At 45.5% G+C, this 144,179-nt stretch overlaps 2 protein-coding genes, 1 long non-coding RNA gene and 1 pseudogene across 6 annotated transcripts; 2 read left to right on the top strand and 2 right to left on the bottom strand.

Annotated features, from left to right (window-relative positions):
* The first annotated feature begins 15,985 nt into the window (after positions 1 to 15,985).
* Positions 15,986 to 25,791, top strand: LOC135905793 (uncharacterized). Of its 2 annotated transcripts, none has more exons than XR_010565501.2 (5): positions 15,986 to 16,161; positions 16,882 to 16,972; positions 19,724 to 19,909; positions 21,724 to 21,885; positions 25,689 to 25,791. It is a non-coding gene; the product is annotated as an uncharacterized lncRNA (long non-coding RNA). The 2 variants fall into 2 exon arrangements; XR_010565500.2 differs by having other exon boundaries at positions 15,987 to 16,161; positions 25,686 to 25,791.
* Positions 25,792 to 32,386: 6,595 nt separating this feature from the next.
* LOC135906704 (nose resistant to fluoxetine protein 6-like) lies at positions 32,387 to 116,045 on the bottom strand. The gene is made up of 13 exons (XM_070533010.1): positions 115,706 to 116,045; positions 91,111 to 91,322; positions 75,508 to 75,622; positions 70,707 to 70,794; positions 70,465 to 70,568; positions 56,689 to 56,965; positions 54,856 to 54,954; positions 51,598 to 51,763; positions 41,257 to 41,336; positions 41,056 to 41,178; positions 39,868 to 40,175; positions 37,792 to 37,934; positions 32,387 to 34,101 (listed from the first exon to the last, which is right to left on the bottom strand). The coding sequence occupies exons 1-13, from the start codon at positions 116,043 to 116,045 to the stop codon at positions 33,850 to 33,852; spliced, it is 2,307 nt and encodes a 768-aa protein (XP_070389111.1). The 3' UTR covers positions 32,387 to 33,849.
* LOC139046818 (uncharacterized) lies at positions 41,962 to 48,651 on the top strand. Of its 3 annotated transcripts, XM_070520735.1 has the most exons (3): positions 41,962 to 43,387; positions 45,719 to 45,806; positions 46,883 to 47,324. In XM_070520735.1, exons 1-3 carry the CDS (start codon positions 41,990 to 41,992, stop codon positions 46,936 to 46,938), a joined length of 1,542 nt encoding a protein of 513 aa, XP_070376836.1. In that variant the 5' UTR covers positions 41,962 to 41,989; the 3' UTR covers positions 46,939 to 47,324. The 3 variants fall into 3 exon arrangements, 2 of the variants coding, with proteins under 2 accessions (XP_070376836.1, XP_070376842.1); XR_011506940.1 differs by having other exon boundaries at positions 41,962 to 45,806; XM_070520741.1 differs by lacking the exons at positions 45,719 to 45,806; positions 46,883 to 47,324 and adding an exon at positions 48,416 to 48,651.
* A 20,264-nt stretch (positions 116,046 to 136,309) lies between the features above and the next one.
* On the bottom strand, positions 136,310 to 136,486 carry LOC135906810 (U2 spliceosomal RNA; annotated as a pseudogene).
* Positions 136,487 to 144,179: the final 7,693 nt, after the last annotated feature.

Here is a 144,179-nt window from a genome sequence, read left to right as displayed (position 1 = left end):
CTGTGAAGCAACAGGTCCAGGCAGACATCTGTGCATATCAGTAGCCCACAGGCCTTTCTGTATCTCAGCTACAATCGATGACAAAGTTTGAACTAGGCTTTCCCTTTAGCAGTGGGTCGTACTGTACGTTAACCGACGGTGTTCAGTGCAACAAGCCGTTCATACATTCAGGGTAGACCAGCATCCTTTTTTTTTCTCTCTCTCCCCGAACATTGAGCGCACGTTGCTTCAAACGGTTCAGCATCTCAGGTCACGGGCCCAGATCCAGGAAATCTATCTACCGAGTAATCAGGTGCTGATGCGATAGATTGTTTTGGAACAAGCATGTTTATTCATGCAATGCGGATTGAGAAAACAGTGGCAATGTAGTTTCGAACCAACGTGTATTGTCAAACTAAAATATATCAGAACTGTTCTGTTATATATCGATTGACGGGGAGGGATTCAAAGAGAATCTCGGGTATACTCCATTTATCTCTGTCCTACAGCGAAGAAGGAAATAATAATAATAATAATAATAATAATAATAATAATAATAATAATAATGCAGATTGTACGCGCATATATAGAAACATCCTGAAGCGAAGCTTTGGTGAAGCGGTTAACTATATATGCTATAAATTTTCCCATTTCATTCGTGCGTCTTTGGCGTCAAGGAAACAGGCACACGCGCTTGTACTCTCGCGTCCCCGTGCTACGCACTGTGACAGTACGTATATTGGCTTGAATTTATTCAGTTCTTAATTACTTCAAATGTACCGCCCCCTTCTTAGGCAACTAATCCTCGTTGTGGGTATACGTGCCAAAGTATGGAAACCATCCTCACAACCAACACGCGACGATAATCTTAAAGAGATCGTTGGCGTTGGCACGATATATGAGTATACATTGACTTGTGGTATGCTTAGTGTAAGTCCTACGTTCTTCATTCCCTGTAATAGAAAAAAAAAAGCAGCGATTCCGGTCGAACGGTTAGAGCGTCGGCCTAATGTGCTGGGGGGCCGAGGTTCGATAACGCACTTGCTTTACTTTCTTTTTTTATGTGCGAGCTATTCGGCGAGGCAGCTGCAGCACCGGGAAGCCACGGTCAGGAAGGTCACGGAAGGGTTCGCTAGGAAACTTCGATAAAGAAAGCAATGTCGCAATGAATTAAGAGTCCTCTCGATACCTAACGTGCGTTCGCCCCGCTACCCACGTGTACTGGGCACTTTGTAGTTTTTACTCGTTGGCTCAAGAGTACTGGACGCATTACATGCAAGGATGGTAAGCTTAGCATTATTTGCGGTCGTATAGTCGACCTTGCGAAGGGTCTGCGCCATTTGTACAGTGTGTGTGCGTGTGTGCTTGTGGTCGTGTCTGCGTGCATATATGCGTGTATGTTGTGTGTGCGCGTGTACGTGCGGGTGTTTGCGCGCGTGTTTGTGTGTGTGTGTGTGTGTGTGTGTGTGTGTTTTTATGTGTGTGTGTGTGTTTTTTTATGTGTGTGTGTGTGTGTGTGTGTGTGTGTGTGTGTGTGTGTGTGTGTGTGTGCGTGTGTTTTACTTCGAATATCTAAACAAAGCCTATACAATTTACTCCAGTCACTACAGAAGAACTACAGTGAAAGCTCGTTAATTCCAACTTCAATAATTCGAATTTATGGATAATTCGAACTGTACGATTTGGTCCGGCCGAGCTCCACAGAAGTCTATGTATAAAAAAGTCCGTTAATTCGAACGCGAGAAGGTTCCCTCACGGATAATTCGAACTACGCTCGCCTGGCACACGGCCAGAGAAACGCGCTTACTGCCTACACACAAGGCTGTATTGCCTCCGAAACGGAGAGAATGGTGAGAGAAGGCAAAATCAGAAAAAAATCTAACCGACGCGGGGTCAGCCAGAAGGCAGCCGCGGCTGCCGCCTCTCCGTTCTACGTAACCTCCGACACTTCTTGCCCGTTGCGAATCTCGGAGGGTTTGGAAATCTTGTACAGCTGCTAACGTTGTGTGGAGATGGCACGGAAAGCGCCAAAACACAGCTAATCAAGTACGTCGCAGCTGCGCTTGCAATCAAGAACCAACGAATCAGGGCCTTCGCCACCTTCACATGTTCAGCGTCTTTGTCTCGGCAGTCTTCATCGGTTGTGCACCTCTGTTTTGAGCTTAGGAGGTATCGGCCGTCGTGATTCATTGTGATGGTGTTCAGCCTCGGCTAACGCTCGTTTCGGTGGACATCGGTGGTGTGGCACAGTCGGACCCAGAGCTTCGATAGCGTGTGCCGCGGGCACACGCCATCACTTCCTGACACGCCAAATTTCTGACATGCCCTACTGCTTCCAAATCGCGGTGTAGTGTTGCTCTCCTTCACTTTCGTTAGTTCGAACTTTCGTTAATTCGAACTGAAGCGGCTTCCCCTTGCGGTTCGAATTAACGAGCTTTTACTGTATCTGCGCGGGCAGACATCATTTGCAAGAAAAGCCGCAGCAACCTATTTGTAAATCCCACTAATTATGTTAACTAACTTCTTTGTTATAAAGTTTATGGCATGTGTTTACATTAGAAAGTTGAAGGAAATCGCCACAGAAGTCTAGTTAGGGGCTTCTACATTTGATAATGGCCATGTAGCATGAAATAACGGGCGTCAAATTATTCGGTCAATTTACCTGCTTACGCACGCGGCTCTCCGTTCAACCCATGTGGGACGTAAAAATGTTGCGTAAAAGAAAGCGCAAATAAAACTTCCCACGAGCCGATTCTGATTGGCGCATTTGCGCAAGTGCCGATCAGACGCATAGTCTCTTCAACAGCATGGGCGAGACTGACAGCTTTACCGCGCGCTATAGCGAAGCTGTCTTTTACGCCGATCTGCAACGTCACGAGGCGTGCACCAGGAGGCGCGCTTCGTGGTGTTGCGTCTGTAATCAGACAAATTCATGGAACAATGGGACACCAGGTATTTCGGTCTTCATGTCCTTTTTTGAAATGTTGAAACGAGCAACTAGACTCTTATGACAATCGCCTTCTGCTCTTCGATGTAAGCATATTTAAACATATATAGATAGTTTTAACTCAGAAGCTAATTATTGTAATTAGTCGTATTAGTCAATTCATTACTGTGGTTTCTTGCAAATTGCGTCTGTCCGGGCAGATAATGTATTTGTAGTGACGTGATTTGAATAAACTTTGTGGGCGCTGTATTGGAAAAAAAATGCTCGCAGTAAAGAAAAACAAGAAAAAAGAAAGAAAAACGCTGTATAGCTGAATTGCCGCAATTAAGATTAGTAGTTTCAATATCACGAAATAACGAATCTGGAATAAACAAAAACAGAAGCGCTGTTCTTTTTTTATTTCCTTTTACTGTCCTTGTAATTTCTTTAAAAATGTGGGGCCTATCCTAGGTGATGAAATCGATAAGTAGGTATCTTTTCTTGGCTTTGACGTTCTCGCCACATTTTTTGATCAATTAAATTACGGTGGAAGACAATGTGGACTCTTACGGAGGCCCGCTGCAGGGCCGAGTTCAACGCAAAGCCTTTCTTGCATAAATTCTGGTTGCAGTTGTTCTGCCACCTTCGTTAATCACATGCTCGATGTCGCAATCGGCTGGCATCGGTTCGTATACGAACAAATATAGCGTAAGAAGTTTTGCTGGGAACACGAGCTCCGACGCTTCCGACCATATTGACGAAGCGCAAATATCTGCATGGGTGCGCAGGTATTGTGCTACTGTAACACAAGATATTGGCGGCTGGTAAATGCAGGTAATCTTGCCGTGTTGGCGATATATATATATATATAATGAACCGAATTTATAGCTGCCTGAAGAAAATAATTCAACTGCGTACAAAGAAACGTGCCAACTGCCACGCTACGTAAGAAAGCTAGCTTTTGAAGAAGGAAGAAACCTGAAATATACTATTTATACTTAGGTAAAGCCTGAACCTAAGTGCAAATTCGCTGCGTATTGCAGATGCAGGGTGACCCATTGTGAAAATAGGCCAACCCGTTGGCTCTTAAGCACACTTTAGAAGCTACCCTGCTTTGTCGAATATGGCTAGGGGTGGCGATCACCAAGTCTTTGGTTTCCGAATCGGATGCGTTGACGACGCCTCGTGTGATGACTGTGGTAACGAGGAGACTTCAACAGCTCCTCTGTGATTGTCCTCGCTATAATTTACAGAGGCGATCGCTCGCAAACGCGATAGCGCGCTTTGACCGAAGACCTCTAACAGAGGAACTTATTTTACAATGCCGCCATCACAAGCCATCGCAGCAGAGGGCGACGAGGGACAGTTTTTAAGGGCAACAGAATTGGACAAGCGGCTGTAGCATGAACAGATGTTCATAGTGCTGCAAGTGCTACTATGCTGTGCGGTGACAGTATGCGGCGACAGTGACCGACTGTGATTGTATGTCTATGCTCCTTCCTTTCTTTATCGCTACTTTCTTATAACCTTACCTCCCCCTCCCCCCTTTCCCCAGCGCAGGGTAGCAAACCGGATCTTCCCCTTTGGTTAACCTCCCTGCTTTTCCCATTTCCTCTGTCTCTCTCTCTCTCTCTCTCAGTAGCACTCACAGAGTGAGCGTTCCTGGAAATGCACCGCATACGGCACTTAAATGAGTACCTTTTTCTCTTTCTTGGCATTGCCTAATTGTTGGGGAAAAAAAAAAGGAGGCTTTGTTTGTGCGCTGATAGCTGTTATGCTCCTAGCTGTTATGCGCTCACTCCCCTAGTCGTTTTGAGACCTGCCAGTGTCTGACGATGACCGCTGCAGGAATTGCCAAGTGCTTTGCGATAATTTACAAGGAAATGAAGAAATAAACAAAATCCGCAGTGCGCTGCGAGGGTTCGATAAACTGCTTGTGCAATTCACTTTTGTACAAAGTTATAGCACGTCCGAATATTAACTTTCTGCCTGCTTATTACTAAACAACGCTTTAACTCCGCGTCATGGCTACAAGATCATTTTAGCAAATCGCCTCCTCAAATCAATTTGCAGTGACAGTGTTAAAAATAATAATAACTGATCTGCCTCCTCCTCATGAGTGATCTCAGTTTGCGGCTCTTGCTAGTGAAATTCAGACAAAGTTAGAGCATCATGTCAATCTTATGCTGCCAACTGCGGAAAATAAACCAGTTTATTTGCATTTATTAAGTAACAGAGTGTCATGTCAGGTATGAATGCATAAAATACAATATGTTAACCGTTTCGAGTATGTCTTTCTTTCAGTGTTTTCAATTTGTCTGGCTAGGCTTGAGATTTTGTAGTACTATTTCGCTCGATGTACCATCACTGACTAGAGGTCCCCATACAATTTTTCAACCGGCACCTCCTCCTTCATGTTAAACATGTATGAATTATGTGTCTTGGCTCAACCAAATAAACTGGCGCATAAAATGAGCAGTGAGACTCAATGGCGTTTCAGTTAGCTTTGTATAGGAATGCGCGAGGTATAGGCTATAGGGGGAGGATTAACCATTGGCAATTAATAAGAGCAGACGAGTGTAGATGCCTTAGTAAGAAAAAAAAAGCAATAGGTTTGGAAACTCTGAAGTTAAGCAGGGGCACTTCCACGCGGGTATACACTGCGAATGAGACATACAAAAATATCAAGAAACTTCCAGCGTGTAATAAGAGCGTCTCACGAATAGACAGCTCTTATACCAGCCTGACTGAGTCAGGGCGCACGCTCTGCAACGCACGTATCCGAAACGAGTGCTCTTTCCGACGGTGGAAGTAATGCACGCCGTATACGAGCAGACGCAACCGTGCGGCTTTCGCCCTATGAAGAGGAAACGTGCCCGGGTTCCAGCGAGCCGCAACGCCATGCATTAAATCCACGTGCCTTTACGCAGGCTCTCGATCACGTGTTTTATATTTAGGCTTACAGGATGACCCAACTCACGAAATGTCCATAGCCGTTGCGTTTTCACTGCATGCGCCACAGCCTATAGTACACGCCATGGTATTGGAATGCCGCCAAGTTTCCACGACATCGCTGACCTCTTGGCGATCTCCCTTCGGCCTCTACTCGTTACGCGACCAGGACACACTTGGTCCCTGTTAACTAAATAACGCCGCACGCAATGATAGCTATCTATTCTGCGCTTTCATTATGCGGAAATAGAAGACACTGCAAGCTGCGCTGATCGTCATGGTGTATCGATGCGGTGGGAATGGTGAGCTTATCTCGACGCTCATAAAGAGGAGCACATTGCGACGGGGATTTTCACACCGAAAGAAAATGGGCTTAAAGAACGGAGGGATCTTGCTTTCATGTTGTTCTCTCCCACGGTGTGGTTTCCGTAGGACGTGACAACCCTTCTATCGACCGGTTTTTCTCGGGACCAGCTTTAAGGCAGCGCAGTTTTGGTAATTAATATTGCGCCCGTGTAACTCTGATTTCGATGCCGCGTTTGCTCAGCGGCGCTTACCGAGGAGGCTGCTCGAGTGAGTACCCTGTAATTTGAGAATTTCGTCCCGTAAACGTCGTCATGACCTGTGCAATGTAACTTGCGTTGGCCGCCACGGCTACGCCGTGATAAGATGTACAGTTTGTGGCTTTGCGTTGTGTTCCTTCTGTCTTTCTTCATTTCTTTTTTTTTCTTCTGGATAATAGGCGCACCATAGTACAGTGTGCGCAGTGGAGTTTACTCTCGCCTTTTGTATCTGTGTGCTCCAGGGCGTCTATAGGACTATATCGGAATTTCGTTTACACTCTCATCGCGCAGAATTTTCCGAAGTCTTGATGCTTTTTGCTCTTGTCACAATATTATTTACTTGAATTACTAGAAAATAAGCAAGTAGTAAATCCGGGATAGCTTCATGGTACTCCTCGAAAAATTGTATTGCTATGTTCTCTCGCTACGTGGGTGTAGGTGGACACTTCACAAATTAGTTGCCAAGCCGACGCCACGGTAAGCTGTCTTTCGGGTTTGTGGTGACAGTTACCGCAACTGTTGTCGCGCGACTCTTGTGGAATCGGGACACCATTTTTTAACTAACAGTAAATCGTGCTAAGATTTTGGTTCCTCTTTTGAAAAGTGATCAAAGAAACACTTGAAATGCTTTAAATGATGGCTATGGAGGAGGAACTGAGCCGTACACGTGTGTTTGAGGGGTTCGGGTGGTTCCTAGATGATAAATGAGCGATAAAAACTTTCCTAATTTCGGCCGACCTTCAGCCAGGCGCACCTGAGAAATTGTCAGAAAGGTTTAACAAAAAAGTAACCAGAGTAATAGCTATACAATTTATTTATTTATATTTGTTATTATTTTATATTATTTATTAATTTATGTTTATTTATTTATTTTATGTTCCAGGTACCTTCAAGGCCACAGGGGCTTTACTGAGGGGAGTGGTACAGAAAAAAAAAGATGAATATAAAACTTTGAAACACGTTCATGCATATACGCGAAGACATACAAGTAGCGACATGAAAATGAGTCTGTATACGTTACGAACGAACAGGTTTTGTGAAAAACTAGTTACAAAGATACTGCAGCAGCAATGCATAACACAATGTAAAATCGACATTTATCAACAACAAAAGAAGCAAAAACTTCAAAGTGACATGGTTTCGGAAGCTGCTGGCCGGTGTGATTTGGAGCTGTGGTGAGTAGGTTTTGAGTGCTGACATGGCATGCCACGTGTTGCCGGAAAGTTTGTTCGTCGCCTGCTAACAAAGGAGAAAAAAAAGCAAACAGCGAACACTTGTTTAATTTATTCCAGGATTAGAAAATTCACCTCGAAAGTAACCCAAACTTTCTTTCGAAGATCATCAAGGACGACGAAAGGTGGTGCTATAGATATGAAACCGAAATGAATCAGGTTTTCGGCCCATTGAGGGCCCCTTGTTCACAAAGGCCGAAAAAAAGAATTGCCGCAAGCGCGCTCGTGTGATGGCTATGGTCATCGTTTGTCCTTATCTTTTTTTTTTGTTCGGCGTTCTCAGAATTGTGTAGCGGGAATTCGCTCCTCCTGGACAGACTCTCAACAGCAATATTACTTAGAGGTATTGAGACGATCGAGAGAGAATGTGCTAGGAAAACGCGCAAAATTGTCAAATGCGGGTAATTGATTTCTCCATCACGACAGCGCCCCAACTCGCACTGCTTTGTCTGTGACGTTTTGGTCTCTCTGTGACGATTTTGACTTTCACTGATGTTTCGGCGTTTTCCAACCACCCTTTTCGTCGTGCTCAGCTCCCTGTGATTCTTTTTGTTTATATTTGAATTAGAAAATTTAATAAAGGAATTAGATGTGTCAGTTTGCACGAGGTGAAATATTCGCAGGAGCCACTCAATAGCATTAAGCTTTCGCATCTTCACAGTGGCTTTGAACACTAGGGAGGTAACCTGGCTGCCTTTACTACTTTACAGTTCAGTATAGAATTTGACTGCCGCCTTTAGTGTAGTATGATCGAAATTGCTGAAGACATTGCCATGCGCATCTTTCAGTGAATCCACGTTTCTCTTTCCTATGCCAAGTTTCCTTTTGACTGATTTCATCCCGCTCCAATTTCTTACTACTTTCTCAATCTTTCCAATTTTGTAATTTCGGATATCACGCCCTTTCTTCTTACTTATCAGCATTGATATTTCAGCCAATTCTGTCCGATCTCTTGAATTAGACACTTTCAGGCTTTGTTGTTTCTTTATTAGGCCCTTCGTTACATGAGAGAGCTTACCTGTTTCTTGTCTTGGTGCCTTACCTCGAACTTCAACTGTGGCCTCTGAAATTCTAGGTATGGCCTCATTCATAGCTGTAAGTTTCATCTTCCTGTTCTAAGGTCGCACATTTGTTCGCAAGCACTAGCCTGAATTTATCTGATTTTCCCCTGACTGTTTCCAGATGTGTATGTTTCTTCTTGTCTAATTTTGCTCTTTTTCTTGTCAAACTGAGTGCAATCCTTGACCTCTCTAGTCTTTACCCTACATAACCCTTCTACATAATACCCAATGCTCGGGTCAGCACAGAGTACTTATTGTTTGTATTTATTTCTTATTATTTTGTTTCCCCTTTGAACTAGAAGACAGGGAACCGAGTGGCCCGGTTTTTATTAATCATATCATAAGCCAATAAACAAGGACACCAACGACAACAAAGGGGAAATCACTTGTACCTACTAATTGAGTTAAAAATGATAAATTAATGGAAATGACAGTGGAGGCACAAACAACTCGCTGCAGGTGGGATACGAACCCACGTCTTCGCATAACGCGTGTGACGCTCTGACCAATTGAGCTACCGCGGCGCCGTTTTCCCGTCCACTTTCTGCGGTATTTATAGCTTTTTTTCTTTTTTACTGTCAAAACTAACCCTGGGTATGTTAACCAGTGCTACTACTCCCAAACCTTGGCGGAGGATGCCGCCAAGATTTGCGAGTGTAATGGCTCTTGCATTGCGCTGTTGCGTGGTGCGGGAGTCATTAGTTTTGCCCAGTTTAGAAAGCCCAGTTTTGCTATAATGCAAACCGTTTTTCCATTGTTGCATTCTTCAGACTTCGCAGCAGAACACCGCGCAAGAGAAACTTCTGCGACGACAGTATAGCGGCAGCGAAACTTACGCGAAAGACGCCGCATACACTGCCGTCCGCAGCGCAGTGAGACCAAGTGGCATGGCGTCCATATACCTTGCGGCTCTGACGCAACTTAAAAAGAAAAAAAAAGATCAAGGAAATAAGAGGCGCAGCCGGCAGGGTGCGCTTGTTTCCGTGGGGACGGCGCGAGCGCAACCACGTGACTCCGCTCCACCTAAAAAGGAAACGCGGACCTCTTCGCCGGCTCGAGCGGCAAGATGAAAGCATGATGAAAGCATGTCGCTACCTTTATTTTATTCAGGGGGCATACCGTGCAATGGATAGCAGCACCATTAAACAGACTCAGTGGGAAAGCAAGCTGTTGATCTCGGGCTCGCCATTCAGCCATCGCATTTCCTCGATCTTGTGACAAAAAATTCTGACGACTCTTGAGCACTTGTTATAAGTTGTGAACGCGGAAGCATTAATGTCCAGTTGAACTCCGCTGAGCGTTCCTACGAGTTTTACGATGCGAGTAATGTTTTGGAGTCTGTTTTACGGGGTAAGTTATCGAGTTTTGCAATTAAATTGGCGAGGGTCTCTCTCCCATCACGCGCCAGGTGTTGCGTGTGGGGAGAGAGCATCGCCGCGACGAGCCTCGTGCCTCTTCGCTCGTTTTGATTCGTTCTTCCGCTCCCTGACTTCATCTGCGGCATAGAGTTTTATAGAATATTTACTGGAGGGAACTCTGGCCCTGCGATCGTTTGGCCACCGTGGGAATGATGGGAAGTACGCGGATTTGTCTGATCTCCGTAGTTCGGATTCAGACGTTCTTGTGGCTTTGCTTGTTACTCTTTATCTGTCTTCATTGTCCTAAATTTTAAAGCGATCTATATTTCTCTGCATTCTCTGCGAACACGCACAATCGCTACTAATTGAAGCGGCTCAACCTGTCGAGATGACCAAATTGAAATGGGTGAAGTTTCTAAACACGCTGGCTTGCCGGCAAGAAATTCATAAGGGCGTTTTATGCCGCATGCCGATGCATGCGTCCGTGGCGTATTGGTTTGAACATCGGGTCTCAGTCCTTTAGGTCCTGTTTTCGAATCCTGCTGTGTGAGAATTTTAACGATGTAGTTTTTATTCCTTGATAGACAGTAAACTATGTCGCAAATGACCAATTTAGAAATTTGCGAAGGCGTTTGAAGCGAGAACGACGAAGTTTGGCCAAAACCATGCACTTCCCATAATTCCCATGCCGTATCAACCGCTCCCACTGCAGCTCCCGTAGACACTAGCGCAATAGTTTCCTCTAGTAATTAATGTGTGCAGCTCTGCGATGTGCTGGGACGTGACGTGACGTAGCAGCAAAGCCCTTTCCTCTCCTCTCGCACACCCCTTGGCACGGCAGCAGTCTTCCCTCTCCCCCGCTCTGCTCCATCGAGGCGCGCACGTGACGTGTCGTCGCAGCCAGTGGGAATTAAGGGGCCGTTTCGCTGCTACTGACGCCGGCCTTTCACTCAATGAGCGAATATTGATACTTTCGCATCAATAGGCAGCTTTAGTTTAGCGTTTGCAGCCAAACGTAAACGCGGTGCGTACGTAAAGAAATAGCGTTGCGATCACTGTGAATGCTCTGAACGCTATTGGTATTCAGTTGTTTATGTGCGCTGTGATAACGCACGTTATATGACCATTTTAACGTTCGTAATGTTTATGGGCGCAAATAAATAGTGTTGTCGAACATGGCGGCACTCATGGCTATCGCTTCAGCGTGAATTTGACGATTTTGACTGACGATTTTGTTTTTCACTGATGCGTCGGCGTTTTCCAGCCATGCTTTTCGTCGTGCTCAGCTCCCTGTGATTTTTTTTTGTTTATATTTGTATTAGACAATTTATTAAAGGAATGAGATTCGCCATTTTGCACAAGGTGAAAACTTCGCAGGGGCCACTCAACAGTATTAGGCTCCCGCATCTCCACAGTTGCTTTGAACCCTGGGAAGGTAACCTGGCTGCCTTTGGTACTTTACAGTTCAGTATAGAATTCGTCTGCAGCCATTAGTATATACTACGATCGAAATTGCTAAAGACATTGCCATGCGTATCTTTCAGTGAATACATGTTTCTCTTTCCTATGCCAAGTTTCCTTCTGACTGATTTAATCCCGCTCCAATTTCTTACTACTTCCTCAATCTTTTCAATTTTGTAATGTCGGATATCGCTCCCTTTCTTCTTACTTATCAGCATTGATAGTTCCTCCAATTCTGTCCGATCTCTTTAGTTAGACACTTTCTGGCTTTGTTGTTTCTTTATTGGGTCCTTAATAAACGTCAATAACAATAAGTACAATAAATAATAACAATAAACGTCATGTCTCTTGCCCGCATTTCCTTTCTTTAACGCTGCGAGCACGGGACTTCCCAGTAACGAACGGAATGCGCGTTATCAGCATGACATAGCATTGCCGACGGGAAAGTAGCGGGCGCGGTGTTTTCAAGAAAGGAAACGCAAACAAAGCAGATGACAATTATTCTTGTGCGGCAGATATATGCTCCAAAGGGTGTAAACTTTTTTTTAGAGTGTTTGATGACCCTGCTATCTCGTGCGCACGGCTAAGCAGTAAAGGGTTTTTCCCGTATTTCGCGGGCTTTCTTTATTAGCTGGAAAAATTAAAAAAGACGATGTGTAACTTCCTACAAAAACCTCATTTTGACGTGTTTTACGATTATCTACAAACGCCTAATTGAGGTCTTAGAAATTCGAACAGGAAATAAAATTTTAGATAATTACATTTAATTAAATAATCAGACGTCTGGGACTAAACATTTCCTGGCGGTTTCTCAACGAGATTCACAACAACATCCACTTGTTCGTATTCACGTATAACAGTCCGTGTGCTTCCTTTTCTTCTTTTTTCTTTTTGTTTACACTGGATGCACGATAGCCTGGAAAAACTGTATGCCTCTTATTCGTAAACATTTCGTCCCGTGACAGGGTATAGCCAAGAATGAAGGAAGTTTCCAAGTACGAGTCACTTCTGCAGACCATAAGGTCGAGGCTTTTATTCCTGAATGCGGCGGCTTCATTCATATGAGGGCGTAATGCAAAAACAATCTTTGCTGAGATTTCTTTGCATGCTGACGAGCCACAGGTGGTTGAAATTAACCCGGAGTCGCATTAATGCCTCGACAACCACTTCGCTACAGCTTATACAAAACACTTCCTCTACGTGATCAATACTATGTCATCCTCGGCTTGCTTCCGAGGCCACGAAGATGAGGCTATTCGGCACCTGCTCATTGAGTGCGCCATATACACGTAGCGCAGAGACGATGTCTAGAGCAAGAACACGCATCGTCCTGATCCCGGGTTCAATTACCGGACCAGGACGAATTTTTCTTCAACTGCGAGGCTTTTCTTTCGAGGAACCCGTGTGGGTTTCCTTTGTAGCAATTGCTACGAACGGGTGGATGTCTCATTTTCCCTTTATTAACGCATTTGATTTTCAGTGACATTCGTCATGCGCGAAACTGCTGGGCCCATAGTTAAGCTATGTTCACACTACGGTCGTAACGCGCGTAACAGCTCTTTCGGCGTATCGAACATAACGGCTGTAAAAAAAGTTACGGCAGTTAATGATGATGATGAAAAACGTTTATTTGCTCTATTTTGCAGTGATTTTTGCGGCATCAGATGGAGTCTTCCATCTTCTCTCCAGGGTCGGTTCCCCTAGTCCAGGGCTCCGCTGAGGGTAGCTGCCCTGCGTGCACGCCTTATGCTATGTTCACACTACGGTCGTAACGCGCGTAACAGCTCTTTTGGCGTATCGAACGTAACGGCTGTAAAAAACGTTACGGCAGTTAAGCCGGCACCTTTGTTCACATTTACTGCTGCTTAAATTACGGCTTTTACAACAGGCCAATCAAATTTGGAGCTGCAGAATGGACGTCACCAGCGGTCCAATATGGCTCCTGCCAACATGCGAGCGCTGGCCGAGATCGAAGAAATTCACGCTCAAAACAAACTTATAGTCATGTATTCAATCGCCCAAAGACGACGAAGGCGGCGCAGAACACTGTAAAAAATTTCCGTAATTATACGGGGGATTTCCGTCATTATACGGAGGACTGCAAGTAAAAAAACGGAAAATCGGTCATTGTCACAAAAAACTGCAAAAACTGCCGTTAAAATACGGAAAGTGCTCTCCGTTTTCAGCTTAACGGACATTTTGCACGTATTATTACGGTAACTGCCCTGTTTTGCACGAAACAGACGGAATTCCGTATTATTATTATGCGAACATCCGTATTTTCGCGACGAAAACTATACCCGCATGCTGTCTAAATGAGCATGCACTTGTACTCGCAGAGTTCCATCCAAGAACAATTTATTGAACAGGCGAACTGTACACATTATGAAGACACGTGCAGACTCAGCCTTCTACCGAAAGCTTCAATAACAGATCGTATAGATATACATTGACGCGCACTCTCTCTCTCTCCATATATATATATATATATTATTCGGTGTAAACGCTGTGCAGATTATAATACAACATATATGTGTAAGTGGACGAAGTGTGGTGGATACACGTTCCAATCTCCAATGAAAACAAACTTGCACCGCTCAGCTGCTGCATGGTGCGCTGACAATGACATCGGCGCTGTATGTGCATATATATGTATGTATATATATATATATATATATATATATATATATATATATATATATATATATATATATATATATATATATATATATATATATATGTGTGTGTGTGTGTGTGTGTGTGTGTGTGTGTGTGTTCATCAACACCAGGCGAGCGTCTTTGTGGATCGGGCGGCCAAAATTAATTATTTCAATGTCTCGATTCAAAGCGATGGTCCAACATTGAAGGCGCGATCTCACTCTTTTCATCAATGGAACATCCGTGGTCGTTCACGATCATCAATAGCGCGGCCACAACTCGTTTTTCGGTTTGTTGCTCGTCGTCTTTTCTGTACACCTGTATTTTTCTTTCGGGCATAGCATATGCATATGGGCTTAGTAACGCTGATCATATGCGCAAATATATGCGTGTTCTCGCAATGTTCTCAAATTAAGCGCTTTGTAGTTAATAACGCAGCATATATGTTTAAGTGAATGAAGAGCCGGGGACATACGTGCATACGTAAACAAGCTTGCGGCACTCAGGTGCTGGTACACTGGGAATGACATTGGTGCTCTATACGCCAAAAATTGTGCGCACTCTAAATCAGTACCGAAACGCAGGGAGTGGTATAATGACCGTAACTGCGTTTACATTTGGCAATAAATGGTCTCGAAGGGGACTGGCGGCCTATAGATCCAAGTACAACGGTCGGAGGAAATTTTCGAATGCGGCAAGCAATTAACCCAAGTGTCAAAGAGCACTGCTGAACTGCAATGTAGTTGGTTGAACTCATTCCCATGATATTTACAAAATATCTCGTCTCTGACAATAACTGCCCATTCATTGAGACAAATCGATTACGCATAATCTTCACTGTTCATGTGTTAATTCTTGCGGTAAGATGTAATCGCAAACATTTGGTGCTTCATCTTGAAACAAGACCGGTAAGCGCGCTCGTTCTTGTACGGTAGAATCAAGAACACGAACATGCACCGACATGTATGTAAACTACTGGAAGGTGACTGAAGATGAAGGACCTATTACCGTGCTAGTACTGTGTATACTGTCAAAAAGAAGAAAAAAATATTTCGGAAAGAAAGAATGCCCAGTGTCGAGATGTAACGATTCAAGCTTTATTTCTTTTTGACCTATAGAATGCAACACCACTAGTTCCACGTGCTTTATGCATGGGTAATGTTATGACACAACTCATTATTTAACCGTTCATTACATGCACCAACCCGCCCAAATTATCACTGTACTCGAGCTTATGGACGCATCGCAGTGCACTGCTTTGCACTTCATTGTAGCACAGGGGTTTGCTATCGCCAGTAGCGAATGCTTTGGTTGACCTCCCTGCCTTTCTTCCTTTTGAATTCTCTCTCCCTTTGTATAAAACGCACTAACTTGTGGGAGAGAAAGCATTCTCCTCTTTTAGAATTCAATTAATTGTCAAGCAATTATATTGCAGTTCCAGTAACTAGAGCACAAATGCGAAAACGAAACCGATTCTCTTCGGTTCTCCGCGCTCAGAGTGCGGCACCAGGGGGCAGGGCGCGCTGCGCGTCCGTTGGAGTGGCAGACGGAGATGCACATGTCTAGTCAGCCGGCATTTTTCGAGTCGTGTTGTAAATGTTGTTAATTCGCCGTAAATATCTCTTGATTTGTACTCAAGGGTGGAGCAAGACCCCAAGGAAGAGAGATTGACTCATCGGGAGCGAAGAACAGAAACGATGGATGGTTACGCTGCTTGGGTCTCGGCACGTTCAAATCGGCAAAGTTCCGAATTTGTTGCTGTGTTGTGTCCGCTTGTGCGCTCGTTATTTGCCGTCATCGCTCGGAGATATTTGCGTTGGATGTCTTTCACTTCGTGTACAAAACTCTGCTCGCTGCGGCATCGAAGAAGTTGTCCTGTGTTTGGGTGCACGTATGCGCTTGGACACGGATAGCCTGCTTGCTCTCAACGGGTGTTCAACAGTCTACGCGCGCTGGTAACTTGCTCATGAGGTAAGCCCATTTTAATCTTATTTGTTTTGCATAACGTAGGTGTTAAAATGATGTGTGGTAAGCCGGTGTCGCGAACAGAAATATTGTTTCAAAAGACCACTATGCAACGTCTTAGGGCAAAAATCACGCATGAATGGGGAAAGGATAAAACCTATCTCTTCAGATCGATTCCAGTCGTAGCGCGATTGGCTTGATCGCAATTTCCGTGAGGTACTTCTAACCTTTTGTTCACTCGCGTTAAAAGCGTAGAATAAAACTGCGTTCAGTTGAGCTCTTGTATTGACGCTTGTATTGGCTTGAGAGCATACTGTATCCGATACAAGAACTTCTGTTAAAATACGGAAATAAACGTTCGAGGCAATAGCAGTCGCTCACTACCTGTGATCGTTACTTTCTTGCTTGGGTGCACGTTTTAATTGTGACCGGAAAAAAACGTCTTGCTGCACCGTTTGCGGTGCAGCAAGACGTGTTCCTTCGAATGATGTCTGGGCAGTCAAGGCATTCGTGCCACTAAGCAAGCAGTAAACGGGGTATCAGTGCGAAAACATTTGGACATACAAGAGAAGCGAATGGTATCACCATAGACTCTTTTATTTGACGAATAATTCAGTTGTATTACTAAAGCGGAGAGTGGATATGCATGAAAGTCAGATTGTATTGATACTAAGCAAAAACAAGGTAACTTATCATTACTAATCAATCCTTTTCTTTTACTGAAAGGCAAGTTGCTGTTGTGCTGGAGCTGAGAAGAGGTCTGCTGCCTGCAATGGGTCCATCTCTCTCAAGTTATTGCAGTATTATAGCTCTCAAGGTGAGTGGATTTTTTTTTTCTCATAGCTATTTGCCACCTGAATCAGGACCGTTTACTTAGCTGTGTAGGTGATCACTGTTAGTGACATTGGAGTGCTGGTGGACCAGCACTCCTTTATGATTGCAACGCATATGACAGAGTGCAGCTGTGGCAGTATGCAAAGGTGTTAATCTACAAGCCAAATTAGGTTCTTTGAGGTAATATGTTAATATATTGATGACATTGGATTGTGGTCTAGCAGGCAAAAATGCTAAACAAAAAGAAATTTTAATTTGCACTTGGTAAGATGTGCAAGCAATTCAGGCTGTTATACATGAAGTGGGACATTTGTAGATGTCTTCTACAGTGCTGCAGTCCTGAATGGCTTCAGAGTTGAGTGATACCACTATAATTTCTCTGTAGAGCATGCAGCACAGTTTAGCATTGGGGGAGGCTGGCATCAACAGGCGTCTACTTACTGTGAAGTTCAAGTGAGGTGTTACTGTTAGGGTGACTATATATAATTTATGGTTTAATTCTAGTCTTGTGTCAGGCAGACATAGTTTACCCATTTGGTTAAACAATAGAGATGTAATATCTATGTATACAAGTATTACCCATTCATTTATGCCATTTAGACAATGGCAGAAATGCGTGGGTAATACTTGTGTACATAGACAATACATCACTATTGTTTAACCAAGCGGTGCCCCTGCATGCTAAATTTTACAGGGCTATTATTAAGTAATGTCAGCTTTTGTTGTAACATTAAGGCACCTTTTATATTATTACAGATTACCACCATTGTGCACCATCATAGTGTCATATTTACACTAAATGTATTTGACTTTGCTATAAAACCTTGCATAGCGGTGCATCGTGAAATTTTTTTTTATAGTTTCTGGCCTCAGAATGCACTTCACGTTATATTCTTGTTTGCAACAAGGCTATAAATGCAGGTTTCTCTCCTTATGTTTTGTGGCACTTCAAACTGCGGCGAGCTAAACCACTGGGCAGCAATACTGGATACGCTACTGCGTGTGGAGCTGTCTTCAAACACACACAAGGAATACATCATTGCTTTTTAGCACAAAATAACGGACACAAGAAAGACGACAGAACAAGGCGCTACTCTCAACTGACATCACTATATTGCGTCCCTCCTTTGTAGACAGCAGAATCTAGAAGAACATTTGCTGTGAACACCAAGTGCAGGAACCACCAACATCTGATCAAAAAAGCACACTCATGCGACAGAATCCAAAAAAGAAACATATTGAGCACTTTACAAGGTTAAAGAAAGCACACTAATGCACTGTGACCCCAGTGACTGTATGAAGAAAACTTCTGATAACTCTCTGGCGGTGGTATCACGGCCCTTTTTTCAAAATCGTAGCATCACGAAACATTGCGAACCTAAGCGATCCATACCAACAGGCACAGGTTCCCATTTGGCTCAACATTGTAAAATATGGAAGTGCAAAGCCATGTTTCGTGATACTACGATTTTGAAAAAGTGCTGTGATACCACCGCCTGAGAGTTATCGGAAGCTTTCTTCATACAGTCATTGGGGTCACAGTGCATTAGTGTGCCTTCTTTAACCTTGTGCAGTGCTCAATATGGTTTTTTGGATCCCGTCGCATGAGTACGCTCTTGTGATTGGTTGTTGGTGGTCTCTGCACATGGTGCTAACTGCGGATGTTCTTCTAGATTCTACTATTTATAAAGGAGCGACGCAATAAAGTGATGTCAGTTGAGTGTAGCGCCTTGTGCTGGTCGTCTTTCTTGTGTCCATTGTTTTGCACTTAACAAAGTATTTATGGATTCACACCAACTAGCCCGCCAACACATTGTGTTGCGGGCACTTCTGAAGTACTGTCTGTCCAATAACCTTGGTGGCATAGAAGCGCCGTCCACTTCTATGCGCTGCTTTCTGTTTCATTGTGGCATGACATCACATTATAATCATAATGTGTATGTACTTTTTCCAAGAGACCCATATTCCTATCCTTGTGTTGTATTTGCTGTCGCATTATTTATGTGCAAATGACCAGTGCTCCGAGCTCCATTTTATCGCAAGTAAACTACTGGTACCTAAACAGATCTGTATATCAGAAAACCAAAGCTGAACTGCCGAACAGTACCAAGCGGCAGCCTTAGTGCAGTGTCAAGTAGTCAGATTTTATTGGTCATGCAGAGGTACACAGGATAGCTCTTTATTACTTGCTGAATAATTAAGCTGTGTGAAAACTGAGTATATATGTAGCTTCAACCACATGCTATTGGTCATTGCTCCTGACCTCATCAAATGTAGAAGATTATCACGGCATTTCCTATTCTCTTTTTCCTTAATACAGTGGGATTACTGCATGCGTAAGTAGGAAACGGATCACATAGGCAATCAAAAGCCAACATTGTGTAAACTTGGAACATTGATTCTACAGTTTGATGACCCAGAATAAGTAGGAATACACCATAAATGATTGACAATTAACTTTTACTTGACACAGGGCTAAAGCATACAGTAAGCATACTGTATGCTCATATGGTGTCACATCAATTTAAATTTTAGTGTAGCTTTACAGTGTACGCTTCTATTGTTGTATTCTGTCAGAGGAATGATAATGTTTCGCGTGTATAGCAACTAGACTGTCTATATACAGAAGTAAAAATGTGTGAACTGTATTTTTTAATGATTTGATAGAATGTGTAGCACAATAAAGCCATACAATCAACGCACAGTGATGTGACTTTCTCTGCACATGTTGCAGGTTCAAAAAAAGTATGGTGGAAGCTGTTGCCAAGGTTCCGACCAGAAAAGACAGCCAGTATAAAAGGGTCCACGCCACTGATCTCTACTACAGGGGATGAACAGCACATCGAGCGCCCTCGACTGAAGCCGGCCTTGTCCCGGAAGTTGGTGCTTGACAACTTTGCGGCAGCACTTTGTTGCACGGGTGTGTAGCATTTCTTCCCCTAACATGCCTGCCTGATGTGCCATAAACTACCCAAGCAGTGTTTCGAGGTGTCCAGAATTTTTCCATTGTAGTGTCTACAGTGTTGCTAACATAAGTGGCGTGCAATGGAAACACTGGTAAATCAGAAAAAACTTGATGTAAAAGAACACTATCGTATACGGGTTCAGATTGTCATAAAAGTGCTTACCAGACATGTAGAGACCTCCTAAAATGTGAAAAACCACAAAGAAAAGTTTTTCGGCAGCAATATTATCTGATCGCACGCACTAGTTAGTCCACCATATGCCCTGCTTCCAGGACAAGCGACTGCATGACATCGCATTTCCACTGGCTTCACCTGCATCCGGTGCGGTGTGCTGCACCCAGCGAAACATGTTAGAAATCAGTGGTGCACAGTGTTTTCTGTCCCCTTTCTCGACGCCTACTGAACACATGTTAAACTGTTTCCAAAGCAGACAAACAGAAGGAAAGGGTTCTGAACACATTGCATTTTAAAGTGGCTGGTACTGGGTAACGCAAGTACTGTGGCATAGTAGATTTGCACCAGGCAACCTGGGTTCCCAAGAAGGCTACTGTTTACTTGCAAATGGCCAACGTATTGTGAGCATGTTGAAGTTCTTTTTTTATTCTCATCGCTTATTTAGCTAACGGAGACAGCTTTCACAACTGAAGAAGCCTTGGAAGCATGAAACACTTCACAAAACCAGCTTCAATATATCGTGTCTGCATCACAATTTCATGGCTGCATGAGTGAACCCTCTGGTTAACATGTAAGAGAGTTCATGATGTTTGCCATGCATTATCCAGTTTATTTACAGGTCAACCCTATCTTGAGATTTAAGCTGATGTTGCGTTTAGAGAAATTATGGCCGAGAGCCAGCTTTTGAGAATACAGATTGAGCTTGACAGATTAAACGCCAGAACAAGTCGTTGAGGATTTCAGATCAAGAATCTTCAAAGGCCAGTTCATTTAGTGGTGTTAATATTCTACTCGAAGTTGTTGATTGTTATGTTCATATGGTGCCCAAGCATTGCGGTAACAACTTCACTTGGAGTACATAGCAAGGGTGTATTCAATGTAAGCTGCTGGCTTTTTTTCTGTGTTTTCAAAAACTGGTTTCTTGTTCAGTTTAAATTTTCGAATTTTGCATTGTTTATTAGGTGTTGTGTCTTGTTTCCTTTTCCTGCAGCTTCTTAGTTAAACATCTGAATAGTGAACACAACTTGACCTTTTGCTTGATTGCCTAGATTACATGCCCTCGATGCAAAACAATTTCACTTCAAAACTGCTTGTACCACACTGAAAGAATAACTTGAAGCAGCCATAGCCACCAATAACACGCAAGAGATGATTATGAAAATTTTAATATTGTTTTTTGATCTACAGGGTGTCTTAACTATCGTGCACCAAGATTCAGAAATATGTAAATGCGATGTAACTAGACAAAATGAAGGTAATGTTTGCCATCGCCTGGAGATACTCTGATTATATTGTGCATTCTGCCTAATTACATAATTCTTAATTATTTATTAAATATCTCAAATAATTAAATGAAATGTGTCAATGAAAAGTTGTAGAGCAATATGAAAGCCTCCTGATACACTTTTTTGTTACTGTTACTCATTGTGTGCTACATAAAAGTGTTTTTCCAAGGAATAAGCCTGCGAATACACATAAAGTGTCTTGAGTGGCCAGTCATGTGTCAGTTTTGTGGTGCAAAGCCACGAATACAACTTAAATGGGTTCTTTTAAGAAAAAGACTTAGCTCAGCAAATTATCTTTCTTTGTGCAGCCTGTGGAGACAAGGTTTCTTAGACATGGCCGTGGCCCTCAAGGAAGATGCCGAGGCCACAGGCAGTTCCTCCAGTGACCGTGAAAAGGTCCCCTGGGGCACAAGTCTGGTTTGGCACCCCCACCTTTCTCCTGCAGCTTTTCTGTCTACTTAGCTAACCAGGTGGGTCAATGATGGCAAAGGGAAAAAAAGAATCAACAGCATCAAACGCAGAACTTGCTCAAGCTCAATGCATTTTTGGTGTGAAGTTTTTCCCTTATCATTTATCAAAAAAACGGGTAATAAGTATATGATATGGTCTTCATACGGACACCTCTTTCCCACAGAGAATTAGCAGTAAAAAAAGCAGCTTATGAAGGCTTGAATATTAGCTAGGATGATGTGGCATAGATAGGATAATGATTATGAATGTTTCTAATGAAGGCAGTGGTAGTAGAGTGAATAATCAGAGTTTATATACAGATTGAAAGACATTTCGTTCCAATGCCAGAATTTTAAATCATCCCAAATAATTCTTGCATTTTATAGTCTTCATTTTATAGTTCTTGATGCTTGCTTCTTGCTGACATCATTCTTATGCTGCATAATTCACCTGTTATAAATTCCCTATTTCCCCCATTCAAGCAACTTTACATTGATCATAAGAAACCTCGTAGATGAGTTCCAGAAACTTGCTGATGAGATTAGGGGGCGGCGTGTACCCCAGGCCGCTTTCAAGGGCCTCATATCTTGCAAATGTTAGAAATACTCCTGCTAAGCAAGTTCTTGGTGTCATACAAGGTTATTTGCGAATACGAATTTGCCTAAATTTAGAAAACAGCCAATATAAAAAATGTCAAGCGATATCGCTGGCGATACACACACACATTCCAACTGAACTAAATGCAAATAAATATAGCACCAAATGCAGAATCATTGGCATGATGCCATTCTTTCAGTGGAATAAAATCTGTCCTGCATTGTAAATCTGGAATCCTTTATAATCCAGACTACTAAATACTTATGAGGGTTGTAGCGTAAAATATGCATGTATTTATTTCTCGTTTCTTTACTTTAGGACCCGATAATGCTAAAACAGCAGTGAAAGAACTGATATCACAGTACCTAATACTTTATATTGCTCCAGAAATCCGTTTCTCTGCCGATCGCAGCATTCGACACTAACAAGAAGGCACATAACACTTAGGGTGGTGCTATTCACTTTGATTGTTTGGGAACGAAACCCATAATGTACATGTTATGGCCCTACGTGTCATTACGTTTGAACAACAAAAAGGTTGGGGGTTTGCATTTTGCAAAACTGCATGGAGGTTTTCACTGTGTGCATATAAAATTAGGAACCTTCCCAGCTCATACTAAATGCATTCTCCAAAGCTTTAGGTTATACAGGTGCACTACTTTACACAGAACACACTCTTTTCCCTCGTCACGGCTCACACTCTTAGGCAGAGTTACACCCTTTGAAGTGCCCCTTCTTCCACACAACGATAATTGTCATCTGCCTTTATGCATTTTCTTTCTTTAACGCTGCGAGCCCTGTGCTTTCCAGTAACGAACGGCATGCGTGTTATCAGCATGATAGCATTCCCGACAACAAAGTAGCGGGCGTGGCGTCTTCAAGAAAGGAAACGCATCGAGGCAAATAACGATTATTGTTGTGTGGCAGAAGCGGCACTCCAAAGGGTGTAACTTTGCCTAAGAGTGCAGGTGGTGATTCAGATTCTTCAAAGGTGTTTCATTGTATGGGATGGCACATCGCGCTTCACTTATTTGCAGAATATTGCATTCCAATTATGTCATATGAGATAAATCCATTAGAGAGCTTTAGCTTGCCCTAAATTTATTACAGCTGGGTACTGGTAAACTGGCCGCAGCTTGCAGTGCTTGTGGAAAAACAATTGTAACTGCCATATTATATGTAACTGCTAGTGCACAGGCATAGGCAGCAGCAATGGTTAGAGTACACTTGTTTCTTCTATTCTGGGGTATGCATCCTCCACCAGAAAGTAGTTTTTTTCGTCTTCCTCTTCTACCATATTGGAATGTGAAATGGGGTGTAATTTGTAGGATATACTCTTGCATAAACTTAATGAGCATTTATTCTCGTCTGTGCCACAGATCATTGTTGCTACCACTGTAAAAGCAGGGTGCCTGTTTACAGCACCCATAGGGAACAATCTGTGAATCTTTAATGAACAGTAACGATAATGAATAATCGAATAATTTTTAGTAATTTTCAACAAATTTAGCACTCTTTGCTTTCCACTACAGTGTTTTTCAAACTCTAATATTGGCACAAGGTTTGAGTGCAGGATGTCATTTTGTGTGAAAGAGTACACTTGTGCGCATAACACCTCATTGTCAACATTCTGCTGCACAGAATGTCATTAGCTTTTGTATGCATTGGTCACTATCTCACAAACCGGTTGCTCCTTTGTTAGTTGGAATGTAGCATTTATGTAAAGCACATTTGATGTTCTAACAAAAAGTATTGTGCCCTCTTATCCCCTAATTCTCCTCACTTGATGCCTAGTGTTGTAATAGCATGGTTGACACCATGAGAGTCAGTGTGGTGAATAATTGTCTGGTGGAGTAGGGGGTGTACGTTAACTTAAGCAACTTTTCCAGACGACTTGAATCAGTATTGTGGAATGCTGGTTTTTTTTTCAATCACTGTTACCTAGTTTCACTTTGGTTGTGGCAACAAGTATAATGTAGTTCGCTAGCACTCCTGCCAACACATATAATGTGCAGGCATCTGTGCTGAAAAAAAGACCAGCTAATGGTTTGCCAGGAGCTAAGGTCCATTTAGACCATTAAATTTTGAACTTACACCGGTGGAAATAACTGGTGAATGAAAGCACACCCAGGAGAACTGAAGCAAGACTGCGAGTCGGCCTAGTTGGAACAAATTCATCTTGAAACTTATTGTGCGCAACAAACAGGGACGAAGAATAGAAGAAACACAAGGACGAGCGCTTAACATTGTGGTTCTTCTATTCTTCGTCCCTGTTTGTTGCGCACAATAAGTTTCAAGATGAGCAGGAGAACTGACCATAATATTTTCTTTCATTATAACACCGCTGAAGCTTTGAACTGCATTTGAACTGGCTTGTTTAAAAAATGACCCATTTCCTTGTTCAAGTAAGACAAAGGTTCCACAGGAAGACAGAAACTTGAAGCCGTCAACAGCAGCATGAATATAAACAGCACTCGACGTTTTGCAATCTTGCACCTGGTTATATTATCCATCCCATTTTTTTCCACAGGCTGTTCTTTACTGTTTTATGGTCATATCCAGTTTAATTTTAATGTCCCTATTTTTTAATATTTGGTTAATATATACTTTCTTCATCGGCTTGCAACAAAATATATATTCATAATGTGCCTTCATTTACCATTTGCAGTGATCTTAACCAGATGCATCTTGATACAAAATTTATTTTCCTTAATTCTTCGTTTTCCTTTTTCAAAAGTGCGAACTGTTTATCTTGATACCTATTTTGTCTTCTGGGAAGATTGGTTCTACTGGATTAATGACTGCATACATGTGTACATCGTTTTCTGTTTTGGTCACCCCTACTCTTGGCAAGTACTGACAGCATTGCTCATACCCGCTCCATCACGATCACCACTGCTAAGCACACCCTTCCTTCCTTTATTTTAACACTTTGGCTTCTCTTGACCTATTATATGCACCAGTTACTTCTCCCCCAATGAGGCTAGGGGCCAGTGAGATATGCACAATCCCACAACACAGCCAAGGAAAACATTTGCTACCCTAATGACAAGCACCTATGTCGAAATTTTGGCTACAGCAACATCCCTTGTGCCAGCAATGTTGATCTACTTACATGTTTTTCTAACACAGAAGTTACTGCTTTCTCGTGTTCTGTGATTAAACTTTTTTGCCGCTTTCTTTAGGATGGATATTCACGAAGACTATTTGTTTCTCCTAACAGCAGCAAGTTTATCCTTGCAAGTGTTTGGAGTCAAGAACAACTTTCACCAGGAAGAAGTGCAAGACGAGTGATTGAAGAAAATAAAGTTGCTTCTGTGATCTAAGAACTTGAGGACTGAAATGTTGCACCTTTTTGTGTATATGCTATGCAGTGCATTCATATCACAAAGTGCAAAGTGTTTTATCTTTGCAGCCATGTCAGTGTGTTGGCAAGACAATTTTCTCAATGGTGACCTGCTGCTTTGACTATGAGCTGCCTTCATGACATTTGCATTAAAGGAGATGTACTATCGTGGACAAAAGTACCCTGGAAGTGCGAGCGTTGACCAAATTGCATTTCTGCTCAAGACCGCTGAAAACAGTGGGTCACGTATGCACATGCTGAACGCAGATGGTGGCACGGCTGATCCCAGCAAATAGCACACCAATGAAATTCGGTCGACTCTCGCACGTCCTGGGCAATTTTGTGCCCGATGGCACATTGTTCGAATGGATATGCTCTGCAAGATGAAATACGGGAAGCACCTGTACTTTAACGGTTATAGTACAGATTCAGAATACAGAATCTTCCGTTTTCTAGATACAGAAGCACTCGTATCTTGTATTACGGTCTCCTTTTTTACAGTTGTCCGTTCTACGGAAATGACCGTTCTTAATTTACGGAAGAGTGTTCGGTCACAAATTACCAGCAAATTTTCTGTAAAGTAAGGCAAATTTTTTTTACAGTGAAGGGTTTGGGTGCGGCAAGTATTTCTCGACAGGGCCGCGGACGGCGATTTTCACAACCTTTTCGCCAAGCTCCGAGTTGGTGACGCTGCGATGTTTCATAACATCATGCGCATGTCGCCCCAGCAGTTCCGCTTCCTTGAAAACCTAATGAGACCACTCATCGAAGTTCGGAGCACGCATCTGCGGCCATCGATTTTCTCGGCGGATAAACCAGATGAACTGAAAACAGTCTCGCAAGGCGCACTGCAAAAATTTTCACGAACACAGCCAATCGTGCGCACGGAATGGCGGAATGGCACTTCCCGCGCCCGGAGCTGTCTGCAGACGGGAGGACGGAAGTGTCGTCACCGGTTGTTGAAAGCCGAAAGCTTATCGGTCATTGGCTGTGTCGCAACGGTCGTAACATAACAGTCGTAAATGTTGCCGACCCTTCAACACTCTCACCCACGATTTTTGCGAGAATTGCGCACGTTGGTACCTTTACGTTCGCAGTCTGAACTAGACGCATACGCTTGTTGCGCTTCCGCTTACGTATGTTACGAAAAATCGGCGCCTTACGAACGTAGTCTGAACATAGCATTACTAGTCCTTGTTGGACTTTCAGGATGTCGCCGGCACCTTTGTTCACATTTACTGCTGCGTAAATTACGGCTTTTACAACAAGCCAATCAAATTTTGAGCTGCAGAATCGACGTCACCAGCGGTCCAATATGGCTCCTGTCAACATGCAAGTGCTGGCCGAGATCGAAGAAATTCACGCTCAAAACAAACTTATAGTCATGTATTCAATAGCACAAAGACGACGAAGGCAACGCAGAAGGGTTTGGGAGCGGCAAGTATTTCTGGACAGGGCCGTGGACGGCGATTTTCACAACCTTTTCGCCAAGCTCCGAGTTGGTGACGCTGTGATGTTTCATAACTTCATGCGCATGTCGCCCCAGCAGTTCCGCTTCCTTGAAAACCTAGTGAGACCGCCCATCGAAGTTAGGAGCACGCATCTGCGGCCATGGATTTCCTCGGCGGATAAGCCAGATCAACTGAAAACCGTCTCGCAAGGCGCACTGCACAAATTTTCACGAACACAGCCAACCTAATCGTGCGCACGGAATGGCAGAATGGCACTTCCCGCGCCCGGAGCTGTCTGCAGACGGGAGAACGGAAGTGTCGTCACCGGTTGTTGAAAACTGAAAGCTTATCGGTCATTGGCTGTGTCGCAATGGTCGTAATATCACAGTCGTAAATGTTGCCGACCCTTTAACACTCTCACCCACGATTTTTGCGTGAATTGCGCACGTTGGTACCTTTACGTTCGCAGCCTGAACTAGACGCATACGCTTGTTGCGCTTCCGCTTACGCATATTACGAAAAATCGGCGCCTTACGAACGTAGTCTGAACATAGCATTACAAATAGCAGAAGAGGAAAGCACTGAATAAGCTTTAAGGTTTTTTTTTTAGGACGCTGACCAACTAAATATGTACAGCGATTATCAGAGTTATGGTGAACACGCGAGCGGCGTGCCGACGCATCAAATCAATCCTGCGCACGCGCAATAACTCCCGAAGGCTTGGCGTCTAGTCGACTGCTAAAGCTTTTGGACTCCCTAAATGTGTGTTGCTCTCAAGAGAATCCCACTTCAGTGGCACATGGCTTTCGCGGGGAAGCAAGCCTATGTTTTGTGTACCCCATGTAAGAGGCGTACAGTTTCACGAAACCTGTGGCTTAATTAATTACATAAATGTTGTTTAACTTATCCATCACGAAAAGTATTGGCCCTTCTCGTTACTTGCAGCTGTTCACGAAAGAAATTATATCTATTTCACTCAATAGAGAACAGTTTGCTGGGGTCGCTTCCTTTCCCTCAGGGTGTGGCGTCCGCCAGCCGTGCGCGAAGTGCAAGGCTATAGCTTCGCAGCTACGACTCCGCTCGCGCAGCACTGCTGGGAGCGTAGCTCGATTCAGTGCATATAGCTTTGGTGCGGTCCAACAATGTAGCAGATCACACGAAGCCACCCCTCCGATAATTATTGTACATGTGCAGATTTGTTTTGATGCGAGACCGCGCTGGCTGAACTGGCACTCCATATAGCGCGGCCACGCGCTCGCCTGTTCATCCTACCTGTGATTGTCACGTGGGCGGTGGCGCACTTATGTGTTTTGCACCATGTAATATACGGTCAGTGAAAGTGCTCTGTGACACTGCGCAAAGCACCGGGTGCCATTTTATATAGCACCCGCCCACTCTCGCTTTGTATCTCTATGCGCGCATTATACGTGGGTCATTTCATCTGTACGCTTGCACGTGTCGGACCAAATACGTGCACGCTACCGCAGCGCACTCTGCTGCATTGACATTAGTTTTAATCTCATGGTAAGCGAAATTCTGTTTCAAACGCTCATCTGTCTACCCTCCGTGCGTCCTGCCAACGGTCGTGTGTAGCTACCACCTGATGTGATGCAACAGCTTTGTTGTTCCATCTCTATTATGAAACCGTTGAACGTCATAGGCGCTGTTATAGTAGAAAGTGATTGTGCTTTACAGGCCTACGAGGTGACTATAGATTATACAGGTATTATGTAATGATTTATTGGTTGATTACACAGAACAGACACCCTCACGGCCACCACTCTGTGGGACAGACCGAGAGAAGAGGAAAAGGAAAGGCAGGGAGGTCAACTAGACGCGCGTCTGGTTTGCTACCCTACACAGGTGGAAAGCGGGGTTAAGGGATAAAAAGAGGGAAAGGAAGGAGAGAGAACACTGAGGCTGTTGCTTCACATGGGGATGCGTATCGACTTTACAGTTAGCCACTGACGTCTGCAGAGGTGGGTTTCTGAGCTTAAGATATTGGTTCTTGGCATTGAGGCTGCAGCACATGGGAAATGTGTGAGATCATTGCGGATGTATATAAATACTGCGTTGTAGTAGCCGCAAGTCATAGAATTGATGGAATATATGCGTAATCTATGCAGGTATAAATTACTACTGCTGTGTTCACCTGATGTTGCAGAGCTGATGAATTTGTAGCCAGATAGTGTAACGGAACTTGATAGGTTAGGTTGGAGGCCTATTTAGGTAAACGTATCAACGTGAAGATGAAATGTCTCGAAATGCCGTTCTATATGAGCCGGTTTCTCTGGGCTTGGAGTGTCTTCAACGCGAGCACGGCAGTGGCATGGCGGGCAAACTTATTTATTTCTTCGCGCTATGGCGGTGGTGAAGCCTCACGACGACATAATAAGATCGATGGCGACAACGGTCGTCGTGAGCCTATCTTAATGTACAGAGGGACGGACGGATGGACTAAGCGAACCCAAGTTTATTTTAACTGCCCTCACAGTAAAACCCGGGGCCCTCCACTGTCACTCACACATGAGATGCAGCTTTGGGACACTAAAGCATCATCAACTATTTATGTTACCTGATCGTGGTGCGTTGACACATGTGACAAAAGGACAGTTGCAGCTGTTTCTTTTCTATCAGGAGATGTTGCACACTTCGGTTTTTTGTGGGCTCACCCTCAGTTTGGTCCGGAAAGCAGTCAGTCTTCGTCAAGCTGCAGCTGCTAGCACTGGTAAAGGTCTACCATGTTCAAGTTACGATGACTCGCGCGAACATCTTGAAGTAGTTGATCAGTGTATTTCATTGAACCAATTGATTAAACGATGTACTGAAGTACCGCTATGAATAATGAGTCTGAATTTGAAGGCCGGTACCGTGGTATTAACCAGATAAAGCGCCAAACGCTCACTTCCAATTGCTTTACTTTGAAGCCTTTACAGCTAAAGTTACACATGCGTTAACCACGAACAAACTACGCTCTTATAAAGCGATAAAAAAATTCCGTTCCATTGCGACGCAAACATATATACCGTCATGCGAATAAGACGGAAAGGCAGGGAGAACAACCAGACGCGCGTGTGGTTTTCATAACAGCCTATAGCAATGAAATGCTATTATTTACTAAATTTATCTGAACGCTATTTGCTTGTTGGTGGTTAGCATGTGTATCAAAACAGATCCGAGTACATTGAAATAAAGTAGCTGGAAGGGAACCTTTCTCATATGTTACTCGTTTCTGCCACGAGTCCTGGTCTTCAATATCGCACCCATCGATGTTTCTTATACACAGTATAAAGTAACTCGCTCGACAAAAAATATGCTTAAGCTAATGTTCATTACCGCTATTATCGCACCTTTACTGATCTTGATAAGAAAACACACATGAGATCTCACTTCCTTGCCTGCCTCACCCTCACACAAAATAGAAAAGTGGCAGCTGACTGTTTCATGTTATTTGTTTTTAGCGCGAAGAAACGCACGACATGAGAGAAGGCACACAGGACACAGCGCTAGCTCACCAGTCTGTTTTGTTGAACTTCGTAGCTGTTTCAATCACGTAAAAACGTACCATGAAAAAATTGATCCAAGGCACTCACATTCACAAAAATGTCTTTAATGACATGTGTCTCGGATAACAAGTGTGTATTTATGTATGAAGCCAAATATTTACAAGCTATGTACATAAGTCGAAGTGGCGAAGGAAAGCACAGGAAGTAAGATTTGTTGTGAAAACTTTGGGAGAACAGTCTGGGGACAATCAACCGTATGAATTCGGAATACTTGTGGCACGAACGCTTGCACAGACGCCGTAAGGAAAGCAAGGCGGGGGGGGGGAGAGACAAACTGGAGGAAAGACAGGGAGGTTAGCCAGTGTGAGTACCGGCTGGCTACCCTGTGCTGGGGAAAGCGGTAAAGGGAATAAAAGGAGAAAGAAGAAGAAGAAGAAGGGATAAAAGGAAACCGAAAAATTCACACAGTAACGCGATACTACGCGCTACAACACTCAGAGACGGTCGCATAATTCGCATGTCCTTAAAAACTTCAGCAAAGCCCTTAAGGCCTTGAGTGCCGAAGCCCGTCTGGACCAGTGCCCTCGAGCTTTTTCCTCTGTAAAGGGGCGATTGTCCAGTTTTTCGAGCTCGGTCACGAGCACTTTTCTTGGCACTTTGTAACGGGGACAGTCACAAAAGAGGTGTTCAATCGTCTCCTCGCAGCCGCAGGTGTTGCAAGTAGGTCTGTCAGTAAGGAAAGCAATGCACTATTAGAGACAGCAAGCAAGAGGGATTCAACAGACTTTAATAAGGAAAGCAATGCACCATTAAAGTCTGTTGAATCCCTCTTGCTTGCTGTCTTTTTTTGTGTTGTTGTAATGGCGCAAAAGCCTAATGAGTGCTGCGTAACGGTGTTGTTTGCTCGTTTTGAAAAATTCTGTATAAAGGTAGTATTCATCACTGGCGAATCTGTAGAATTGTTAAAAAAATACTTACTATCATCAAAAAGCTCGCCAATTACTAACACGTAGAATTCGGGCAGCAATAATGTAGCTTCTCGCATCAGAATGGACGTGCTTTTGTTTACAAATAAGAATGAAAAACATGACTCAAAGAAAACCCGACATAGAGCTCTGCCAAAGCATAGCGATTGATTATGGCAGTTAAAAGTTAAGAGGGAGGGCTAGGGTTGATTCTCCACGGATGAAGGAATAAACATAAACAAAACAGAAACAGAAACAGCAACGTAACTTCACTGTAACGATAGCAAGAAAAAGAAGTCACTTGAACTACACGAGTGCACGTCTCCTCAAATGACACTAATCATGTTCTAATGCTGTAATAACAAGGCTGATAGCTTTAATAGGTAAGGATTTCTGATAAGGTCGACGACATTAATACCGCAAAGTTAACATGTTCCAGCACGGTACCGCGTCCGCACCAACTCCCATTCAGCTTCCCGGATTATAAATCGAACCTGTCCACACGCTAGACGCGGTAAATTGAGATCTATTAGCATATCGAAAAAAAGTGAAAATTCGTGTAAAGCAAATAACTAAAAAGCCTATTTTGACACGTGAAACTTAAGTGCTGCTGACGAGCAATATACGATGCTGACAAATCACAGAGGTACTTTCCGTTTACCTTGACGTCACTCCTTGTGTGTTTTATTATACGTTCGCCTAAGCTTAATCAAATGAAAAACCTGTTGTACATGAGGCTATTCTTCGGCTCATAGTATACATATACATAAGTATATCGCGTAATAAATTATTGCGTCACGCTTTCACACAGTCTATATGATTCAAGGTCCGCACTCTGTTCATGTTTAATTTTTATACATGGCAGCGCACTTTGCGGTTACAGCACTCCTTTATAGATGCGTAGTAGATTCGATATGACCAGAAGTCACCAGAAATTGACCAGAAAGTTGGCACAACCGAGCTCCTGTGTGTGATGATTATTGAGCCATACGCAGTTGCGATAAAATGGTAAAAAATGTTCAGCTTCGCGAATGCCAGCAGATTCTCAATGCTGTAGCCGGTGGTAAACAAAAAGTGTGAGGGCAGATGAGCATGATTGGTCGTATAGACAGCACTGATGACTGGCAAAACAAGGATGCGCCATATGAGGTATGATATATAACCGAGAGGTACTGAGGTTTTTTATATATACAAAATAACAATTTGTTCCTTCTTTGCGTGATCTCAAGCGCATGAACTTTCCAATACTACCATATTTGAAATCGAGCTACGACTCACATCCTTGTGTCACCAGCTGAGTGCAACAAAGCGGCTGACACTCCCACATTCGCGTCCACGTCTGTCGGGCTCTGCTGAAGCGTTCGTTTCTCGAATGCTGGCGGGTCCTGTTTGCCGAGCAAGGGATCACAACGAAGTCAACTTATACTGCACGGCGCGGCGTCTCTGGAAAAAACACTGATTCTGTTCTTTTTTTTCATTCTTTCGATGGAGCATTTGTACTTAAGTATGACGTACAAGCACTACATCACGTTTGGAGCTTGTATAATTAAGTTGACGTTCGGTAACCATATGATCGCCCCTGAGTATCCGCAAGTAAAGTCGACTATGTTTTCCCGCGGCAGACCTATATAACGCTTTTTATACTGCAAGATTACTATTAAATCTAGTGCCAACTTAGGTTAACTTTCAGAAAAGCGAAGGCTGTCGAGTTCTGCCTTCTAAAGGTACAAAATATTTTTAAAAATATGCAGAAAAAGCAAAGCGGAAGTGTCACATGCTGCGTAATTAGAATCTGAATGATGTCAATGCATTGGCTTTAAACTATGGTAGGAATACACGCGCATTCAGTCGCTTGCACCGAACTGAACAAAAACGAAAAATACGACTTAGCACAGTCGTTCAGCAGTTGTAGACAGCCAGTGACCTGAGAAGGGGCCCAAACGCGATGATGTACAAGGGCTAGTCATGAAAGTGGGCTTGATCACTCTCGGTCGGAAAGGTGGCGCCGTCCACTCCAGCGAGGGTCGGATGTCGTCGATGCTGTGTGACGAGACTGTTTGATCGTTTCAAAGTTCTGGCATGAAAGGGTGAAGTTTTTTTTCTACACGCACAAGCAGTTCTAGAGGCGGCACTTGGACTCGGTGATGGCGTAATGTTGTGCAGAAGCGACGGTGACGCAGACATCTTCCCGGCCACGTTCGCCGTGCAGGGCTTCGCTCGTGGCGTCCTTTTGCGCGGCCGCTGCCTGGATCCGACGAGTCACGGGCGCCAGCAACAGTTTTTCGAGTGACGCAACCGGTGCCTCGCACAACAGGTACAGCAGGTATGCCATCAGGAATGACATTGTCAGGCATCCGAAGAAGTCCTTCACCTGCGTTTAGACCAGCAAGGTGAAGCGATTGAGTAAAGCATTTCTCGTGAAAACGGACCTTTGTCATGTTCTTGCCCATCCAAACCATCCAATTCTAGTGCGTACAGACTGACGCACGAACCATATATAGGCTTAATGAACCTCATCGATGGAGAATGTGCACAAAAAATTGGCAGGAATCCGTAAATGTATTGTTTGCGAGGACGACGATGATGACAGCCGCGCCACCCGTCACCTAAAGAGGAAGTGTAATTCGCGAAGTCACTTCGAAGAGCTTTTCAAAATTCGAATCACAGTTGCATATCTTCAGTACTGACGTAGAAGCGGGTGGGAGGTTCACCACGTCACTCACTGCTGTGGAGCTGTCACTGGAAAGTTATCGTATTAACCGTGAAGTTAGGTGGCCGGAACTGTAGTAAGTGTACTCAATATAATCGAAACGCGAAGTAAACACGTACGCTGAAGTGGGCTCCTGTTGTCGAAATCAAAGCCAAATGTCTCTTTAGAGTTCATTTTTAACCGCACGTGACATAAAGTGTTAACATCAGGTAATAAATATTTCAATCGCTGGACCTGAAGCTTTCACTTTACTGGTACATTTGGTGGGAGCGCTAAGAAGACACAGCAGTCACGTCCAACGTTTGCTTCGCGCGCTTCAACGATTGCAACACTTAGAAAACTGATTTAAAAGGCGCACCTATCACTGAATTAGTGTACTACACAAGTAGTTTGTCAACTGTCCATGAAAATCTCGTTTAATATCTTCATAAAAATTGTAATATTTCTAGAAGCACTGCAATAAGAAAGGCGAACATCCTTTTATGATGTTCAAACTTTTGTTTGGCATCTAACACCTGTTGATGAATAAATGAGTGTGTGTTGTTTATTGGCCCAAGGGTCAGTTATGGCCAAAGAGCGCCATGCCAGTGTTAGTGACTTCGCAGTGGAGTGATGAGTTCTATGAAGTTGACGGGACGTGGCCGTAGAAGGGCCTTAAATGTATCCGCTGTAAAGTGCGTAAAATCTACGTCTAATAAGATTATGGCGATGAATATTGACTTGTACTATGAGCCTTGAAAGGCATTGCTAAAAAAGATACGATGTACATAATATGTCAGATGAAAAAATTGTTAGAGCACAACTGCCTCACCAGAGCCCTTGAAACGCATGAGCCTGGAGGCATATGTTATACTATACTACTATCGCAGTGGCATCCTCTGAAGAGGGAAAGCGCTACGAATGTATGGGGCTAATAACATGTAAGACAATACCTTTCAAGAAAGATAGGACTGTATTATTTAAAAAACGGTTCTGGACCGAGGAACATGACAGGAAGAAGGGGGATGTGCTGCCAGTATGCTAGGGGAAAATGTCTCCTTCTCTCAGATTCGGCGTCCCAACACTCCAGGAGGACGTGGAGGACGGTCAGCCTCTCCCAGCCTCTCCCAACAGGGTGGAGGTTCAATTCCAGTGAGTAGAAAATTATGGGTGCCAAATGCGCGTCCTATTCTGAGACGACATAATAGGACATCTGTTCGGCGTGATTTTGTTGCGGAGGGCCAGAAACTTAATTGTGGATTCATTACGTGCAGCTTATTATTTATTTCCGCGTCCCACAAGCGTTGGCAGTGGCTTCACAGTTTCCTTCGTAAGAAAGGCCTCAGATCTGTGGCAGCGACAGAAACAGTAGGATTAATAGCTTGCGATGAAATTTACGTTGCCATCTCGTCCGTCAGAACATAACCCTCGATGCCCCCAGGGCCAGGCACCCAGCATATAATGACATGCTGGTTAGATATATACGCTTTACGCAGGACGGAATAGAGTTCATTAGGTACTGGATTTTTGTGCTTACAGAGTGATATCAAGGCCTTCACGATGCTTAGGGAGTCGTATATATAATTGCTTTTTGGAGTTTGAAATTTCTTGTATGCTTTACAACCAACAATAGTACATATGCCTCAGCCATATAGATACTTGTTTCCAGATGCAGTACATCGGAATCCGAGAAGGATGGACCGACGGTTGGATAGGACGCCCCGCCATCTGACTTTGATGCGTCTGTGTAGAACTCCGTGCAGGAGTACTTGTACTGGAGTTCTAGGAAATGCATTCGGATTTCGATCTCTGGAGCGTGCTTTGTAACTTGTAGAAAAGATAAATAACATTCTGTCAGCTGCCACTCCCAAGGCGGTAGCAGCTTAGCTGAAGGCATTAAGCGATGTTCGAGGAGTGGGACATCCATTTCAACGTTAAGCTCCCCCACACGCAGTGAAAAAGGCTTTCTTACAGAGGGACGATTCCGAAAGAGTGTAGCACATGTCATATCGTTAACGGTATTAGAACACGGATGTTGATGATTAGAGTGAACTTTAAAAAAAAAACATGTCAGGCTGCTGCATACTCTCTGCAGATGGAGTGACCATTCATTTGGTTGTACGTATAAACTTTCAATAGGACTAGTTCTGAAAGCGCCAGTGGCCAGCCGGATACCTAGACGGTGGACGGGATCTAGCATTTTTAGCACGCTCAGGGCGACAGAATGATAAATCACGGCACTATAGTCCAATCGTGATCGAATCAGGCTCTTGTAACGATGCATTGAACACTTCCTTTTGCTGCCCCATGTTGTGTGGGATAAAATTTTCAGACAGTTCATTGTTTTTGAGCATTTCACCTTGAGATATTTTATGTGTGGAATAAAATTTAGAGTCAAGTATAATGCCTAAGGCAAGTATAATGCCTAAGTATTTGTGTTATTTATACACAGGCATTTGTTGCATATACATTTCGAAACTGGGATCTGCAATGAGCCCTTTCTTTCTTGTGAGAAGCACACAAGAAATTATTTGGGGGCTCACTATGAATCTGTTTTCGTCTGCCCATTTGGACACTTTGTTCAAGCCCTGTTGTACTTGTCTCTCACACACTGCAAGGTTGCCGGATTCGAAACCTATTTGTACGCCGTCTACGTAGACGGAATAAAAATAGCTGGCGGTAATGAAGCACGAAGCCTCTTCATCTTCACGATAAAGAGCGTGCAGCTAAGCACGCCTCCTTGGGGTACACCTGTTTCTTGTATAAAAGGTCGAGGCAATACGTTGCCGGTTTTCACGCGGAAGGTACTATTGGACAGATAGCTTTCGATTATGTTTAGCATATTTGCACGGATGCCGATTCCCGACAAGTCTCGGGAGATACCGTAACGCCACGTTGTGTCATGCGCCGTCTCCATGCCTAGGAATATCGATAAGAAAAACAGTTTATGTACAAATGCATCGCGGATATTCCCTTCAATGCGCCTTTTGATGTAGGACTGATATCGGCTTCCAGCTTTACGCTTATGTGGCCTAGCGTTTCCGTATTTGAGTTTTCGCATCTTAACACTTTCGGTATTTTGAAGAAAAAATAAAAAGGCAGTTTATGGGTTTGAGCATGACATTTTGACGTCATTGCAAGATGAATATACTGAAATAAACTTATAGGTACGGCACAGTAGAACTACACAATCATTTCAGCGGCACTATCACGCAGTACAGTGTTATGTAGAAGAGTTGATTTTTGGGCTAGTTGGTTTTCCATAATTACTAGTGCGTAGTTATTAGTACAGTGTTATGTGTTTAGGAAATTGTAAAAAAGACAGAAGTAGATACTTGGACTGGATGAATGAATGTGACTAAAAAGAGGTACCAGGTTGAAGTGCTGCAGGGACATTCGTTCTCGCAGAATGCCGGCGCGTATGAGGTAGAGCGGTGAGTGGATGAGGTAGGCGCCGTACGAAAGCCGGCTGAGCGGTATTAGAGGCTTCCAGGAGAGCAGCCGGTTGGCGAAACCTGCGAGACAACAGAGCCAGAGCAGACTGCGTTGATGTGCTAATCGAACACGGTGGGAGGAAAGCGTGGGCGGAAAGGTTTAGAGTGCGCTGAAGACAGTTGCGACTGGCCCTTTGCATTCAGGGCGAAAGCGGCAGCCAGTTTTCTTTTTTATTGCTTGCAATGAGCAAGTCACTTAAACTGTAGGAACATAAGCACTGCGATAGTGCCTAACGCTAATGCCGACATTAGCGTCTCAGTCGTAACTGTCTTCAGCGCACGCTAAACCTTTCCTCCCACGCTTGTCGCATGTGGTCGTCATGCGTTACATGTTCAAGGAGAGATGCCGAACCTCAGGAGCCGAATTCAGAGAACGTTTAGTTCGTAGGTGCTCTTTGCCATTGGTTGGCCACCTTCGTTAATATTACGTCGCACATCGGGAGCGAAACTTGATCTGGCTAAGAATTCTAGCGCATGAGCCTTTTGTGAGTACGGGCCCTGTTCTCTCATATCAAGTATACGATGTAATTATTCTGCGGAAACCCGCAAGGTGGAGAGCAGTAATTACTTAAGGGAAAATGAGACATCCACCCAATCGTAGCGATTGCTACAAAAGAAACCCGTACGGGTTTCCTTTGTAGCAATTGCTACGATTGGGTGGATGTCTCATTTCCCCTTAATTAATCAAGTATACGATGCTGAAGTGAATTAGCAGCCGCATCATCGTGATAGCTGGTCCGAAGAATCTCGTGCTTAAATTGTAAATATACCGCGTTAGCCTTATTCGTACAAAAAAAAAAAGGAAAGCTATGATGCGAACTGCCAGGTTTTTGCTCCGTGCAGTGGCGATTCCTAAAGTGTCTCGTATGCATTCCACATTTACTGTCTCTGGCAAAAACAAGCGATCGCTCTTTCTTTGTGGTGTGGCCATTGTTTGCAATAACAGTGCCGCACATTGAAATTCTGAAGGAAGACGTCATATCTCCCTTTCACACAAGAAATCTCGCACCCAGTGAGCGCTCCTTAGCCGTTACTCTGTATGCGCTTTCTTGGCATATGCATAGCGCAAAGAACACAGTGCATGAAAAGACTGGGTGGTGGGCGGTACACATTTTCACAACGCTATGCGGTCGCAGCATCGGGACTGCATAATTTAGTGAGACAACATGAGCGCCTGCGACTCCGTGAAGACGTGCGTACGGCTCAACAAGAAACGTACTGTGCACAATACTGGAAGAAAGGCGGAAACAAAGATAGTCCGCAACGTAGTATTTCTGTGTTGTGCGAGTTGATGTTCCCGACGACCGTAAAGGTAACGTGCTCGCTTCGTAATCTGCCACACGTGCCTATAACAAACTTCATTAGGTTCAATTCAGATTGTATTTTCTCTTTCACGAGGTACAACCTATAGGGTTCCGGCGCATGAAGCGATGCCGACGTAATTAGCCCCATCACTCCTAACGCATTTGAATCCATTTAAAAAGAGAGAAGTTACTTTAAGCTCCTCTGAACTGCGATGCAAAACCTTCAATGAAGAACTCTTGTCGGCACAGCTAGACATCCACCGCTCACAAGGGTAACTCGTACTTGATGGCGATAGAAAGCGCAGCTTCGCGTTCCATGGACGACAACAGGAAAAGTGAATGCGTGCGTGTACTTCCTGCAAGCTGCTCCATAAAGTTCGAGCTTGGCAGCGCATAGTACTGGCACGTGCCACGACTGCGCGAAGCGCCTGTTTGCGCCAATGTCGCGTTAGTAAATTGACCACGCTCTTCCAAGCATTACAAGCACATTCTAGATGGGCTCTGTAGAGAGAAAAAAAATGTCAGAGAATACCAAATACTAACGAACGTTTCTTTAAAAGGCGTAATAAAATACGTGTCTCGGTTTTCGCTGGTGCGATGTACATAGCGGTGCACAGAGTTAAACGCATGCATTAGTGGCACCTTCTCACCTCCACGGCCCGAGGCACAGGCGAAGACGACCCAGGAGAGAGACAGCGCCCAGGCCAGCTTGCTCAAGCCTGCGTAAGCCACTGCGTCGGCACCCAGCCACGAATCTCCGCGCAGCCACTTGAAGGGACCGAAGACGACAAGCAGCGCCAGCACAGTGGACAGCGTCCAAAGTGCGGCGCGCGCCCACCGTGGAAACTTCAGCCCCACGTTCGTGCTGACTGCGTAGCCCAGCATGATGCCCACGGCGTACGAGGTGACGTGCACGTACGGCCGGTAGTAGATGAACTTCATCATATCCAGCGTCTTGCTGTAAGCACCAGGGATGAAAGGACGCCCCGCATGGGATAACAGGTACAGCGATGCACAGAAGCCACATGCTCTCGACGCGCCAGCGATTAAAAACCTATTCAACTAGTGGCGGGCAGCAAGACGTAAGAATTAAAGCTCGTACGTGACAAGTGTGATCGTCGAGCCATGCGATAAGGGGTGGAAAAATTACACCACTCACGACATTCTATTATCCCTACGCGGGCAAGAAGCCTAACATAGGATGGTACAAATATTTAAGGATTGTAGAGCACAGATAGCAAAAAAATTACTAAGCATATTTACAAAAAATAAAAAAAAGAATGAGGAAGAAATTTTTTATCCGCATAAATTGTACAATATTGTCGTTGGCCGCTAAATAGCCTCTACTTCACCTTGTTTTAGTAGCTACCCACACAGTTTTTTAACAAGTTAGCATTTCAATAAAAGACGCAAATAAAATTATAATGAAGAGGGCAGACGCTATCCATTCATTTGTAGTGGTAGTACAAGGTACTTTAAGTGTTTAAAAGTTACGATGCGTAAGTAAAATATCGCCATTTGTGACCCTGGCGCGTTTACTACTGTGCTCATTGATAGCTTGCGGCAACTAGGTCGTTCAACAACGGGGGGAGCAACAGTACGAGAAGTGACTGCATCGCAATGGAGATTGGTATATTTACTCTTGCCTCCACACTTCAGATAGCGCTCGTAATTCATAGTATACATCCTGTCCTGCGCATGCTACGTTACGTAGCCTGAATAAACGAACTCTGCAAAATCTGCTCACATGCCAGCGGAGCCGGATCCCTCTCTTCTTAGTAGCGAACGAATAACTGAGGGCTTTCGCTCGGAAAAGTACGAAACTGATCAGTGCTTACTCGAGCTCAGGCTGACCATACAAAGGGAGCGGTTGGTAGGAGTACATGTAAGCGTTGATGGTGACGGCAGCTGACGTGCCAATCGCCAGGCCACCTGCGAGGAGCAAGCCAATCCTCGGGTGGCTGTAAGGAAAGTATGCGCTTTCTGTCTCTGCTCAACACGGGTCCCCGTGCAGCGATGGGGTGGGGCGTTGTGTTTACCTCAGCATGATGACGGGAATGATCCAGATGAACATGTAGATTTGCCAGTCGACGCTTACGTACCAGCTGTGCTGGAGGCACTGCACAGCGGAATTAGAAACTTAACATGCAAAATGTGAATGCAGTTCGTTAGAAAAACTAAAAGAAAGGTGACTTAAATATCTAGAGAGCATGCAAATTAAGACATGCTTTCTTTTTTCTTACGCCCCATCATAAGTGGCGCCAAAGAAAACACATCGAGGTACGTGGCTGAAACTTCTTAGTGCATGATATCAAAGATACCAAACCAACTTGAAGAAAAGCAAAGATGATTACAGAGGTGATGAAAGCGACACCAGAAACGTTGCAAGAATAACTATTAAAGTATTCGAAGAGTGGGCTTGGCGGCACGTCAATGATGGGCCATCTTAACCGACTTCACTTCTTCGCTACGCAGTTCTTGGTGCTGTCCTGGATTCTGAAGCTAACACCGTGCTCCGAACAGCCTACCTGGATTCCACTGCCTGCCGATGAGGACGCCCCGCATTGCCATGGCGAGCTGCGCCGGACCTACCTCTATGGAACATCGGAGTGCGCATCACAGATTACGCCACTTCTGTCGCTGCGGTGTCATTGGCTGACGCCCTGGCTTCCTGGCACACTATCTTCGATTGACAGCGCCATCTTCCCTCGGATCCCCGATATAAAGCCTAGACAAACCATCGCCACGCTCAGTGGGCTTGGCGGCACGTCAATGATGGGCCATCCTAACCGACTTCACTTCTTCGCTACGCAGTTCTTGGTGCTGTCCTGGATTCTGAAGCTAACACCGTTCTCCGAACAGCCTACCTGGATTCCACTGCCTGCCGATGAGGACGCCCCGCATTGCCATGGCGAGCTCCGCCGGACCTACCTCTATGGAACATCGGAGTGCGCATCACAGATTACGCCACTTCTGTCGCTGCGGTGTCATTGGCTGACGCCCTGGCTTCCTGGCACACTATCTTCGATTGACAGCGCCATCTTCCCTCGGATCCCCGATATAAAGCCTAGACAAACCATCGCCACGCTCAGTGGGCTTGGCGGCACGTCAATGATGGGCCATCCTAACCGACTTCACTTCTTCGCTACGCAGTTCTTGGTGCTGTCCTGGATTCTGAAGCTAACACCGTTCTCCGAACAGCCTACCTGGATTCCACTGCCTGCCGATGAGGACGCCCCGCATTGCCATGGCGAGCTCCGCCGGACCTACCTCTATGGAACATCGGAGTGCGCATCACAGATTACGCCACTTCTGTCGCTGCGGTGTCATTGGCTGACGCCCTGGCTTCCTGGCACACTATCTTCGATTGACAGCGCCATCTTCCCTCGGATCCCCGATATAAAGCCTAGACAAACCATCGCCACGCTCAGTGGGCTTGGCGGCACGTCAATGATGGGCCATCCTAACCGACTTCACTTCTTCGCTACGCAGTTCTTGGTGCTGTCCTGGATTCTGAAGCTAACACCGTGCTCCGAACAGCCTACCTGGATTCCACTGCCTGTCGATGAGGACGCCCCGCATTGCCATGGCGAGCTGCGCCGGACCTACCTCTATGGAACATCGGAGTGCGCATCACAGATTACGCCACTTCTGTCGCTGCGGTGTCATTGGCTGACGCCCTGGCTTCCTGGCACACTATCTTCGATTGACAGCGCCATCTTCCCTCGGATCCCCGATATAAAGCCTAGACAAACCATCGCCACGCTCAGTGGGCTTGGCGGCACGTCAATGATGGGCCATCCTAACCGACTTCACTTCTTCGCTACGCAGTTCTTGGTGCTGTCCTGGATTCTGAAGCTAACACCGTGCTCCGAACAGCCTACCTGGATTCCACTGCCTGCCGATGAGGACGCCCCGCATTGCCATGGCGAGCTGCGCCGGACCTACCTCTATGGAACATCGGAGTGCGCATCACAGATTACGCCACTTCTGTCGCTGCGGTGTCATTGGTTGACGCCCTGGCTTCCTGGCACACTATCTTCGATTGACAGCGCCATCTTCCCTCGGATCCCCGATATAAAGCCTAGACAAACCATCGCCACGCTCAGTGGGCTTGGCGGCACGTCAATGATGGGCCATCCTAACCGACTTCACTTCTTCGCTACGCAGGTAACAAATTGCTGTTGCCTTTTCGCTAAACGCACTGGTTACCGAACATTACTCGTGCTGCCGAGCCCACGGCGCTCTCTTTGTATAGTATTCGACTGTGCTCGCATGCTATTGAAATTACTTTTGTTGGCAGGAGATATTGAGACTAATCCTGGAACTAGAAATGATCCAACTGTACTCCCTGCTGATATGCTTGATGTTCTGAAGACATTGCAAATCGGGCAGTCGGCCATGCTTGAGCAGCTAAATTCAATTAGGTCAACCCTTGCTGATCATGAGAAAACGTTCAGCAAACTCGGCACACGGTTGACCAAGAGTGAATCCGACCTGTTGTCACTTTCGAATATAAAGTCCCAGGTAAATAACATAGAAAGCGTCGCTAATAGCAGCGCTGCTCAGGTAACTGTGCTGACCGACCGCATTAATGAGATAGAAAACAGATCCCGAAGATGTAACCTGGTTTTTTACGGTATCAGCGATGCGCGTAATGAGTCGTGGCGTGTTTCTGAGGAATCAATAATTGAACACTGCCACAAAAACCTGGGCGTAACTATTCAAAGCCGTGATATAGAACGTGCCCACAGACTTGGCACTTTTCAGGAGGGAAAACGGAGGCCAATAATAGTAAAATTCGCCCACTTTAAAGATAAAGAAGGCATCCTTTTCTCAAGCGGTAAGCTGAAGGGCTCCGAATACGGCATTAGCGAAGACTTCTCCCCAGAAACTCGTCTGGCCAGGAGACGTCTAATCGAATTTGGAAAAGCGCAGCAATCTTCATTCAAGCTCCGTTACGACAAACTTATTTCTGGCCGAAAAACCTACGTTTACGATCACGCTAAACAGTCGGTCGTGGAACGTCAATCCTAGCAGCAAGTGCAAAAACCACTGAGGCCGGCTCAGCGTGTTAAGCACAATCTATCGTTGCTCTACACTAACATCCGCAGCCTGATACCCAAACGGGATTCGTTATGCAGCCTCATTTCCTCGTCATCCAGTAACATTGTTGCACTAACAGAAACATGGTTAAATTCCACAATACTTGATTGCGAAATTCTTCCAGATCTACCAGAATTTGATATCTTTCGCAAAGACAGGTGCGATGGAACCCGTGGCGGCGGTGTGGCTATTGCAACTCATCGCCAACTTAAGTGCTCTTTTGTCAATATAAGAACGCCTCTAGAAATGATCTGGACGTGTTGCCACGCCACTTCACCGCGCACGCTCATCGGCTGTTGCTATCGTTCACCCTACACTGATAGCTCCTTTCTTTCGTTTTTTCACGATGCTTTGTTTGAACTAACAACGGCTTATCCTAACACCCCCATATTGTTACTCGGGGACTTCAACTTTCCAACTATAGATTGGAGTAACGTTGCCTCATGTCTAACACAAACAAACATGGCTAGCGAATTTTTAAACATTTGCTTGCTGTTCGGTCTATCGCAGCTTGTTACTAAACCTACGCGAATAACTCAACACTCATCAAATATCCTAGATCTCGTCTTAGCGTCGCACCCCGATAAGATGCCTCCTCTTACGTACGTCAGTGGTCTTAGCGATCACACCGTCATTCATGCCACGTTTCCTTGCAATATACTCAAAAGTAAAATATCAAAGAAAGTACTAACACTATATGATAAAGCCGATTATCCAAGCATTAATCGTGAACTTTCTATCTTTCATGAGCAACTTGCCCTTACGTATCAGCAGCGGTCGACTGAGAGTAACTGGGCACTTTTCAAAACAGAAATACTGCGTTTAATAGGTCTTTACATTCCAACTATCACGATAAATGAAAGAGCGCGTTCCCCTTGGTTCAACACTACTTTAAAGCGCTTAAACAATAAGAAAAAACGATTATTTCGTGTAGCCAAATGCTCAGGTTCTTCTTCTGCCTGGGAAAAATATAACAAAGCTACCAAGGAATATAACTCATTAAAAGCACACACAAAACGTAATTTCTTTTCTACTACCGTCCCAAACATGTTGCACTCTAACCCGCGGCGTTTTTGGAAAACGATAAAACCCGAAACTAATAGCTCTATTTCTCTATGTGATAATTCTGGCTCACCCATTCCTGACTCAAATGTTCCTGATGCCTTGAACCTTGCATTTTGTTCAATGTTCACAAAAGAACCTGCCAATGAACTACCAGATGTACCATTTTACGATTTTACACTAATGGAAGGTATTAATTTTAGGCCGGAAGGCATAGTTAAGGTAATAGATGGCCTGAAATGCTCATCATCCTGTGGAACCGACGGCATTAATGCCAAAGTGTTAAAAAATACGAAGTATGTCTGTAGTTCGATCCTCTGTATCATCTTTCAGCAATCACTTGACACAGGCATTGTTCCAAGAGACTGGAAAACAGGGAAGGTCATTCCAGTCTTCAAGAAAGGTGATCGGTCTTCCCCAGGTAACTACCGCCCCATTTCACTCACCAGCGTATGATCCAAAATCATGGAACATGTCATTTACTCTCGTTGCTAACTTCCTAACTTCAGTGAAGTTCTTTCACCCTAATCAACATGGCTTCAGGAAAGATCACTCATGTGAAACGCAGTTAGCTTTATTTATTCATGATATTCATTTAAACCTCGACTCTAACATTCCGACTGACGCCCTGTTTTTAGATTTTGAAAAGGCTTTCGATAAGGTTCCACATTCTCGCCTTCTACTAAAATTATCACGCCTAAACATCCACCCACTTGTTCTTAACTGGATCCAGTGTTTTTTAACTAACCGAACACAGTTTGTATGTGCTAACAACCTTACATCTTCCGTTTCCTCCGTTCTATCTGGTGTACCTCAGGGCACTGTTCTTGGGCCACTCCTATTTTTAATCTACATTAATGACCTGCCATTCGCTGTAACCTCTGCAATACGTCTTTTCGCTGATGATTGTGTCCTGTACCGCCCTATCAAAACCATCGCAGACGTCTCTACTCTTCAGGAGGACCTCTTTCGTATTCAAGACTGGTGTGCTACATGGCTCATGTCCCTAAACATTAGTAAGACTGTACATGTTTCATTCCATCGTCGACCTAACTACATTCCCCCTGCCTACAAGATTAACAACTGCACTATATCTACTACCGACTCCTTCAAGTACTTAGGAATTCACCTATCCAAAGATTTGACTTGGACAAATCACGTAAGCCACATAATTAATTCAGCTAACAAAATTCTTGGTTATCTTCGCCGTAATCTCTTCATGGCACAACCACCCGTGAAATCAGTTGCCTATAAAACGCTTGTGCGACCAAAACTTGAATATGCATGTGCTATCTTTGACCCTTACCAAACTAATCTCACTAAAGCCCTTGAAAGCGTTCAAAACCGTGCTGCTAGATTTATTCTTTCAGATTACTCATATCACACTAGCGTTTCATCCCTAAAATCTAAACTAGACCTATCGCCTCTTGCCTCTCGTCGTCTCATCTCTCGCCTATGCCTCTATCACAAGTTTTTTTATTCCATACCTCCTAACAGCCAGCTGGTTCAGCTGGCTCATCGTGTTCGTCGAACAGGCCATCCGAACTCCGTAATCCCACCACAAGCCCGCACCACTACGTTCCTGCAGTCATTCTTCGTCCGAACTGCCCGAGACTGGAATGGCCTTCCCAGACAAACTGCACTCATCCGCGATACAGCACGCTTTCGATCTGCCATTGAGTGTTCCGACTCATCCTTCTAATTTCCACATCATCAATCCCGCCTTTTACATGCCCACCCCTCATGTAATGTCCTATTTTGGACCCTTGAGGTATTAATAAATAATAATAATAATAATAATAATAATAAAAATCGCGTCAAACAACAACATATCACATCAACCATATCTGACTTAATCATTATTCGGGAGTTGCGACATATACTTGAATTCTTCATTAGTGAGCATAAAGTGACCAGAGCAACTGCGCACTTGTTTCACATCTTTGACAGCACGCCCTTACCAACAGGACAAGAAACACATTCTACTAAGCTGTCATTATCTGTGAATATAATCAGCAGCAACTGGTGCGGCGGGCCCGGCAGACAGCAAAAGCTGCAGGAGCCCTGGATTAAGGGCGTCTCCTGCACAAGCAGAAAGACACGTACGTGGTTGTCCTTTCTTTCTTTAAAATAAATGTTTTTCCTCCTGCTCTTCCACCTCTGTGAATATTTAAAAAATTATGGGGTTTTACGTGCCAAGACCACTTTCTGATTATGAGGCACGCCGTAGTGGAGGACTCCGGAAATTTCGACCACCTGGGGATCTTTAACGTGCACCTAAATCTAAGTACACGGGTGTTTTCGCATTTCGCCCCCATCGAAATGCGGCCGCCATGGCCGGAATTCGATCCCGCGACCTCTGTGAATACTTGCAAACACTAAATCTTAGAATGACAATATGTTATTGTAATAACTCATGGGCGTTCGTGCTCCAACAATTTATAAACCATATATGTCGTTGCTCTTCCTACTCTTATAGACGTGTCACACGTACAATTCTGATCGCGATGGGGGCCGATGCAGATCGGATTTAAATTTAATTGAATTCTGAGGTTTCACGTGCCAAAACCACGCTTTAGATAGGAGGCACGCCGCAGTGGAGGACTCCGGATTAATTTTGCCCACCAGGGGATCTTTAACGTGCCCCCAATTCACGGGACCATGAGCGTTTTTGCATTTAGCCCTCATCGAAATGCGGCCGCCGTAGCCGGGGTTTCATCTCGCGACTGCGTGCTTAGCAGCGCAACGCCACTGCCGCTAAGCCACCGCGGCTGGTGGATCGGATTTCTTGATCGCGTTCAACAGTGGTCGCTGCGACACAGTCCAACGATCCGAATTGAGTTACTGTCGTCTGCTGATGGTCGGCAACTCTCAGAGCTGCATAATGCGTCGGCTATAAATTCAGATCTGCAAAATATGGTTAAATTTGGACAGTATTTCAATTTTACAGCTTACCATTGCTGATAAAAAGTTCTTTGAACGTTCTTTTTTTATTGAGCTGCCTTCACTTTTTGTTTTTAACGTTTTCAGAATGCTGCGCTCGAGGGCGCAGACGGGAGCCTGCGATCGCGTTCGAGAGGCCTGATCGCGATTCACAGATCGCGATTGTCCTGATGCGGTTCCTGCAAGATCGCGATCGCAAATGACCGTGTAGCAACACTCGATCCGGAACAAGCTCAATCCGGATCGGCCCCGATCGCGATCAGAAGTGTACGTGTAACACCGGTATTAAGGCATGCAACAATCACCAATAAAGCAGCTGAACGGCTAGATCGATGGAAATGCCGCCAACAAAGCGCTCACGTTTACTGACGCAAACACACGATGCCGTTCAACTAGGCAGACGAAGTCTACATGAATTTACGATAGACGGCTGCCTGCTTGAAGTAGTACAGAAATCGGGAAACTTCACCGCTTATCATGGTTCTGTAGATATAGTTTTCACGTGGCATCATAGATGCAGCTTCTCACCGTGCTAGTACACGAACATGGTGGTTACAACCACGCCAGTGCACCGTATTATCGCACGTACATTGCTTTATTTTTTGATGGCGACCGCTTTTAACCGACTTATCGCTGTTATGAATTGGTCGCTCGGTGAAAGACACGACTGTCCTGCTGTCACTTTTTTTTTCTCAGCTTCTCGGCGTGCTAGTACCCCAATTGATGGTCATAATAACGTAAATGCGAACAGACTGCACAATTTCGGAGGCAGCACGTAAGTACGCAGCGGAATAATGAATACTAATGAGATTAAAAAAATAATAAGCGAAGATAGAGCGTTCTTCTCATGAAGTGACAGACGGCCCGCTGTTCATAACGCTCCTTCAAGTATTGCAAATAACCTAAGCATGGTTATGAAGCAGTTCAGTTATAAGTCGCAATAAAGGATATTGGAAACGCTAGTGGATAGGTATGTAGTGCCATGAGAAAGCTACGTACGGGTCCTTTCTGTTCTTTTTACGTCCGTAGCGTAGTTGATTACGCATTATTCCCTGTTCTTCCGAATCGTTTCTCACGTTTGCAGTTTCTTTATGTGGCGGAAACATTCCTGTTCAAACGTCAGGTTTAAAATACGTTTCTAACCACATAAGCTAACGTACTAAGATAACATCAATTATTCGTGGATGAGGGGTTGTTCGACTGCTGAACGGTTTTTAGAGTCCACCAATTTACATCATCATGGGCCTATATTACACCTACCCTTATCCAATTACCCCTGTCCTGCGCCAGCCGATTCCAACTAGCAGCTGCGAATTTCTTAATTTCATCACCCCACCTAGTTTTCTGCCGTCCTCGACTGCGTTCCCCTTCTCTTCGCACCCATTCTGGAACCCTAATGGTCCACCGGTTATCTAACTTCCAAATTGCATGACCTGCCGAGCTCCATTTCTTTCATTTAATATCAATTAGAATATCGGCTACCACCCTTTACTTTCTGATCCACCACCGCTTTCTCCCTGTCTCTTAAAGTTACGCCTAACATTCTTCGTTCCATCGCTCTTTGCACGGTCCTTTACTTGTTCTCAAGCTTCTTCGGCAGTCTCCGAGTTTCTGCACGTACGTTAGCCCCGGTAGAATACACTTATTGTACACCTTTCCTTTTAATGATAATGGCAAGCTTCCAGTCACGATCTGACAATGTCTGGCATGTGCGCTCCAAACTTTTTTTATTCTTCTGTAAATTTCCTTCTCATGATCAGGGTCCCCTGTGAGTAATTGACCTTGGTAAACGCATTCCTTCATAGACACTAGAGGCTGACTGGCGATCCTGAAGTCGTGTTCCCTTGCCAGGCAATTAGAAAGGTAATTGATCATTACCTTTGTTTTCTGCATATTAATCTGCAACCTCACTCTTACACTTTCTCTGTTAAGGTCCTCAATCATTTTTTGTAACTCGTCCCGAATGTTGCTGAACAGGACAATGTCATCTGCAAACTGTAGGTTGCTGAGATATTCGCCCTTAATTCTTATTCCTAAGCCTTCCCAGTTTAATAGCTTGAATACTTCTTCGAAGCATGCAGTGAATAGCATTGGAGAGATTGTGTCTCCTTGTCTGACCCCTTTCTTTATAGGTATCTTCCTACTTATGGAGAATTAATGTAGCTGTGGAATATGTATAAATATTTTCTAATATATTTACTTAAGCCTCCTGTAATCCCTGATTACGTATTGCCTCTGTGACTGCTGGTATCTCTACTGAATCAAATGCCTTTTTCGTATTCTTTGAAAGCCATATAGAGAAGCTAACTGTAGTCTGCAGATTTCTCGAGTATTTGCATATCTATGCATTAATGTGATCTTCACGCAACGGAACACAAAATGACTGTCGAAACCGACCTGATACGGAGCACAAGATAAAACCAATGATTCGTGCATTTGTTTCCGCTAAATAGTTTATACACGACAGTAGCACTGTAGCGTATAAGCTTATGCGCGACCTAAACGCAAGAGGGAAAGCTGCTGCGAAAGTTGAATCATCATACACACAGGGGTACGTCGTTAGATTAGATACTCTTAAGGTGCAAGGCGCAGACGAAATTCGTCACAAACTAAGTTAACCAAGATTGACGTTCAACCAACGGTTGTGGCACCAGGCACGTAGAAGCTGTACAAAGATGAGGGGCGGAGTAAAATACCTAGTGCTGATGATGACGGCGATGGTGGTGTTGCAAGAGGCTGGATTAGGTTGGCGTGCATGGTCGGTAATTATGGCGACTGGGTATCGCTTCCGTTGACTTCCAAACAACAATTGAGTGTAAAAGTGGGCGACTTGGTCGGTCTTCATGGTAAAATCAGCGCAAAAATAACGGTAACACAAGACTGAGACATACACAAGACAGTCGCTCTCGTCAGTGCCTGTCCTGCGTATTTCTCTGTCCTGTGTTTCCGTTAGCTTTGCTCCAAAACAACAGCACTATTGCAAGATCATTAATTTACCTTTGTCTTCGCGCGGTCACATTTACCGCCATCGCGGAGAGCAGACGCCCGCATTTAGCATGGACACGACTTTGTCAATCTAGCTACAGATCACCCCGGGATATCACTAGTCCGAGGGGTCTAAAAAAGAACGAAAGAAAAAAAGAATACACAGCGACTTAGCCACACATGGTTACGACCGGTGCTGGGCATGCAAGCTACACAATATGGCTGAGGTATGCGTGGGCAGGCGCCGTGTAACAGCGGCGCGCAGAGCACGAAGGCACCCTTGCCATGTCGAGCAGGTCACTCCAGTTGTTGATGTGTATGAGCGCCCGCCACCAGTTGCGCGTGCAAGTGGCGAAGATGGATGGGTGGTGCTCTTTGGCCAGCGGCCCGTCCACCACCAGCGGCACGAGCAGCCACACCCCGATCACGAACATGAGCGGCGCCGTCAACCTGCGGGAGAGGAGTGCGCCAGCCTCGCCACATTCAATGCCCGTTGAGACTTTTGCTTTGCGGTCTCCGTTCGTAGTGTTATTCCTATATTTATGGTGAAGTTAAACTGCTGTAGTAAAAGAAAGAGAAGTAGAGCAATGTGTTTTACTTTCGCACCGAACTAATGAGAGACGAACAGGCTGAAGAGGAAAGGCAGGTACACACTCTTGGACGAAAGTGACTGAAGCCGTTGCGCGCTTCACCGAAGCTCTAACGTCGATTACTGAGACACCAGTTCTATTTTTTGTCTTCTATATCGCCTCTCCACATCGCCTCTCCTTCTACAGAGGTTCAGATCTGCAACTGCGCTTTTGCAATGCTCGACAATGGTTCTCGGCACTCCCGCAGTGGCTTCGAGGTTTCTGACAAAAACTGCACCTCAAGACAGAAATAAGGCGCCTTAGGAGCGAGAAGCGAAATCTTTCGGTAGGCAAGACCTGCACAGGTCATTCAAGCATAAAAATTTGCAATTCTTGCGAACAAACAAGTAACCTTCGTCGGTACGAACACTTTCGATACATGCTCTGCACTGAAGTTAGTTGTAGGAGCACACAGCGCAGATACTCAACAACAGCAAAAACAACAGCAACAACAACAACAAATAATAATAATAATAATAATAATAATAATAATAATAATAATAATAATAATAATCTTCACGTTAGAGCTAGTCACCAACTCTGCCGGTTACAGTGCATAGAATTCTTTGTAATCATTACTTATGAAGCCTATACTCTGTCCTTTAAGCCAAGACTAAAAAAAATTATGGAGTTTTATGTGCCAGAACCACGATGTGATGGCACGCCGTAGTGGTAGACTCCGGGAATTCGGACCACCTGGGTCTCTTTAATGTGCACCTAAATCTATGTACACGGATGTTTTCGCATTTCGCCCCCATCGAAATGCGGCCGGCGTGGCCGGGATTCGTTCCCGCGACCTCGTGCTTAGTAGACCAACACCACAGCCACCAAGCAACTGCGGCGGGTGAAACCAAGGCTACCGTATTTTAAGAGGTAAATAACTACAAAGAATACCACGCCCACTCTGCCGATCTCCTCGCTCAACTCGTTCTTACCTCCAACCTTGTGTTTGGTAAATGAGAGAAGTGTTGGTGTTGCGCTTTTTTTCTCGCATAATTTGCCCACCGACACGTTCGCCTGCGTACGAACAAGGTTCCAGCGCGTCCTTTCATGAAGCTTCTCCCTGTTGTTGCAGACGCAATTCTCTGGTTGCTTGCGTTTTGCGCACGTTCCTTTCCGCACATGCTCTCGCCTACGTGCTAACTGTGCCTCGGTAAGGCAAAAGCGAAACGCGCCAAGCGCTTGAACACGCTCGCTTGTCGGCGAGGAATTCATAAAGGCGTTCTATGCCGGTTGTCGATGAATGCGTCAGCAGAGTGATGGTTTCAATATCGGGCTGCAACACTAGACGTCATGTGTTCGAATCGTGCCGAGGGGACAGGTTTAATGGTGTTTATTGAATTAGTTACGAAACATTTCCTCTATAAAACGATCACTTTACGAAGCCGTTTAAAGGACGAAGTTCAGGCAAATGTATGTGCTAACCATACCTCCCATGATGGCTGACAAAATACTGTGTCGGGAGGTTCGTGCGCCCTCAAGTAGATGGCGGTAAGCGTATTCACAGAAATCCGCCCATTCAAGCCTAGACGGCGTTACAGATTTTTTGGGGGGACACGAAATGGAAAGACGAAAAGAACGGAGCAGAAGATGACCCCGAGCACCTAGCTAAAGAATGCTACGCATTAAAAAGAGCAGCAGGGAGTTTTCGGTTCTGCGCAACCAAAATTAGAGGATGCACACCGCCGGGCGTACAAAAAAAAGAAGAAGAAGAACGCAAAAATGGGCCCTATTGCGTAAAACTATTCCAATCTGTTTTTATTCCAATCTCCTGACGCCGCCCACGCAAGCATCGGGCGGTGACCCGTAGCGTTGTCTGAACAGCCCAATCGAACACTCTCCTCGTTTATAGGCGATCACTTTTGTTGCTTTCAAAACGAATAGAATTGCTTACATCGAACAGGTTTTCTTATCTGATTGGCTGACAAGAGGCGAGGAGCACGTTCAAGTGGAGAGGGGTTCGATGGGGTCGATCCAGCGCAGAGGAAATAGATAAACGGATGGGGATGGTGGTGCAGGCTTCTGCGATTGGTCCACTTCCCCTTATTTAGCTTGCGGTGGCTGGTTGAAAATCAACGGAAGGTTAAGGATGCCGGAAGGTTAAGAATGCCGCTAAAACGGATCCTCAGCAAAAAAGAGTTGGCATAGTGATGTAGTATAAGTGCTGAAAGTGCTCGGTAACGTTATACTGCCACGTAAAAAGTTTATTATACGCAAATTAATCTATACTCTCTGGCAGGTGCGAATAGCCAGTGCCTGAGCGATCGGCGGGCAGCCATCTTCTATTCCTTTTGGAACGGGGCATGCTGCAGACTCCGGCTATTCAGAAAAACATTCATTTTTCCTCGGTATATCAATTCATCTTTAATGCGTACACGTCACTTTGATGCGGTGAGTTTTCGAGGTTTTGTGACTTCGCGTGACAGACAGGCGAAGGGGGCGCAGCCCGAAAATTCTTGGCAAACGCACAGGGCTAATGGCGAAAAGGTGTCGAATTAGAAATAGCTATTTTTTTTTTATTCGGTCCAATCATGCATAATCAGTGTGCAGACGTCATATCAGATGTGGAGCTATCGCGATTTTTGTGGCGTCGCGTGACGGAGAGGCGAAGTGGAGGTGGCCCGAACATTTTTTTTTTTACCAATCGTGGGGAGCTGATTGCAGAATTGGGATAGAAAAGTTTTAGCACCCAACTTATAAAAAAAGAAACGAAAGCAGGGCGTGTGAGGCCTTTGGGGCACTATTTCGAAAACTTCCTAGTGCTAAATAGAATAGCACTCTCCCTCTTTCTCTCATTTACTGAAGTGATTACTTTTAACAAGTTGCGATCGCGTTAGACTCTTCTTCTTTCTTCCCCTTTTTTGCGTTTTTCGGCAGGTGCGTTAGGCTATGCGCGAAGTTTTTCTTACTTACCTTATGTATCTTCTTATGAGAAGCAGGGTGACTGGTAGCCAGAGGTTTCCCCTTCTTTGCCTCAAGTGCCTGGCGATGTTAAAGCTCAGTAGGAATCCACTAGAAGTATTCGAAAGGCGAAAGCAAAAACAATCAGCATGCGGCTTTTCATTCGGTGGTAATCGTGCATCTTTAAATACCCATTAGTTACGCGGCCTGACATCGTCGGGATAACTATATTGGTATCAACAGGTGGCGTGGTGGCAAATTACGCCCTCTTGAATACTATCAAGTTCTTACTGGCGCCACGTCAACAATCTTGAAATATGGCAACAATCTTGCCTTCCCTCAAAGCATGCGGTAGAAAATAACGAAGCAGAAGGTTATGCTCCATTTTGTTGCGATAGTTTACCATTTGGTGTCATGTAAGTGATACTTTTTTCACGGCACAACTAGCCTCAGCAAAAGAACTCCGGGACTTGATAAGAAGTTTACAACAGCGCGTCATAAACTATTCTTATAACAGCCTGTTAGAGCATGAAGCAAAAAGCAACTTCATTAAAGACAGCGCTGTCGAGGTGATAGAGTGATTCTTCGGTAACAAGTTATTAAAAGCGGCCACTGATTATAGCGGCACAACTAATCATCGTAATTAGCAAACTTTATTCTTTACCTAATCAGCATGGATTATTTTATTTTTAATGAGCAGCTTTGGCGCTCGTCCTTCAGATGCTATATTGAAACCAGCCTGTGGTCAGCCCGGTCCATCGACAAGTGAATGTGACACAAGCGTGGGTTTCAAAATATCCATCCCGAATCTGTGCACAGAAGGTGCATTGGCATTCTATGCAGTATTGCTTGTGAATCATTGTATCATTTCTGGAATGGACCTAATGGATGGCTGGTTCGAAACAAATTACACCTATATGTTTCGCTGTTGTTTGTTTGAAGAGCTTTCTAGCCCCTTGCACATTCCCTTCGTGCAGGGTAGCCAACCAGAACTACCACTTTGTAACCTCCCTGCCTTCCAATGCAGTTCTTATCTCTGTCTGAGCTGGTATTACATAATTCGCTCGACATTTTATTTTTGACGTCTAATGAAGACAACTGATGAAACACTCACTCATCGCTAATGTCAAAGGCATCCGGTTAAGATGGCTGAAAATAAAGAGATGATACCCTAGTGTGTTAAAAAAAGGATCATTTTCCCTGAAAAGCTTGGTTTAGAGTGTGTATTAGTGCAGAGGGCTGTAAACGCAAGGAACGGCTGTCGTACCTAATGTATATTTAGCTATAACACTGGCGCAATTACCTAGTAGTTGATAGCTGCTGGCCGTGTTACAAACTCAGTGCGCGTCTTCAAAATTAAATTCCACCGGAGTGTAATAATGGTTATGGCACAGAGGTACACCATGCACTAATGAAATACGTAGCAGCCATTTTTATTCCTCAAACTGCCGTAAATGTTATGTTTTTCTTTTTTTCGCTGAAATAAAATCAAGAAAGGAGACTTAATCAGCGTATAGGTGCTGACGGCTACCCCTTTCGTTTCAAGAGACAGATAAGGCAAAAAGTTTGAAATAAAACTAAACAGAAATAAATAGCAATAATGATGCACACATCAAAATGGTTTAGCTAAGCCATTATTCCTGTATACGGAGAACATTTTACTGCTAGAATTAATTCCATTAGTTTAGGGGAAAGTTTTCGTCGCTTAGACCTTAGGGGTGATAATGCAGCTCCGAATAGAAGCCCGTACTCCTCTCCTGCTTTTGCTTTCAGATTGTCAGCCTCGTGCAGCAGGAATGGTGCTGGGGAGGTCTTGTAAGCTGTACCACTTGAGAAGTATACTACCTCATGAAGAGGAAGGTCTGCACTGATGGATAGGCGTTGCCGACGATGCACCAGATGAAGCTCTTGCCAAAGCGAATGATGCGCAGCAGCTCTCCCACAGCCGTCGGCTCGACAGTCAGGTAACTGTGGCCCAGGATGACCCAGCTCGCACTGAGAAATCGCAGGCCGTGCAGGAAACGCAGACGCCAGGCATCGCTACCACGTTCGGCCCGCACGTTCAAAAGCTTCTCCGTGTTGGCCACCGCGCTAAACGATAGCACTACCTTGAAGAAGGCACCTGCGCGCGTAGCACGTGCAATAAATAACTTGACAAACAACGAAACCCAGCCTTCAAAGACGCGTACACAAGATGAGAGAAAAGACAACCCCACACGCTGTTAGATAACTGTTAATAATGATAATAACTGTTAGATATCAGCTGCACATATAATCGTGTTCCGTTGCACATATGTGGTTTTTAAACCTAGAAATAGGCCTGATGACTGTGCTTTTTGTGTAAAGTTCAATAGTTGTGTAATCGAGCGGACTTCAGCTTTTAAATTTTTAGGTGTGCTTTTTGATGAGAACCTGAGTTTTACACCTCATGTAACGAAGATTCATTCTAGCATTTGTAGGTCAATAGGCATATTGTTTAAAATTAGATACCTTGTTCATACTTGGTTGAAACGCCGTCTGTATTATGCTTTAGTTCAGTCTCATCTTAGTTATTGCCTGTTGGTATGGGGGACTACATTCCAATCAAACTTGGATCGATTGATATGTTTCCAAAAACAAGCAGTTCGCTGTGTTGAGAACCTTGGACCCCGCGATCACACGGCACCTTTTTTCATAAAGCATGCACTTTAAAGAATTAATCAACTGTACGAACTTAAGCTCGCTATATACATATGAGGCGAACTCATGAAAAATTCACTCATTTTTTATCAAAACCACCGCTCAAGTTACACCCAATACAATTTCAGGCATGACCATATTAGAGTTCCATTTTGCAGGACGAACTACGGTAGAAAACAACTAGCATACTCAGTCCCATCCTTCATAAATGCACATCCTAACACGATCACTATCGCGCAAAACTTCAGATCATTAAACTGCTTTAAAAGTGCCATGAAAAAATATTTGCTTTCCCTTTCTGATTGACATTGTGCTAATTGTCTTTTTGTGTTTTATGTAAAATTATTTTAAGTGCGTTACATTTTGTGCTTGTGTATATATATATATATATATATATATATATATATATATATATATAGAAAGTTTTTTTTGCGTCCATTACTCTGTTGATCGTAAACTGTTTCTACTTAGAAAGTTGTATAGTGATTGTTGTATTTAATGTACGTATGTTTGCGATGTATGCTATGTATGTCTAATCCACGCTATTGATATGTGTGTGTACTATCTGTATGTTATATGCTACCGCACTGTTGAGCAATGTATGGGTGATAGGGCCTTGGTCAGGCAGACAATATACTGCCTTTAGCCTTGCCATCCAAGACCTTCACTGTGTCTAAATCAATGCTGAATAAATAAATAAATAAATAAATAAATAAATAAATAAATAAATAAATAAACAGCTGAACACCTCGATTTGCTTGTAAGCAGGACGCCTTGGGCTTCTTTCAAAAACTTGTTTGGATGAGAAGTTAAACAGGCAAACAATTTTTGTGTGTGTGGATCAATGCTGCAAGTTGAGCTCGTTGGAAAGGATTCATGTTGCTAGACACAAAACTCAGCGCTAAGACCAAAGCATAGCAGGAAGGTGAGACACAGGCGCTGTTTTTCTGTTTGCCACCGTGAATATAATCCGACTAGCCTAACGTTCAATCTTTATTGAACACATTTCTTGTACAACAGGTGTCGTTTCGTGCTGTAACCCAGTACTTCGTAAGTCATCTTTGTAATCTTATTGGCAGTGTCGTTCTGGCGAGAAAGTATTGCATCGTTGTACAATCATCCGGACCATTCTACTGCTGATATTCAAGCGATATGCGGCTCGATGGCACCATCTGAAGGACCGCAAGAAAGATTAGCCGAGTCAGCAGTACCGAGCGGTGGCGTCAAGAGCGTCTGTACTTGTCTCGCGTGTGCAAGACAAGGGAATTCCTCCAATTTCTTGTAGAACAATGCGCGATCCTGACCTGCCTTAAAAAAAGTTGACTCACCATCCCGGCCCTGCGAAAGTGGATGTCCGGTGAAGCTGTTGCAAATCCACAACTGCAACTGCCCAGGGAGGTATGCAGTGCTTTATTGATGATTAGGGTGCTTGTTTCGAGCTTGTTCTTTATTGAAACGTATGCTGTTCTGTGTGTTGTATGGTTGATCTCAATGAATGGACGCACTGTTCGCTTCACTTTGTTGAGCGCTTGTAGCCTCTGCTTTACGGGGGAAAGGAGACATCGCATTTTTGCTTGCTCAGAGGGCGATGAGTCATTGCTGATGGTGATAATTCTGCTCGTGGATGGACACAAAAATGGCGACCACCGAGAGGCTAACAGCTTCACTGTAAAAATATCCGCTTCTTCGAAATATCCTAAAGCTCGCGTCCCCATCCATCTCTTAAAATAATTGAGGAGCTCAGCAAATGGGTTTGGCAAATAGCTATCACCCTGCCTGCTGGAGAAAATAGGGACCGGAAAAAAAGATCTCGAGACTGGCAGCAGATGAATTTTCAAGGTGCAGACTGTGTGGACATACGTGTTTTTGATAACTGCGGGCAATGTCGGCACCGAATATTTGGGACCATTGGTTCAGTTCTTTTCTATAGTATACGGCAGGTTTGCAGGTAATCACAGCCGACAAATGAGGATCTTTTGTTGTGCTTGAAGACAAAGTTTATTGTTCGGCTAGAAGCTACCAAGGCTCTAGAAAGACATTTTAAGATGATGATGATTCAGTAAAGTGAGATAAAAGAGAAAAACAGTGTTTGCACATGTTTTCAGTGGTGGGATAGGCAAAGTATCTAGGATATTACTTTTATTTTCGAACTATCGAGACGCATAAAGGGGATGACCCGTTTTGCGTGATGATTAAAAAAAAAGAACTTGGCAGCTCAGCGTTTCAAAATATTCGCAATGCGACTTGGCTACGTACTCTAAAAGTGCGTGACCCTTTTCCTCTCGGAAATTCTGAGGAAGTTCTAGAGCACCTTGTCACCCACATTTTTTTTTAATTATGAGGTTTTACGTGCCAGAACAACGATATGATTTTGAGGCACGCCGTAGTGGAGGACTCCGGAAATTTGGACCACCTGGGGTTCTTTAACGTGCACCTAAATCTCAGTACGCGAGTATTTTCGCATTTCGCTTCCGTCGAAATGCGGCCGCCGTCGCCGAGATTCAATCCTGCGACCTCGTGCTCGGTAGCCCAACACCATTATCCATTAAGAAACCGCGGCGGCTGCCACCCACATCATTGTTAAATACTCCGAGTTTAGCAACGTCGTTATAGAAAAAAAGAGGTGCTTTCGTCTTAGCGCTATTTTCTTCTTTTTTTTTGTTAGCCACCATGAATGTAAGAAATGTTCTTGCGTTTATACTGCAATATTCTATGCAAGGAACCAGTTCACATAACAGCCTAAAATATACAAGGTGCTTTGTTTAGCTGCACCAAGTTTATTTAAAAAATTGCCTCGGAAGAATGCACAATTCTAACCCTTCAGCTAAGTTGCTCGATGAGGCGGCCATTACTTCTACGACAGATCAATATGCTTAACTAAGTATTTAAGATAACTACACCAATTTACTTTTTATTAATTACTTTACTGTACATTGCAATTTACAAGCTTTAGCCGGTGAGTTCACAAGGCGTATTCACTTTGAACGAATTCTCAGGACTGCGCCAGTTTCAGTCTATTAATTTCCAAAGTGTCCAAGGGAACTTACTGACGTCCCAGTTACTTTTGGTCTTCAATGCATAAAACAGCGTTTTCTTGGAAAGGGAAGTGGAACAACAGTGCATTCTTACCGCAAGCTTGACGGCGCATATCTCGAAACCGGTGCCATCTCAAAATTCGTTCCAAGTGGATATTCCTTCAAACTGCTTATATAAAAACGTGCCGTAAGTTAATTAAGGAGTTAATTGCTGTAATTATGTTTACAATTCAATTAGGCATTTCGATTTCTCTTGGAAGTAATGGCCACCTCATCGAGTAATATAGCTCAAGGGTCAGAACTGTGATATATACCACACGCAATGTTAAAAATTTTGGTACAACTTAAGAACTCCCTATACATATAAGCTTCCTTTTAACTGTGGTAAATTTATGCTGTTACTTTTGTATTTACATGGTTTTAAAGGAGACGTTAGTGCCTTGAAGTGGCACCGGCTACTTCTCCTTGCATGGCACACAATATGCAATCACAAAGTGTCGAAACACAGTAAATACAGAAAAGGAGTAGGAAAAGATGCAAAGTTCTGCGTCGGAGTCCACGGTGCCACAGGAGATAGTACACGCACACGAGCAAAATGTATGAATATATATGCACAGTTCCATTATAGTAAATAAATGTACGTGTCTGAGAACACATACAGTATTTCACAGTTTTGCAAACGAGTGCACCAATTGCAAGTGTGCCCTAATTACTTCGGGTTGCCGAAGCCCAAGATCTATCATTGGGCGACACGGGCCGGGATCCCGTAAATATTCGATGCTAATGCTATTCCTTTTTGCGCCTCATCACTGGTTAGTACGGCGCTCCTCTCTCAGTATCAACGGGATCAGCCGACCGCAAACAGTGAATCATAAGAGTGGCACGGAATCGAGTAGAAGGAATCTCTGCATTATACCGGCCCCGGTAGCGAATGCGTGAAATGAAGGGAAAATGAAGAAAATAGACTCAATATCGTCGAACAGCTTCGCCAAGTATTTGGTGACGGCTGATGGCTTGGCTAATTCCGACCTAACGTGACGCATCCGCAAAACATGTACGCGTCAAGCTGCTTGTGATGGCGTAATCTTTTGTCTCACGTATACGCTAATCAAGACATAGGATGGTATATCGTACGGATTCCTTTTGACAGCGACCGGCTAGCGTAAGATATCACCTGTTCGACTCCGTTTTTCCTCTGGACTAGAACGGCACCGAGGCCTAGGCTACTGGCGTCAGTATGGATTTCTGTATCGGCGCACTCGTCGAAGTGCGCAAGTACCGGCGGCGACTGCATGCGTCGTTGGAGTTCTTCAAATGCGTCGGCCTGCGGCGTTTCCCACTTGAACTCAACATCACATTTAGTTAGACGTGTCAACGGCTCGGCGATGCGTGAAAAGTCCTTGACAAAGCGCCTGTAGTAGGCACACATGCCAAGGAATCTACGTACTGCTTTCTTGTCGGTGGGCTGCGGGAACTTTGCGATGGCAGCTGTTTTCTGCGGGTCGGGGCGTACTCCGGATTTACTGATGACGTGGCCTAGGAACAGAAGCTCGTCGTAAGCGAAGCGGCATTTTTCTGGCTTCAGAGTACTGGCCTCTAGTACTGTGGCAAGCCGCTTAAGGTGATCGTCGAAATTTCCGCTGAATACAACGACGTCATCCAAGTAAACGAGACAGGTCTGCCATTTCAATCCCGCTAAAACCGTGTCCATCACGCGCTGGAACGTTGCAGGCGCCGAGCACAGTCCAAATGGCATAACCTTGAACTCGTAGAGGCCGTCTGGGGTGATGAAGGCGGTCTTTTCGCGATCTCTTTCGTCGACTTCTATTTGCCAATAGCCAGACTTGAGGTCCATCGAGGAGAAGTACTTAGCGTTGCAGAGCCGATCCAATGCGTCGTCAATCCGTGGAAGGGGGTATACGTCCTTCTTCGTGATCTTGTTCAGAAGACGATAATCGACGCAGAAACGCAGGGTTCCGTCCTTTTTCTTCACCAGGACAACAGGGGATGCCCACGGGCTTTTCGACGGCTGGATGATGTCGTCGCGCAGCATTTCGTCGACTTGTTCTCTTATAGCTTCGCGTTCTCGCGGCGAAACTCGGTAAGGGCTTTGGCGGAGTGGTCGAGCGTACTCCTCGGTGATTATGCGATGCTTGGCGACTGGTGTTTGTCGAATCCTCGATGTCGTTGAAAAGCAGTCTTTGTATCGTCGGAGCAGACTTCTGAGCTGCTGTTGCTTAATCACTGGGAGACTTGGATTAATGTCGTAGTCTGGTTCGGGAACCGTGGTCGTCGGGGTAGATGTGGCGGAATCCGAGAGGACAAACGCATTACTGGTTTCCACAATTTCCTCGATGTACGCGATCGTCGTGCCCTTGTTGATGTGCTTGAACTCCGGGCTGAAGTTTGTCAGCAACACTTGAGTTTTCCCTCCATGCAGTCGAGCGATCCCTCTTGCGACGCAAATTTCACGGTCTAGCAGGAGACGTTGGTCGCCTTCGATGACACCTTCTACGTCAGCGGGTATTTCGGTGCCGACCGAAATAACAATGCTGGAGCGGGGCGGGATGCTCACTTGGTCTTCGAGCACACTCAACGCGTGGTGACTAGGAGGGCTCTCCGGCGGTATCGCTTTATCTTCCGACAGCGTTATTGACTTCGACTTCAGGTCGATGACTGCGCCGTGTTGGTTCAGGAAGTCCATACCGAGAATGACGTCTCGAGAACACTGTTGGAGGATAACGAAGGTGGCAGGGTAAGTCCGGTCATGAATGGTTATCCTTGCCGTGCAGATTCCAATCGGCGTAATCAGGTGTCCTCCAGCGGTGCGAATTTGAGGGCCTTCCCATGCAGTCTTAACCTTCTTCAACTGGGCGGCGATGTGTCCACTCATGACGGAGTAATCAGCACCGGTGTCCACTAAGGCGGTAACTGCGTGGCCGTCGAGAAGCACGTCGAGGTCGGTGGTTCTTTGTCTGGCGTTGCAGTTAGGTCTTGGCGTCGGATCACGGCTGCGTCGTGTTGAACTGAAACTGGAACGTCGCGTCGTCAAGTCGTCTTTCGTCGGTGTAGTCTTGGCTTGCTGACTTCGTCGGGACGGCGGCGTGTCGTCGTTAGGTCGTCGAGATGGTTTCTTCGTCGACTTCGTCGGCGGCGGAGGATATTCGTCAGTTCGACGAACAGCAACCGCACCTCCATCGGTTGCTGCATTTAGTTTTCCGGATATGGGCTCGCAGAGCGGCCCCGAGCTGGACCAGTGTACGGTCGGCGCTGCGGTGACAGGTAGCGGCCTGGTGATGGTGAACGGGATGGTCGTCGAGAGTTCCGCTGAGTGGCGGCTAGGTAATCGGCGATTTCACGTGGGCGCTCGCCAAGCTGTGGACGCGGCGCGTTGACGGCGAACCCTCTCAGTCCCAGGTCGCGGTATGGGCATCGGCGGTACACATGGCCGGCTTCTCCGCAGTGATAGCAGAGCGGGCGGTGGTCGGGGGCTCGCCAAATGTCCGTCTTCCTCGCGTAGGTGCGCTGGGCGACGTATTGGCGTGCTGGCTGCGGCGGCGGCGGCGGACGACGGAATTGCGGCTTTGCAGGACCCTGGCGCGGTCGCGCAGGGGGGCCTTGACGGCGGGCGACGGCGGCGGCGTAGGCCATTGCCTCCGGCTGCGGTGATTCTGGTTCCACCTCAGGAACTCCAAGGGATCGGTGCACCTCTTCTTTCACGATGTCGGCGATCGAGGCCACTTGAGGCTGCGACGAAGGCAAGACCTTGCGCAGTTCTTCGCGCACAATGGCCCTGATGGTCTCGCGCAGATCGTCTGTGGCCAGTGATTGAATTCCTGCGTAGTGGGTAGAGCTCGTACGGCGGTTGAATTGCCGGTTCCGCATTTCGAGTGTCTTCTCAATGCTGGTTGCCTCGCGAAGGAACTCTTCTACGGTCTTCGGTGGGCTTCGTACCATTGCGCCGAAAAGTTCTTCCTTCACACCACGCATGAGAAGGCGGACTTTCTTCTCTTCGGGCATATCCGGGTCGGCGTGGCGGAAGAGACGTTTCATTTCTTCCGTGACGATAGCAACGTTCTCGTTCGGTAGCTGCACTCGGGCGTCCAGCATGGCTTCGGCCCTTTCCTTGCGCACGACGCTCGTAAAGGTGCGCAGGAAGCCGCTACGGAAGAGGTCCCATGTCGTTAAAGTCGACTCCCGGTTCTCAAACCGCGTTCTGGCGGCGTCTTCTAAGGCGAAGTAGACATGCCGCAGCTTGTCGTCGGAGTCCCAGTTGTTGAATGTCGCGATTCGCTCGTAGGTCTCCAGCCAGGATTCCGGGTCTTCAGTCGCTGCTCCATGGAAGGTCGGTGGGTCCCGGGGTTGTTGTAAGATAACGGGGGACGCTGGGGCAGCCATTGAGGTTGTCTTGACCACGATCTTCTTTGTCGCCTCAGGTAGAAGTCCGTGCTCTGGGGGCAGTCCTTGCAGTCTGCGGCTAGCACGCTGGTCTTGGGCGGTGTCGGTTTTGTCCTCGGGCTTCGGGCTTGGATCGCGGCTTTGCGGGGGCGTTCGGTACATGAACGTACCCAGCACCTCCACCAGATGTCACGTGGTAGTGACGGTGAAGAAAGAACACAGTAGCAGTACTGTGAAAGACAAAACTAGCTTTTATTGGGCGAACCTGTGCCCACAAAACAGGCTACACTTAAAGCACAACGATAGCGGCGAACACAGTCGGCGATCGTCGAAAATCTGATCAGCGGGTCAAGCGCGTCGGCTTTTATAGATCAGTCGTCGAATGTTCCAGTTTAACTGATGGGACCCGCGTGTCTTCCACAAAGTTCTACACCATTCGTGTCACGCGATGAAATCTGATAACACAAGGTTCGGCGACAACAGACACGCGGATAGAAGCGTCGATAACTTTCCAGAAACGTCGGATACATGCAGGCGCGTCCCTCGCTCTGCGATTACAGTTGTTAAGCGGCGAAACGTGGTTGCCCGATAAAGATAAGTACACGTGTCAATATGCAATCACAAAGTGTCGAAACACAGTAAATACAGAAAAGGAGTAGGAAAAGATGCAAAGTTCTGCGTCGGAGTCCACGGTGCCACAGGAGATAGTACACGCACACGAGCAAAATGTATGAATATATATGCACAGTTCCATTATAGTAAATAAATGTACGTGTCTGAGAACACATACAGTATTTCACAGTTTTGCAAACGAGTGCACCAATTGCAAGTGTGCCCTAATTACTTCGGGTTGCCGAAGCCCAAGATCTATCATTGGGCGACACGGGCCGGGATCCCGTAAATATTCGATGCTAATGCTATTCCTTTTTGCGCCTCATCACTGGTTAGTACGGCGCTCCTCTCTCAGTATCAACGGGATCAGCCGACCGCAAACAGTGAATCATAAGAGTGGCACGGAATCGAGTAGAAGGAATCTCTGCATTATACCGGCCCCGGTAGCGAATGCGTGAAATGAAGGGAAAATGAAGAAAATAGACTCAATATCGTCGAACAGCTTCGCCAAGTATTTGGTGACGGCTGATGGCTTGGCTAATTCCGACCTAACGTGACGCATCCGGAAAACATGTACGCGTCAAGCTGCTTGTGATGGCGTAATCTTTTGTCTCACGTATACGCTAATCAAGACATAGGATGGTATATCGTACGGATTCCTGTTGCTATATTCGCTTCCTTTCTTGTCATCCTCCGCTCACGTACAACCTGCCAATTGTCCTGATGGCGTAGGGGGAGCGGCACCCGAGCCACTGACGAAGAGCAACAAGAAAAATAATTGGAATCAAGTCACCGCATTATACCCCCCATCCGGTATAGCAGAAGGGGTGGGGAGGGTAATCGGTCAAGTCTTTTAAATATTGGCTGGCGACTACTTTTGGCTTCTTGGCCTTCATTCGCGCGAATAAGTCCTAACACAATAGCATAGACTCGTAGTTAACAAGACAAAAGGCGCGTAAATCCCCAGGGACAAAAGTGAGACACACACACAAAAAAAAGGCACAAAAGTTACATGTAATACTCCCGATGCGTGCAAGGCAAATAATAGGACAGGCGCATTTCTTCGTATACTCGCACTTCAAGAGAGCTTGTGGGAATCCCGTGAATGTGCAATGCTATTAGTATTAGGAGTTGATTGGACCGGATCCTCTTACAGAAATCTTCCGCTACCTCGATATCCTCTGGACGTTGGAAAAACGCTAGGGCTTTGAATGTAAGGCATTGTCCAGGAAATACACATAAGGCCTCGCACTGTTCTCCGTATATGAAAAAAGAGGTTTGCGGGGGTTTACAGACTCACAAAATTTCGCCCACCGTTGAGACTGCATTTTATTAATGCGGCGCTGGATCTTCCTTTGCGCCCGCCTGGCTGTCCTCGGATCAGGTATGGACATTGTGCGTCGCTATATTCGCTCGGCACGACAATGAATCTCACGGACTCACTCCAACTCCACGTTCCCAGTACACTGGAGAGCACGTCAGCGTGCAGATCGGTGTCTGCGCTGCTTCTTTAATCGCCAGCTGTATGCCAGAGTTGAGATCTGTGCCACAAGCGTCTTCGATGCTGGTTTTGAACGTGGACCAATCAATTCGGCGGATCATATTTGACGAATGACAGACACCCCAACCTATGATCTTGAGGTAACTGGGCATATGATAATTCCCATGATTCTCAACGCCTAAACCACTTAACACCTTTGGTGAAGCGATGTGACAGAAAAGCCAAGTCTAAGCAGCTGCTGCACGCTGATCCTTTCCTTGTAGAAAAGTAAGGCTGCCATCGCTATGCAAGTACAGTCCGTGATCAGACAAAAGTGAAGCCAATCGCTGACCCGTTGCGTTAATTTTAGACCTTCCCCAAATAGCGCAATGGGCGTTGAAATACCTTATGATAATCCATGGATCAGGTATTGCAGTCAATATGTCAATTTTTACCACTGAGATATCGTTGCCGAAGTCAGATGGAATATCACACTGCATTTTGTGACACCTCGGTGAGCCGGCCCAAAATGTGCTGCTCGGCCTGTATTTAACAAACCATGGTGAGATGGAAACGTTCCTAAAGAATGGAAGACAAGCCGCCTGGTTGCGCTTCTCAAAAATGACATGTCTCCGCTGGAGCTCGCGTCACACCGCCCAATTGCGCTGGCTAGTTGTGTAGGAAAGGTGGTGGAACGAATGATCCTTGCCATTGGAATGGTACCTGGAACGCTACAAAGTTTATCAAACTCCACAGACTCACGCCAAGTTTACGTAGCTCCCGTTGAAGCCTTGCGCAATGTGTGCGTGTTGTTAGCACTAGTTTAAAATGTCTGAAGTCTGGTTTGCCCAAACACTAGGGCCGTTTTCTAACGACTCCCCTGCTCCATGAGTATGCCATCAACATGGTCACTTACGTTCAACATCGCATGTGCAAACGTTTATCCGTCGCTATAATTTTGAACGTAAAAGGAGCTTATGACAATTTAGCTCCTGACGCCATACTTGATGTTCTTGAATCTGTTGGCCTTGGCGGTCTTCTGACATCGACGCGAGACATGAGGTTTGTTTTTTTGTGCATACCAATGACGGTCTGACCTCTCAACGCTACAGAAAGCATGGTGCTATCCAAGGTGGCGTCTTGAACACCACACTAATAAATCTTACTCTTATCGGTCTCGTGGAACGAATAGCACGTGTTTTCCAGATATCAACGTATGCAGATGACACATGTGTTAGTACGTCAAATGTAACACGTCCTCAGGTGCGCGCGAGACTTCAAAAAGCCGTGACTTCAATTAAGGCGTACTGTAGTGAACAAAGCCTCGAGATTGCACTTCAGAAATGTCCGCTTGTCGCATTTACGTGGGACGCGTAGGCCATATCTGTCAATGAGCAAACAGTTTGGTTCGCCAGGACGCACAAATTCTTAGGGGTGATCATTGATCGCGACCTCTGCTGGAATCCCCGTGTGACTTACCTGAAGAAGGGCCTAACCGCCGTTACACACCTATTCAAACTGATTGAAAGTAAATGTGGCGTATTGTCAGTAGACGCGATTTTGCGATTCTACAAAGCGCTGCTTCTGGGATATCTGCTATGCAGCTTACCTGTACTTACCCATACTTGCAGAACTAACATCCACACAACCGAAAGTGCTCAGGCCCAAGCACGCAGGGCTTGTCTCGGACTGCTGCGCTGCGCATCAACAGTGGAAACCACTGTACTTGCCCAGGATTACTCAGTCATGACCCCCATTACTTCGTGTGTGTTCAGAGCAGACATCAGGCACCTTTACTTCCCACCACCTCGCCTCGATGTCAGAAGAGTATCTGTCTGTGCCTCTTAGAAGGTATCATGCACGACTGCATGCCTACAGATTATGCGCCTACCGAGATAATGCTGGCACCTCCTTGGCCACCTCCTTGGTGTTTTGCTCGACCACAAGTTCGACGTTCAGTGCCAGAAATTCTGACTAAAGCAGGATTAGTGTTGTCAGCTCTCAAGCAGCTATATTTACTCCTGTTGCACGATTCGTACAAGGACTATCTGCAGATTTACATCTAGGATCGACAACTGTGGGCGGATATGAATGAGCTGGGATCTTACTCGTAAAATCCGTCAACATTCAGTTTAAGACTTCTCACCGGACAACGTCGACTGCTGCACAGTTTGCTGCACTTCGCAGCGTACTTCGTATGATTCATGAAAGATCATCACTAAAGTGTAGCGTCTTTGCCGTTCATAAAGCAACCCTGCACGGTCTATTATCCGCTTTACGGTGTAGGCCATAATACCAAATAGTTCTGGAAATCAGATAGCTTTATTAGCAACTAGCCAAGAAAACACATGCCGTCACTTTTCAGTGGCTTCCAGGCCACTGTGGCATCTTGCCCAACGAACATGCTGATGAAGCTGCTAGGAGTGCTCATGAAGATGGGCGTAAAGGGACCCACTTCGATGTCAAAAACAGATGCGGCCGCAAAGCTTTGCATGCTCGAGCGTGATGTCGCGCGATCCACGTGGAATATGCCAGGTTTCCGGCACACCCGTATGCACCGCCTGGACCCATTCCTCCGACTCCACATTCTGTCTGAACTATCTCGAATCCGGACAACTGCGCTTTGCCATCGGTGGCTTGGAGTGTCTTTTTTGAATACTTAAGCTTGCTGCATCGGAATGGCTGACAGTGCTGCTTGTGACAATTGCGGCAGCGAGAAAACCACTGAACATGTCGGCTGGAATCGTCCTGGATTGAGCTCGCAGAGGCAGTCACTCGCTACAGGTTGGCACGCCTCGAAGAAGGGCCGCTTTCTGAGCAAGCGATCTTGGAGTGGCGGCTTATACGGTCCTCACATCAGAAGACGACGAATGCACTGCTGAAGTTCCTGTGGTCAAGCGTCAAGCGAGCTAATTTAACGACTATAACATTTCCACGTTCTGTGTGTGTCCGTGTGTATGTGTTTTCTTTCTGTCTATCGTCATGAGCTTTGATTTTTTTATCCTTCTGTTACCCCTCACCCTTTCCACAGCGCAGGGTAGCAAATTAGAAGGTTATCTTCTGGCTAACCTCCCCACCTTTCACATCCCATTTATCTATCTCTCTAGAGATTGTGCAAATAATGGATTATTGTCGGAACCAGTAAGCTCTTTTCTGATAAATAAAAAAAAAATTCTTGCTGTTGCGCTGCTGTTAGTGGCTCTGTAACCCCAGCTGACATGTGCGAAAAAAGGACCAGTTCTTAAGTGCGCACCATGAAGGAGCAGAGAAGGCACAATGCATTTCAAACCGTGCATATAAAAAAATAGAAGCACATTTCATGCTCAGGTCATGAGGTTTGCTGTTTCTCCTGAGTGGGGAGCTTTCTTTACAGCTTTAGTTTCGCTCAAGGATGCAAGAAAACCTGTAGGGACTCACCAATGTTGTTGAGGTCATGTCCGGCTTCTTTGCCGTATTTGCGCAGGTAGATATCCGTGAGCGAACCGACGATTACGAAAGATATACATGAGGCCATGAAGTACCTGCATGCGCGCACGAAGCGAAGGGAAAGTTGAGACGATGGATGGCCATCCTTCGCATCGTACTTTTCGCCACGAGGCGAAAGTTTTTTTTTCACTCGCTGCACAAGAAAGAGGAGAAAGAAGGGGTCCCAGACATACATGAGGGCTTTCTCCGTAGTGCTGAGCGGGGTCTTTTCCTTAATCACGCAACCTTTGACGGTGGCGTCAAAGCCGTGTTGGCCAACCACTGCGGCGTAAACGTGAAAAGAATAGAATTCATTATTAGCACATGAAGAAGAAACTGCTACTTGTTGTATGGAAACGAGTAATGTTTGGACGCATTGCGCCATTTCCAACAAAATAGCCCATGCAGAAGCGGCGTACATAAGGTTCTTAAAACAATATTACGCGAGTACCTTAATGGGTAGCAAATGAATGCAGTGGGCGACGAATGAACCTCACGCCTATCCTGGTTTAGAGATTGGGAAAAAGAAAGTAAGAATAACCCCCAGAAATTAATACACTCAAAATATAGACGTTTTTTGAGCGTTATACGTTATAACCATCGCGTACCGTTAGCCTGAGTGACAGCGTGACCGTAAACGCGGGCTTGTGAAATCTTGTTGTGCTGTACGGAATTGCTTATATTTTTTAATACGATAGCTTCTTTTAGGTACTTCGGTCACTTTGGATGGTTGGATGATCTCGCACAGTAAAGAGCGGCCCGTACCCAGTGACACAAGTTGTCTATACTAGCTTAAGCCACTAGGTATGTGCTGGCTGCCGTCTTGTCCTGCAGAAAACATGGGCCACTGGGTATACGTCCCGCAGAGGCAACTTTGGTACTGCTTATGCAGCATTGGTACGGGCCCTTCTTGGCGAACACCTCAGAATGATTGTGCCAAAGAGATACAAAGGGTATGAAGATATAAATATATTAAAGCTATAGCACCCCATCTTAAACCAGCACATCCATGTCGAGCCTGGCCGCTTGATGAATAGCCATTGCAACGAAGTTGTACCCAGGATACCCGGGATTGATAGGGAGCTTCATATGGGGTGCAGTGATTACAACATATTGTCACGTGGTAGTGACGGTGAAGAAAGCAGCAAAACTGTGAATGGCGAAACTAGCGTTTTATTGGGCGAACTAGGGCCCTCAAAAACAGGCTGTACTGAAAGCGGGTCGAGCGCGTCGGCTTTTATACATGATCCATCGAAGGTTCCACAGTTATCGCTGGTGCCCGCGTGTCTTCCAGAAAGTTCTACATCATTCGCGTCGTGCATACCTGCAATCAGATTAAACATGGTTCGGCCACAACAAACAACGGATAAAACCATCGATAACATTCCAGAAACTTCCGATACATGCTGGCATGTCCTGCGCTGAGCGACAACACTTGTTAGATGATGAAACGTGGTCACTCGTTATTCGCTTTCAAAGCAAACAGACGTGACATCCTATCAACCAGGAGAGCGTTTGATTGGGCTTTTCAAACAACGTTGCGGGCTACCGCCCGATGCTTGTGTCGGCGGTTACGTAAATTTGACGTCAGGAGATGGGAATAAAAACAGCTTATAATGGCTTTACGTTATAGCGCCGCTGTTTCCTATCTGGCGCATGCGCTGGAGAATGCTTAGTGCTGATAATTATTCGAGGACATTTATATTCAATTATCAACTCATTCTGCTAGAACAAAAAGCAAGCACAATTATCTAGTATTCACGCATTTATTTTCTCAAATACGACACAACATATGCACTATTCTTTCTAAAGCAGTCGTTTAATTTTTTTACATTAATTTAGTTAATAAATAAATGGGATATGAAAAAAAAAACGTTTTAAGAGCAAATATACCACTTTATTCCGCACAACAATATATACGAATATCTTTTTGTTTCTTTTTCTTAGAGTGTACGTGCCCATACAGCCTTTGTCACAAATTTCTAAGCCACTCCCCGAGTGACATGATCTCTTGCCCAGCCCTATTGTAGCGTCCTTCTGGCACGCCCGGTTCCCTGAAATGAAACAGATCAAGAAGTCCTGTCCCTCTCAGTCTTTCCCAGTGCGCCCTCCAGAGAGGATGTCCAACCAGGCAGACTTTTCTTGGAATCTTTTCCCAATTATTTTACAAGAAACACGACTGCTATTGTTGTCGTTGCAGTTTCACTGTTATAGTCCTTGCATGTGAACAACCTTGCGGCGCGGTCAGTAGTCGGCGGTGCCTGAGTTCAATGACTAACTTAATTTTTGGTTTGTATGCCAAGTATTGCCAAATTGAAGACAGAAAGCAACTGTTTTATGACAGCTACTTAGTTGCTTAGCATTCGCCAGTAACTATGCCCTAGAACGAAAGTGATCCGAAGCGTCCATCATCGAAGATCCATTTGCCTCAACTAATCATTCTGAAATAAACGTAACCGCGCAAGCACCTAAGACGAGCCACAAAAAGAAAGACACGACACACACTGGCGCTGTGTGTCGTGTCTAATCATGCTATCATAAACACCAAACACGCATTTTGCCTTTAATTTTCTATTTGGTGGCGCATAAGCCATCCGCATTTATTCGACTTGGTATTGCTTAATATAAGTGCTAACAAACTAAAATCACCTGCAGCGAATTGAATAGTACAGCACGCGCCAATATTCGCAAGGTACCCTTCCTGCCTCTCCCTTTCACCGACGTATTTATACGCCGTACTGTAAAGCTGCGCAATTTTTCTGGGCCGCACTTTCGAAGACGGACATTTCGAAAGGCATGTTCATGGATGGTGTGTCACAAGACGGCTTTGTTGCGCTTTGACAACCATAGAACCAAGCCGCTGTGAGAGTCTGGCTTCTAATTTAATACACGCAGAATTGGTAGGCGTGGGGAACAGAACGCGACCTCTTCCCCGTTTCGCAGCTATTTCACGAGTGTGAGCTGCAATTATTTTTCTGGTCGCTCTTTCTGTTGTAAGCAGGGGCCCTATAACGTAAAGCAGGGGCCCTATAACGTAAAGCTATTCCAAACTTTTCTATTCAATCAGTCTGGTTATGCATGGTTAGACCGAACAAAAGAGAAATGATGGTTTGCGATTCTACACCTTTTCTCCATCAAACCCCCGCAACAGGTCAAAAGTTTTCGGGCTGCGCCCACTTCGCCTGTCTGTCAAGTGACGTCACAACACCGTGGAAACTTACCGAGTCAAATTGACGCGTATGCATTGAAGACGAATAAATATTTGAAAATGCGGCAATTAAAAAATAAACACGGATGGAGAAAAGACAAAACGGACGAGCGTTGACTACGATATGCACGTTGCAGTGTGATTCTTGCGCACTCGAAGTAGACCGGAACCTCAGTCTTCCCAGCACCTGTTGCCAGAGGAACTCTGTTGTTTGGCCGCCAAGAACAGGAAATGCACGCAGCTCACGTTGGTGGGATGAAATGTGCGCCCTACTGTAGACTTGCACACTCAGAAGATCTCGCTACACACATGTTCGGCGTCTCCATTCAGGCCAAAAGATTTTGACGACCCGTATTCCATGGAGGACGGATGGCTAGAGTCCACCGAACAACACGCAGACTTCTTGAGGTAGTCGCTTGGCCCGGAGACAGAAAGAGAGTTCCTAAACACGGCATACTGTTCACGCCATACGGCATGACATCTTGTCTCCATCCGTGTCTTTCTTGCGCTGCCGCCTTTTCAAGTATGTACCAACACGCCCAATTCGCCACATGTACTAATATGCCGAATAAAACTGAAATCTTTTCGGAATAGCCGGAGACTGCCCCATTCTGAAAGGAATACAAGATGGCTGCCTGCCGATCGCTCTAGCACTGGCTACTCGGAGCTGCCGGGGAGAATGGATTCATTTGCGTGTTGTTAACAACTAAACATCGGTTAACCATTTGCATACGTGCTAAATACGTAATGATAAACTATTATTGTTGTATTCTGCATTCTGTTTTCGTATTCTTTTCTAGCAATGTGTTTAAACTATGCCGACTTGCAACCCCCCCCCCCTGCTGCAGCAATGCCACTAAGGCGTTGCAGAAATTCTTTAATAAATAAATAAATAAATACATAAATAAGAAAGTTACGTGGCAGTATAACGTTGTTGAGCCCTTCAGGCAGGTACACGACATTGTCAAATTGTCTTTGCTGAAAATCCGTCTCAGCTGCATTTTTACTCGCCACCGTGATTTTCAACCAGACACCGAAAGCGAACCACGAAGAAGCGGGCCAGTCGCAGACGCAGGCACCGCCCTCCGCGTAAGAGAGAGACAGGGAGAAAGTTTTAATTGAAAATTCAGTGTTTAGCCAGAGTATTTTCGCCTACATGCTACTTTTCAAGGATTGAGACGAAGGCGAAGAAAGGCCTTAGAAGAACGTGGGTAGAAGAAAATGGAAAAAAATGCAGGTCGTCCGATGTTACCTACTTTCACGGTGCTAGCCCGGCCCCAACAAGACATTCTCCACTTCTGCATGCTCCTCGCCTCTGGTGAGCCAATTAGATAAGAAAAGCTGTCAACTAAGACAATGTCAGACTTTGAAAGCAAACAAAAGTGTCCGTCTATAATCGAGAAAACAAGAAAAGCGTTTCATCGGCCTGTTCAAACAACGCTGCGAGTCATCGCCCGATGCTTGCGTCGGCGGTTACTTAAGTTTGACGTTAGGAGATTGGAATAAACACACATTGGAATAGTTTTACGTTATAGGGCGCCGATTCTTGTCCAGTCTACCTGTTTTCCACCACGGCCTCTTTTGCAGCCTGACAAACAAAATATGCAGTCCTGAGATCAGTAAGAATTTCTGTTTTCATCACTTACTCGACAGAGCTATCGACTCTCCATTGTACATAACAGACCACAGAGTAGCAGCTGAAAGAACCACAACTAGGAGCCATACATTTTCTTTCTTTCTAGTTTTTGGTTCGTGGCACACGTAATGTGAATTGTAGATGTACTCACGCGATCCAATCAAGTACTGGAACTCGGTTGCAGAGCAGGCTGATGGAAAACAGACCCCTAGGCGAAGGCCGTGCGCCATGTCGTTGTACATGAACCTGAAGAAATCCAGCTTTGCCTGCGAATAAAATTGAAAGGCAGTATAAGTTTGCTTGACCTCATGAAAAAGCGCAACCTGCAGAATGGATTGAACCAGCTTGTTTAACAGGTACAAAACACTGATCAAAAGCTTTAGCTGTGTCATGAGACCGCTAAATGCCCTAAGAACTAAAAAAAAAGAACAAGACAGAACTAAGTTCCGTTAGCAGAAAAGCAGAGAGAGCGTGATTGGACGAAAGAGGGAATGCGGGAGATGAAAGCTACACGTGTTGAGTGAGGGGAAGGGTCTTGGGAGCGAAAGTATTCTCGGTGCATTTCGGCTTGTGTTGTATGATTCTCAAGAATTTTTCCTCACATGTTTCAGTAGTTTTTGTACGAGCTCCTAATCGTAGGAGCTCAAGGAAGGCGCATGCCACTTCCTACAACACCACCTCCTCCTCCACCGCCTAGGCCAGACAATGTGGAAAGGACCGCGAAGAGCAAGTCCACTGAGAAGGCCACATCTGCCGAATCTTGGCCGGCTCTACCGAAACGACAACATTCACCAACTGAATCACAGCAAACTTTCCCTGGACAACCCCCGACGTCTACTGTCGGTGATGTGTGCGACCAAGACAGGCAGGTGGCTGATATGCTGCAATCGCTAATTAATACAATGCGCATTATACTGAACAAGCTGCAAACACCAGCAGCTCGAAGCGCTCTGCAAATACTGGGTGCACTAAATCCAGTGCTTGCTAGCATCGTTTAATCACCATGGCTCGACCAATAGTCCCCTTCCGCACTGAACTTAAAAGTGCGTCGATCTTTCAATGGAATGCCAGGGGTCTAAGGACCCGTATATCAGACTTTCGCCAGTTCATTTTCACAAATCGCTTACCCATACTGGTCATTTGCGAACCAAATACATCAACTCCACTCAGACTGTCCGGTTATGAATCTTTCGTCTCGTCCACATGCGGTGCGAGCACGAAAGTGATCATCTACATCCGCACGGACTTCACATATGTCGCTAACGCGATAGAGCCTCATGACGACAACCAATATGTCTGCCTAAATGTCCAAAAGAAGAATGTGTCATTTACACTAATTGGTGCCTACATATCCCCAGCGGGTCACTTTGACGGCGAACGACTTAAGAAAATATTACTAATGAACAATGGTCCCTGGGTTATCACAGGTGACTTCAACGCGCATCACCAGCTATGGGGAAGCACTAAAATGGACTCCAGAGGCAGGAGCCTTGCCTCCTTTGCTGCCGACCATGATTTGTGCTGTGTGAATGACGGCAGCCCTACATTTCTGCGAGGCACGTCCTACAGTAGCTGCTTGGACTTGACTTTGGTGTCACGGCGCTTTGCCTCGAGCGTCCAATGGTTTACAGACGTAGAAACACATGGAAGCGACCATATTCCAACATACATAAAGATTAGAGGAATTGAGCAACGCTCCTCTACTGTGTTGCGTACAGTTGATTGGACAAAATTTAAGAAGGATATGGATGACACTTGTCGTGAAGGCCTCTCACACACTATCGAAGAAACAATCGCAGAGGCATTGAAAACGTCCATGTGCTCGCTTACAAGGTCAACAAGGCGAACAGACTTGGACGTGGAACTGGATAGGCTGCGTGCGGTACGCCGACAGGCGGAGAGGAGGTATCGGCGCACGAAGTCCGTCTTGGATCTGAGGGCTTCACGACGCATACAAAAGAAAATCCAGCGTCGCATGGATAAATTGGAAGATAAGCGATGGAAAACATTCTGTCAGTCGCTTGATCCCCGAAAATCGCTCTCGCACATATGGAGAACGGTTAGGGGTCTTCGCTCATCTCCGCATCAAAGGAAGCCCTTCGCTGCTCTGGCCCTCTACCAACTCCGCTCGGAACTTCAATTGGCTGAAGAGTTCTGTGCACGGATTGCTGGGCCCGTGGCCATCATTACTGACGCAGCATTGAATGACATACCTAAGGCACGTGTACCAGAAATCAACGTGCTCTTTTCACTCGAAGAGCTCGATGCTGCGTTGGCGACTTGCAGGCGTTCTTCGTCACCAGGACCTGATGGCATCACGTATGCTGCCCTATGCCACCTTGGACATGACGGACGTGATGAGCTTCTCAATTACTACAATGAGTCTTGGCAGAACGGTGCCGTTCCTAAACAATGGAAATCGAGCCGCTTGATCCCCATTCTGAAACCTGGAAAGTCACCGCTTGAGATCTCATCATATCGTCCGATTGCGCTTTCGAGCTGCGTCGGCAAAGTGATGGAAAGAATGATTCTTGCCCGATTGGAATGGTACCTAGAACGATTCAACATCTATCCGAACGCCATGACAGGCTTCCGTCGAGGTCGCACGTCCATAGACAACGTCATTGACATCGTAACATGGGTCCAAAATCAAAAAAGCCTCAAGCGCCTGTCTGCGGCACTTTTTCTGGATATAAAAGGAGCCTACGATAACGTCGCCCATGAGGCCATACTAAACTCACTTGAGGCTGTTGGAGTTGGTGGCCGAATGTATCAATGGATTCAAGACTATTTGACTGAAAGGCGTTTTTTCTTACAGACCGAAGACGGCCCAACTTCAGACCATTACATCTGCCGTGGTGTGCCACAGGGTGGAGTGTTGAGCCCTATTTTGTTTAACCTCGTCCTGGTAGGACTAGCGGATTACCTACCCCAGACAGTACATGTCTCAATATACGCCGACGACATTTGCATCTGGGCCTCTGCGGTGACTCGCCCTCAGCTAAGAGCCAGGCTTCAGCGGGCGGCAACCATGACGGCTTCTTATCTCCGAGAACAAGGCCTCAGTGTGTCTACTGAAAAGTGCGCATTACTTGGTTTTACGCGGAAACAAATGTCATCGTATCCTGTTACCATCAATGGTCAAGCTGTATTCTATGTTAAGACGCATCGCTTTCTGGGCGTCATCATTGACCGCAACCTCTCGTGGAGCCCTCACTGCGTCTATCTGAAGAAGAAGCTAGTCGCCATTGCTCAGGTCTTCAAATTTCTATGCGGGAAAAACTGGGGTACACCAGTCCATTCTATGTTGCAGCTGTACAGGGTTTTGTTTCTCGGACTCTTACGTTACAGCCTACCAGTGTTGTCAAATGCATGCAAGACGAACTTTCGCGCCTTGGAGAGCATACAAGGTCAAGCCCTACGCACGTGTTTGGGGCTGCCTCGGTGCACGTCAACAGCAGCAACAATTGCCATCGCAGGAGACCATACAATCCAGACACATGTAGCTGTCGACTCTCTCAGAGCGCACATTCGACATCTGTCAAGGATCCCCGACCACCATTTGGCCTCCCTACCAGCCGAGAGACCTCAAGCGACCTTTTGACGAGTGATTAACGATCATCAAGAGTACATACCAGCAAGTTTTACACCGGCGGCGAAGCCTTCCTCCCCCCTGTGGTGCCTGCGACAGCCTCAAGTGAATTTTGATATTCCTGGAATTACAAAAAAGTCCAATCATCCATCGCCGGCTCTGAAGCAACTTACACTCCTATTACTGCACCAGACGTATCATGACCGCATACACATATATACCGATGGTTCAACCTCACCTACCAGCTCAACTGCCGCATTCGTCGTTCCAGCCAAGAACGTTACAGTTAAATTCAAACTGTCGCACACGACTGCATCTACATCGGCAGAACTTGCAGCTCTCCATGCCGCTATGATGTACATCACCGAAGAGCCAACAGAGAAATGGGTCGTATTTTGTGACTCTAAGGCAGCCCTTCACAGCATCAAGTCCGCGTTACGTCACAGAACTTACGAGCAAATGACATCTGAAATCAGGGAACTGCACCACCATGCTCTGGAAAGGGGACACCACATTGTATTTCAGTGGATTCCGGCTCACTGTGGCATCGTCGGCAACAACCTAGCTGACAAGGCTGCCCGGTGTGCCCACGAAGATACAAAGACGCGTCCAACACCTTTGGCGAGGTCGGACGCTGCCAGAGAACTTCGCCTACTTGCGCGCAAGAAGTCCCAAGATCTCTGGACATCAAGTGGCTTCAATTGCAGATTACGTAAACTGGACCCCACGCTACGACTACAACTACCATCTAGCCTTTCCCGCGGCGAAGCAACCTTGTTGTGTCGCTTGTGGTTGGGAGTGGCGTTCACGAACGCATACTCCTACCTTATGGGAATGGCCGAGAGCCCGATGTGCGACTCCTGTGGGTGCGAGGAGTCCATCGAGCACCTATTGTGTACCTGCCCTCGCTACGATGTTCAACGCCTCTCTCTGCGGGCAACTTTACACAGACTAGACTCGAGACCGTTCACCGAGTCAAAGATACTCGGACCGTGGCCACAACCGTCACTGGCTCGAAAAGCGATTCGTGCACTAGTGCGGTACTTGAAGTGCACGGGCTTAAGAGACCGCTTATAGTGTCATTGTGTAAGGTGTCCCTCCCACATGTACTCAATGCTGACTCTCTCCCTTTCTTCCCCTTTCTATTCCCCTTTCCCCCACCCCCAGTGTAGGGTAGCAAACCGGATGCTGTTCTGGTTGACCTCCCTGCCTTCCCTCCCCTTGCTTTCTGTCTCTCTCTCTCCTAATTGTAGGGGTCTTTCCATATTCTTCACTATATCCGATCTTTCTATACTTCTGTATTTTCCGTTAAATTAGACGCATGTTCCTGCAAGCTGCACTCGCTCTACGGACGCCGGCATCTGGCCACGCGTTTGGGCCACCTGGTAGGGTTGTTTTGATGGCTGGCACGTAGCTCGTCAGTGACACCGGCGTCTGCCTGCGTATTATACAGTGCTGCCCTGCTCATACGGCTGCCCAAATAGGCTCCGACGCCGGCTTCGTTGCTGGCTCGTCTTGATTAACATTTGATATCGACCATGCCGTAATCGGCCTTCGCCGACGCCGCATGAGAACCATTGTAGAACTCTCCTTAGTAACATCGCTGTAAAATATTCCTCTCATGTGGGCGGCAGAGTTCTAACGTGAAGATTATTATTATTATTATTATTATTATTATTACATATGAAAACACACATACATACAGAGAGAGGAAAGTAGTAAAGGAACAGGCTGCCACCTACCGCCGAGCGGGGCACAAAGCCTTTAGGAAGGAGGGACGATAAAAAAGGAAGCTGAAGACAAGGAGAAGGAGTGCAAAGAATAAATAAACAGCAAGATGACAGGCCACAATGACCAAAGTAAAGCAAGAACATATGCGCAATAACAGAAAAAACAAAAAAACGCACGTCGCACTAATCGTAGAGGGATGTACAAAGACAAAGTTAGCAAAAAAATATTTCGTCCCTTGCAAACTCGCAAAACGGAAGCCAAGCGACTTTCTTGCAGAAAAGTAAGCAGCGTACAATGAGCCTGGTCGCGTCGAGAAGAACAGCCACTAGGATTCAGGCAATGATCTAGTGTACACTGGAGGCCAAGTAGGCTATAGTTCCCTAGTACCGACGTGCACTGCGAAAGGAAAGCAGGACACTCATACAAGGTGCTCCAGTGGCTCGCAGGAACCGCAAGAAGCACACGACGAACTGCCTACACGTCTTTGTCAGTATCATCTATTAGACACCAGGAAACAACCCTTAACTTGAGCAATAGAGCCCCAGCACAGCGAGGCAAGTCTCGACCATGAACACGGGCAAGAAAGAATCCGTTTGTAACACGCTTGTCTAGTTGCTGCTTGATTAAGCACCCTCGCGTCAACAGACGCACATCCTCAAGCCTATACAAAATTACCGGACAGTCACATTCGTTGTGAGCACATGAGAAAGGCAGCCGAACGGCCTCTTCGTTTCCAGCGATACTTACGTTCGAAGGTATCCACTGGCCGACGAGGAATACTCCACGAGACGTAATTCTGCTGGCCAGTGGGACTTTCGCCGCATAATCCTAGCCATTCCATTGCTTGGACGCAGGGACCACATTATCGATCCCTCCTGGACTTTATTAGATCCGCAAATCTTTTTTTATTCATTTAATCATCTTTATTCGCCCGCATCCCATACCCCTGTATGCCCTGAGATATGCCCTGTATGCCCTCGCATTAAAAAAAAAATCTGCTGGCAGACTCAATGATGCTACGCATAACTGAGTTGTCAGAGTCACTGCTCTGTAATATGCTGAAGGCAGCGCGGGAGTCCGTAAGAATGAGAACCTTCGATGTCCTTAACTCTTCTTGCATCTACTTCAGAGTAGCATCAATCGCTGCCATCCCTGCAGTTGTTGATGATGCTGGATGCGGTATGCGAAACACCCGTCGGACGTCAGTTGTAGGGCAGAAAAAAGCTGCAGAGGTGCCCTGGTCATCGCCGTATACAGATGCGTTCGTAAATAATTTAACATAATCTCTAAATCTTCCGAATAAGTGTGACTGAGCCAATTACATCAGCGCCGGAACCGGCAGTGAAGAATTTTCGTGCATATCTGGAATCGCAAGATAAATGGGGAATGGACATTTGCTGAAATCTCCCAAAAGGGTAACTAAAGTAGCACCTTCAGAACTACCTACAACGGTTTTAAACATTGCTACCATTTTTCTCCACGCGAGAGAATGGACACTGAATCAGTCGATTAAGAAACGCTTGGTCATCCGATGCGCGGTGCAGACGCTGGATGTGACGTGGAGCTCTGCAGGCTATTTGCAGTGTCAGGGGAAACTTGCAGTGCCAGGGGAAGTCAGGGGGGGATGTGCTTCAGGCAGTAACGGAACCTATGCCTCGCGAGGTAAGCCAAACATGACTCGGAGGGAAACCTGGTGGTCCCGTTCCAGTTGTTCAATCAAACTAGGCGGCACATTCAGGACTGCAACGCATACATACTCCAGATATAGTACAGATAATTGATAGTACAGATAGTACAAATAAGATGCAGCCTGCCTCCACTCCCCCCCCCCCCCCCCCTGGCAGTCAAGGTAGTCGCATATTTGAGGAGGGACCATGTTTTGCGCCGTACAGATTTAACTGCACGGGGCCACGAGAGGTGATCATCAATGATAACACAGAGGTAACGGTGTTGTGGTACCCATCATATTGGTGTCTCGCCAATGTATCGTCGGCTTATGGTTCGACGAGCACGTTGTCAGGGACGGTATGCAATTGCAGCTGACTTGGCAGATGAAATCTGCAATCCATCTTCATCTAAGTACTCTGCAGTCATATTCAGAGCTATCTGCAAGCTTACACGAAGGCTTGGGCCAAGGTGCGAAGTGCTACTTATCCACAAAGTGATGTCATCAGCATAGACAGCTATGGCTATTGGGAAGCCACCTTCCCGAGGCAAACTCCTTGGGAGGCCAGCAAAAACGCAGTTAAAAGAAGAGACGACAAAACGCTGCTTTGCGGGACACTACTCATCACATTGCGAGATTCACTTATCGCTCCTCCAACGCGCACTTTTATTCTGCGCTCTGATAAAAGATTGCGAAGAAACAGAAGCGGATGGCCCGAAATTCCAGTGGTGGCAAGTGCAACAATAAGCTCCTTATGTGGAACAGAGTCGAAGACTTGCTGTATGTCTAAACATAGCATATATGCGGAATGGTTGTTCTCTCGAGCAAATTCAAGCGATGATACAAGGCCTGCAATGCTGTCCAAGGCTGAACGACAGCGACGAAAGCCGCTCATGACATCAGGAAAGAACTTCAGCTCCTGCAGCCTGACATCTAGACGAAACAGTACCATTCGTTCCATCAGCTTGATAACATTTGTAGGACATGAGCTGTTTTGTAGAGTACTCGGTATCAGCGCGGATGATTTGCAATCATCGAGGACCAGGCAGGTTCGCCACACTATGTTATACTGGTCCAGTATACATTCATGAAAATGCTTGTGAATGTCTCGTAAGGCTTGGTAGGCAATAGGATCTTCACCTGGGGCAGTGCGGCGCTTGCAGAGACTGAGCGCTTGGCGCAGCTTCTCGAGAGTGAAGTCCACCTGGCCCATTTGGCAAGCAGGGCCATAGCAAGTAGTTGCCGTTTAGATCATCAGAAAAAAAGTTGCCGTTTGTGTTGTCACTTGACATAGAAGAGACGAAAAAGTCTGCAAATGCTTCTGCAAGAATTTTCCGCGACTGGCCGGTCGCTATGCACAATGCTGCTGTTGGGTGCTTACAGACTTCAGGAGTGCAGCGGGCCTTTATCACGCGCCATACACTTCCAAAACCACCTGCATAATGCAAGGAACTACGGCGAGCTGCCCAGCTCTTGCGACGAAGCTGTTTTGCATGCCGCCGTATGGCTGCATCAAAGCGGTTGTACAGCGTGCAGTCGGTGCTCCTTTTAGGGCACTGTGCTTTCCTGTAAGCGCGGCGTCGACAGGCGCGGAGCTTCAAGAACCTAAGATCGGGGTTTGGTTTTTCTGTGCTCCGCAATCGTCGTATCGTAGCTCACCAACTTGAACAGACTGTAATGTTATGGCGCCTATGAAATCAGCTAAAGAAAGTTGTCCCAGTTTGTCACTGTGTAGCTGGAAGTCTGGCGGCTCGAAGTATGTCATAGCGTCAACCAAATAGGTAGGTGATCTGAGCCTCATTGGTCAGCTTCGCATGACCAGGCCAGGGGGACGCATCTATTGCTGATATCGCAAGGTCGATGGTGGAATGCTATTTTCCTCTGCCCACAAATGTAGGTGATCCGTCATCAAGTGTTTGAAGACTATGTTTGACAATAAGATCGTGAACCTCCACTCCATGACTGTCTTGCGGATGGGAACACCAGCGTGGGTGGGGAGCATTAAAGTATCCACGAAGCACAAATGGTGGACATCAGCGAGAGACTTAGCACTCTATGTGTGGTGTCCGAAGAACGTGTAGGTCGTTTGTATATGCTTGCCACTGTCGTCGTTGCACCCCTCAGGCCTTCAGTAACTGCTGTACACTCGAATTCGGCGCCACAGATGTGGTCTGTATCAATAACTGTTAAATCTAAGTCAGCGCGTATGTATATTGATGCTTTCTAAGTATTGCGTGAATACGGAGCATCCACGCACTGAAAGAAGCCACATGTGAAGACGGTGAAAAAGAAGAAAAGCGAGAAAGGACAAAATTTTCCCATTGACGCCAGATTCAGAGCGAGCCTGCATGCCATTTTGATTGATTGAAGAAATATTTCAATAACGCCTGCCTTATGGTTAGCAATGATTTCAAGATATTCGCTTTTGAGAAGGAGGGGTGTTCCGCAATGAAGAAATTTTCCTTGAATACATCTTGATGGCTTATTAACGTACCCTAAGACCGCATAGTGCTTCACCTTATAGTCTTCTATACACTCAGCCCATCAGCGTGAAGTGCGCAGAGCGAAGTGGTCGAGCCTAGTTCCGGTGCCCGCCGCCAGTCGGCAGTGCCAATCCAAAATAGAGCGCTTGAATTTAAAGTGAACGGAAACATAAGCCGGTCAGCAGTCGAGATAAGCAAGAGACGTTTACAGTATTGGTGAAAAAAAGAATGCTGGGAAGAGATTGATACGACCGGATCCGTTACAGGCATAAGTAGCGGTACGAGGTAGATAGAGAAGTTTTGAGGAAGAGTAACAAGAATAAGGAGATGTATAAAAAAATGCTACGATGAAAAATGGGTATAACATAGCTGATTAACTCAAGCTGGCCAGGGGCGCTATAACGTAAAGCCATTCCAAACTTTTCTATTCCAATTCTGCAGTCAGCCCTCCGCGATTGGTCAAAAACATCTTGCCCCCCCCCCCCCCCTCTCCTGTCTGTCACGCGAAATCACGAAAATCGCAGTAGCTCCCCATCTGATATGGCGTGTACACTTTCATTATGCATGATTGGACTGAACAAAAGAAACATAGCTATTTCTCATTCGGCGCCTTTTCGCTATTAGCCCTCGGCTATTGGTCAAATGTTTTCGGGCTGCACCCACTTCACCTGCCTGTCACGCGACGTCACAAAACCGCGAAAATTCACCGCGTCAAAGGGACGTGTACGCGTTAAAGACGTATCCATATGTCGAACAAAACGGACTTTTTTTTCTGAATAGCCGCAGGCTGCACCGTTCCGAAAGGAATAAAATATGGCTGCAGCCGATCGCTCAGGCACTGGCTACTCGCACATGCCGGAGAGCATGGGTTCATTTGCGTACAATAAAAGTTTCTGCGTGGCCATGTAACGTATTCGAGCACTTTCGGCACGTTTACGACCTCGCTCTGCCAACTTTTTCTTGTTGAGGATCCGTTTTAGCGGCATTCTTAACTTTCCGTTGCACGCCGCCGCGATTTTCGACCTGTCACCGCAAGCTAAGTAAGGGAAAACGGACCAATCGCAGGAGCCGGCACCACGCTCTTCATCCGGTTATCTATTTTCAGTGCGCTGGCTCGTGCCCCATCAAAACCTTCTACACTTGAGCATGCTCCTCGCCTCCTGGAAGCCAATTACCAATGAAATAAAACCACTCAATGCAGGCAATGTAATTCTTCTTGTACGCGACAAATAGTGACCTCCTATATATAAACTAAGAGAGCATTTTATTGGGCTGTTGAGGCAACACTGCAGGTCACCGCCCGATGCTTGCGTAGGCGGTTAGATTGGAATAAAAATATATTAGAATAGTTCTACGTAATAGGGCCCAAGGTGACTACTTATCTACTGCCCAGCTTCTAAGGGGATTCCAATAAATCATCATCCTTATCAGAGCAGACGATGCTATAGCAAGGCCCCCGCTACAGCTGGCCTTTTCCCTGCAAAGCTTCTGTCAATTTGCTCAATATAATCACCAGTAACACCTACACAGGCCCGAACAAGCAGTCTGCCACAGAAATGAAAGTGTGCGTACGAAAATAAATATAAGTTACTGAAATTCTAAAGCAAACTGCGAATCCGTTTAGAGCAATACAACAATTTCACTAGGACAGTCTCTTCTGTACTTTTTCTGAGAAGGGTGCGCCTGTAGTCAAATTCACTGATGAAAGTGCTTTCTTAGATTTATGTAAAGCAGCCGCTGCTTTATACTCGTTTTATAATTTATTGTCATCCGCTGCTTTATGTACAGGCGCCCAAATCTTTAACTGGTGTGCGGGAGCGGCGACTTTTCCGGGCGTCAGCGCCGTATGACGCGGCGAGGCTGGAAACAGCCTAGTAGACGATGGGCCCAGCTGAGCGCGCTTTGTCCGCATGCGCTTAGCCTCAGACTGTTTCCAGCCTCGCCCCGTCAAACGGCGCTAACGCACGGAAAAGTCGCCGCTCCCGCACACCAGTTAAAGATTTGGGCGCCTGTACACCTGGAAGTCTCAGACTTCCAGATGTACAGACGCTAGCTTTGTGCCTCTTCCGCACGCCGGCAACGCCTCGCATGGATGGATGGACGGATGTTATGAGTGTCCCCTTTGGAACGGGGCTTTGGGTTGCGCCACCAAGCTCTTGTTATTATGCTGCCTAATGTCCTACCTAGGTTTAAAAGGAAAAAAGAAAGAAAAAGAAGAAAGAAAGCTATGAACTCAGACAACCAAATTTTCTGATACCCTATAGCGAACTTTGGTTTCGTACGTCTGCGTTTTTTGTCGTTTCCCTACTTTTTTTCCACCAATCTTCCAATCGCCTTTTACTAATCTCTATTGCGGGCATGTTTACTTTTCCACTGCTCTCGCTGAACCCAAGGGCTTCAAGGAGGCTAGTGGTGCCTAAATCGATAGCTGGACAGACGTCTTCGCATTCTAAAAAACAAACAAAAAAAACATGCTCCATCGTTTTCATAGCTTTACCGCAGCAAGCACATGCTTCTTCTTCATTCTTATATCTCGCTTTATAGGTGCGTGTTCTAAGGCATCCCGATCTCGCTTCGAAAAGTAATGAGCTTCCCTTTGAGTTATCATAAATTGTTTCTTTCCTGATTTCGTGTTTCCTCTTAAGTAGTTACTCATGGCAGCTTTCTTTTCCATTGCCGCCACGCATGAGATCTCAGGGCCGGTATTTTGTAGCGATGCCTTTTCCGATTCTATGCCTTTTCAGGCTTTTCGCGCTTGGCCACTGGTCAGAGCGACGGTCTGCCCACATTATCAACGCGATCAGACGGCCGTGTATGGTGGATGATAAGAAAAGCATAGAATAAGGCATAAGGCATCGCTACAAAATAGCGGCCCAGATGCTTCGATAGCGCCCCTAGCGATGGGCGCTGTCATTCCAGAATGTACGAAAAGCAGGGAAGGGATTGATATCACCGGATCCACTAAAGGCATAGGTAACTGTAGAGGGTTGATGTAGAAGTTTTAAGGAAGAATGAAATGATTACACAGGTGTAGGCGAAATGCTAGAATGATAAGCGTCTACTAAAGCATACCTGATTAATTGAAGTAGGCTAGGTGACTATTTGTCACCGTTTTGTTTCAAGGTAGATGCCAATAAATCATCATCACTATTATTATGATCATTATCTAGGGAAATACGAGGAGGCCAGGCTAGGACATTGAACGGCGCTACTGGAGCGATGACGCGGGCACGGAAAAATATAGGAGGCTATATCTTCACTCATTTTGCTTGTATCTCTGCTACATAGGCCTTGACAGCGGCGTAGGCCGCTTCAGACTTTGTGCTCTGGTTTGGGTCTGCCTACTCATACTTCTAAATTTTTTTAGCTCTTTTCTCCTTCTCCCCGTGCAGGATAGCAAATGTGGCCATTTCCTAGTCAACCTCGATGTCGTCTCCCTCCTTATCCGCGCTCTCTATCTCTCTTTTGCACACTTACATTCCATATAGAAGGTATTATTTTTTGTGATTGTTTTTTTAGAGTGTTCGAATGCCATGGTATATCGGCGTCGCTAGTGATGTTAACTGTCGGTACATATTCGTCAGTAGGGCTGATCAATTTGTTTTTTGAACGCCACTGAGATACACGCGATGGTTTCTAGAAAAGTAGTTGGAATGAAATTTCCGAAATAGCTTAAATATTTTGTCGCTAATATTCGAGAAATAACGCTTTCAGTGATCTAGAATCAACACTATTGAGGGCGAGAGGACAAATATGGCTAAAGAAGTGGTCAGACTCAACAAGAGCATTTTGTTATCTCTGGTTATGTTGGTGTATTTAGTTAGGTCAGCATGCACAAAATAAAGTCAGATCAAGGATGTTATATTTTTAATTTAATGTTGAAATCGTATGTGCAACGTTACAGAACAGCGCCGAGCAGCGGTAGTCTTTGAGAATGTGAGAATTTTCACTCGAAATATCCCGCCTGCAAATAGTCTGCACTGATACGATATCGACCGGGGGAGGTGGGTCTTCACCCCAAGAATCAGAAAATGACAACGAAGCTGGGCATCGTGATGATGAAAAAAAGTAGAAAAGGTTGTATTCACTTCATTAGTACATGGTTGTGACTCTCCTCCGAGCGTCGAACGGTTCTGATTAACACGGGGGCCAGGAAGGCCTTAAATAACCCGTTGCGGTCTTGTGGTCGTCGACGTCGACGTCTTCTTCGGGAGCCCGTGGAAGTATTAGTGCTTTTGTCAGGCTCTGCCGTCGAGCTCCTGACCTTCGGATTTTCTTCCCTTCGTCCTTCCCTTTGTGTCAGCTTCTGTCGTCGACGACCTCCGGCCCTTCGGTTTGTCTTTTCTTCGTCGATCCCTTTGTGTCAGCTCGGAGAAAAAAAGGGGTGACGCTGTTTCGAAGAGGGCAATTATGTCGACTTGGGGAAGCCCGCGTGAACGCTTCTCACACTTGACAGGTGAATCATAACAGCACGCAGAAAGGACGGATAAAAATTCCTTCGAACCAACGTTTCTAATTAGTGGCTTCGTGAATCCACCTGTATGCCATAACCCGGTAATGGTGTCCATACACAGGGCCGAATAAGTAGGTTTTATGTTGTGGATTTCTTGATGACAAGTTGCCAGAACTGGAATAAGTTTATTCGAAATTACTCATGCTAGTTACCATCGTCACGTGCTATGAACAGTGAGCAGTGGCCAAAGCACTGCTAACCAGCAATACCTATGCTATTGTTCTTATGGTGCTTATAATTGAACCACTTTGAAGAGGGTTTATAAATGCGTTTAACGACATTACATTAACGTTTTGCCTTAACTATTGGCTTTTAAACTGTCAAAATGTCAACAATGCACCAACTATACCAAGCTGCATAACACGTCGTGGTTGTGAGTAACATGCCTCGATTAGGAAACCGAAATGGATCATTTCAATTAAAATGCATTTCGAAGTGTCAGTGGCACGCTTAGATAATGGCTGACTGAAAAACAAAACACAATTAGAAGCATGGCCACCACGATGGTCCTTGGCAAACTGCCCCCAACGGCTGTAGAGCATCTGTCAAAGGGCTATCAGTCTTGCTCCGTAGCAGAGGGTGCTGATACTTTCTTACGATGAAAGAAACGCTTGCTATTCGAGATCTTTGGTATGGTTATTTATTGTTTAGCGATTCTTATTACTGTGATAAGGAAGATTATGTCCTCGACAACAACGGATCTTTTCAATTGTATGCGCGATATCATTTTTATGGGATGAGCCTCTGCTGCCGTTTTACGCTGGCTTGTCGAAGCCGCATAATCTTAAAATGTTTCGCTGCAAGCATTCAAACTCGTCAGGTGGGACGGAGACAAAAAAAACCAAAAAAACAGACCAAGTTGCTTTGAGCATTATGTGAACATAAAGCTTTTTTCCCTATCTGCCTCTCTCCCTAAGATACCGATCGATGCAGGTCTGCATGCGATTGTTTGGTAGGTTGTCCTAGGGTTGAATTAAAGCGCAGCAAAGCGTGCATCACCTTCGTTCGATTACATGATTTGGAATAAGAGGGCGGGAAAGAAGCTGCCTGAGGAAGATATGAAAAAGTGAAGGTCGCGTAATAGCGAGAAAAATGTCTGGTTAATATTCGTGACATTAAAGATGAGAGAAACAGGAAGATAAGATGTGCACTGCAGTACTACAGACAAAGTAACCTGGATTCTCATTCAGTACGTCAGCGACACCTCCTTTATTACTTCAATATACTTTTGGAGCAGCCACTGTAACCCGAGCCAGACGCTGCTCTCCAGTGAACGAATAAATAAATAAAAAATTCGGCAGTTTTGAGTTCAAGAACCACGATCTAATTACGAGACACGAAACAATGGGGCCCTCAGGATTTTCATTTTGGACACCTGTGTTTCCTTAATGTGCGCCTGAATTTAAGTACTCGAGCTCTCTTGCATTTCGCCACCATTGAAACGCGGCTGTCACTGCCGGGATTGAATTCGCGACCTAGAGGTCATCAGCGCAACGTCCTATCCACTGAGCTACCGAGGCGGGTCTCTAATGAACGAGACTCGAAGCTTGAAGTATTGCGCGTATCTGACAAGTGCACGAAATACATCGGCCCCTGGAAGTGTCCACAAACAAAGTGAGCGAAACGCTGTGCGCCGCAATGAAGAGCGCCATGCAGCGTAGTACCCAGTGAGGTGAATTCAAATTCTTCCAGTGTGGCACAGTGGGTGCTAGATTTAAAATTTCGGGTGCTGCAGTGAAAAATATTCTTCGTTAAAGGGCAATACTTACACCGTCGTAGACATCGTCGTGGAGCCGGCGCACGATCTTCTCGAAGAAAGGGAGCCGTCGCGGCTGCAGGTACAGCGTGCAATACTGGCCCGAGAAGTGGACGCCACCGTCGGCATCGCGTGCCGCCGTGGACAGGCACTGGTCGTAGGTGCCTAAGTCGTTGAACGTGCCCGAGATGAGGCCACCAGGTGGACGGGAATTGGCGTCCAGCACTGCATAAAAACGCAGCGGCGAAGGTTACCGACACGCTTTTCGACTCAGTGACAGTATCTGCGCGACCAGCCGCGGCAGGAGTCTACGTGTGAGAAATTCCTATCAAGTTTAAGCAGCTTCACCAAACAGTGCAGCAAAAGGAGCAGGTCAAAAGAATCGACAAGATTTTTTACATTAAGTTTAGAGTGAAGCAAACGATAAACACTCAAAATAATTATGGTGGACAGGAATGTGAAGTTCTTCAGCCGAGGCACTCATATAAATGGGAGTATTTAAGTTTGTAGCAACTTTATGCTCGACAAGGGGGATGATGCGCGCATGTTGGTGCATCTTTGTGCTGCTACATCGTGTATCTAGGTAAGTGATGGCTCATTTTACGTATGAAACTGAAACTGATTGTGAGAAAAATCACGCCCTCTAATGACCGAATGAGTGTCTCAGATATCATAGCTAATGGCAAGCAGTCTAAAATCGTACCATTCGACATAGCTTGATAGAGTTTTCTTCGACTCCGTTGCTTTGGTTTGAGCAGCTGGGGCGACATTTGTTGAATCACTGCGACGAAGCGCTCAAGTGTGCATGTCAGTATCTTGTGTATTTTTCTATCAAGATATTTGTGCAGCGTCCCAAACTATGGTCAAAACGACCCCCTACAAAAACTAGTTTCGAATGGTTAGACTCGTCCTTCATGGTAGCTTTTTCTCCCTTCCTCAGATATAGCTAGCCAGTATGTTACGAGCTGAATTTTAGCTCTGTCTAGAAACTTCATTTTACGCCACACTTCTATGTCACGCACGCGCTGGACAGAGAAGTCTGTTTCGCGGTCCCACGTGCATAATCAGGCAAATTAACCTAATAATTTGACATCAGTTATTTAGGTCTACATGGCCATATCCAAAAGTAGAAACGCAGAACAAGACTTTTATTATAATTTGCTTCAACTTTCCTGTATAAGCATGTGCCGCAAAGTTGGTAAATAAGAAATTAATTAATGCAATTAGTTGATTTAGTAAACGTATTGCCTTCGTTCCTCTTGCAAATGATGTCCAGCTGGGCAGATAATTAATCTGTAGTGAGATAATTCAAGTAACTTTTGCAAGCTTTTTTAAAACGTTATAAACAAGACACACACACACACACACACACACACACACACACACACACACACACACACACACACACACACACACACACACACACACACACACACACACACACACACGCACACACACACACACACACACACACGCACGCACGCACGCACGCCCGCACACACGCACACACACACGCACGCACGCACACACGCACGCACGCACACATACGCGCACGCTCACTATGATGACAATGCTAAAAAGACATAATGGATCTTTTTTTCAGGGAACCACCTGGGAACTAGCTGTATTCATCACTTAGCCAGGGCTGCCTAAGGGATAGGACAGCCGAGTGATTAGGAACTTGTGAATGTTGCAGCAGTAAAATGGGTTGCTTATTGTTGTAGTTTTGCGATAAAGCCATACTGCGCATTTCCGTTGCTTGTATAACGAACAATAACAGAGTTCATTCAATAGCCAGATATTTTATGTGCGCACTAAAAAAGACCGACTGAAATTTGAATACTCGTAGAGTTTAAGAACAACTATACGGGTGTCATGTATAGGTTTGTTACCTCAGGGCCACTTTGGCTCGGAAAATATCTACCGCACTAAACAAACACTCAATCTTCCATCACCCATAAACTTTGAAACCTGTGCTCGCTTCGGAACATTTGCACTCTTTCCATGTTTATAGTTATAGTGCCAGTCGAGAGACTCAACGTGAACCATTAGTCTGAGGCATATATGCATCAAAGGTCATGTGCACGGCTTGTATTGTTTCATTCACGTGACACTGCACACTGATATTAATTATTTACGCTGTAGCAGTGGACCACTCTTGTTGCTCACAACGCCCCCCACTCAGATACTAGAGAAAATTCAAGTATGGGCGAACCGACGATATAAACTTCGTTGGAAAAATCTGTCAAATACGCAACAACAAACTGAAACAATTAGAACGATGGAGTGGCATTATTATTTTGGCCCTGTTGAACTATTGAAACAGCAACTCGAAAGGCGTTGGCCTAATTACTACAGCCACATCACCAACATAAATTCACAACAGCTATTTTAGAGTTCTTCCGTCAAGGGCGTACAGAAGAAGGAAACGTTCAACCTTTGCCAAGCACTGCAGAGCTTTGCGTCTAATAATCGTGAGCAATATGGGCAGGGTCCCAAATATTGGACACAGGTGGAGAGGCGCCTTGCCTGGCCCGTTTTCCGCATGCGCCTTGTATTATTATGACATCAATTATATGGACACTCCTGATGCATTTTGACCGTCGTCATCACCCTCGTAGTCGCCGTGATGTTCCGTATAAAGTCCAGGGGCGTTAACACCTTTGCCGTGCGCCGTATGCTGTATACTGGGTGTTCCAGCGAACACTTTCCAATTTAAAAAAATTGCCCGTGGCAGATAGCTCAATTCTAGTCCATGAGCTGGTGTACTCGAACAGGCGGACATTACTTCCTCAGAAATTAAAATCTATAATCAACTAATTAACAAACATTCATTAACTGAGTTTTTAACTTATTACCTTATGGAACATATTGCGATTTACGAATTCCAGCCGGCGAGTTCGCAAGGTGGGTCCCTTTGGAACGAATTCTAAGCATGATACTAGTTTGGAGATAATAATTCCCGAACTTTGCGGAATAACGCACTGGCATTCCAGTTACTTTTGTGCTTCAGTGCATGAAACGACGTTTTGTGAAGACAGTAAGTGGAACGACAGCGCATTTTTACAGCAAGTGTGATTGCGCATATCTTGTAAATGGTGTCATCCACAGAATTCCTTTTGAGTGGATGTGCCCTACAGTCTCACCCACTAGAATTTGTAAATTGCAATGCCATAAGGTAATTAGTTAAAAACTTCATTAGTGAGCTTTTGTTACCATTACCAATTATTACAATTATTGTTACCAATACGTCATTACACGGTAGTTTGGCGCTTCACTGTCTTCCTTTCTTCTGTCCCTTTTCAAGAAATGTATCTTGCGGCACAAAGTATACCTAGGAGAGAGCTTTTGTTAATTAGTCAATTACGCATTTCGATTTCTTGCGCAAGTAATGTCCGCCTCTTCGAGTAGACCAGCTGATTAACTAGTAAAATTGTGCTATCTGCCACAGACAGTTTTCCAAAATTTTTGAAAGTGTTGGCTGAAACACCCTTTTTACGCGAGTGAAGGCGTGCGAAGGGGAGCTGACGATAGAGGCTAAATCTCACGCGCGCAAGGAATGAAAGCGGGGAGGAAGCGAGCGGTCCTCCGTCGCGCGCAAGGAACCGGAGGAAGGGACGGTAGGGGGTGGGGGGCGTTGTACTTTGGCAGCAACATGCGGTCGCGCGGGCTTTATCTCAGAAGTGATCTGCTTTAGGGGCTGAGTCCAGATGGGCCGATGGTTCGTAACTTTGCGGGTGCTGCATTCTCGCCGCTGGGTTTGCGTTAAAGCGATAGACAGCAGGAAGGTCACTTTGCTCATTGCTGCTGCTGCACTTCCTGACGCCAGAATTTTGACAGCAAGTGTCCGCGGTCATAGAGTGTGATGTGTGCATATTTGCCCTGCTCGCTGATACCATGCTTGTTAATTTAGTTAGTAAGCGAGTGTTTGCAAGTTTATACTACCGAAAGAACTACTATCCCTATTTCGTATGGCTGTCTACTAATTTACTATCGCAAGGGGTGCTTGGCGTTTCGGTCGAAACTGCGACTTTTTTGTGATACACGAATAACATAGCACACAGGCACACGTAAGATGCTTTCTTCTCTAATAGTCAACACACCAAGAGGAAAAAACAAGTACATGCGAAGGTCGGCTAAATGCTGTATTGCCATGTTTTACATAATTTCTTTTGAACCATGAATGAGCGATGCCGCTGATGTTGGAAGAAAAAAATAAATCAAGCTAACAGGCACAAAGACATCTTCTGTTTTCCACGGTTTATTTCCATAAAATTTAAGGGTTGGCTACAGCTACCTTTAACACCTACAATATTTCCAAGTTTCCCATCACTAGACTATTTTACTTGATGTGAAGTGCGTAGAAGAGACAGTTACGCAAAGGCCAAACCAATTTATTTATATAGATGCTCAATAAATGCGCCACCGTAAAATGCGTTTATTTAACAACTACAATTTGCGGACCTGGTGGCATCATAATTTATTTATGTGATAACGTGTAGTCGTCGGTAATAAATGCATTTTTAAGAAGGGGTAAAACACGGAAAAACTGAGCAGCTGGCCTAGAAATCCGCGGCAACAAAATCAACGGCAGCCGCGTCGGCTTGGCGCTAGGGCCATTGTACTGTTGGCAGTGTTATAGACAGTCTGAATCTACGGACCTTCGGCGGATGGTCTGCAGTATGTTGGTGTCGGCGCAGTTACAGAGGTGCCGAAACGACGTAGACTGTTGTCACCGAAATTCGGCCGACAGAAATCGCCGAGTTGTCTTTCCTTTGTGGCCACACATTTTCGATCAAATGCAAAGCCTTGACACTTTCCCCGCCCACCTCAGCAGTTTGAATCGCGACTTACTCATGTTGCCTCACTTTGTCCAAGTCGTCTTCATTCGCCCTTGCCTCACGACGTGCACCCTCTACCATCTTCGCTCACCCGACTTTCCAGCCATACGATCCTCACCTCACGTCACCTCACTTCGTGAGGGTGAGGGCAGATGAAGGTGAAGACGGCTTCGTGAAAGCGCGCACTCATAAGGATGATTAAGTCTGACGGCATATGTGCTTATCTTTACGGCAAGAGGAGTATCTTAATTGCTTGCATATTTACACCGACGGATCCGTTTCATTCGAGAGCTGCTCGGATACGGTTATCATCTATGGTAAATTACCGACAATCAAGTTCATAATGGGCCAGATGAAATCGGCGGGGCTGAGCTTGCGGTTCGTTTTACCACGATTAATTGCATTTTAGAAGAACCATTGAAAAAGTGGGCGTTCTTTTGTGATCCCAAGCTACCCCTTCAGAGCCTGATGGGAAGCCTACGTTATGGAACCTAAAACTAGTTAGTGTCCGACATCCGGGAGGCTCTCCATCGTGCTCTCGAAAAGGGTCATAACAGGGTTTCTCAGAGGATGCAGCATTATTGCGGCGTCGTCACGAATGACCTCGATGACGCTGCTGACGGTACCACTCGGTCCACCGTCGACACTGTCCGGACAGTTCGGATCGTTCCATCTACAACGGGCGCTGCAAGAAAACTCTGATTACGCGCTCGTAATGTCACTGTACCTAATTGCAACTCCCCCGGTCTTTCTATCTGCTGCCAATGAATTCTCCATCCTTCCAACAATCTCAAGCTACCATAAGGAAGGAGAAGGAAGGAAGGTAAGGCAAGGAGGCCAGCCAGACGCGCGTCCGGGTTGTTACCTTACGAAAGGGGAAGTGGGATGAGGGATGAAAAGTAAACATGAAAGGAGAGAGAGGAGGGAAAGTACTATCAATACAAACACGTACGGCTGTTCATAATGGCTACAATCAGTCAATAATGCCAGTCGCTTTGACGTACCGTAGTCAGGCCCACGTCGCTTTGTAAGCCTGCGAGGGGGCGACGCGTGGGGCCATGGTCGAGTCACCTTTGTCTCTGGTAATTTTCTATGATCTAACACACTCCAGAGAACTTCGCGTTTGGCGATAACGATCACAAAAACATGACACGTGTTCTTTTGTCTCTTCACAGTTACATAAGTAACAGATGGATGTGCCTGAAATTCCAGGAGATAATGAGTAAGCTTTCGTAAAAGCCACCTCTAACCATAGGCGGCACAGTAAAGTTGCATCACCGTTGGAGAAGAGCAATGAATTTGCAGCTTCAATGAAAGATCAAGTCAGTGGAGACGATAGTTTGGGGCACTCGAAGTGTTCTGCGAAGTTTACGTCTTGGTGTAAACATGCAAACGGCAAACTAAGACCACTGGCAGCGTCTGTTATCGGCAGGGACAAGAAAGCTGTCTTGGTTCTTTTATGGGCTGACCGGGCGGCATCATCAGCAAGGTCGTTATCGACAATGCCACGGTTCCCCAGTCGCCATTGGAAGATGATGTCATAACCCATCGAGAAGGCTTGATGGAGCGCTTCTCTTGACTCGCATACAAATTGGTCATAGGTCTGGCGTCGTAAGAACAACTGCAGAATTTGAAAGGTTGCCTTGGGAATCACAAAACTCTACCCATTTTCGAGCTTGTGGTTGCGCGATCTAATTAACCGCAACATGCAGGGTGGTAAGTTCTGTTGCCACAGACGTCGTCATTTGAGACGCATTCAACTTGATTGTGACTAGCAAGGTCGGGATGACAACTGCGCCTGTGGAGCAGATGGCGAAGCCCGATCCATCAATGTAAATGTACGTTTTTTGTCCATACATCTTGTTCATTATTAACGATGCCATGTGTCGTAAGGCCCCTGTTTGATGGCGTGTCTTCTTCCCAATTCCAGGAATCGTGAGGCGTGCTTGTGGATGTCGTAAGCACTGCAGGGGTAACAGTGGTCTTGCTGCTGGTGTAAATACCGACGAGTTTTGAAAATATGACTTCAGGTCATTGCACCGGTAAAGCAGCAATATAGTGACTGAAGACTCGACAGAGATGTCGAGTGTCAGCTCCGAGGTTGTCAGATGTTACGCAAGGTGGAATTGAATGGTCTTTAGTGATCATGATAGTTGCATGAGTCGAATCGCTCCGTGGTAGTCCAATACACGAGCGCAATGCCTGGCCTTGCAAACTTTCGCTGGCGTGAGTATTCGTTTTGTATGTGTTTGGCAAAACTGGTAAGCTGTAACGTAAACAGCCCAGAAACAGCGCTCTGTACAGATGCAGCATGTAGCATACTGAGGTGCCCCAAATTTTTCTCCACACGAACTTCATTATGCGAACAAATTGATTAGTCTCCTCTTATGGTAGAAGCAGTGGGGGCTCCATGAAGGTTGCCTTTAATAATCACTCCTAAGAAGCGATGACACTTCTGGTATGAAACAGCCTGGCCATAGATACAGATGGGGCATTGCGTCGTGTGCTTCGCGTAAATGGAATTAACGCGCATTTTTTTTCAGTGGAGGCAATAAGGCATTGTTTGCGGAAATAGGAACTTCGTAGGGTGACTGGTGGCTGGATCCTTGACTGCACTTGAAGACGGGTCACTACAGAAGACCAAAGACAAATATATTCGGCGTATATTAATAGGGGAAGTGTGTTGGGCAAAAGTTCAGCAAATCTCACCATAGTAACGTCAAACAAGGTAGAGCTCAATACTCCACCCTGTGGGACGACACCATAGTAGCATAGATGGCACCGTTGTCATCTTTGGTCTGCACAGAGAAGTATACCTTCAGTCAAATAGTCGCGGATCCACTGAAATATTCGACCCCCGATTCCGGCCACCTCCAGCGATTTGAAGATCGCTTCATGATTTACATTGTCGTATGCACCTTTCGCATAAAAAAATGCGCCACTGATACGCGTTTGAGGCATTTTCTTTTCTGGACGAACGTTGTTAGGTCAACAGCATTTTCCATTGATGGCCTGCCTTACTGGAAACCTACCTTGATGTCAGTGTCATTCTAGGTGTGTATGGATCATTCTCCATTACTTTCCTTATGCGACTTGCCAGGACAATAGGGCGAGATGATGCCAGGTCAAATGGCGACTTTCCTGGTTTAAGTAGCGGTAGAAGCTAACTTCCATTGCGGAAGAACAATGATTTCATGCCATGCGCGGGGGTAGTAATTTAACAGCTCTCTCTTGGCCTCTTGTCCAAGATGGGCGAGAGGAGCATTGGTAATGCCGTCGGGCCCTGGTGATGAAGAACATCGAGAAGCAGCCAAAGAGAGAGACACACAAACGTCAATGATATCTGTAAATGTTAGCTGGCTGTTCGTCTGACAAGATGCGTTAAGTCATGCCATAGTAAATCGAATATCCATTTCTATAACGCAAGCCAGAGGGAAGACACATCCTCTGCGTTGAGGATGAAGGACACGCTGGCGATGCGTGCACAGAAATCATTCGCCACCTCAAGCAGTGTCCCGTAGTGATGCATGTACGGCTAAAACCATGACAGGAATTCGTTGTCGCGGGGACGAGTGCAGGCCACGAACAGTCCTTCAAATGCGCGACAGTGGTTTACAAGGTTCCAGTCATTCACAAAAAGACTTCTAATGCGGTTCCTACAATCTGTCCAAACGACGCTGGATTTTATTCTGTGTTTGCCGTGCCATTCTCGAGTTAAAGACTGCCTTCGTAAGGCTGTATGTACCTTCTGCTCCTCTTCGAAGTGCACGTAGCCTTTTTTGGATGCGTCAAGTTCCTCTCATCTCATCTCCTATGATATCCTCGAAGTTGTAGTCAAGGTCTTCTCGGCATGCATTTTTTCATGTGCAGCTAAAATTTGAACCAGTCTATTCTTCGTAATGCAGTCGAGGAGAAGAAGGAACTGTTAAGGCTCCTGATCTGTCCATAAGTCCAAATATGGTCACTCCCATGCGTTTCTATGTATGAAAACTACTGAACTGGCGAAATGAAGTGGCGTGATAGCAGAGTCAAGTCTAGACGACTGCTGTGCGTACGGCCCCGCAGACAGGCAGGACTGCCCTTTTTCCTGAAATGAAGGTCGTGATAAGAGGCGAATGACAACATATCATTGTCCCTGGAGTTAATGGCCGAGCTAGCCCATAGTGAGTGATATGCGTTGAAATCGCGAGGTATAATTCAAGGGGCATTAATAACGTCCAATATGTCTCTCAGTCTATCGCGTTCAAACAATTTCGAACAATGTGTATATGTCCCCGACAGGCAATGTGTAGACACCATGAGACACACTTTCTTATTTCTTACACGTAAGGCAGACATACTAATTGTCGTAGTGTGGTTGTACCACGCGATGGGCATACGTAAAATCCGTGCGATTGTAAACAACCACCTCGCTGCGCTGCTCACACGTCGAAGAAACAAATTATTTAAACCCTGCAATTTTGATAGAACGTTTTACGTTGGTTTCGAAAATAACGATTACGGGAATCAAATTTGTGTAGATATATTGACGGAAGGATGATATGAGGGAACTGAGGCTTCTGTCATTTCACTGTAAAATCGAAGTATGTCTGATCTCAGTGGGAAATGAAAGTATTGGACGACTACTCAAGGCTGGCAAGTACTGGATTTAGAGCATTCAGAACTTGTAGTGCACTCTGAGCTGACAATGTTGTACTTTGACAAAAAGCATGGCAATGGGGTTGATACGCGATCGAAGCATTACACTTACATGCTTATCCTGTTCAGGCAGCTTATCGGTGGGAGGTTCAGAATCAAAGGCTGCTGATGCACACTGTGAATATTTACTAGTGGATGTGGCTTTAACAACGTAGACCGAGCTGCACCAGCTGCAGCCATGCTTGTTTTGGTGTTCTTGCAAATATCAGCCCAGATTGTTCTGAACGGCAGGGGAGGCGGAGAAGCAGGGATTGGGACGGACGCTGTAGAGTCGTTGGCTTTCTTTAACGATTGTCGGTGTCGATATGGCCGCTTTCCAATGGTTTCGGCAACCTCCCCGATGAGAAGAATGGTCTTTCACCACTTAATTAAAACACAGCCAGCACCTTCTTAATGTTTAGGCAGTTCTTTTACAAAGCTTCATGGTATCCATCACAATTCGAGCATTTAAGAACAGTGGTCTATCCCTCAACCGCGGAGTGGGCTTCAGCGCCGCGGGAACACATCGTGGTAATCTTGCTTGTGCTTCTCACGTGACCCAGCTCGACACATTTGTGACATTGTAGTGGCTTCGCTACGAACAGTCGCACAGGATGTCGACAGTGGCACACCTTTACACACGACGTGGCCCACCTTTTCACACACGAACTCGTCCACCAAGTGTGGCCCACCTTTACACTCGCCGATGAACACAATCTTCAAAAAACGTGAGTTGGCAAGCGCGCGACATTTGCGATAATGGCAGCTTCACTGGCTGGGTTGGCCAGATTTTCTATGTGGGATTTGTGAATGGCAGCATCTACATCGCAGATGGTGACGTTAGACCTCAACGGGACATGGGAACGGGCTTTCATTCTATCCAAGTCTGGGAGGTTTCGCGGTGTGCTCAACGCGGCCGCATGCGCACCATGAATGGCCAGGACGTTCTTACGTCCGTTTACTGTGATGTCGGTAATTTCATTTGGCATCCAACCCTCCACCATTACCGAAACAGATTGCCTATTGAGGCACTTCATGTTGCCGTTGGGGACCTCACGAACAAAAAAAAAAAGTTGCAGTTTCACCAGAAAGGCAAAGCATCGATTGCGATAACAAATTAGCGAACAGCTAACTAGTTCATGAGAGTGGCTTGTTGGGCTAGTTGGTATATGGTTATACTAGGCGAATGCCAGCAAACTTGAGAGCAGAAAAAAATCAAGAGGCAGACATAGACAAAGAGACAGGAAGGTGGCTCTTTGTCTATGTCGGCCTCTTGATTTTTTTTCTACACTCAAGTTTGCTGGCATTCTCCTAGTATAGCTATACCAAGTAAGGATAGTAGTTTTACCGCCGTACAAACTTGTAAACATAGACATACTGACTAAATTAACAAGCATGGTGTCATGCGTGCACAAGTAAACATGAACGCATATCATTCGATGAGCGCGGAAATTCGCTGTCAAAAGCCTGGAGTGTGGAAGTGCGGTAGCAGCAGCGAGCGAATTGACCTTCGTGCTGCGTCTCTCATCAACGCGAACTAAGCCGCGAAAACACCGCGCATGTCGGATACTTTCCCCGTCACAGGTGGCTTTCAAGATACAGCAGCCCGGAGTAAAACTATTGGAAATGACAAATAAAAATTCTGCGTACTAGAAGTTACAGTTTAGTGATATTGTGAACATCAAGAAGAACTCGGAAGCAATATTTTTTGCAACTTGTTTGGGCAGTAACTAGCGTATGTAATGCGGTCCTGTACAAAGGGTTCGGGGCCGGAGGACGCATTTTCGTAAGTTTGACTGGTTGCCCGGATGATCTCGTTTTGATCTCGCAACTTGCCCGAATGTTCTCGTTTGAGTGCCCGGATAACGGCTCTGGCCTTTGGCTCAAGGTCACTTGAAGGTCATGGACAACGGGAGCTAAAATCATTTCATGCTTAAAATAAAGGGGTACTCAAACAACGTTCTGCCAGGTAGATACGCTTCGTCTTCCTCATTGAGATGAGTTACAGACCTTTCTTGCGACCTTTGCAGGTGTGAGGCTGTCAAGTGTCTGCGTATTCGACCCCACTGTGAAGACCCGTGCCTTCTACTCCGTACCATTTAAGGTCACCTGCATTTATTATTACTTATGGTGGTAAAAGTGCTTCGACCATTGCCACATGACTCACAGGCCCAGAATGCAAAAAGTGCATTACTGCAGTTTTTTAAGTCGGCAGACCTCAGTGAGCGACTCTAGTTTCCATGTGCACCTGTAGACGAAGCGATACGCCCAGTGCTTTCTTTCTTTCTTTCTTTCCTTCTTTCTTTCTTTCTTTCTTTCTTTCTTTCTTTCTTTCTTTCTTTCTTTCTTTCTTTCTTTCTTTCTTTCTTTCTTTCTTTCTTTCTTTCTTTTGTTCGTTCGTTCTTTTCGTCCTGTAACTTTCTCCTGTGCAAGGTAGCAAACGGGGCATGTGTCTGGTTGGCCTCCCTGGCTATCCTTCACTATTACTTCTCTCTATTAACTTTACAGTGGCATTTGGTGGGTTAGCGCCAATAACTAGGCTAATGAGCAGTGCCCAAAAATGTCCGTAGATGTAAGATAGCGCTGATCACTGGTGCTACTGTCGCGGGCAGAAATGATAAACTATTTACTCTAGAATATACATTACATGTCAATGAAACTTCATGAGCCGGTTGAGTGTGTGTGCGCATCTCTATGGATGTAGGTGCCATTGTAGCACTTGTGATCAATTTGCATATCATAACTTTCGCCCAACGCCTGGAACAGCATGCAAGGTCACCAGCCAGGCAAACATCTGCTTTCATTAAAAACAGCATGTCTTATAATAGCAGTGTTAAAAAAAATATATGTTCATAAAGGCATGTTACGGGACGCCGAGAGCGGAGCGTCTTTCTGCAAATGCTGATTTCTAAACCAAGTTATGGTTTCGAGACATCACAGTGCACGCGTTTCCTGAAGAAAACTTACAGGAAACGGCCACAATGGTTTTCTGTCACTGCTGGGTCACCACATTGCGTCATCGAGCGCTCAGGTCGACAAGTTCTGATCTCTTTGAAAAACGAAGGTAATTCATAATAATGATCTGATAAGTATACTTAAAAAATGGTTCCTATTAAAATAATATTTCTTAGCTTTCTCACCCAAGCGTAAATTGTGCTGCGTGACTACAAAATTCTTCGAGGAGTTTCTTAAAAACATGGCCTTTGTAAGTTTGTTTCACTTCTAATTGAATGTAAAAGTATTTTGCGGGGAGACTTGAAGATCTAAGAAAACATATTTTGATTCTTCGAGTTTCATTGAACAAGTGATTATACTGAAAGTCTCAAACATGATTATAAGGTAAAAAGCCTCCATTCACAAAAAACTGTGAAATGTTCAAGATGGTTCTCGAGTTATAAACTAATTAATTTGCACGCGCATGGTCACGGTTATGAATGTGCATGGCTCGGTCATGAATTGCATACTGAAGTCGTCCATGTAAAAATACAGAAGATAGTGCATTTGACAGCAGCAGAGGCGGATTTGTTTTCGTAGAAGTCTGAATGAGTAATTTTTATTGTAACAGAAAAAAAAGAATGTTACGTGCCTAGGTAAAGTTCAAATTTTTTAACATTTCACGAATGTTCCACTATCCTGAGAGAAATATATTCTTCCTGCGGCAAGATATTGTAAATTCACGCACAGAAATATGGTTGCGTAGCTGTGCTGAACACGAACAAAAGGAACAGACGTCTAACGGCTGCAAAGGAGGAGGAGGTGTCGTCATGCAATAAAATAAAGAAGGCATGTGCTCAAGAGTTTCCTAAATCAGGTTGAACACACCTAGAAGCCCTCCATGCAAGGCTATGCTATCATCTATGCGACCAGATTAAGAAACATGTAGGGAAGTATCGCATTACCCACGCGCCACAGTGATTGGATTTGCGCGTAGAAACATAGTATTTGATGTTTTATTCAAACCACGAAGTCGACTGCTCTAAAACCTGAAGCTTGCACGCGGTGGCATAAACTAGCCCCTGGCACAGAACCTGAAAGGAAACTGAACGGGCTGCTCCGCCAAGTCTCTGCAACCATTAGCGGCCTTTACTTCTCCCACTTCGCACTGCCGTTCGTATACATTACACACAGCAGCTTGCCTGTGCACACCCATTAAGCCTACCACGCTTACTGCGCCAGATCTCTTCTTACAGAGCTGAGGACAAATGCGCATTTTGTGGTAGGCCAGTCTGAGTTGACGGATAGTCGCAGGTGCGCAAGGTGATTTTCTGGCAAATGGCGAGCGTGCAAGAACTTAGCGTTGGTATAACCATGCTTGAAAGGCACGTGCTCAGAGCAAAGTATCCATTCATTCATAGGGCTTAACATCGCACACCAATTATGGGGCTATGGGAGACGCCGTAGGGGAAGGTTCCGTATTAACTTTGACCACATGTGGTTCTTTAACTTGCATCGACATCTAAGCAGACGAGCGTTTTTGCATTCCACCACCATCGAAATGCGGCAACCGCGGCCGGGATTTCAACCTGTGACCTCGAGCTGAACAGCAGAAGGCTGAGCCATTGAGTCATCACTCCAGAGCTCTCCAGAGAAGTAGTCGCGAACACTGTGTCACCGGCCACCCGTGGAGTGTGTGCGTCGGGCGCAACGTAACCTCTCGGGCTTCTTGGGAGATTTTTGGCGCTTTTTACCCTGAGGAAATTGTACGTTCGATTAAAGTGGTCCCAGCAAGTCCCACACTGTTTAAGGGAGCTAGATTTAATAAAAGAGGTACGACAGCTTCTACTATAGAGGCCCAAAGGGTAGCTTCGGCGAACAATCGAAACTGACGACGACTATTGGTCGTTTCTAGCTTCGTCTGAAAGGACCGTTAATAACACCCCGACTTTGCGCGTCACTCGCTATTATTTCGAGAACATTAATTAACCCCTTATTTGCCATTGTGTGGAACTATATAAATAGAATAGAATAATTATGTTAGTTGCTAGAGAGGCTTGCAGATCTCTTTCGCGCGGAGCAGTGCGATGAAACGCAGGTTTGGCACACATGATATCCTTTCGGTCTTTGTGGTACATGTAGCCATAATCTTCAAGGGCTCTCGAAACCCGGTTAGGTTCTTGTATATAGTATGAAATGCGTCTACCTACTATTACGGCATGCGTTCACTTATCCCCAGATTGTCAGACAGCCCGCCTCCTTCCTTCTTTTTTTCCTAAAATTTAATAGCCTTTATGAGACCACTCTAAGCAAGAAAAAACGTGACGTTGAGTTGGCTGACAAGAACTCCAGAATAACGTCCTGGCTATACCTCTGCAGCAAGATTAAATCCAACAACATATTAACCAGAATAAGTGCTGTCCGGCTATCTACTTTGCGATCGGGAAGAGGAGGGTAGGAGTGGAAAGGATGGAATATATGAAGACAAAATACGAAGATACGACAAGGATCAGTCCGCACAAAGCGAAGCTCATTCTCGGAAGCGGGTTTGTAGGTTTGTCCGAGAAGCGCAATGTCCAAAGAAGTCAAGCGTAACCACAGTGACACCATTTCAGCCCCAGCAGGCGGTTGTATGACTGAAGGTCAGGCGAGCTGCCTTTGCTGAAGCATTTGAAAGGGTCGGGAAACGATGTTTAACAAATTTCACAGAGGGCAGAGATTTGGTCATTACTTCTATTCCGACAGTGCGCTATGTAATTGTCTTCGCTTTTTATCCGAAGAGGCCTTATACTTGAGAGCGCAGAATACTTTACTGATCGTACTGACGGATCTATAAGACGGTCGAGAATACAGAAAGCGAAATGCCTTTTACAAAACTAATATAAGTGGCGCATAAATCTCTAAATTGAAGGGTTCGTCAATGCGTTTCCAGTGTAATCGAATATAACTACGAATCACGTTCACGAACATTGTACTATCAACAAGAAATCTCGCAGCTTTTAATGCTTTTTTATCAGTTACTATGTTAGCCCATTAAAGAAATTGTAATCGCATTGTTCAACGCGTCTGTACCACCTTTACGCTGGGCAGACCACTGCCCCGGTCTTTTTTGGGCGCAGTTGATTACGTACATTGGTGCTGGCCTCCGTCGTGATCATTATGCGCAGCAAATCTGATAATCAAGAACAGCAGCCTAAAGAAATGTCTGATCGATGGAATAGTCGTCCCTCCGTACAGGAAGAAAAAAGCAATTGCTTCAAGTGTCATGTGCGAAGGAAAGGCCGATTTTTGACCCAAATTGTTGTTTTTCTTCCTTCCTATACAGGATCACAAAGAATATACGAAGGACGGCACCAACTACTTATCAATATTTGATGTCAAGTCTTGGGAAGCGGCTGTTGTCAAATCTTTGTCTCATGTGATTGATTCGATAGCAAAGAGCCGAGGTGTTTTCCTGAGAAATTTTCCGTGCTTTGCGGAACAAGAATCTTGACGATAATAGAGTCCAGAAATTACGGACATGAACAACGAGTGCTCTTAGCTGCCGGAAACAGAACAAAGGGAAGAGCGCCTGTTTGCGGAAAAAAAGCTAAATGCAGAGATAGTGAACCAGAAATGTTGGGAAGAAATTTAAATGACCCACTTAGTCGCATAAGACGTATGAACAGTACATTTTTAATTCAAAGCATTATTTGCCTCGTTATTAGTACTTTACGATATGTACGTAGGTTCCTGTATCGCCTCGCTTTAAGAAAAATGAAATAATGTATGTCCGATGTGGGAATAGAACCTCTATACGGTCGAGCATAGCCGCCGAATGCTCGAACCATTAGGCCGAGATCGTTTTCTTTTCTTTATTTATAGCTTGGCTACAAGCATAAATAGGTGATTGTGATCAAAGATCCAACTCGTTTTACACGTGTTAAAGCATCAAACACTGGCATCACATCTTCATCATCGTTAATCAGATTAATAAATATACCGTACTTTAATAACCATTCACAACAAGTATTCGTGCACAGATCGGCGTCGCAGTGTCTATACGCACACAAACTACGCCAGACGGCATGTCACCTGAGCTAAAACATAACGTCCCTCTGTTGAAAATCACGTTCAGGCGGCAAAAGACGAATGACATGTGGATTCAGGCTTAGGTCTATTTTTAACGTTCTTTGTAATATATTCCCATCGATAATCGCATAATTACAATCAATGAAAACATGTTCAATAATGTTAGCTAGCTTGCACAGAAAGCACCTGCTTCCCCATAGCACATAAATTATTCTTTCATATTATCCGGTTTAATTACCAGGCAAGGTGAATTTGTGCAGCTTGAAGAAAAATGTCTTAACGTTAGCCGGCATCAACATTAGGCCACGATCGCACGCATGCTTGCTTATCTCATTCCAAAGCCAGTCAGCTCTTCGAAACACTCGGCGCGTTCACCTTCTTGCCAAATTGTCGTCTACGTTGCTTGGGGCAGCTGGCGCTTTGATGCGCCATGTTACACTGCCCCGTCTCCGGGACGGGCCCACTTCGGCCAGCGCTTTCTCGTAGCAGCTCACACTACGTAGAAACAGTGCGACGTTATACATACTTGGTGATGACAAAAGCTATTGAAATGTTAAAATTTTTTCACCGAATTGCAAATGCCGTCTTCGTTTTAACATACACCACGTGAAATAACCATAGGTAGGTACGATTGCGTAACACGTAGTCGCTGATGACGTCAGTCACAATCCGCGTTTCTCCCGCTTACGTTCGTCCACTATTTATGTAGAAGCCAACAATCGTCATGTCGTAGGCTCGCGTCGAACAGATGGCGTAGAAATCATGCCATCGCCATCGTACGATCGTCTACAACGTGGTTATCGTCGTACTGCTGTCGTCACACACACGTGTACGCTCGCGACCCACGCACAATTACTCAATTTACAGGAACACGTTGGTCCACGTCGTATTGCTTTGCGGGAGCTCAAAACAATACTGGTTAGCCAGATGCCTGCAAAATGCTTCGCATGACATAGATTCCCACAATGTGTGGGATGTGCACAATTATTTCTTTATTTATGGGGGGGAGTTGTAAAGCTGTTTTGGATTGCACGCAAAGTGTTTCTCTGCAAATTATGTATATGTTGATTTTTACTTTTCATACATAAAACCAATTTGCGGATAAATTACTGGGTTGACTTGAATGTTCGATTCAGTTTGGGATTTAGTTTCAACGTGCGATTGAGATTTTCAAGGAACTGCTTCCCACGAATTACAACAGCGCGTGTCGAAATGGCTAACAAGATTTCTTTTTCGAAATACTTCTTTTCATAACACAGTCACAAAATGAAACGCTAAGGTTACAGCTGCTCGCGAACCGGCATGGTCGTTCAGAACGTGACGGACTAAAATTCGAATGCACTGGTAGGGTAGGCGTAGGTCCGATCCATGGCGAGCTAGTCGTGATGTGTATCACGACTAGTATCACGGCCATGACCCTGCTGCATTCACCAAGTGGTCCCACGCGGTAATCTACGTTACTACGTGCGTCAACGATGAAATTTGAAATAATGAAGGTCACAGTGAACCACCTATAGTGCTGGAGCAGCCAAACTCCACTTCACCGTTCTTATTCCGGAGAATGTATTTTCTACATCCTTTTCAACATCACCTCATCGCCTCTGTCTGTATAGCAGCAAGCCTAGCAGTACCGTCATGTTCCGTTTTTAACAGGCATTTTCTGCATACCAGACATTCATATGAAAATGACACTTTAGACTCGTTCTTCTCTCTGTTTGTATCATCCTTTCCAGCGGTACTCGAAGGAGCAGTTTCTCGAAACTTCTTTAAACATGTATACTGTACGGATGCTGAAACAAATAAACGCTTCTCGCATATGATGTCATAGAAAGGTTTTGAAGCATAACAGCGTGTGCACAAAAAGTGAGAGAAGCGATAACAGGTGGGACAGCGTTTCACTCACAAGTGATTTTTTGCAACAGAAGGTAGAAAAACTGGTTACATCATCAAAAAGACCCATGACAGCGTGTTTCTTATAAAACTATCTAAAACTCAGGCAACTGTTAATTATCGAGGTAAGCGAACTCTTGTTAAGAGTTCACCTAGATGTCTGAAAATAATTTCTGTTTCTAGCACCAGCAGGTGCTGCAATGGACAGCAATATGTGAAGTTTCTGGTGGCCTTTCACAATACATGATGTTCCCTATCCGTAAAGTACAGAGATGTTTCCTGAGAAACAGGGATTGTTTCCAGGCATCGAAATCAACGTAAGCTAGCTGAATCATACCACATAAAAAAAAAGGAGGGGCGAAGCGTGCATCAGCCACAGTCCCTTTACACGATAAAGAGTTCGCCTACATCGATAGTTAACTTTCGCTGGAGTTTATGATATTTTTGTGAGTAACATGCTGTCACGGGTGGTTCATAGCTGTAACCAGTTTTCATACGCTCTTATGCGCGCGCAAAAAAAAAAAATGTATAGCTACTTTAATATCTGTGTACATCGCAGCGCCAAGTCTGTCGTTGAAAATTTTCATTTTTATATTGCCGCGTGAATTCAGCTTAAACACGCGTATTACTTAAAGCCATAAATTTTCGCACAGCTCCAGTTAGCGTCATTTACAGAAACGAAGGCACAACTGGTCCGACTTGATGAGAGGGTTTCCTCGAGAGGTTTCTTTTCTTTCCGTTTTCTTGTCACCATATTTAGATATGCACATAAAGTAGCAATTTTTTACGGCAATGTGGTAATAGTGCCAGAACTCTGAACGTGACAGGTGGACGTTCTCCACCTCCAGCCTTATTCGGACAGATCGTGTACAACGAGCCCATGCCCTGCAAGGAAAATTACCGCGTAGCGTGCATGCAGGTCCCACAGCAATTCGGATAGTCCGCAACGTCAGCAGGCAGTCGGTCCGGAGACTGTGCAGCCGAGCGCAATTTGATTCGGTCTGGGCTGAAGACAAATCTTTCCGCCTCTTCCTCCTACGTGCACTGAAGATCTCGAGCCGTCCGTTGCTTGTTACATGCATACAGAGGCGCACAGGCCGCCCTACCCACTCAGTGCATTGGCGGTGGCGGCGGCGGGCAGCCGTCATTCCTCCGCGTTTCCTCGAAAGCACACCGCGGGCTTCGCTTTCTGGCGTTTGTCAAGTTAATTTTAGCGTGGAGGAAGTCATGCAGCTCAGAGACCATCTTGGCGCCGGCTGGCACCGGATGCAGATTACGGAAGCTATGTGGGCTCCCGTAAAGCGCGGAAGTCTAGACGGGCTGGCAAGAGAAAATAAAGTCCGACAGGCTGACGAAAAAGAAAAAAAACTGGCAGGACACGAAGTGACTGGTTTAGAAGGTGATGAGGAAGCCAGCGCAAACGGCAACTAAACTGAGATAATGATATTTGCGCGTTTCTTCCGGTTCTGGCTTTGCTTACGTAAGCTTGCGTGTTTACCGCCCATCTTTGACGGTCAAGAGGAACCTGCGCACTGAAGGAGCCCGTTTACGCAACACACGGTGTCCTGGAACAGAACTGGGTCTGAGGCTCGCGCTGGGGTGTAAGGATATCACGCTCATCCGAAGGAAAAGCGTAGGAACAGCAATTGACCAGAGACCGAGTGAAAGAGAACGGCGTTTCCCTGTCGCGCGCCTATACGAAGGGCGGCGGGAGCTCGCACTCCTGCCCCCGAGGAAAGTTCTTTCCCTGTTACGTGAGCGAGTGCTGTCCACCTTGAACGACAAGGACGGCAAGTGCGCGAATATCAGCCAATACCAGTAGGGCTACGTTTGTTATATTCCCGTGCTCAGCTTATCTGCAGAAAATCAGTACATGACGCAGTTATGGGTATAAATTACCGTTACTCATGTTTAAGATGATTACCTTGATGCTTAAGCTAACGTCTTCGAATGCGAAGCAAACAAGCAACCTAGCTTTGCCGAAGCGATACTGCTGCCATCGCATACGATGCGACACTTTAGCGTTGGTGATATAAAAACCTGCCCACTGACCACACTGGGTGTAAATCAGCGGAATGCGCTCATATAGAAAACAAATTTAGGTGCCGATGAAGTTGTTGAAATATTGCTGGTTTGCTTTGGGTACGCAAATGATTGACTCCGTCGCAAATAATGTAGGTTGTCAGGAGCGCGTTGTCAACAAGTGGTGCGTCTTGGTCAGCCGGCAGCCACAAGTCGCACTTGTTAACTGGAGAGAATTGTCAAAATTACCGCACCTTCAACTCGCAATTCCGCTGAAAAATATGCTAGCCGACCAGTGCCTCACGTTGACCGAAAAGCATGATGAAGTGACAAAGGTATTATGTCGTTGCATTTGCAGGTCAACCGCCGCCTCTACTGCGCCAACCGACGCCTCCACTGAAAGGAAACTACAGGAATGAGTTACAACCGTGCGGCGCGGGTGTTTCCGGGAGTCTGGCGCGCGTGCGGGACCAGTGGCCCGCAGGGACCGCACGCCGCCCACCGTCCTTCAGACGCCGCGCTCGGGTAATCCGTTGTCGAAGAGGGTCACGGCTCTCAAAGGTCGGCGGGGCCGTCATGCGTAGCGGCGCGAGAGGCTCGACGCAGCGGGAAAGCCCGTTGCCGTCGCACGCTGTCTGGCTTGGGCCACTCGCCGCGCCCGACGCATTACGCACCATCTTCTCCGGCTCTTTGTCGGTGTAGGTTCTCTGCTTTCAATTCATTTTTACAGCTTTACAGCCGCAAAGAACGATCATGTTGAGCAAATGAACGCGCTCAGTCGCACAGAAAAGCTGCGTATAAACTGCACGCCGGTTCCGTCAGTTTGTAAGCGTCGTGGGCCTGTCGGGCCGTTTTCCGTCTCGCCAAAACGGAAAGACTCGATTCGCTATCGTGATGCCGATAAAGAATATAGCTCTGCGTCCCGGGTTATTTTCGAACTTCCTCCACGGCCATGTGCTCCTTGGGCCGGAGATGGAACGCGCAGAAACGCGCGCTACCCAGCGAGGTCGATTGCGGAGGCGCTAAGGACTCGTGCACACTGCCCCGGCGACTACATCCCACGCACGTGCACTGTTGTGACACTCACTGATTCTGCTCTCGCTCTGTGGTCTCGTTAAGTTTGGCGGCTTTAACGAGGGGCGCGCAGTCATGATCACGCATTGTGCTCTGAACTGCAGAGGATGTAAGCAGTGCCCTACCGTGGTCCCAAGTGGAGTGTCAGTGGACCTCCTGTCGAACATATGGTGGGAGCTTTTCAGACATGCCAAGGTGTCATCAAAAGTAGCGGCATGTTAATCGACGTATTTATTTTAGCAGCCTCATTTCTTTTTATTTCTTGCCTGCTGCTGTAGGCAAAGTGTTTCCAGAAATAGAGAGACCAGCTAAAAAAAATAATGTACCGAAACCATCGATCGTGATTGTCAATGTAACCGAATAGCCTGAACGAACAAATGAACGAACTAGCGAGCGAGCGAACGTGGTTTCCTTGCCGAGTGCGACCACCGAGCAACCACGAACCAAACACAAAAACGGCCGAAAGAGTCAAAGAGAGCGACGCCCTTCAAAACAAAATTGCGTGGTTCAACGAGTACAGAGGCATTCATTGATGTGGTTCTCCAAGGTTTCCTGTGAAGTTGTAGATAGTTCTAAACTTTCAGTAAAAATCTTCATTATTCCGCAGATATGGGATTTGTTGATGCCCCTCCCCTCAAGCAATTAGACATTCTACATTTATAGTGCCGCCAGAACTCCTACCAGATGGCTCCACTCTGTGCGAGAAATTTACATGCTCGGACTGTGCTCTAAAACTGCACGATATTCATAACTAAACATGGCACATAAAATTTTCCTGTTAACTAAGAAGACGCAAGTGCTTCATACAATTTTGTAAATTGTAGCAAGTATAGGTCAGTGATTTCAGATTGGCCAAGCTAAGCCATGCAGCTATACCTTAGGTATAGTCATTCCCCTGTGATGGACGACAACATTCTATCATTGCCTAAGTGGCGAGAAAAATTGCAAATGCTAAAAAGCAGTCCGGTTTAGGTCTATTTTCGTTCGTTTCAAATGGCGTGCTGAGTGGATGCACAAACGAAATGCCTAGTATACATGTCGTGAGAGACCCTTGACAAGAGCCTAAGGTGCGTACGTATTACCAACAAGTGGCAAATGTCGAAGCTTGCCTTTGAAAAATTGCTATAGAAGCAGGCAATCTCATGACTGCAAGTAAGTGTGACATAACGAAGTGTTACGCCATCATATAATTATCGCTGGATGGCGCGCCTGATTTGACTATCAATGAAGCGCGTTTCATTGTTGCTGCGGTACGTTTTGTCCGCCTGTAGTTGAATGGAGGAATAAATGATGCGCTACGCACTGAGCACCGAGCGCCCGCTGAATAATGCGCAACAGATGAGGCAATTTGGATACACTGACCTCTTTCGCGCGCCCAAGATCGCAGGATAATGGGTCCTTGAATCACATGTGCACTGTTTTCCCCACGGCTCCTGTTAGCCACTCCGCTGCGGCGCTATCGTCTATTTTTCTTTCTTTATTTATTTTTTGTTCACCGCTCCACTTTATGCTAGCGTTCGAAATAGATGTGCATTGAGGAAGGATACCACATTCGTGCCAGCGAAATACTGGCATTGGCCGCTGGCAGAGGCGGTAGCACGCACCACCGGTTTGGGAGCGGGAAGCCATGGTGGCATTCCCCGTGCTGGAGCCGTCGACGAAGCGTTGTGTAACAGGTGGCACATATTCGTTGGGACGTAGAAGGGAGGCGCAAAGCTTGGTGCTATGAGGAAGGATGTGAATGAGCGACCAACGTAACGGGATGACCGTGGGCGCGATTCCGTTTTCTTTTCACGAAACCAGGCGCTCCGGGATGCGTTCAACTCTATTTCTTGTTCCCCATAGCGTAGAGCTATGGACATAGTGTTGTAAGCATTTCTCCATATAATACTTTGGAGTATTGGGGTGAAACAGTTAAATCAACTATACTTCAGTTTGAAATTGACAAAAAAGACGAGAAGAAGAAGAAATCCTCGTATACTATAGTCGAAATGCGTGGCATCGGATGAATGAAGGAGTGGTGGTAGTTCGCCTGCTGCGGCGATATTCTGTCAAGAGTGTGACTATGGGCAAACATTGCGTACACAGTAGCAGCGTGATGGTGAAGTGCGTAGGGTTGGCGGCGGGAAGTGGTAACTTTCGTGTCTCCGCTACTTCCGACTGCTGCAAAATCAGTCTTATGATTGGCTTGGGGGAAAACGATGGCAGCTTATTGACTAAAACACAATTTTCTGTGTTTTATCCACCGAATCAAAACTCAGCAATTCTGCTCTCCGCTCTATATCTGGTGGGCAATTACGCAGTGACAGTACTCACAATATTACCGATGTCAATTAAGTTAAATTCTTGACCTTTAAGGGCCAAAACCACGATCTGATTATGAGGCACGCCGCAGTGGGGAAGTCCGTGTTAATTTTGACCAGCTGTAGTTCTTTAACGTGCACACAATGCACGGCACACGAGCGTTTTCGCATTTCGCCCCCATCGAAATGCGGCCACCACGATGGGATTTGATCCCATGACCTCATGCTTAGCAGCGCAATGCCATAGCCACTATGCCACCAAGGCGGGTAATGTTATACGGATTAGTCTTTAAAACAGAACGCCCACACATGCTGAACCTGCCATGCTGTTCATTACGACCGCAGCGCCTCGGTCCGCTAACCGACAAATTTTGCTCAGTCACCAGTAAAATTTATCTCATATAGTTTCGAGGAAACCCTTAAGTTATTCATTGTGTTTCTCTTTGGGACACCAGTATAGAAGTTTACCGTATAACCGTCACTTTCTCTTAGGCTACCGAAGCATCTTATACAACAGATTGAGAAGGCAAAGAAAGAAACTAAAGCGTATGCAACATCAAAGTAAAGCGATTACGCTGAAGCCTGAGTCGTCAGCAGTCGACAACGTACACTGCTGCTGTCGCAAGGCAGCTGCGGTGTGCGTGGTGTGGCGCGAACATTTCTCATATCGCTGCTATTAGGAGGATCTGTACAGCCAGGACAGACAGCCTACACGGCACAAGATAGACATCAGGTTTATAGAAGAGATAAAAGAAACGAAAATGCTGTCAAAAACGGAGTAGCACACGTCACTTACGCCTGAGAGCCCAGGGCTCGAACTTGCGCATTCCCAGAAGCAGCCGGAAGAGGGCAGCTGAGCAGTCACCGGTCACGTTAGAGCCGCTGCCCAGTGCCGTCATGCGTGGGAGTGAGTCATGGATGAGACGGTCCATGAGGGACCTGAGGCGACCCTCCACGTCCAGGTCGTCGGACACTGTGGTGGCGCCGGCGGACGGGGGTGGTTCGCCGCCAGCCGTCGTATCGCCTACGAGGTCTTCGGCCACGGCGCGTGACACCTGTGGTTGCATTGTGGCCGCTCCCGCGGCGGCGAGATAGATGCAGGCCGCGGCGACCGCGAACGTCGTGCGGGTCCACATTGCGGGTGCCTCAGCTAGTAGCAGCAACTGCGTGCGCTCGCGATGCTATGGAGGGACACGCGTTGTTGTTCTCTGAGGGGGCCTCCGAAAAGAACTGGAACTCCTTTCGCCTGAATGGAGAGCAGAGGTTCCTTCGTCCCTTTCGCCTTCTCTCGCTCCTCGCTGTGTCGTGGCTCTCTTCTCCACCCCCACCCCTTATTTTCCACCTTCCGCCAGACCGTCCGTCTGTGCTTCCTTCCTCCTAGGAGGCCTTCCCCTCCTTTCAGTTCCTCGAGGAAGTCCGGCGGAACAACGAGCCGCCCGCCGCTCGCCCGCCCGTTTCTTTACAGGAGCAGGAAGATTGGCAGCGTACGGGCACCGTGCACGGGGGCGGCAGCGGCGGCATCACAAGACGATGCATGTTGTCTTCTTTCATGTGTTTGTGCATGCTTGTGCGTGTGTACATAAGCCCGATGATGAGAATGAATGACGCGAACAGCATACGGCCGGGCCATTCTCTGCGTGACCGCTGGCCTCTCGTCTGCTTGGGGCGCGCGTTTCCGCTTTCAGCGAAAAGGCAACTGTGATTAAAGGTTTGCGACGCGGCTTTCACTGCGCCATACGGGTACCATTAGAAGTAACTGCAGCCATGGGAACTGTATTGTGCGCTCCCCCGTTTGGCAACACGACGGCATCTTTGGGTCGGCAGCTTCCTGGACGTTTCGTCTCGCTATTGCGTCAGGCGCGAGCCAGAGCACCCGATCATTGACCAGTGACTGAGGGACTCGCTCGAGACAGGGATCAGTGCACTGGCTTCGCCTATTTTCGGAAACGCTTTAGTACAGGCACAGCAGTCAGCGTTTGGCCGATTTATTTTCTGCGAAGCTCATCATAGTGTCTTCGACCCCAGTAATCGGTTGTAAAGGAAAAATATGCGGCCAGCGTCCCCTTTCAATTAACCAAATACAAACAAATAAAGAAGTTGGTAGAATGAGCTTATAAATTGCAAAAATGTAGAAGACAAATACTGTTGCATGTTTTTTCGAACGTGATCAACAATTTACCCGCTAAAAAAAGTACATATTTCTTTTTACCCGCCGTGGTTGCTCAGTGGCTATGGTGTTGGGCTGCTGAGCATGCACGACGTCGCGGGATCGAATCCCGGCCACGGCGGCCGCATTTCGATGGGGGCGAAAACACCCGTGTACTTAGATTTAGGTGCGCGTTAAAGAACCCCAGGTGGTTGAAATTTCCGGAGTCCTCCACTACGGCGTGCCTCGTAATCAGAAAGTGGTTTTGGCACGTAAAAAACCCCATAATTTAATATTTATTTTTATTTATTTATTTTTAAATTCATTATTGCACGTTCCTTTTTCTTACAGCGCACAATAAATTCCAATGTATCGGGAATGACGTCGCTGGGATGAAAAATACTCTTACCACTCCCATCATTATGGCCATAAATGCAACCTAACTAAGAGAAGGCATTTGTGGCAAGGACCTATGGAAGAGCAATTACCTACTGGGCCAGCCATTTTTTTTGTTGCTATTTTTTTCACTATTTCTTTCTTTTGTTCTCAAATCCACTGTGTAGCATAAAATGATCGATTGAGCCACTGCAGCTATGGCGCTGCTTGAGACAGCGAGTACACTTCACAAGAAGTCCCTGCCAAGACCCAGTGAATAAAATTTTTGAATCAGCCTACTACATGCTATTGTAATTCAAAAGTGATTTCGTCTATTGAGCTAGTGCTGCTTCAGAGTGCAATAAGAGTGCGATTTGGTCTATTGATCGCAACGCGCGACTTTTCACTTATTGAGACTGCAAGCATTCATCCCGGCAAAGCAGAAATGGTCAGTAATGCTCGCGTTCTCTTCTGCCGCTCCGAGAACAGTTTTAAACTGAGTATCCGTTCGCATAAATTTTGTCATGCGCGAGCGCACCGTCACAAAAGTGACAACGCCGCAGCTTACTTGTCGAACGTGAGGAAGAGCGCGTATACGGACGAGCCGAACGAAACGCTGACTGCTGCCCGTCAGCGCTGCGGTTGTGCTCTTCCTTCGCCCTGCGCTGTTCCTCGCGTTCGAGTACCCGTCAACCAGCCCGAATGAACGCGTTTTTAACATACGTGTCCCGCAAAAGAATTATGGCGCCAAGTGTCGTGCTAGAGGATTGTATAGACATATGAACTTTCAACCCGTGCAAGTGACTTGTAAAAATGAACAAGCCGTGATAGACTGATTTCATGGAAAATACACATTGTGCAATAAAGATATATAACATTTCATTACGACAAAAGCAAGTATCCAGAGGCTAAAGCCTATAGATAACCCAGTCCAAATGTTGCGCTCTCCATGCGATCTATTATTAGGCAATGTGCCACAGATCAGCAGTTACTGTATGCGTCCAGCCAACGAAGCCCTTATTCTTGCAGCAACTGCTCGTTCTCGCTTTTGGCTTCCCTATTGAACTCTTCAGTCATTGCCGCGTATTCCACTTGCAAAACAGAGTGGAAGCCCGGGAGCATAGTAATGATGCCGCTCAAGCCTATACGATAGCCATTTCTGACCCATTTGCGTCCTTCACGCGGAGTGAATGGTGTTGTAGGCCTTCACTCCTATTCACCTCGTCTGGGCGGCCAAATTCAGGCGATATCTCGGTGGTCTTCTTGAGATTCGTAATACAGCAGGCGGCTCTTCATGCTATTGGGCTGGATTGGTAAGGCATCAAGCAGCATACGCTCTTCATTCGTGGTAGCTTGAGTCTTGAAATAACTGAAACACTCATTGAGGTACACAAGCACACGAACGCGTGAAAACGCCTAACGTAACCAGGGGCAATCGTGCAAAATAAACAATGACATAAAGACACATGTCCCTCGTTCTACGCGCTATAGATATGTACTAACCTGCCGAAGCCTCAGCACTATTGTAATACGCTTAAAGATGCAGATAGGGAACGCATAAGCAATCTCATCATTTCAGCGCTCATTTCCTCGCGGAAGCTCAGGTCTCGAGATGATTGAAATGCTCGTTTAATTTCACAAACTCACGAATACGTCAAAAAGCTTTTATACATATTTCCCAACTGATAAACGCACTGTTGTTAGCCCCCCTAGCCCTGGAAAACGACCCGACCACGTGGGGGCCATAGAGAAAGCTTACATTTTAAGTTCCGACTTCTCGTTTTTAGGCCGCAGAGAAGAACCTTTTTTTTTTTTTGGCGATGTTTCACGACGACGGGCCATCCAGACATCCGACGCGGGAAAGTGCTCCGTCAACGGCGAAAAGTTAGACGGACGGAGTTAGGTAACACCGGCTGAGGAAGCGTCAGGCGGAGAGAAACGAGCAAGAAACGCTGTAACCGCGTTAGTCGCGCAGACTGGCACCGTCGCCAGCCAAGTGCTACTTGCACAGTTCTTTTTTATCAATTCCATTGTTCCTGAAGCACATATCGGCCTCAGCTTCCGCAGATCAACTAGTTTGGTTCACAAATTAAAGATCCTTAAATATTTTTCTAAGCCTTTTTCCTTAGCATATATAATAGTATTTCCTGATAGTGAAAGCTTCATTAAAAAAATAATATTTCGCTCTAAAACGAAAGATAGACAAAACCATGATAAAGGAGGTCAGAATGGTTAGCCAATGGAAATCGGGTTGGCTACTGCGTGTGAGGAAAAGACAGAGGCTGAAAGCTTGAAAAGAAGATCGTAACGAGGACACACGTGTGAGGAGGTATGCAAACATTCGTAATCTATCGGACAGTTCCACTGTCTCTGCAAGCCGCTGTGTTTCGAGCATCTTGCACGCCTACACCGTTTATATCGGTCGGGACGTGGATCACCGTATCTCGTCCATCTCTGCCGTGACTGCCATTCTTATGCTCTCAAATTCTCATTCACCAGTCGTGGAATGGATACACTATTGCAAAAGTGTGTTGAAAAATGTAGTCAGAAAACGTCCCCTACAAATGGCATCCTGCGAAAGCGAAATCAGCGCCCATAGTCACCCTTTTTTTTTTTCTTCAGTTTTCCCCGTCATCATTGACTTGACATGGGAAATGGGACGCTATTTTTGGTGTTTTCAATCCACACGTTTACCAAGGAAAAACAAAAGAAAAGCAAACTGTCAAACTGAACGAGACTCCAAGTAAAATGGGCGAGTGAAATAAATGTTAGTAAATGTCAGCAGAGGCTCTATAAGGTGGAAGTATTCCGAACTCCTGACGTCAAATTTACGTAACCGCCGACGCAACATCGGCTGGGTACCCACAGCGTTGTCTGACCCGCCCATTAAAACACTCTCCTTGTTGATAGGAGGTTACTTTTGTTTTCTTTCAAGGATAAGAGCATTGCCAACCTTGTCAGGTTTTTCTAATCTAATTGGCTGATAAGAGGCGAGGAGTACGCAGAAGTGGAGATGGTTTCTGTGGGGCTGAGCTAGCATAGTAAAAATAAATAACCGGTTGCGGAGGATGGTGCTGGCGTCTGCTATGGGTCCCCTTCCCCTTACATAGCTTGCGGTGGCTGGTCAAAAATCGCGGCTGCGTGCAACAGAAGGTTAAAAATACCAATAAAACTAATCCTCACCTAAGAAGAGTTGGCAGTACGATGTCGTATACGTCATGAAAGGGCTCACCAACACTGCACTGCCATGCAAAAAAATTTATTACACGCAAATAAATCGGTTCTCCCCGGTAGCTCCGAGCAACCAGGGCTAGGGCGCTCAGGCGGGCAGCCATCTTCTATTCCTATCGAAACGGGACTGTCTACGGTTATTCCGAAAAATATTCTGCTTTGTTCGGTGTATTAATGAGATCTTCTTTAATTCGTACGTCATCACTTTCACGTGGTGAGTTTTCACGGTCTCCTGACGTCGCGTGACAAACAGGTGAAGTTGGGGTTGCACGAAAGATGTTCGACCAGTCGTGGAGGGCCGATTGTAGAAATGGAATGGAAACAGTCTAGAATCAAGTCACCCTATAGCGCCCCAGTTGTGCAAGCCGTCACACTTACATGTAAAACTCAACAAAGATGACAACCAAAGCGTGTGCGGGGATTAAAAACAACAATAAAGAAATACACAATAAATAAAAAAGTAAGGACAATAAATGAAAACGCTCGGGACAACAGCTCTGTGTCTCTTACTCATTGGGGAAATTATAGCGTTGCGTAACGCTTACGACATCTCACGCAATTAGTACGTTCCTGGAATATTTCACTTCTTTTCTGCAGTGGGACCAGGGAACACGCTTTCCTCCTTCGCAAAGAGCTGTCCGGGAAAGACACTTATCCGGGAAGGAAAGCGGCAGTCGCACGCCGTCGGCTGTTCCCACATGAGCACGCTGTGATTTCTCTTTCTCGCGCATGTGTCCACGGTCATTTAAGGCATCGGCCCGTCAAGTTTGCAGTGCAGCGTGGCTTGAACAAATGACCATAGCCGAGTCGTGCGGGCGGCAAATTTCGGGGTAAAACGAAAGATTCACAATTGTGTGTGTGCATGTGTGCGCGTGTGTGTGTGTGTGTGTGTGTGTGTGTGTGCGCGTGTGTGCGTGCGTGCGCGCGTGTGTGTGTGTGTGTGTGTGTGTGTGTGTGTGTGTGTGTGTGTGTGTGTGTGTGTGTGTGTGTGTGTGTGTGTGTGTGTGTGTGTGTGTGTGTGTGTGTGTGTGTGTGTGTACAACCATATTCTTCACCCAACGCCTGAAACCAGGCAAACAAGAAGCCAGGCGTGTCATTACAGACATCTCTTTCTCTCTCTCTCCGTACAAACATCGCAATCACTGCAGCAGATCATATGATCTAGAAATGCCTCACCTATTCGATAGCGCCAACGGCTACTCGGATATGCATGGAAACGGCCACCCGCCCTTTAGGCACGGCAACTCTAAATGTTGCGTCCACGGCTCTCAATACTGTTAAGTTTTAAGGTCTTCGTCATTAGCAAGAAATCTACAGGGCAGGATTTCAGTAACAAGGAGCTTTAGTGGTGGTTTTGCGACCATACGCTTTAAAAAGTCCGCCCTTTTACAACCTAGATGTTGCGTGAGTTATGCACCTTCCTTGCTTTGGTAGTGCTTTTGTTGAACAGTATATAGTATGGGTTGAGTACTGATTGAGCAATGTCACTCAAAGCTTAACAGCGACCTGTAACAGCAATGACCGCGGTGGCATATTTTCGAATGCACTCCTTCAAAACTGCACCCTTCCACAGCAAATATTGTCCTTGCGTTATATTATGGATACATTCCCACTAATCACGAAAGGGGTATACCAGTTGCATAAACCATAAGCTATCTTCTTAACAGAATACATTGCTACCAGAAAGGGGCGAACAGCTTGCAATAAGCTTGAAATCATGTTCGCGTTCTCCCTTATCCATAGAACTCCTTAGTGTTAAAGGTTCATCGACATCATGACTCCAACATGGCCCCATCTGCTTGATTCTGAAAATAATGTAGCGCTTGTTCTCCATGATCTCCTCACAACCAGCGTCTGCACGGCAGAGCATCCCGAGGTGAGAGCCCGTTCTTCATACGTAGCACCACCTGTTGCCGCAAATGATAATCCCTGTAAGTGGCCACGGGAAGGCAAGGTTAATATGTAGGTCGCGTCGCACATGCGATGTTTTCGGAAGTCTCAAAACGGGCTACAGTAGGCGGGTGCGGTGCCTCCTTCTAGATCTTCCTGTAAGATATCCGTCTGGTGGCCCGTCGCTATAGTGTGATGTAATCAGATATCTGAAGGAAGTGGTGTGTTAAAGCGAATGCCGGATTTATGCAAGACTGAGTTTGTCGATTGCCGCTGAACCTGTGCGAGGCAAGTCCACGCGCACGCTGCATGCGTGAAGGTATGCTAAGGAAGAGCATAGGAAACGTTTTAGCAGGGAATTCGAGAAAACTTGAATACAAAGGGCAGCGCCGGCCCTTTAACAGCTGAAACTGTGCCCGCTATACCTTGCAGCTTTCAGAAACGCTGCACGGAACAAGTGATAAGGGCTCGTACAAAGAAATTGAATGAAGAAACGCTTATTTCAACCGAACCGGGTGGTATTATAGTGTCAAGACACATCGAAAACCATTGTCCACGTGCACACTTCACGGACGTAAAATACTCTAGCTATAATACTGCGGGCATCTCGTAAACACCGTGAGCTCAGTATAGGCACATTAGAGGCACACTTTGTTGCTGATATTAGTTTTATGAAGCCTTTAAACTGAGTCGTCAACGTTGCTCGTGTCACCCCCCCCCCAAAAAAAAAAGAAAAGGAAAGAGAAAGAAAAGGTGCATGCTCAGGCTCTTTGCGTTGCACACTTTCTCTATTAAGAGACTCATGTCGTTCTTTACAAATTGCGGTAGCGACGGCGACGTGGTTTATCACATTTCCGGTGCGCAGGCGCGTCTTTCTTCAGATACGTTGACAGCACGCACACAGCGCGTGCTATCACGAGTATACAGCCGCGCGCAATGACGCAGCACGGCGCATTGGCTTACGGTACAATATGCACCAATGGTGAAACCAGCAGGCTACCAAATTATTGGACGTTACATGCCGTCTGTCTCACCGAAGTCGACACTTATTAAACAACAGAGTAATTTTTGCTGTCTTACAATAAGTCCCGTTATAGCTTTGTCCTTTCATCACAAACTAAATGCAACAAAATGCTTGTCCCAGCTGTAGGCTTCCGGCATTGTGCTACCTCTTTCACACGCTGTCGCCAAAACACAACGAGTGTACACTAGTGAGCGAGGCTCTCGAAAAGTTTGGGCAGATCTGTAATGCAACGCGAAAGCATTAGGATATAATTTTTATGCGATGCAACTTCTTGTGCATTAGCTTGAACAATCTTCGTCTGTTACTAATGGGATCCTCTATGAAGTGCGCAGTTCGTTCTCGGTGAATGAAACCGTTTAACGTCGCTGCTACAGTTCTGTTTTTTTTTCTTGTCGAGTTGCTTCTCTGGTTCTGGTACGTTTCGGGAATATAAACGTTCCCGCTTTCCCTTTCTTGCAATGCGAGCAACGAACTGCACGCGACCTAATCATCTGCACAATGCGTTCGTTGCTGATCGTATTTCCTGCGGTCTTTCTGACCTGGCCGTGCCTCATTTCGATCGCCAATATGTCAGTAGTAGCACTTGTCAGTATTAAGTTTCTAAATGATCGATTCACGTTTTTTAAAAAAAAAGGAAATGAAATTGGAGGATCAGTCCAAACATTGTGACAGGTGGTATACCAGGAGCAATAATCGTGCACGCCCTCAAAGGAGTAAGCCCTCAAAAGTGAAAGACAGGCGGCTGCAGATTAGATGGAGGATCCTCGAATGCATTTTCGTTGGAGACGAGCATAATTTTAGATACCAGTACGTAGTATTGCCCATGATGAAACCGCCCCCAAGTTGGACTGCTATATCTGTTTCAATATATATCTGTTGCAATGGTTGATATGCAAAATTGCCTGAGTGCGCTGTCTCATACATCTCGTTCGACTCATGCAACAAGGCGGGCGTCACCCCTGAAATATAAATAAAGCATATGCACCCGAGCTCGTGCCACTAGCTATCCTTGCCATTATCCCTCCGTCATCGCTGCTTGCAAGCCATCCTCGGCGAAATGGTGCCGTGAGTGGAGTGGGCGGTCATCTTGTGCAGGGCAGCCTAATAGCGTGGAAAGTCTACTTACAGAATTTCACATTGAACTTGTTGTTCAGCATGCTTGTCCACCTTCACTGTGGCAATGGGAAAGATGTTTAGAGAAGACGTTAATACTCCGGCCCTTCTCACACAACCTTACCCCTGTCCACCGCTTTCCCGCATCGCAGCCATCATCTTTGTTCATTTAGTCGCCTCTGTGTGGACAACTTTAGTGCAATGTACGCAACAAAATAGCATGTGCACCAACAAATGGCCAAACGGTTTTGGGCACGTTTGCTGTAAACCCGCTATTTCGGGAACGTGAGCAGCACGGTTCGCTAAAATTGACCTTTTATTTTTTCTTAAGGCACGTCTTGAGAAGATACTTGTAATCTGGCTTTCTTTCTTTTTTAAACCAGGCAGCTCTCTTTGGCACTTTCGCCCGTTCTCGTGGTTGGTGGTTCGACTTTCACCGCCGATTCAAGGGCACCAATGCAAAGGGTGCGGGCGCTCGCGCAGCCGCGTTGCGGGGCACGTTCACCGTTGAACGCCAACAATCGCAGCTCTTCGAGACGCACGTGTTGTCTATCTATACCACCACTACAGATGTACCGGTTCTCTATGGAATCGTGCCGTGAATCAACAAACTCTAGTGAAGTACCCTCACTCTACACCAAATGTACACCGTCAAGCGTAACTTCCTTTGTCAAAGCGAACAGGTTTATAGAACCGTCCAGCTACACGCTTACGTTGACAATCATCGTCGATGGTTTCTTCACCAATTTGGTTTAAATATCCTAATGCCCCTTTTGAGGAAAATTACAGTGTCCAACCGAGTGCACGTCGTGAAGCGTTCGGGGCTTTTTTTGTCGCCTTTTTTTCTCTTTTTCTTGCGTCAGGCACGGCGAACAAGTGCCCGCACAGTGTGAACAAGCGAGGCCTAAATACGGTGTCCTGAAAACAAATATAACACTCATCGATTTCTTGAATGAATTGAAATAGCGTGGTTACATTAACACGAGGTAATCGACCAAGTGAAGGAAATAACGACTCCCGAACAAAACGCGTCACCGTCGCAAGCCATTGCTCTTTTAAGGAAAAAGAGATCAGCGCATTTATAGAGAGAGTGCACGCAGTTAAAGCAAGCGATAGAGTCTCGCGACGCCCGCCACGCAGATCACAGCGAGTCGGTGTTGGACACTTAAACAAACCAAGTAATATAGCGAGAGAGAAGGCGCCGCGCTCCGAAAACAACGCAAAGCAGTTGCAGCGTAACCGGCGCCCGGAGCGTTTCCTCCACTCTGTTTTCGTGCCGCTGACGCTCTCCGCCGTTACGGAGGGCGAGAAGCGAGATGCAGGCACCCCGCGAGTCGGCGTCGTCATCGCCTGTTACGTGCACGCGAGAGCCACCCCGCTACCCTCTACCTCTCTCTCGCCCGCTTTGCTAACTCGCAGCCTGCTCGCCGAGTTTCCCAGAGCCGTTGAATAACGTAGCGGCTATCGCCATTCTCTCGTGAACTTTCTATATTTACACGCGCGCGCTCAGGGGCTTCGCGCGAATATAGGACGCTGCCCGGAGTCATGACGGCGTCGGCTCAACCAGCGCAAAGAAATTTTGTTGTTTCGCGCTCCACGGCTCGGGAGACGGCACGTATCTCGTGTAGATTTCCCCGTTGAACGCGCGCGCTTGTAAAAGCACGCGGCCCGGCCGATTTCCGGCGCGCACGTACGAAGAAAACGCGCAGGGGAATGCTTTGCTGTCAGCTGCTGATACAGAAGAAGTCGTGTATAAAGCGGGCCGGCGGGGCTTCGACGCGCTCCGCTGCTCAGCCCCTTCAACCTTGTTGACTTTGTCCCTTCTCCCGCCTGGTGAACAATAGGCGACGTAAATTCCGCCCTTTCCGCCGTTCTTTGAGAGTTGGGAGGCGTTTCTGCTTTTCTTTTTGTTGCGCTGTTCTTGCGCCTGCCGTGAGTCAGTATCGCGCAACTGAACAGCGGCAAAATTTTCGCACCTCAGACAAACACACATCACGTGTACTGCATATTTCGTGTGAATCATACTTGCAAAAAATGCAACGGGCCACTACAGCTAGCTATAGGCGTTTTTTTGTTCTTTCTTTTTACTCTCTTTTTCCTGTTAATCGTGTCTTTTGTTTATGAATGGATACACCCGGTGACATCGTAGTGCCGCATGCAACTACTTGAAGTTCTTGCACCTGAATGCGCAATCTGCAAAGAACTAGTGTGATGAGCTTTCCGCGGTTTTAGGTAAATTTTCTTTCCAACTTAATGTGGTTATGGTAACTGAGACCTGATGCAAACAGGAGAATGGGGTACTTCACCTATCTGGACATCGATCTTTTTTATTAAACAGGCCTTCCCGTCGTGGAGGCGGCGTGCTGCAGTCAGTATCGAACGAGTTTTCTTGCACCTTTATCCCTGAGTTCTCTACTATAACGCCAGATTATAAAGCTTTAAGTTGCAGTACAAAAAACACGCTTTTGTGGTTGTGTATCGTCCGCCTGATGGAAAGATCGATAACTTTATTTCTTTCTTTGAAAAGATTCTCCTTGTTGTATGTTTAAATGAGATGAATATTCTTTCCGTTGGGGCTGATTTCAATGTTAATCTCTTACCAAACACTTCGCAATCCCAAGAACTACAACTACTCATCCAGTATTTTTACTGTAGGGATGTTATCACAGAACCTACGCGTGTAAGTCATACATCTGAAACGCGACTCTATCTATTCATGACAAAATGTTTTGAAGATACCACCAAATCGGGAGTGATTGTGGCTGACATGAGCGATCATTTGCCGGTATACATGTTCTGTAAGTTTCATGAAGCTTCAAAACCAGCGCGTCACTCTCAGTCATTTGTTTTCCAGGAAAACACTAAACGCCTTTCAACAAAAGATTAACAATATTGATTGGCGCTCTGTGCTTCTATGTCATGGCACTGATAGGGCATATGATAAACTCATGTGCACCCTTATGGAAGCACATTACAACTACTTTAAATATAAACGAATAAAGAAGTGAACCCGAATACGGAAACCGTGGTTTAATGACGGATGCCTTAGGATGATCCTTGAGAAGGATTCACTGTGCTATAAGTTTGTCAAAACAAGGAGCCCTGATGATTTTGCAGGCGTTAACAAATAGCAAAACCATGTTAAAAAATTTCTGCGAAATGCCAAAAAGCTGCAATATGAGAACCTCTTTCAAGAGGTAAGTAATCTAAACAGTCTTTCATGGCGCGAAATTAATTAGCTTTTGCATTCGGATGTCCGCAATAGTGTTGACCTTGAACTCGTAGTTAAAGATAGAACGCTAAAAGACAAATAATTAGCAAACGTATTTAATAATTTTTTCACCAGTCTGGAAAAAAAAGCATTCACCACACAGCACTGTACCCAAATATTTAGGCACACGCGACGCACACACAGCTTTCCTTAAACCTACAGATCCACATGAAGTTTACACGCATTCCAGTCATTAACAAATAGTAATCTTGTGATGTGAACAGGCTTCAAATAATATCTATTAAGTTCGTGCTTGATCTCTTACTATCGGTACTTACTCATATCTTTAACCTATCACTGTGAACTGGAATTCCCCTGAAAAAAAAAAATGAACACGCGAAAGTAAGCCTTATTCAGGTCCAGTGGCAAAAACAAAAAAAAACAAAAAAATTCGTCGAATTGCCGGCCAGTCTCAGTAGTGCCTGTCCTATCCAAGGGACTTGAAAAAGTTATTTGTAAACGAGTAAAGTTATTTGTGATAAACATTCCATCATATCAAATAGTTAACAGTTTGGGTTCTGAACGGGAATGTCAACTGAATTGGCACTACCAACTTAATAAAGGACTTAATTTTAAATGATTTTGAAGATAAGTAACTAACGATAGGAATGTTCGTGGACTACTCTAATGCATTTGCTAGGCTAAATTATCAGAATTTACTTACTAGAGCAATAAATTATGGGGCTGACGTGCCAGAACCACTTTCAGATTATGAGGAATGCCGTAGTGGGGGACTCCAGAAATTTGGACCACCTGGGGATCTTTAACGCGCACCTAAATCTAAGTGCACGGGTGTTTTCGCCCCCATCGAAATGCGGCCGCCATGGCCGGGATTCGATCCCGCGAGCTCTGGCTTAGCAGCCCAACCCCATAGCCACTAGGCAACCACGGCAGGTTTAATAGAACATTATGGGTTTGGGGGAATTTCTTTGAAACTTTTACAATCTTTTTTTTTTATTATTGAAATAAATATTAGGAGAGGTTGGCGCCTTTATGGTGGCACCGGCTACTCCTTGTCGCTTGGCAAAGGAACCAAATTTGCGTAAAAAGGGAGAATAGCGACACGAAATATGGCACTCAGTGGAACACTGGATGAATAAAAAATATACAGTCCAACAGTACATAAGTCGCAAAGTTCTGTGCATTAGTTCAGACCACATACGCTTATATAAAGTTAGATGTTTTGAACAGCCAAAACACACAACACATGTAATGCACTGCAAGTACAGAACAGAATTATACATATTGCGTAAAAGTTGCGATCACCACATGAACCAATCTTGTCTTAAGCCCAGAAAACAACTCGTTTCAATTTCTTCAGAAGGCTCACGTCTCCGGGAAATTACACAGGGCATTCCCCAGGGAAGTATACTAGGGTCAGTAGAGTTTAACACATCTAATAACGACATTGTTTGAATGTGTCTCGCATGATTCACTTATTGCTAATTATGTGTGGCGACATACAGGAAAACCCAGGTCCTGATTCTGATGCAAAGGGTAATCTTGATCCTGATTCTGATGTTCTGGAACATATTTTACATACCATCACAGAAATTAAGGCTTCCCAAACTGAACTCCAAATCGGTATGCAGGGCGTCCAAACACGGCTGTCTCTCATTGAGAACACGCTTGCAACACTCAAAGACTGCAAAGAAAAAGTTGAAAAGTATGAAACAACTGTTAGTGCGGTTCAAAAGCAAGTCGCACATTTATACAGTAAAATGGACTACTTAGAGAACAGAAGCCGCCGAAACAATATTATGATATATGGTATTCCAGAAAGTAGCGATGATGGCCCCGCATGCTTGAAGAAATATGTCGAGAACGAAATCTTCAACAATTTGCTGAAAGTAAAAGTAAAGACTGTGGAGCGCGTTCATCGCGCTGGCAAAAGATTAGCTAATCGACATCGACCCGTCATACTGCGGTTTTTTTATTTTGACGAAAAAATGACAGTTCTGCGCAACTGTTCAAAGCTCAAAGGCACATATTTATCGGTGTCGGATGATTTTTCATTTGTAGTTCGTGAAACGCGCAGGAAGTTATGGGAGTCCTCAAAACCAAACCGAGCATGCGGTGATAGGGTTGTGCTTCTTTTCGATAAGCTGAAAATAAATGGCACGCTGTACGCATGGGATAAGCACGTGGAAAAGAGGATACCACTTAAACAAGCGCGTTCTGAGATGACCGGTCGCGAGGGTAATAGTTCAAACGTATGATGCCAAGAAAGTACACCGTAGTTTTCTTTATTGTGTTTCAACGCTCGAAGCATAGTGAACAAAACCGATAAACTAGAGGAGATTTTATTGGCTTGCGAGCCCGATGATTTAGTGATTACAGAGACGTGGCTTCCTCCCTCTATCCATGATTCAGAAATAATTCCAGAAGCCTATAGCCTAATTCGCAAAGATCGTGATAACCGTGGAGACGGAGTGGCCATCGCTATAAAGAATGGTCTAAAGTTCCAAGAGGAACAAGGTATACCTAACCACGAGAGTCTCTGGTGCACTGTCACATCTCAAACCCCACCTCTACTAATAGGTGGAGTATACAGACAGCCTGGGGCACCTGAAGCTTACCTTACGGAATTACACAACTACCCATGGAAGAGTGTATAAGCGCGACTGGACGAGGACGAAGAAAGAAACAGATACACAGACACAGCGCTTGTCTGTGTCTGTGTATCTGTTTCTTTCTTCGTCCTCGTCCAGTCGCGCTTATACACTCTACCATGGATTCTAACCAACTAGCCCGACAACGTGTTTTAACCAAGCACACAACTACCTCCTCGAGAAAATGCATGATCGGAGGAAGCTAGTACTTGTTGGCGACTTCAACTTGGTAGGAATTGACTGGGATAACCTGACCGCCAGCAATAGGGAAGTAAACAGCTGCGAACGACTTTTTGATACCATGTTAAGTTTTTCTTTATCCCAACGTGTAACGCAAGCGACACGCGTCCAAGGGCTTGTTTCTAATATTTTAGACCTTGCTTTGATTTCCTGCGCAGTAGATACTGAAGTTAAGGTCGAAGATAGAATATCTGACCATAAATTGATTCTAATTCATTTTCCTAATCTTAGCCTGGCAAAAAGTAACACTGAACATTCACATATAGTTGTCAAAGATTATTGCAGAGCAAACGATGAAAGCATTATTGATTACCTGAAAATTAATTTACGCGATTTTTACGCTGAACCTTCCGATGATGTCGAGAACGTGTGGCTAAAATTTAAAGCGGCAATTTTTCACTGTGAAAAAACTTACATTCCTACGAAACGTAAGCGGACAAGGCGAAGATATCCTTGGATAACGCCAGAAATTATTCATATGAAACGGAGGCTGAAAAGAATCCGGAAGCGTAAATGCGATCCAACAGTAATAAATAAGTATCACCACGAATTTAAAAGTTTGTTACGGCAAGCAAGAAATAACTTTTTTTGACACACGTTAACAGATTTCATGACAAAGCAACCGAAAAAAGTTTGGCGTTACCTTGCTAAGCCGGACAGTCCAATCCGTAAGATGCAAATCAACAGCATCGTTACTGAAAATACGCACACAATAGTTAACTCATTCAATTTTTTTCCAGTCCGTATTCATCCAAGCATGCCCAGTCCAAGTACCGCTTGTTCAACGTGACTCGGCTATGCCGGAAATCGAGATAACCGAACGAGGTATCTTGAACCTGCTTCTACAACTAGATGTTAAAACATCCCCGGGCCCAGATAAAATCCCAAATGCGTTTCTTAAGCGTTATGCAGAACAACTTACCCCCTTTTTGCATAAAAATATTTACGCTTTCACTGAAAAATGGTGCAGTTCCGACAGACTGGCTTCGCGCTAGAATGATCCCAATTCATAAAAGTGGTAACAAACTTTCTGTGGAAACGTATCGACCCATATCACTAACTACTTGTTGCAAATTTATGGAGCATATCCTCAACAAAGCCATCATGGACTACCTAGAGTCTAACAATATACTGTACCCTAAACATAACGGCTTCCGTAGAGGGCTGTCCACGGTAACGCAACTTGCGGAACTAACTCATAACTTCGCTGGCATAATTGGTTCGAAACTTCAAGCTGACGCAATAATCATAGACTTTGCGAAATCATTCGATCGCGTACCTCATTCTAAATGAATAGCCAAGCTTGAATCGATTGGCATTAATAGCAAAGTAATATGATGGATTTCGGCTTACCTTACAAATCGTACCCAGTATGTAAGTTTAAACAATGTCGACTCTGACTGCCTAAGCGTTTTGTCCGGCGTACCCCAAGGGTCTGTTTTAGGGCCAACATTGTGTACCCGCCGTGGTTGCTCAGTGGCTATGGTGTTGGGCTGCTGAGCACTAGGTCGCGGGATCGAATCCCGGCCACGGCGGCTGCATTTCGATGGGGGCGAAATGCGAAAACACCCGTGTACTTAGATTTAGGTGCACGTTAAAGAACCCCCGGTGGTCGAAATTTCCGGAGTCCTCCACTGCGGCGTGCCTCCTAATCAGAAAGTGGTTTTGGCACGTAAAACCCCATAATTTTTAACATTGTGTCTTATATACGTTAATGACATCTCTTCTTGTGCAAAACCAGGTGTAACATTGCGACTTTTCGCAGGTGATTGTGTCATTTATATGCAATTCGCAGTACTGACGACCAACTAAATTAATTAATGGGATTTTACGTGCCAAAACCACTTTGTGATTATGAGGCACGCTGTAGTGCAGGACTCCGGAAATTTCGACCACCTGGGGTTCTTTAACGTGCACCTAAATCTAAGTACACGGGTGTTTTCGCATTTCGCCCCCATCTAAATGCGGCCGCCGTGGCCGGGATTCGATCCCACGACCTCCGTGCTCAGCAGCCCAACACCATAGCCACTGAGCAACTACGGCAGGTACGACCAACTAAAGCTTAATTCTTGTTTACTAAACATTCCCCAATGGTGCAATACGAGGGGGATGGAAATAAATGTCTCTAAAAGAGCGTTCATCAGCCTAACCAAGAAAAAACGACCTTTATCATTTACATACAATCTTAAAGGCTTGAATATTAGACAAGTCGACAAAGTAAAATACTTGGGTATCACATTCTCGCAAGACCTAAAATGGGATAAGCACATCACTGATATATGCGCCAAGGCATTCAAGGAATTAGGGTTTCTACGCAGAAGTCTGAGTAAAGCACCTCAGGCCGTAAAATTACCTGCCTGTAAAACTTTGGTCCGACCTACTTTAGAATGTGGAAGCACAGTGTGGGACCCTCATCAAAAGTGCCTTCGCGTTAAACTTGAAAGATTACAGAATATTGCTCTTAGGTTTATCTATTCAAAGTATTCTTGGCACGACAATGTAATGGACATGCGCAATCAAGCGCATTTGGCAACTCTTTCCTGCCGGCGTCATTTTGCATCTGTGAAGTTTTTTTTTTATCTCCTCTTTAACGGACACATCAACATCAGAAAAGCCGGCTATATTCATCCGCCTGGCCGTCGGTCTAGTAGAACAAACCATGATAAGTGCATCCGGGCATTTAATACGCATTGCAATGCGTTTAAGTTTTCCTACTTCCCTCACGCTGTGAACGCTTGGAATGCGCTACCAAGTGAAGATGTAAATAATCCAAATTTAGATCAGTTTTGTTCTCTAGTGGAGCAGCTAATGGACCCCGTATAACTACTTTTCCTGTTGTAAAACGGCAGAAAGTATCTTGTAGTGTAGTATTGTTTTCGTCTGTACATTTTTCTCATGTATAGCATACGATATATAATGCTAGATTTTCTGTTCTCGTGTACGCGAAGCGTAACCATGTAGGTAATATAATATTGATACACTTGCTGTTGAAAACTGTTCTGATCTACCTCATGTTTTCGTGTTGTCTTTTTGGGAACTTGTTGTATCTTATTACATGCCTATGATGATGTAAGCCCGCTCCCTGTATGGGTCTGCAATAGACCTACAGTATTGATAAATAAAAAATTGTCAACATATCTAATGACACGAACTTGGTCATCTATACGGACGACATCATCCTCTCTTTTCAGTCTCGTAATATCGGCGATCTCTCGTTCTTTGCAAATGTCACGCTGGAACAATTGACCGAATGGAGCAAGGCAAATGCTCTCAAATTAAACAGAACAAAAACAAAAGCTGTTATTTTTGCACCTCCACAAAAGCATCTCAGTGAAGACATTGTTGCTAGTTGGCGATGAAGCAATTGAACTTGTTCCTAACGTCAAAACTTTGGGTATTTTATTTCATCAAAAATTACTGTGGTGAACATGTGGAACTTATCGCGTACCGCTTAGCCAAGGCGTACGGCGTGCTTTGTAGACTCCGTGAGACGATATCATCTAAAGTTAAGCTGGTCCTTCATACTGTACTGTCCTCATCTCATCTACAGCATTGCAACCTTGTGTGGGGTACCACATCAAAGCACAATCTCAGTAAATTATTTCTGCTACAAAAAAGGGATGTTCGTCATATCGCACATGCGCCATTTGGTGCATATGCATCTGAACTATTTTCGAAGTTTAACGTCATTTGTGTACCAAATATATATGAGGGTAACCTTGACTTAAGTACCAGAGGTATTTCTCAGGTGCAAGCTTTAAAAAAAAAGCAGCCTTGGAACTACTTTACAACGTGCACAGAATCTGGTAACATGTCTACACAGATGCTTCGGTAAAACTAAACAGCTCTGTTACTGCAGTCATCATCCCGGAAAAATCTGAAGAAATCAAGGGCGCTATAAGGTAAAGATATTCTAAACTTTTCTTTTCCAATTCTGCAGTCAGCCGTATACGATTGGTAAAAAATTTTCGGGTATCTCCAATCTTGCCTGTCTGTCACGCGACGTCACGAGAACGGCGATAGCGCCCCATCTGATACAAGGTGTATACACTGATTATGCATGATTAGACCAAACAAAAGAAAAATAATTATTTCTGATTTGACGCCCTTTCGAAGTTAGTCTTCTGCTATTTGTCAAAAGTTTTAGGGCAGCGCCAACTTCGCCTGTCTGTCACCCCAAGCCTCAAAACTGCGAAAACTCAGCGTGTAAAAGTGACTTGTACGCGTTAAAGATGCATTAACATGCCGAACAAAACTTAATTTTTTTTCTGAATTTTTTTTTCGGAAAACTAATTTTTTTTCGCTCTACTCAAAAATTCGTAGGATCTAATGTCCTTCGTGATAGACTTTAGGAGCGCCGCCCGCTACCACTCTATAATTTACGCGGTTTGCTTGTGCTCGTTTCTTTTTATCTCTATTTCCCCTTCCGCTCTGTTTCTTTCTTTATCCCCGTACTCTTTCCCCCTGTGCAGGGCATAGGCGAACCAACTACCTCTGGTTAACCTGCCTTTCCGTGCATCCTCTCTCTCTTTCCTCAGGTGGAACGGCCGGCTCTATTGTTTTCAGATGCTTCAGTTATTATCAGATGAACTATCTACAGTTGGGAAGCATTTTCAGACCAACAATGCCATTTGACAAGCCTGCGAGCTTCCACCGCTGTGGAAACGAGAAATATAGCCTAAGTGTTGAGATAACGATAGCCTAAGGGGGGTCCTGACTATTTTTAGTTTTCCGTAAAATTTTATATGAGGTGGGAAAATGTCTCTGTAGAAAGGAATCAACCTTCGTTTTGCGAAAGTTAGCACATATCTTTTGAAAGTTATATTTATCGCATTCAGCGTATGTTTCTGACGAATTTCCAGACTGGTTTTTCAGCAACTGCCTTTGACTGACCTCGATATCCGTGCTCTTTCTTGGGCAGTTTTAGCTAAGGCGATAAAGATGAAAAATATCTCTGGCAAATCTTCAAAAGGTTTCTCGCAAACTAAAAATAAAAAAAATATGCAACTACACCACTTATTAATTTCTTTATAAAATCCCCAAAATGCCAAATATAGCAAGCATTACAATGTTTTAGAGACGTTTAAAAAAAATAATCATCGCCGATTTTCATAAAACTTTTATAGCATACACACCCAGGACTGGTAAATCTAGTTCTGAAAAACATGTTGCGTTACTTTAGGTACGAAAATTTAGCCTATTTTAACACCCATGTAATAACATAAATAATAATATAAATTCTAATAACATGAAATCAAACGCCGCGTATTAAATTCTGAAATCATTCTTTTTGCTGTAGAAATAGAGAGTGATTCAGATTGTGCCTTTTTTGCCTCTTCTTAGCTATGAAATGAGTCGACCTGAAGTTTTCACGGCTCCTGCATCCGTATTTCTACTACGGCGCGTTGCGGTGGCAAACACACGAGAGTGCATAAAGCAAGTGTTTACAGCGAAGCTGTATATGGCTAGTTTTCAGCGAATTGATTTCCGTAGACCAAAAACCGTGGGTCGATCCTGAAGATGCTGCAATATCAAGCCGACCGCGGTGGAGGCGAAGCAGGCTTCAAGCAGTCCGCCAACTTGCAAAAATAAGTTAAATATCTTGGGTCCAAATACAACCCGTGTCGGATATTAAGCTCATAAGAAGAGATCTTTGAGCCGCGTCGGCCACGTCTACGTTCGCAGCGCCCTTTCTTTGTCGGCGTTCCAAGCGCTTGGCATTTCCTTTCCTTCCGCTCTCCCGTGGTGGCGGTCCCGTCGAAACGTCTTGCGTGTCTAGTTTCCTCCGGTTGCTCGGGGCGAATGGTTCGCCCGCGCGAATGTATATGAAAATCACGGTAAATGAGTCCGTACCTACGTTCAAAATTTTGTGTCACCTCTCTGCTAAACAGCTTGCTAAACACAATGCTAAACAGCTTTGCTGGTCATCCACTTTCACAGAGTGGAATGGCTCGTTTTAAGACAAGTCGCGCTAAGATATTTCTGGTATTGATTTATAATTACGTCTGCCATCTGAGATGCTTCCAGTGCACATGAACGATGCACCAGCCTAGTGGGAAAGTGCAATGACGCCACTGCAGTGGATGAGCCAGCTAGGTATGTTAAGATGAGTACAGCTGCAAAACGAGCCCCAAATACTTTTCATTTTCACCTAAATTTTTATATTATGCACAAAAATTCTTCCACACCACGGAACTCCGACTACTTTTCCAACACAGGTTTTCTTTTCACACACAAGAAATACTTACGTAGACAAGGTGCATAAATCTCGTTATCGAGTCGCAAAGCTTTGCAAACTTTAAAACCACGTCGTATAAAGAATGCAGTTTTATACGCGTTAACCCTTTTACTCCGCATCTATACTATCTCTCACACGAAGTTAAGGCAAACCGATGTTAAATAATCTTTGATCGACAATAAGCGAAAAAGTAAGAGGCTTATATGGACTTTTTTAAAGGCGTGTAGGATTCGGGGATCGTGGTTCCGGAGTCTGGCAGTCTGGGTTCCGAAGTTCTGAGGGTCTCTCTCTGGTCTACGCCACCGGGGCGCCACACGGATGCTAAGCGGGCCCACGCTGTCGTCCGAACTTTCGCGGCGAGAGTTGCTGACGTTTTGATGAGTACGACGTCAGGAGGCTGGAGGAATAGAACAGGGGGTTTATTCACATAGGGGGGGGGGGGAGGGCAAGATTATTTACAGAAAAACGCATAAGGTATCCGTACTGGCTGGAGCATCGACCTCAGTACATCGTTCCCGTAGCGCGAGCTACACTTCAGGGCAGACTACATCGTCCCGGGAGAGCACACACACCACACACGGGGGTGTTTCTTAAAAAAAAGCCTCCATCTTCCCTAGATTACCCGTTAGGGAAACAGGTAATATTCCAATTAACCAATCCGGTGGTTCGTGTCGGCACAGCACCGCCTCGGAGCAGTATGAGGTTGACACAAATCCATATTCCGTCCCCAAGCTGATCATGGAAAGGGGAAAGCAAGCATATCAGACCTAGTGTTTCACTGACAACCGGGGAGAGGTCAATGCCCCAATTTCGCCAGAAGGTAAAGCCAGTTTAGCTCCTGGCATGGAACCTGGAATTACAACTCGTGCAGTTGGAAGCGATACTTCAAATTGGGCTGCTGCTCTGTCGCTTGATCACGTGTGTTAGTTGGATGTAAATTGGAGCATAATCCTCAATGTGCACCTCTATTTTTGTCAGAGTCAAGCAAGCACGTGGCGAGTAGTGGCAGACGTCGTCGCTAATGAGGGCGTAGCTCCATGTCTACTTTCTTTGCGATACAACTCAATTGAAGATGTTAATTTGCGCGCTTTGCCCGTGGTATCATTTTACTTCATCCGGCAGTACGGTGGACCAATTTTTCGCAAATTGGAAGTGAAAAGCTATGGAACCCTTTTCACAACACTGCTTTTCTTTGCGTACGGCATTTGCTTTTGTGCGCTTTATGTGGTATGAGGGATCCATTTATTGGTCGCATTTTGAGACTCATTTAGTAATGCTAGAACTAGGCATCACACTCAGTTAAGATTTCTTGTGTGTGAAAAAAAATCTGCGTTTGAAACGTAGTCGCAGTTCCGCGGTGTGGAAGAATTTTTGTGCCTAATGTTAGCATGCGTGTGAAAGTGAAAAATATTTGGGACCCGTTTTGCGACTGTTCTGATCTGGCTGGCTCGTACACGGCAGTGCGTCATTGCGCTTTCCCACTAGGCTTACGGATCGCTCACGTACACGGGAAGCACTTCAGATGGCACATGTAGTTAGAGATCAATGTCAGAAATGGGATCCCGCGACTAGTCTTAAAAAACTTGCTCTACGCGCTCTCCCGTGCTTGCTACCGCAGCGTACTGTAGTAGGAATATGGATGCGGGAACCCTGAAAACTCAAGCTGAACTCATTACATGACTCGAAAGAGGCAAAAAAGACACCATCTGAGTCACTCTACTACAACAAAACGAATGGGTTCAGAATTCAATATGAGAGTGATTTTATTTTCATTTCATTATTAGAACGTGACCCATTGTTGGGATGGGTCTCATACATGGGTCTTAAAAAAGGCTCAATTTTGCATTTAAAATGAAATAATGCAACCAGTTTTTACAATGCTAGATTTACCAATCCTGGGTGGGTATTCTATAAAATTTTTCATAAAACTCGGACATGATTATTTTTAAACGTATCTGAAATTCTCCAATCTTTGCAATTTTTGCGATTTTGGCATTTTATAACGGAAGAAATACGTAGTGTAGTTGCATACTTCTTTTTTTAGTAGGCGTCAAATACTTTGTAGATTTGTAAGAAACGTTTTTCAGTTTCATAGCCTTAGCCTAAAATGGGCCAAGAAAACCCCTCATTTCGAGGTCACTCACAAAAAAAAAAACTAAGTTTGGCAATTTTTGAAGAATAAACGACGGGTGAAATAAATTAACCTCCCCATGGACCAATAGTACTAGTGATTTAGAATTACCGAAAAAGATTTGTCTAGGTACAATTCGGTAATTTTAGATTTATAGGCCTTTGAATTGGTAAACTCTGCAAATCGTCAAAACGCTATTTTTCACCTTTAGTGAAATAGGAAAAATGTTCTCAACAAATTCGTGCTAAATATCGCAAAATAAAGGTTGACTCCTTTCTAAAGAGACATTCTCCCACCTCACATAAAAAAATTTGCTGAAAACTAAAAAGAGTCTGTCCTTATCTGAACACACCCAAATTTTAAAAGGATATGCCGGGTCTAAATAAAACGTAATTTACTGAATATAGTGAGGTGCGGGGAGTTAAATTATAAGGGCAGTGGTTGTCACTTCGTTAGTGTAAACATCTGTGCCAGCCATAATTTTATCAGGTTTGTGCAATGTTTTCGATGTCAAATGGCACGCTGTATACCGCTTCTCTAAGGAGCAAGCTCAAAGTCCATCCCTTGTCTCTGTATACATTCGATCCGACCTCTTAAGGCAGAGAAGACACAGAAATGACGCTCCCGGTAAGGGTTTAATTCACCGACATTCCGCAAAAGCTGGCTTGAAAACCAGTCAAACGCTTTTCCTCGTATCTGCATTAATCCCGGCCTTGAACCTGCACACAGGCAATGTTAGCCTTTGTTTTGACGGAGCACAAACGTTCGAAATAGTTTAAAACAACACTATGCGCGGAGAGATGACTCTCCGCGCATAGGTCTATCACGTCGTGGCAATGTTTTTCTATAGAGAATATGCGCTATTTTACACGACATTCTTTTCTGACCAATTGCAGATAGCCGCTCAATGGAAACGTTGGTGTGCGTGTTCAGAACGCTCACCTCCAGCAAAACAAGAAGGGTGTATATATATACACCGCAGTTGAGGCAAATGCGGGGAAAGGCAATCGGGTGTGACTGCGCCATTGAAACCTTTACAGGGCACACTGAGCTGCATTGTGAAAACACGGGTAGACAGAAAGGACGGCGCGAATAGCCACATTCCACGAAGAGTGTGTGTGTGTGAGTGGGTGTGACAGTTAAGGTTTTGTATATATTTGCACAGCCAAGGGTAGTACGACATAAGCACGCCATCGCAAGCAATCTCAACTGGAGGCGTTACAGCGCCTCCAGTATCTTGCTAGTGTGCTTGGGTTGAACTACGCCACTATAGTGGCGCAGTTCAGACGAAGCACACGGAGTCGGTAAGTCTGAGCACCGCATTAACAGAAAGCAAATGCATTTTGGAAAATTTTTCTGAAAATTTCAGTTTCGGTGCACCAAGATCGTTGTTGGCGACAACACTGTTCGCATACGGAAGTTAGTTTAGCTGGCCGTATGCGCCTCGTTTCGCGACCTAACTTCGGCGTTTCGCTACAGCACGTCATCTCATTACTTCAGTTAAAAATCTTTTATTTACTTTTATCAAAATTATCAAAGACAGCGCCAAAGAGAGTGAGACAAAACATTTTTGTTCGCGACTGGCCCACTGACGGACCAACCAACCGACAGACTAGCTATTTAATGACCTAAATACCGACTAAATAAATGCCTGCCTAACTAACGCCGTGACAGGTCAGAGTGCTCTGCCCAATCTCTTTTTTTTTCTTGGTCTGCTAAACTGTAGCTTCACACTGTCACGTAGAGTCATCACGTGCAGGAAAGTTTTCAACGCACTACCGACAGAGAATCACCGAAAGCCACTAACGGAAGGAAGGCCCAGCTAAAGCGCGAATCAATTTACGCTTTTTCGTCACGTCGCCTTACACAAGCCCGCGCGGTCTGCGTCACAACTGCGGCGAGCGCGCACGTGTCAAACACAGGTGAAGGCCAACGTGAATGAAGCAAAATGCGGACGCTATGACGAAGGCTGGTGCCAACGATTTCTCGCAAACGCAGGTGAAGGAAAAATTGCACCCGTAAATGACACTTTCCTGTCGAGAAGGGTTCATCAGTGGCATCAAACAGTGGCATCGAACGGTGGTCTGTACAAGAGAGGGGGCTGCGGTACTCGTGGCGAGCAACGACGAAGTTATGAGTGCGGCTCCTTCCCCGCTGCTATGTTGAACAAAAAAACAAGGCGACTACCCTGTTCGCAGCCGCAAATAGATAAGCCTAACTAACTATTCCGGTATAAAATTAAACGTCTATGTGTACTGAGTGTGCTCTACCAGAAGCCCTTACCGCGTTCGCGCTTATATGCACAAGCTATGCAGTTCGCACCCTTTTTATCACTGCTCCTCCCACCCCCGCGCTTGCTCCTTGGCAAGATGCACTCACAGGTACAAAGGCAATACATGTAAACATCACTTTTATTTGTTTCAAAAGTCGAGCGAATATGCTAAAAAAAGAAATGACCGCATGGCTCTTAAGATACTAAATAAATAAACGAAAAAAAAACTGAAAAACGCGTAAACTCTTGGCATACATTCAGAACGCCCTTAGTCAAGAGGAGAGAAAACACTGGGCAACACGAACATTTCGTCAACAAGCTAACAATTTGAATATTACAAACACATTACAAACCCTTCGTTTGTAAGAACCACTGGGTAATACAAACATTTCCAGAGTAAGCTAACAATTCAAAAATGAAAAAAAAAAAGCATTTTACACTTTCGTGTCTAGGAAACACTTCACAGTACAAGCATTTTCACAATAAGCTAACAACATAAAATCGATATAGTTTGAATAGTTTTGATAAAACAAGAGTTGTTTTCTGCAGAGCATTCGTAATAAAGTTGGCTTTGCCGCAAGGCGTTTTTGTTCCCTACGGGGACGTTAGCCAGCCCAGATATCTCTCCCCCCCCCCCCCCCCCGCCTACGATAGCACACATGCGTCTCATTCATACGGGGCTAGAGGTAAACACTTTCGCAGTAAGAACATAAAAAAACGCACCAATCGTTTATTCGTGCTGTGTTGCAGTCTGTACGTACAAAGAACAAATAGGTAAAGTTCAAGGTTCGTTCTTCGCTTCGGTAGTTAACTCGAGGTGATTTGGCGTGGGACATGTCGCAGACAGACTTGCAGGACGTATGATACATGGAGAAACAGAACGTGATTTATATAGCACTTCAAGGACAGCACAGTAACACACACACATAAGTAAGAAAAACTTTGCACTCAGCTACCAAAGCTGACTAAACACTTGCTGCTCAACTACCAAAGCTCGCGTAACACTTAACACTTGAGCTCCACGCTCACACTTCACGAGTTCCCATGAACCTGGGTTTTCTATTTCACTGCTCGCAGCCTGACCTAAAAAATTGGGGAGCCCGCAACACTTCCGGTGGATACTGCGAAATCACTAAAGAAAACACATCGGAACTCCAGTGTGTTCCCTTTAGTGCTCCCCGGAAGTGTTGCGGGCTCCTTATTTTTTTTTTATGGAAACACGAACATTTAGAATCATCACAATCTGTTCTTTATTTACTCCATTGACAAACGGGGTGACGGTGCCGCTTTTTCCGTTTAGCTTCGGCCTCGCTTTTACGAAGATCGGCGTCTTCTTGCCGTTTTGCACGCCAAGCCGCATTACGCTGGGTCCGCGCTTCTTCTTCCGAGGCCTACTTTCACGGTCGACCCCGTGGCTTGGCAGGCGCCGCCGAGGTAGACGCTCCTACATCCATTTTACAGCACGCAATGGAGACAAGTCAACGCGCGCGTCCTTTTACATACAAGTGGCGATCGAGCCCTCTCCCGTGAAGTCACGAACAGCTAGGCGCGCCGCGCGAACTATAGGTGCTCCTTCGTCTCGCCGATGACACCTTCTGGTGCGGTGTAGAGGTAGCGCCTTGCAAACCTTCCTCGGGGTGGCCTGGGCTCGAATTCACCTGCGGGTGAACGCATTCCGAATTTTCAAATCCCTTAGGTTATTATACCTGGTTATGCCTACATAACCACCTTCCATACCCCCCATTATGACCTTCTTCTGTACTCTACATCGATCTTATACATACAAACATTTTAGCGTTCCTGTCATCAAATGCATAACCACCGCCAGGCACCGGCAAAAAAACGCCCAATGAGCCAAGTCGTGCTTTAGCACTAAAACCAAATAACAACCTGCAGCACGCCCAGCACGCTCTTATGTACAACATGGCCCGAAAATTATAGCAATGGGCGGCGGCGCTGAGAAGGGGAGTAGGCGCCGCAGGATCTACTAAGTTGCCTCTCCATCCGATCCTCTCTCCTTCAAAGTGCTAGAAACCTCTCGAACCGTCTGCTCGCACGCGCGCTCCGTCGTCAAGGTTGCCGGGAAAGGAGGGCCTGGGCGGCGCTCTGGGACGTGCTGGCGGGAGCTCGGGCCTTCGAGTTTGTTCGAGAAAATTCTCATCTTTCTCTTTCCGGCGTTACCCATAGAGGCCTTAGAGGTTGCTTCTAGCGACAATGTTCGCATACCTTTCCGTGAGCAGAACAGGAGTGACGTCGACAATTCACTAAATATGCAGCCGCTGTTTGTTGACTCTGCAGTTTTATGGCCACGTTGTTTCCGGGTGTCGATGACGCACCCGATTTTTGTTCCACAGTGGTTGCGATTCGGACCGTTGGCGGCCGGTTTCAATTCTATTTCAATTGCTCTGATTGGCATATACTCTTGGAATCCGAAGCGGAAGAATAATAAGCGCCGGAACTGCCGCGTAACAGGCTGCCGCACCACAGTGGTGATGGACACCCGCGGAGTCTGGAACAAAGGCGGTCGCTTATTCTGGTAGCTTTCAATTATCTCAGCAGCGCTTTTGCGGCCTTTTGTACCGGCGATATGTGTGGCCATGGTCCCAAGCTCTTGCTCAAGGTGAACGCTTTTTTTGAACGCTTACTAATTTAGAGTTGTGCAGAGGTCATACCTTTCATTTTCAAAAGACGCGAAATGGGGACACAATGATGTGCCGCTTACGCTTA

This window comes from Dermacentor albipictus, chromosome 1, assembly GCF_038994185.2.
Source record: "Dermacentor albipictus isolate Rhodes 1998 colony chromosome 1, USDA_Dalb.pri_finalv2, whole genome shotgun sequence".
NCBI lineage: Eukaryota > Metazoa > Arthropoda > Arachnida > Ixodida > Ixodidae > Dermacentor > Dermacentor albipictus.
This window is presented reverse-complemented; position numbering and strand designations above follow the sequence as displayed.

Bases quoted from the DNA above. Each gene is read 5' to 3' on its own strand.
- LOC135906704 (XM_070533010.1), bottom strand. From the start codon at position 116,045: ATGTGGACCCGCACGACGTTCGCGGTCGCCGCGGCCTGCATCTATCTC. The intron at 56,966-70,464 runs GTGAGTCCCTAC...CTACGCGCGCAG, and splicing joins ACATGACCTCAACAACATTG to GTGCCTTCTTCAAGGTAGTG. The intron at 51,764-54,855 runs GTAAGTAAGAAA...CCTCTCCCGCAG, and splicing joins CTCATAAGAAGATACATAAG to GTTGACGGCGCCGCTCATGT.
- LOC139046818 (XM_070520735.1), top strand. From the start codon at position 41,990: ATGATGGGCCATCCTAACCGACTTCACTTCTTCGCTACGCAGTTCTTG. The intron at 43,388-45,718 runs GTAACAAATTGC...ATCATCTTTCAG, and splicing joins TTCACTTCTTCGCTACGCAG to CAATCACTTGACACAGGCAT. The intron at 45,807-46,882 runs GTAACTACCGCC...ACCTCCTAACAG, and splicing joins AGGTGATCGGTCTTCCCCAG to CCAGCTGGTTCAGCTGGCTC.